Here is a 143,518-nt window from a genome sequence, read left to right on the forward strand (position 1 = left end):
GTCCACCATCTAGCCTGCTGCCATCTCTCTCGTCCTCCTCATTCCTTCTCCCGTTGACAGACCCCTGACTTCCCTCAGGATTTCCCTCATGTCACCTCGCTCTCCCATCACCTTCACCAGTTCCTGAACTGCTGCCTCCAGTCCTCCCATGAAGATTTCTATGACCTCCAATCTTCCTTCGACAGCATTCACTCTTCCCTCCATGATGTCTTTCACTCGCCTTTATTAGGATCCGACAGTTTCCTCTCTTGACAATCCGACAGGTCGGACCAATTGTTATGTACCTAAGTACGTAAACTAGCCAAATAAAACCTTTCACACTCTCTCACACGTAATAGAACAATAAACGAATAATAATGGATGAATGGATCTCTTTTATTGATGGTAATATCTGAATAAACAAGGGTAAACAATAATTGGGAGCATAATCTCCTTCAATTACTTTAAGAGCATAACCTCCCTCACAAGACAATAATGTCTGTTACAAAACTCAATAATCAAAAACATGTCTTTAACTCTACACTCTAACCTTATTTATATTAATTATTTCCTGCCCATCTCTTATTAAATATTCCTCTAGAATATATCTGCATTTAATATAAATATCCTTATATTTAATATTTAATATAAATATCCCTATATTTAATATAAATATCTCTCTGTATATATATTATCCTAGCATATATCCTTAATTATAAATATCTTATATTAAATATTTCCCTAAATATATATTTATTTACTCTAATTAACTTATACTAAATATTCTCTCTGCTCATATACTTTCCAATCCATATTATTACCCCTACCTTAAATCGTAACAGAACACGTCATTCCTAACAAGGGTAGATACATGGTGTGCACTTATGGTGTATGCTCCACCGTCGTATACATAAGTAGTATTTCTTTAGACAGAAATTGGTGACAAATTGTCGAGTTCTCACTGTATATGATATTCTGATTCCTTAAGACCATCTAAAAATCATTCCATAATCATTCCTTATTAGTTATAATAATTTTTATAAAAATTTGAAATATTTTAGATTGACCAGAATCATTTACATTCAATAAATTGGTTTAAAGTATAATAATTTAATTTGATTTAGATTCAATGTGTTCCTAGTTAAAATTCGGTCAAGAGAATGACACTCTCTAAACGAATAAAATGATATACTGTGTCAGGCACTTTAAGAATGAATAAATTATTTCATGCATCCTACATCTCTCTCAATTTCAGATATCCCAATTATTCCCTCTTAATGCCTAATGGCACTGTTCATTGTGTTAATCTAACTTTTAAAAATAAACTATCAGTTTTCTTCAAGTCTTTGATATTCATTTTTTTTTATTAAATTTTCTGATTGTAAATGGCTTACAAAGCTTTGAACACCCTTCCTGCTTTATACCAGGCTTACTTACTCTTCATGAACTTTACTTACTGAGGGTGTCTAAACACTAATCCACGGTAACATGATCATAAGTATTATTTCCTTTCTTTCATTTTTTGGAATTGAGAAAGTTTACTGCATTCAACATTGAAAACTTCCTAGAGTGCATCACACATTTATTCTTCATGAGATTGTAAAATGATAGGAGATATAGAAGATCCTAAAACAGATAACTCACTGCAGTCAACACTTGCTACTGAGAGAGTTTAATCAACCTTGGTAAAAGTTCTAGAAATACTGCCTTTTGTCATTTTAGTATTTCATTTCTGCTGGACATGATATAGAATGTTTTTGTAACGGTTTAGGACCTAGAGATATGTCCAAAATATCCTTGTTCCAATTTCCTGGGCTCTTTTCTTCTTATTGATATCCAATTTTCAGTTTCCTCTTTACCTTAACTAGTTCTAAATCTACATAAATTTCGGTTTTATTTATGTATAGTGTATTCAAACATGAGAAAGACATAAATAAAAATACCGACGACTATATTGTATCCATCTTTTTTGAAACTTACATAGCCTACAATCAAGTGGATTGTGGCGTTTGTTGCTTGTGATTATATTTATATGTCTGTGTAGATGTACCTAACAATGTGTCCCAAAAACCACTACAGAGTATAAAAGAGATACAAGAAAGGAGAAAAATTGTCTGGTCTGAACATGATAATGTTGTATATATTAGAATTCGTTGAGATCTGGCAAAAGCAATAAAAAGTGTTGATGAAAAATGTCTAGTCCTAACATCTTCATTCTTATCAGAATTTCCAGCTTTTCTAGGATTATACAGGGATGGAAAATATTCATAAAAAAGAATGTTCCTTCTGTACAAATTTGCCTCATGTAATCTATCCTAGTTTCTATCATAGCTTGATTTACAGCAGCTCATTCAGGCGAGAAGTGATGGTTAGAAACTCATCCTCATTGCATGGAATTGTGAGGCCACCCGTTGGATGATCATATCCAAATTCTTCTTCAGCTTGGCATAGTAAATGTTGAAATGAAGGTTGGTTCAAGAATGATATTGGAATCACAAAGCGTCTCATGTTAACTCCAACATAGACTGCAAGATAGCCTTTTGGGACTTCGACTCCCTTGCGAGTTGCTTTGGATGCTGAAAATGATCCCTGTCTAACAATACCTGGGATGCGGAAACCCATTGTTTTTATTTCTCTCACAAACAAACAATATGTTGTGTGATGTCAAACTCTTTGTGAGGATGAAACTTTGGAATTCTGATGCTTCAGAATGCAAGTGACTTGGGTTGCTTGACGATTCAAAACAATAGTGTATATATAGTCCCTAATGAGAACTCTGAATGATTTTTGGGAAGGCCATGATGGGGTCCAAGGAGGAACAGAGATCACATGGTATTGTCTTAGAGACCTCATTCATGTATTAATAAGAATGCATGCCATACCCCACATTCTACCTTCTAAGAAAGTGGCAATCCACGTTAGGTTAGATACATCATCAAAGCTGAAACCTTATTCTTGTTCACTGACTGGGCTCTGGCTACATCATTATTAGACATGCAGTAGACATACTGCAGACATCTCACATGTTTATTTAAATAAGACTATAATGTTGTTGATATATGCACCTTTCATGTACCAACTAATATAAGGGTGAAATAAGCAACCTGTAAATGTTGAGGATTGAGATAACTATGAAGCAGTGGTGACCAACATTGAATGTGTGATGAGACACTATGAGCCACAAATTCTGTGGATGCCAAAGTCTAACAACAAAGCCTAAAATTTGCACACTGCCCTTAATAAGTGTAACATACTAAACACGATACATCTTTCACTTCTGGAGACACATGTAATAATTCGAAGACAACGCCATATAACTTGTCTATGACTTGGCCCCATTATTCCAATCTCATATCCCTCCTGAATCAATAATTCATCCTATCTATTGGTTTCTCCGATAGCCTTTTATCTATATATAAAATTCATGGCTGCACACGTTTAGGACCAACACAGATCATTCACATCCTAAAGCATTCAAAATTCAAAAGCTTATTTTCAAGAATTTCTTGAAATCCTTTTGTCCGCATATTTCTCACACAGTTAATACAACAATGGGCTTTCGTTTACCCGGTATCAGAAGGACTTCATCTGGGAGAAATCAAGCATCTTCAAAAGTGTTGGATGCGCCAAAGGGATACCTTGCAGTCTATGTCGGAGAGAATATGAAACGATTTGTGATTCCTGTATCACACTTGAACCAACCTCTATTCCAAGACTTGTTGAGTCAAGCTGAGGAAGAGTTTGGATATGATCATCCCATGGGTGGCCTCACAATTCCTTGCAGCGAAGATCTCTTCCAACATATAACTTCTCGTTTGAGTGAACAATAAATCTCATTTTTTTAGGTTGACATAGATTAGTAGTAACATTTTTGTAAAATAGGAATATTCTCAAATTGCAAAGTTGTCTCTTTCTTGAGAATTTGGGAAATGAAAGACCATCCAATTGGCAATTTTTTTTCTACAATGAGAATGAATTCAACTGCTAAAGCATCTCTTTTTGAGTTTTTTGTTTAGTAGTTACAGTGTTTTATTCAGTGCAGTAAAATACTAGACTTCGTTTTAAAACTATAGAATGTATTAACAAAACACTTGATTCTAAACAAGGGTAGAGCAGAGTGTCTTTCTAGGATCAAAGAGAAAGATAAATTTATTTGGGACAAAATTAAAGTAGATTATATTAATAAGTACACATTCTTAATTAAGAAATTTAGATACCACCCCCGAAATCACAATTGAAACACTTTCTCTGCCACCTAATAATTGTGCAAAATATCTGTTGGATTCCTCTACTGGACATACATGACAGAATCGGTATCTAAACTTGAAGATATGGATATGAAGAGGTAGGAGCCGTGAAATACTAGCTTAAATCTGTAGCAAAATTTCTCTCTTATACATACGACTCTTCTTATCTATTGTAGTCAAGGAACCGATGATTTCCTATTGCTTTTGTCTATTAGAAGAAAAAAAGTTGAAACTAGGACCCTACACTGCAATAAACAGAAGGGTTAAAATCTTCAGTTCAAACCAAATAAGCAAAACAGTTGAAACTAGGACCGAAACAGAAGCTTAAAATCTTCCATTCAAACAAAATGATCAAAACAGTAATGCTTTGTTTGGATTAAAGGAGGAGTGGAGAAGGGAAAAAAAGGGAAGGATAGAGAGTAGAAAGTCTAGGTCTTTGAATTTAAGAGTTACTGATATTTATATATTAAAGTTTCATCACAAATATAGAATGTGGGATGCTTAAAGCAAGATCTTAATAAACCACAAATTATTGAAAGTTCTAGCAACTATCTTAGGTTAAATGTGTTGTGACTTCCTTGTTTAACCTACGAACTGTTAGGATAAACTTAAATGTGATAGATTTAATTTGAGAGGTTTGTGAGGTAAGTAGTTTAATGTAGCGGTTATCAGACAATAATAAAGGATAATTGAATCTTAATAGTAGAATTTATGGCTTTGGAGATGAAAATCCAAGATATAAATCTATAAACTGTAAGTGTCTAGTTGACACACAATTAAATGACACCAGAAACATATTCAGAAAATCTAACTGGGTGTCATTTTCCTAACAAGAAGAAGTAGTGAAATTACAATCAGGCAGCAGTAACAACATCATAAAGTGTTAATAATGGAATATATTATCAGAGTAAATACGGAACAAATTTAGGTACGAGAAGGTATAGTATATTATCAGAAGAGAATGCTTCAAAATCACAACAAACTCTCAAATTCTAACACAACCTTTATGAAGAAAATGAGAAAGAACTCAATTGGTCGAGAATTTTCTCTGTGCTTCATGTTTATTAGTTACAATGTTTCCTTCTCGTATGAACACCGTTGACATAAAAAGAGCTAGACTTTACTTTTACTAATTTAAAAAACAAGAACAAATCGCATCATTCATAACAAGAGTAGATGCAAGCTCTCTATTTATGGTCTATGCTCCAACCTCATCACACACATAAGTAGGATTTCTAGAGACAGAAATTGGTGATAAATTGCATATTACTATGTATATGCCTTAAACATCTGCTTGTTGCAGTGTAAGGTCATACTTTCACTTTTTTTCTGATAGACAAAAGCTATATATAGAAAATCAATGGTTCCTTATATATATATATATATATATATATATATATATATATATATATATATATATATATATATATATATATATATATATATATATATATATATATATATATATGGAGTTAAAGATAATGAGCCATATCATACGTCAGTGGCATGTATAAGAGAGATTTTGCTATAAATGTAGGCTACGGTTATTATAGGAAAATATAAACCCTGATTTTAAGTCCATTGATGTTTTGGATCAGTAAGCAGTGGCAGGGAAGGTGCCTCAATTGTGATTTCGGGCGTGGTACCTAAAATTTTAACTTCTAATGTGATCTTATTAATATAACCCACTTTAAATTTGTCCCAAATAAATTGTCTTTCTCTTTGGTCCTAGAAAAACACTTTGCTCTACCCTTGTTTAGAATAAAGTGCTCTCTTCCGACTTTCAATTTTTCTAAAATATAGTATTGTACTGTAACACTGTAACTACCAAAGAAAAAACACAGAAGAGATGCTTGAGCAGTTGAGTACATTCTCATTGCTGAAAGAAATGACAGACTCTGATTTTGTCAATTCGATGGTTTTCCGTTTCCTAAATTCTCAAGAAAGAGACTACTTTACAAGTTGAGAATGTTCCTATTTTACAATGTTACTACTAATCTATGTCAACCTAAAAAAATGAGATTTATTGTGCACTCAAACGAGAAGTTATATGTTGGAAGAGATCTTCGCTGCAAGGAATTGTGAGGCCACCCATGGGATGATCATATCCAAACTCTTTCTCAGCTTGATTCAACAAGTCTTGGAATAGAGGTTGGTTCAAGTGTGATACAGGTATCACAAACCGTTTCATATTCTCTCCCACATAGACTGCAAGGTATCCCTTTGGCGCATCCAACACTTTTGAAGATGATTGATTTCTCCCAGAAGAAGTCCTTCTGATACTGGGTAAACGAAAGCCCATTGTTGTATTGACTGTGTGACAAATATGTGAACAAAAGGGTTTCAAGAAATTCTTGAAAATGAGCTTTTGAATTTTGAATGCTTTAGGATGTGAATGATCTGTGTTGGTCCTAAACGTGTGCAACCATGAATTATATATATAGAGATAAAAGGATATATGAGAAACAACTTGATAGATGAATTATTGGTTCAGGAGGGATATGGGATTGGAATAATGGGACCAAATCAGAGACAAGTTATATGGAGTTGTCTTCAAGGACTTATTTTAAGAGTAAGCTTAACATGCATCTCTACAAGAGAAAGTTGGATCATGTTAATATGTTACACTTATTAAGAGCAGTGTGGGCCAGAATCTTCACTTATGCAAATTTCATGCTTTGTTGTTCGAGTTTTGGTGTCCACAAAAAGTTGTGGATCTGTCATGATCACACATTCAATGTTGCTTCTCTTATAGCCTCTGTTCCAGAGCTATCTCAAGCCTCAAGATTTACAGGTTGCTTATGCCACCACGATATTAGTTGGTACATGATAGGCAAACATGTGAGATGTCTACAGTATGTCTACTATATGTCTATTGTTAATGTACCTAGGATTCAATAAGTGAACAAGAATTAGGTTTCACCTTTTCTGACTGAAAAACCTTTTGGCCGTTTTCTTATGAGGTAAGAATGTGGGATATGGCATGCACTCCCACTTATCCATGAATAATGTCTCTAAGACAATACCATGTGATCACCTATCCCTCCCTGGACCCCATCATGGCCTTGTGAAAAATCATTCAGAGTTCTCATCAGGGATTATATATACCATATTGTTTTCCGTCCCTAAGCAATAAGTCATTTGCAGTCTAAAGCATCAGAATTCCAAAATTTCATCCTCACAAAGAGTTTGACATCACAGAACATATTGTTTGTTTGTGAGAGAAATAAAAACAATGGGTTTCCGCATCCCAGGTATTGTTAGACAGGGATCGTTTTCAGCATCCAAAGCAACTCGCAAGGGAGTTGAAGTCCCAAAAGGCTATCTTGCAGTCTATGTTGGAGTTAACATGAGACGCTTTGTGATTCCAATATCATACTTGAACCAACCTTCATTTCAACATTTACTATGCCAAGCTGCAGAAGAATTTGGATATGATCATCCAACGGGTGGCCTCACAATTCCATGCAACGAGGATGAGTTTCTAAACCTCACTTCTCGCTTGAATGAGCTGCTGTAAATCAAGCTATGATAGAAACTAGGATAGATTACTCGAGGCAAATTTGTACAGAAGGAACATTCTTTTTTATGAATATTTTCCATGTTTTCCATCCCTATATTATCCTAGAAAAGCTGGAAATTCTGATACGAATGAAGATGTTAGGACTAGACATTTACATAAACACTTTTTATTGCTTTTGCCGGATCTCAACGAATTCTAATATATACAACATTATCATGTTCAGACCAGAATATTTTTCTCCTTTCTTGTATCTCTTCTATACTCGATTGTGGTTTTTGGGACACATGGTTATGTTCATCTACACAGACATATAAATATAAACACAAACAACAAACTCCACAATCCACTTAATTATAGGCCATGTAAGTTTCACAAAAAGATGGACAGATATTCGTCTGTATATATTTCTATCCCTCATGTTTGAATACTCAATACATAAATAAAACCTAAATTTATGTAAATGTAGAACTAGTTGAGGTAAAGAGGAAACTCTGATTTCAATCCCATAAGAAGAGTGTTACAGTAAACTTAAATGCAATAAAATTAAATAGATTGTTTATTTTTGAGGAGTTTTGTCTATTTTAGAGTGCAAAGGATCAACAACTTGTTAGGAAAATGATACTCGGTTAGATTTTCTGAATATGCTTCTGGTGTCACTTCATTGTGTGTCAACTAGACACTTACCGTTTATAGACTTATATCTTGACTTTTCATCTTTAAAGCTATAAACTGTACCATTAAGACACAATTATCCTTTATTATTGTCTAGTAACCACTACATTAAACTACTTACCTCACAAACCTCTTTAACAAATAAACAATCCAATTAAATCTATCACATTTAAATTTATCCTAACAGTTCGCAGGTTGAACAAGGAAGCCACAACACATTTAACCTAAGATAGTTGCTAGAACTTTCAATAATTTGTGGTTTATTAAGATCTTGCTTTAAGCATCCCACATTCTATATTTGTGATGAAACTTTAATATATAAATATCAGTAACTCTTAAATTCAAAGACCTAGACTTTCTACTCTCTATCCTTTCCCTTTTTTTCCCTTTTCCATTCCTCCTTTAATCCAAACAAAGCATTACTGTTTTGATAATTTGGTTTGAACAGAAGATTTTAAACTTCTGTTTCGGTCCTAGTTTCAACTTTTTTTCTTCTAATAGACAAAGCAATAGGAAATCATCGGTTCCTTGACTACTATAGATAAGAAGAGTCGGTGTATACAGAGAAATTTTGCTACAGATTTAAGCTAGTCTTTCACGGCTCCAAACTCTCCATATCCATATCTTCCAGTTTAGGTACCGATTCTGTCATGTATGTCCAGTAGAGGAATCCAACAGAAATTTTGCACAATTAGGTGGAAGAGAAAGTGCTTTAATTGTGATTTCGGGCGTGGTTTCTAAAATTTTTAATATTGGATGTGTACTTATTAATACAATTTACATTAATTTTGTCCCAAATAAATTTATCTTTCTCTTTGATCATAGAAAGACACTCTGTTCTACCCTTGTTTAGAATCAAGTGTTTTGCTGCCACATTCTATAGTTTTAAAATGAAACACTGTAACTAATAAATAAAACTCAAAATAAGATGCTTTAGCAATTGAATTCATTCTCATTGTAGAAAAAAGTTTGTCAATTGGATGGTCTTTCATTTCCCAAATTCTCAAGAAAGAGACAACTTTGAAATTTGAGAATATTCCTATTTTACAAAAATGTTACTACTAATCTATGTCAACCTAAAAAACTGAGATTTATTGTGCACTCAAACGAGAACTTATATGTTGGAAGAGATCTTCGCTGCAAGGAATTGTGAGGCCACCCATGGGATGATCATATCCAAACTCTTCCTCAGCTTGACTCAACAAGTCTTGGAATAGCGGTTGGTTCAAGTGTGATACAGGAATCACAAACCGTTTCATATTCTCTCCCACATAGACTGCAAGGTATCCCTTTGGCGCATCCAACACTTTTGAAGATGCTTGATTTCTGCCAGATGAAGTCCTTCTGATACCGGGTAAACGAAAGCCCATTGTTGTATTAACTGTGTGACAAATATGCGGACAAAAGGATTTCAAGAAATTCTGAATGCTTTAAGATGTGAATGATCTGTGTTGGTCCTAAACGTGTGCAGCCATGAATTGTATATATAGATAAAAGGCTATCGGAGAAACCAATTGATAGGATGAATTATTGATTCAGAAGGGACATGAGATTGGAATAATGGGGCCAAATCCTAGACAAGTTATATGGTGTTGTCTTAGAAATAGAAAGATGTATCGTGTTTAGTATGTTACAATTATTAAGGGCAGTGTGCAAATTTCACGCTTTGTTGTTAGACTTTGGTGTCCACAGAAGTTTTGGCTCATAGTGTCTCATCATACATTTAATGTTGACCGCCACTGTTTCAGAGTTGTCTCAATCCTCAACATTTACAGGGGCTAAATTCACCCTTGTATTAGTTGGATCATGAAAGGTGCATATAACAACTACATTATAGTCTTATTTAAATAAACATGTAAGATGTCTGCAGTATGTCTACTACATGTCTATTAATGATGTAGCTAGAGCCCGATCCGTGAACAAGAATTAGGTTTCAGCTTGTTGATGTATCTAACTTAATGTGGATTGCCACTTTCTTAGAAGGTAGAATGTGGGGTATGGCATGCATTCTCAGTAATCCATGAGTGAGGTCTCTAAGACAATACCATGTGGTATCCGTCCCTCCTTGGACCCCATCATGGCCTTCCCAAAAATCATTTACAGACTTCTAATTAGGGACTATATATACACTATTGTTTTGAATCGTCAAGCAACCCAAGTCATTCGCATTCTGAAGCATCAGAATTCCAAAATTTCATCCTCAAAGAGTTTGACATCACAGAACATATTGTTTGTTTGTGAGAGAAATAAAAACAATGGGTTTCCGCATCCCAGGTATTGTTAGACAGGGATCATTTTCAGCATCCAAAGCAACTCGCAAGGGAGTTGAAGTCCCAAAAGGCTATCTTGCAGTCTATGTTGGAGTTAACATGAGACGCTTTGTGATTCCAATATCATTCTTGAACCAACCTTCATTTCAACATTTACTATGCCAAGCTCAAGAAGAATTTGGATATGATCATCCAACGGGTGGCCTCACAATTCCATGCAATGAGGATGAGTTTCTAAACCTCACTTCTCGCTTGAATGAGCTGCTGTAAATCAAGCTATGATAGAAACTAGGATAGATTACTCGAGGCAAATTTGTACAGAAGGAAGGTTCTTTTTAATGAATATTTTCCATGTTTTTCATTCCTGTACAATCCTAGAAAAGCCGGAAATTTTATACGAATGAAGATGTTAGAACTAGACATTTCCATAAACACTTTTTATTATACAACATTATCCTTTTATGTTAAGGATAGACAGTTTTAGTGCTTTTCTTATATCTCTTTTACGCTCAGTTATGTTGTGTAGCACATATGATCTGTTCATCTAAAGGTACACTGACATATAAACATATGGTATCAACACACAACACAATTCCCTTTATTACAGACTGTGAGTTTACAACCATAAAAAAAATGTATTGGTAGTTGTTTGTATTTATTTTTGGCTTTCTCATGTTTAAACATACTATACAAAGATGAAATCAAAAGTTTAATAGATTCAAAACTAGTTAAGATAAAGAGGAAATAAGCTGAGAAGACCCCTTATAATTGATGCATATTTCTAGAAAGGAAAGCGTGCCAAACATTTTATATTATGTTCAATAGACATAGAGTACTTAAATGTTGTCTGATGCTGCCAATAGTTTCAAGTTCTGTCTCAAACTCCCTTGGGTTGTGTTGATGCTAGTTTTATATTCGTTTAACTGCAATTGGAAGGGAATTCTTCAAAACACACTTGTACACGGTAACTGAAGCACCATATCATACAATATACTTCTCATTGAGATTCTCAGTAACTCTCATAATATCATCAAAGGTGTGGATGGCAAGGCCCATATGAAGAATTCCAAGTTTGGGTGGCCCTAAAGAGAAAGAAGAAAAAGAGAAAAACAAATGAGAATTTCGCTCACATAGCAATATTAAACAATTTACATAAGAACTTCTATGTTGAACATACCTTGCTAGTTCCGCTGGATCCTTTAATCAATTCCATGGATTGGCTTGATCTGTAGAAAGCAACAGTTACCATCGCCAACAACAATATTATGGTACCAACTATGAGACAAACAACTACAACCCTTGAGAAAACCACTGAACACAGAAGTACAAAATAAGATCCAGTGTTAACATTGTATTCAGATACACTTTAACCATCACAAACCAATCCTATGTATAAATATAATCATTATAGACAAATTATATTATTGTTTTATAAACGTCAAAGTTATATTTTATTTTATAACTACAGTTCCATACACATCAAAGATATTTTTAATTAATAGTTATAGTTTAATACACATAAAAGGTGTTTTTTTAATTAATAATCAAAAGTGTTAATCTCAACACAAGATCACAAAAGAATCTCAAATGAGCCAATAACAAAAAATCCTAAATAAGTCAGAAAATACAACATCAAATTTTAAACCCACTAAAGTTTTTACCTAATCAGAAATGAGGTCCATTAGGTAAGGTCTTGCCATCCTGCATAATGTAGGTGAATTGATCCATCCTGTCCTCCAGTTCTTCTGCAGAAACACTTGGTTCCAAACTAACTCGGCCTGGATTGGATAGGGAATCTTATTTACATCAGGCCTAGCATTTTCAAAGAACTCATCTCAGTGGTACAGTTGAAAAGTTTCTTTATTCAAGCCTTTTATCAAGGAAGGGATCATTGAGAATACCTGCATTTTTAAATTGAGTAAGCATAATATAATCAAGCTACATGAATATAGGTATGATGGACATATATGAAAAAAAGGGAAACTGAACAAGCCACATGGGTTACATCACCCCTATAGTTGATATATGTTATCTAGCGAAAAAAAAACCCAAGCTTACTTCTTCACATTCCCTCGTCTTCTTTTGTGCCCCATCAAAATCATAGTTGACATAAACACAAGACAAAAACTCAGTGATAGGATCTTTATATGAATGCTGCTCTTGTTGAATAACTTTTATAAAATCTTTGCATTGTGGCCTCCTTCTCTTATTAATAATGAATGTTGTGGCCAGGTATCGTAAAAGGTGTGGAGCACTGGTTTTGATAGCCTTCAGATCCCTGATAATTACAGTGGTGAAGGTTAGATTTAATTATCTATGTTGAATCACATCATATCAGCCGTATGAGTTAGACCTTGTTCATTATAGTTCAATTTGAATGTGCTTAGCCTCGCCGTTTTTGGCCACAGAATCTAAATAAACTGGCCCTAGTAGTAATAGTGATGTGAATCAGTGAGCACAACGCAGTAAACGTTAATACGTTACTGTAGATACATATCCAACATGGAGATTTCTCAGGCTGAGCTTACTTTCAATATGTTAGAATGCATTATAGGAAAAGCTTAACATATATTTAAGTTGTCATCCTCTCAAACCAAAAGAAGCTGTAAATTTGTCATGTTATACTAAATAGGTGTTGGTGAGAGATAATTGAAGGAATGACGATTTTTGGTGTAGGATGTTCTGAAACACATTGACAGCGCAAACAGGCCTGGGATAATGTTGGAGATGGTTCAGGTGTTGGCAGAGCTTGACCTCGTCATTTCTAAATCATACATTTCTTCTGATGGTGGATCGTTAATGGATGGTTAGTATGCCTCCCTCACCACACACTCTGCACTTTGTGCTCTTTCCGTGAATAAGCATCACCAAATTCAAAATTAAACCATAAAGCACATATACATGACATGTATGCCCAGGAAAGGAACCCAACAGATATTTTGCACAATTAGGTAGCAGAGAAAGTGCTTCAATTCTGATTTCGGGCGTTGTATCAAAAAAATTTAATTTTCAATGTGTACTTGTTAATATAATCAACTTTAATTTTGTCCCAAATAAATTTATCTTTTTCTTTGATCCTAGAAAGACACTCTGGTCTACCCTTGTTTAGAATCAAGTGTTTTGTTGCCACCTTCTACACCTTTAAAACAAAGTCTAGTATTTTACTGCACTTAATGAAACACTGTAACTAATAAACAAAAAAACAAAACCGAGATACTTTAGCAGTTGAATTCATTCTCATTGTAGAAAAAAAATTGTCAATTGGAAACTCTTTCATTACATTTGTCAATTGAGAATATTCCTATTGTACAAAAATGTTACTACTAATCTATGTCAGCCTCAAAAAGTGAGATTTATTGTCCATTCAAACAAGAAGTAATATGTTGGAAGACATGTTCGCTGCAAGGAATTGTGAGGCCACCCATGGGATGATCATATCCAAACTCTTCCTCAGCTTGACTCAACAAGTCTTGGAATAGAGGTTGGTTCAAGTGTGATACAGGAATCACAAACCGTTTCATATTCTCTCCCACATAGACTGCAAGGTATCCTTTTGGCGCATCCAACACTTTTGAAGATGATTGATTTCTGCCAGATGAAGTCCTTCTGATACCGGGTAAACGAAAGCCCATTGTTGTATTAACTGTGTGAGAAATATGCGGACAAAAGGATTTCAAGAAATTCTGAATGCTTTAAGATATGAATGATCTTTGTTGGTCCTAAGCGTGTGCAGCCATGAATTATATATAGAGATAAAAGGCTATCGGAGAAACCAATTGATAGGATGAATTATTGATTCAGGAGGGACATCAGATTGGAATAATGGGGCCAAATCGTAGACAAGTTATATGGTGTTGTCTTCGAAATAGAAAGATGTATCGTGTTTAGTATGTTACAATTATTAAGGGCAGTGTGCAAATTTCACGCTTTGTTGTTAGACTTTGGTGTCCACAGAAGTTTTGGCTCATAGTGTCTAATCATACATTTAATGTTGACCGCCACTGTTTCAGAGTTATCTCAATCCTCAACATTTACAGGGTTGCTAAATTCACCCTTGTATTAGTTGGATCATGAAAGGTGCATATAGCAACAACATTATAGTCTTATTTAAATAAACATGTGAGATGTCTGCAGTATGTCTACTACATGTCTATCAATGAGTGAACAAGAATTAGGTTTCAGCTTGTTGATGTATCTAACTTTATGTGGATTGCCACTTTCTTAGAAGGTAGAATGTGGGGTATGGCATGCATTCTCAGTAATCCATGAGTGAGGTCTCTAAGACAATACCATGTGGTATCCGTCCCTCCTTGGACCCCATCATGGCCTTACAAAAAATCATTCACAGAGTTCTCATTAGGGACTATATATACACTATTGTTTTGATCGTCAAGCAACCCAAGTCACTTGCATTCTGAAGCATCAGAATTCCAAAGTTTCATCCTCACAAAAAGTTTGACATCACAGAACATATTGTTTGTTTGTGAGAGAAATAAAAACAATGGGTTTCCGCATCCCGGGTATTGTTAGACAGGGATCATTTTCAGCATCCAAAGCAACTCGCAAGGGAGTTGAAGTCCCAAAAGGCTATCTTGCAGTCTATGTTGGAGTTAACATGAGACGCTTTGTGATTCCAATATCATACTTGAACCAACCTTCATTTCAACATTTACTATGCCAAGCTCAAGAAGAATTTGGATATGATCATCCAACGGGTGGCCTCACAATTCCATGCAACGAGGATGATTTTCTAAACCTCACGTCTCGCTTGAATGAGCTGCTGTAAATCAAGCTATGATAGAAACTAGGATAGATTACTTGAGGCAAATTTGTACAGAAGGAACATTCTTTTATATGAAGATTTTCCATTTTTTCCATTCCTGTATAATCCTAGAAAAGCTGAAAATTCTGATAAGAATGAAGATATTAATACTAGACATTTCCATAAATACATTTTAATGCTTTTGCGAGATCTCAACGGATTCTAATATATAAACCATTATCATGTTGAGACCAGACAATTTTTCTCCTTTCTTGAATCTCTTTTATACTCTGTAGTGGTTTTTGGGACACATGGTTAGGTACATCTATACAGATATAAATATAATCACAAGCAACAAACTCCACAATCTACTTGATTATAGGCTATGTAAGTTTCACAAAAAAGATGGACACACTACAGTCGTCGGTGTTTATTTATGTCTTTCTCATGTTTGAATACACTATACATAAATAAAACCGAAATTTAAGTATATTTAGAACTAGTTAAGGTAAAGAGAAATTGAAAATTTGATATCAATAAGAAGAGAAGAGCCCATGAAATTGGAACAAGGATATTTTGGACATATCTCTAGGGACTAAAGCTTCACAAAAACATTTTATATCATGTCCAGCAGAAATAAAATACTAAAATGACAAGAGGTTGTTTTTTGTGAACTTTTACCAAAGGTTGATTAAACTCTATCAGTAGCAAGTGTTGACTGCATGCAGTGAGTAATTTGTTTTAGGATCTTCTATATCTCCTGACATTTTACAATCGTATGAAGAATAACATGTGATACACACTAGGAAATTTTCAATGTTGAATGCTGTCAAAACCCTTAAATTTTGTAGAGAAAGTGGAAGCCAGGTGGAAGGGTGAGAATTTAGAAATTCAGAAAGTGGAAGACAGGTGTGAGCAGCAGAGTGGACCGATCGGTTTTGACGGTAGTATTTAAGTAAAAAATTTAAATCTGGTGCCACTTTCTGCATGCATTTTCTTCCCTAACTTTCTGAACTCTCATTTTCTCCTCCTTCTCTCTAACTTCTCTCTAAACTATCATCCTTTCCTCCACTGATTCTCACGTTTTCCTTCATCCGATCATTCATCAGATTGTGTTTGAAGTTGGTTGGTGGCAAAGGTTCTATTTTCAATCGTCAAGTGGTGGTTTGAGCTAGTAGATCTTTATACTTCTAAGAAAATCTAGTTTTTGGTACATGCAAACTAAGTTTTTGTTTGCATGTGTTTTTCTTCTTCTTTTTCTTCAAATCTGATCACATTTATGGTCCTTTGGTTGGTCTGTTTTCCTCAATACAGTGAATCTTGGCTTTTTGAGTTTTTGGTGGTGGGCAAATTCTGTACTGTGAGCGGTTCTGTCTATTAAGAGGTAAGGGAAGCTATTTAATTAAGTGTGTCAGTGATGATTCTGTGTATGTATGGAATGAATTGATTTAATGATTCGTATATTATTGTATGAAATGTATGTTTTGTTGGATATCCAAGTGTGAGTCCAAGTCCCACATTGGATAGAAATGAGAAAGTAGAGCAATATATAAAGATGAAAGACCCATTAACCCATTGCCTTAAGGTTTTTGGTAAAGAGTGGTGTCGATCCCTTATATAGCTGGCTCAGATGTTATTGGTGTTTGTGTAACCCACAGGGAACCTCCTCCTCGATAGACCCAACATGTTTCTGGGTTTTATTTAATTATAGTAGTCAGCTAATTCTCATCCTCGCTTAGTATGAAATATCGTTGTCTCGTTTTGAGGATAGTGGAATACCGTTCGGTCTTGATTTCGGTCTAAGCTCTAGTGTTGGGTTTTGTAATAGTTAGTGAGTTTTCGTTCGGTCGTAATCAGGGGTTGTGTTGTTACCGTTCGGTCTCCTTCTATGAATGATTATTTTATATTTAAATAACATTTTCAAAGTGTGACTCTGATTATTTGAGATAATTGTATGGATCTAAGGTGTATGGGAAATTTTATTATTATTCAAATAAGGTATATGTTTCATGTAATGTAAAAGAGAATTCCAAGGAGAAATGTTTCAGTGAAATGTGTATTGATGTGGTAAAGTATGAATATGGATAGTGAAATTCATGGAGTTCATCCTGATATTTTGATGATTACTAATTCTCAAATAGAGATGAGTAATGCATTGTGTGAGAATGGCAGGAGGTCCTACCTAGCCTATAGGTTCTTGGGTGAGTTATAACGGACTAACCTCGGGTGAAAGTTGATGGTTTTCCAGTTACTACACCATCTGAGTGCATGAACAGCCTTAAGTTACGTATTCATACAATCCGGATGGTCAAGTCAGGTGTTCGATTTATGCTTGTATTATGAGGTTAAATTTGTATATGTCTATTTGCATTGGTTTTAGTATGCTATAGTGTTCGGCTTTGTATTGTTTGTACTTTAATGAATTGTATGTATGCATGCCCAATTAAATTGTAGTAGCTTACCCTTATTTCCTGTTTTGTCCATGTTACCGTTCGGTTTTTCTCTTGCGATGATCATCCTTTTTGAATGTGAGCAGAAGGGGAAGATTTTACACTGAACAGGAGCTAGGCGGCGAGACTCCTGCTCAATAGGTTATGACTGTTTGGTCCTAATAGTGTGGACAGTTTTGGGTGAACCGTTCAGTCAACATTTTCGTTCTGTAAATATAATTGTTCGGTTATATGTATTTAGTTTTGCAGTAGTATAGGAAGCTTTTGTAAAGTTTTAAATCTTATGATGTGTTTAGTTTTGCAGTAGTATAGGAGTTGGGCGGCGAGACTCTTGCTGAATAGGTTATGACTGTTCGGTCCTAATAGTGTGGACAGTTTTGGGTAAACCGTTCGGTGAACATTTTTGTTCTGTAAATATAACCGTTCAGTTATATGTGTTTAGTTTTGCAGTAGTATAGGAAGCTTTTGTAAAGTTTTAAATCTTAGGGTTATTTTGTAATAACTGTAAGTTTAACTTTATTAATGCAGCAATTGTTCTATTATATTATTAAATGATGATACTTGTATATAGTTTTGTGCTATTGTTCTATTATATTATTAAATGATGACACTTGTATATAGTTTTGTGCTATATTTTTGGGATGTTACAAATGCATAATCTTTCTCAATTCAAAAAATTGAAAGAAGGAAAAAATAGTTATGATCATGTTACCGTGGATTAGTGTTTCAGACACCCTCAGTAAGTAAAGTTCACGAAGAGTAAGTAAGCCTGGTATAAAGCAGGAAGGCTGATCAAAGCTTTGTAAGCTATTTTTAAAAGTTAGATTAACACAATGAACAGTGCCACTAGGCATTAGGAGGAAATAATTGGGATATCTGAAGTTGAGAGAGATGTTAAATGAATGTAATAATTTATTCATTCTTAGAGCCCCTGACACAGTATATCATTTTATTCGTTTAGAGAGTGTCATTCTCTTGACCGAATTTTAACTAGGAACACATTGAATCTAAATCAAATCAAATTATTATATTTTAAACCAATTTATTGAATGTAAATGATTCTGGTCAATCTAAAATATTTCAAATTTTTATAAAAATTATTATAACTAATAAGGAATGATTTTTAGATGGTCTTAAGGAATCAGAATATCATATACAGTGAGAACTCGACAATTTGTCACCAATTTCTGTCTAAAGAAATACTACTTATGCATACGAAGGTGGAACATACACCATAAGTGCACACCATGTATCTACCCTTGTTAGGAATGACGTGTTCTGTTCTTGATTATAAATTGAAAAAAGTAAAGTCTAGCTATTTTTTCTTGCTGCTATCAACGGTGTCCACACAAGGAGAAGAAAACATCATAACTAATAAACATGAAGCACAGAGAAAATGCTTGATCAAATGAAAATTTTCTCATTGCATATAAAAAACAACAATGATTTTTTCAATCTAAGTATTTTCTTTTCCCTATTTCCTCATAAAGGGAGTTCTTTACAAGTTGAGAAGATTCCTAGTATACAAAAATGTCACTTCTATTCTAAGTCAATCTCCTGAAATGTGAGATTTATCATCCATTCAAGCAAGAAGTGATACGGTTGAAGACATCTTCGCTGCAAGGAATTGTGAGGCCACCCATGAAGTGCTCATATCCAAACTCCTCTTCAGCTTGACTCAACAAGTCTTGGAAGGAAGGTTGGTTCAAGTATGACACAGGGATCATGAACCGCTTCATTTTCTCTCCAACATACACCGCAAGGTAGCCTTTTGGTGCATTCACTGCTCTTGAAGACGCTTGACTGACTGCAAATAATGTTTTTTTGCTACCTGGTAAACGAAAACCCATTGTTGTATTGATTTTGTTACAGACTTGAGAATAGAATAGTTTTAGAGAACTCTTGAATATAAGCTGTGTAATTTTGAATGCTTTGGGTTGGCCTATATTCTTGAAGCCATGGATATATATAGATAAAAGGATACGAAACTCGTTGATGCATAAATTATTGGTTAATGAAGGATAAGAGATTGGAGTAATGGGGCCAGATGAAAGACATGGTATGTGGTGTTGTCTACAAGAACTTATCTTGATAATCACTGTTACATGTATTTATGGAAAGCAAAGTATAATGGGAACATGTCACTTATTGAAGGTGGTGGGGGAGGGAAACTTCATTTTTTCTAATTTCATGTTCTGTTGCTTAGAGTCTGGCACGTACACAAAAAAGGTGGTCCAGAGTACCTTATGATCATGCACTCAATGCGAGTTCTCTTCTTACCTCTACTGTTTTGGAGCAATCAAGTAGCTCTTCTCAAGGCTCAACATTTACTAGATGCTTATGTAACCCTGATATTAGTTGGAATGTGGTAGATGTATATCAACATTATAGTCGTATTTAAAGAAACATGTGACGATGTCTTAGGCATGTCTGCTCTTGCCTGTCAATGATGTAGCTAGATCACAATAAATGAGCAAGAACTAGCTTTCACCTCCAATGATGTGTTTAATGTCTGCACTCCTAGTCATTCATAAAAGAGGTCTCTAAAACAATACCATGTATTATGAGACAGACATCATTTTCTGCTGCCAAAGCAACTCAATGGCCTTGGAATCTGTTTATGATATTCCAGAGGCAATGCTGATTTTGAAACACTTAAGGAACTAAGTTTTACTGAAATACAGCTACTGCAAATTGTGTAGAAAATTTAAAAGGAGCAACATCTTTTGGGGCTAAAATGTTTTCTCTTTTGATTATTATTTTTTTCTTTCTCTACTACATTCAAAACATTTTAAATATTGAGAAGTAACGGTTAGTTAATAAGAATTACATAAGTACTACATGATCTTATCAGGATCTTGAGCGTGGATTTACGAACAGGTGGCAAGATCCTAATCGTGGCTTGAATATCACAATGGAATTCCTTGTTGCTCAGAGGGAAAGATCCACCTGCAAAAGACTCTCTAATGCTTAAGTCACTAAAAGAGTTTGGATCTTTTATGAATATAGTATTGAGTATGAGTAATTATTAAGTTGAGTATTCTTTGGAGAATATTAGTTGTATTTATAGGGTAAACACGAGTCGTGAACCTATGTTCTCATTAAAATAATACTTAGCTCTTATATAATAATGTTGATAACAACATAATGATATCTCATTATAAATAGTAATCATAATATCAAGTTATGATATGTGAATATTGTCCAATAGACGTAGGCTTGGCTTTTTCAGAATGAAGAGGCTTAAAGGACCTTGTTGGACCGTGTTCTTTAGTATGTCTATTAAGCCGAGAAAGAACATAAGTCCAAAGTTACGGTAGTTTGATTTGGTGTATGTGATCGCATATGATCTCTTGGTTGGGCTTTGGCCAATTTGTATAGTTTGCAGGTGGATTCACGGCTCCAGACTTTTTATATCCATATCTTCCAGTTTAGGTACGGATTCTTTCATGTATGTCCAGTAGAGGAATCCAACAGATATCTTCCACAATTTGGTAGCAGAGAATGTGCTTCAATTCTGATTTCTGGCGTGGTATCTAAAATTTTTAATTTTGAATGTGTACTTGTTAATATAATCTACTTTAATTTTGTCCCAAATAAATTTATCTTTCTCTTTGATCCTAGAAAGACACTCTGTTCTACCCTTGTTTAGAATCAAGTGTTTTGTTGCTAATTTCTATAGTTTTAAAACAAAGTCTAGTATTTAATGCACTGAATGAAACATTGTAACTAATAAATAAAAAACTAAACCGAGATGCCTTAGCAGTTGAATTCATTCTCATTGTAGAAAAAAATAATTGTCAACTGGATGGTCTTTCATTTCCCAAATTCACAGGAAAGAGACAACTTTACAAGATGAGAATATTCCTATTGTACAAAAATGCTACTACTAATCTATGTCAGCCTCAAAAATTGAGATTTATTGTCCATTCAAACAAGAAGTAATATGTTGGAAGACATGTTCGCTGCAAGGAATTGTGAGGCCACCCATGGGATGATCATATCCAAACTCTTCCTCAGCTTGACTCAACAAGTCTTGGAATAGCGGTTGGTTCAGGTGTGATACAGGAATCACAAACCGTTTCATATTCTCTCCCACATAGACTGCAAGGTATCCCTTTGGCGCATCCAACACTTTTGAAGATGATTGATTTCTCCCAGATGAAGTCCTTCTGATACCGGGTAAACGAAAGCCCATTGTTGTATTAACCGTGTGAGAAATTCGAGAACAAAAGGGTTTTGAGAAATTCTTGAAACTAAGTTTTTGAATTTTGAATGCTTTAGGATGTGAATGATCTGTGTTGGTTCTAAAGGTGTGCAGCCATGAATTATATATAGAGATAAAAGGCTATTGGAGAAACCACTTGATAGATGAATTATTGATTCAGGAGAGATATGAGACTGGAATAATGGGGCCAAATCATAGACAAGTTATATAGTGTTGTCTTCGAAATAGAAACATGTATCGTGTTTAGTATGTTACAATTATTAAGGGCAGTGTGCAAATTTCACGCATTGTTGTTAGACTTTGGCGTCCATAGAAGTTGTGGCTCATAGTGTCTCATCACACATTCAATGTTGGTCGCCACTGCTTCAGAGTTATCTCAATCCTCAACATTTACAGGTTGCTTATTTCACCCTTGTATCAGTTGGTACATGAAAGCTGCATATATCAACAGCATAATAGTCTCATTTAAATAAACATGTGAGATGTCTGCAGTATGTCTACTACATGTCTATCAATGAGTGAACAAGAATAAGGTTTCAGCTTTGATGTTGTATCTAACTTAACGTGGATTGCCACTTTCTTAGAAGGTAGAATGTGGGATATGGCATGCATTCTCATTAATCCATGAATGAGGTATCTAAGACAATACCATGTGATATCTGTTCCTCCTTGGACCCCATCATGGCCTTACCAAAAATCATTCACAGAGTTCTCATTAGGGACTATATATACACTATTGTTTTGAATCTTCAAGCAAAGCAAGTCATTTGCAGTCTGAAGCATCAGAATTCCAAAGTTTCATCCTCACAAAGAGTTTGACATCACACAACATATTGTTTGTTTGTGAGAGAAATAAAAACAATGGGTTTCCGCATCCCAGGTATTGTTAGACAGAGATCATTTTCAGCATCCAAAGCAACTCGCAAGGGAGTTGAAGTCCCAAAAGGCTATCTTGCAGTCTATGTTGGAGTTAACATGAGACGCTTTGTGATTCCAATATCATACTTGAACCAACCTTCATTTCAACATTTACTATGCCAAGCTCAAGAAGAATTTGGATATGATCATCCAACGGGTGGCCTCACAATTCCATGCAACGAGGATGAGTTTCTAAACCTCACTTCTCGCTTGAATGAGCTGCTGTAAATCAAGCTATGATAGAAACTAGGATAGATTAGTCGAGGCAAATTTGTACAGAAGGAACTTTCATTTTTTTGTGAACATTTTCAGAATTTTTCATGTCCAATTAAAGCTGGAAATTTTGACTTGAATGAGAACGTGAGGACTACACATTTCCATGAACATTTTTTGGTGGTTTTTCCAAATCTAAACCAATTCTAGTATGTACAACATTATCCTTTTATGTTAAGGATAGACAGTTTTACTGTTTTTCTTATATCTCTTTTACGCTCATTTATGTTTTTTAGCACACATGATCTGTTCATCTAAAGGTTCACAGACATACAAACATATGGTAACAACACACAACACAATTCCCTTTATTACAGACTTTTCACAACCATAAAAAAAATGGATTGGTAGTTATCTGTATTTATTTTTTGCTTTCTCATGTTTAAAGATACTGTACAAAGATGAAACCAAAAGTTTTATAGATTCAAAACTAGTTAAGGTAAAAAGGAAACCTAAGAAAAGAGTTAGTTTTGTGAGAAGTTTTACTATTATTGGCTGATTAAGCCCTCAACAATTGTGGGCTCGGTAGCAGGAGCTGACTGCAAAGATAAGTTCGCTTTAGAATTTTCTACATGACCTGACATTTTACAATTATATGAAGAAGAAAGGTCTGATCATAAATAGGAAAGTTTCAATGTTCAATGCGGTAAACTTTTTTCACTTAAAAAATTTAAAAGAAAAAAAAATTATCATGTCCAAACTCTTTCTTAGGTTGACTCAACTACTCTTGCAAAGAAGGTTGGTTCAACTACGATAGAGTCAAAAACCTCTTCCTTTTCTCTGCAACATAGATTACAAAATTTCCTTTTGGTGTGTCAACTGCTTTTGACTATGCTTGGTTGTGCTCTTCGGATATTAAAACCAGTTGTTGTATAATATATGTCTTATTAGGGTTTGAACATAAGGTAATGATGGTCTATGAAGACTTTGAAGTGCAGGTTTTCGAATTACATATAATTGATTTTTAAATCTTTCAATGAATCTCTTAAAAAGAAACTAAGAGTACCACAGAAAAATTTTGACATTTATAAAAGTTAAAATTACAAATTTTAGCGGTGAACACTGTCACAAATAAATTTTTTGTCAATTAAAATAATAGTCAAAATTACTCATGTCAAAAATAGTTGGTAACAAAAAAAAATAACCTCTAGTATTATTGTTAAAAAACAAAAATAAAATACCAACGGTTAAAAAACTACAAAACTTACTTAATTTTTTTATATTTATCATATTTTGATAATTAAAAACGGTAACAAAATATATTATATTTTATACCGTTATTTAAGGTTTAAAACCACTAAAAAGAATTTAAATTATTTTAAAAAAATTCTAGAAAGTATTTATGATTTTTTTTTTAATTTTAGAACCAATGTTTTAATTATTAGTTTTATGTAAAATTATTTTAAAATATAGTGATAATTGTATTAATAATTTTACCATATTCAAAAAATTAATAATATAAGTATATTGTATAATAATTTAAAAAATTAATAATCTAATATATTATATAATAAGTATTCATATATCAATATCTTTAACCACACAAAAATCTCTCTAACATAAGTTTTCTAAAAAAAATCCAACTTTCTTTTTTATATGAAGAAACCTCACAATCACAAATATCATATGATTTAAAAAAATAATATCAAATCAGTCTATTAAGTTTAAAAATATAACAAGATATATATCAAATCAACGTATTAGATTTAGAACTATCACAAGAAATATGTCAAATTAATCTAAGTCTTGAAATATCTCAACATATATGTCACACTCCATTTATGAAGTGAAAATCCTCCTCATGATGTTAACACTTCTCCTCCGCTCTCTTCACTTTCCCTTCTTATGCATCTACTTTCACAGAATCCACACCTGCCCAACAAAAATAACAATTTCTTTTACAAGCAAATGAATCTAATCAAATGAAGATTAGTTCAAGTATTCCAGAGGCAATGCTGATTTTGAAACACTTAAGGAATTAAGTTTTACGAAGAAATATAGCTACTGCAAATTGTGTAGAAAATTTAAAAGGAGGAATATATATTGGGGCTAAATTGTTTTCTCTTTTGATTATTTTTTTTTCTTACTTTCTCTATTACATTCAGAATACTTTAGATATTGAAAAGTAACAGTTAGTTAACAAGAATTACATAAATACTACTATATCTTACCAGGAATATTTTAAGTGTAGATCTACGAACAAGTGGTAAGATTTTAGCAATGCCTTGAATATAGAATGAAATTCCTTGATATTCAGAGGGAGAGATCCACCTGTAAAAAAGACTCTCTAACACTTAAATTAGTAAAAGAATTTAAATTTTTTATGAATATAGTAGTGAGTAGGATGATTAATAAGTGAGTATTTCTTATAAAATAATAGTTTTATTTATAGGATAAACACTATCATTAAAATAATACTAAACTCAAGTAGTTAATAATAAATAATGATACATCATCCTAGATAATAGTCATAATACCAAATAATGATAGGTGGATATTGTCTCATAGACCTAGGCTTAGACTATCCCAAAATTAAGAGGTTTAAAGGGTCCTGTTGAACCATGTTTTTTAGAATGTCTATTAGGTCCGGTAAGAACATAAATCTTGGGTCTCGAGGAGTTTGATTTGGTGTATGTGATCGCATTTGATCTCTTGGTCAGGCTTTGCCCGACTTATATAGTTTGTAGGTGGGTTCACAGCTCCAAACTCTTCATATCCTAATCTTTCAGTTTAGGTACCGATTCTGTCATGTATGTCCAGGAAAGGAATCCAAGAGATATTTTGCACAATTGGGTAGCAGAGAAAGTGCTTCAATTCTGATTTCGGGTATGGTATCTAAAATTTTTAAAATTGAATCTGTACTTGTTAAATATAGTCTACTTTAATTTTGTCCAAAATAAATTTATCTTTCTCTTTGATCCTAGAAAGACACTCTGTTCTACCCTTGTTTAGAATCAAGTGTTTTGTTGCTACTTTCTATAGTTTTAAAACAAAGTCTAGTATTTAATGCACTGAATGAAACATTGTAACTAATACACAAAAAACTAAACCGAGATGCCTTAGCAGTTGAATTCATTCTCTTTGTAGAAAAAAATAATTGTCAACTGGATGGTCTTTCATTTCCCAAATTCACAGGAAAGAGACAACTTTACAAGATGAGAATATTCCTATTGTACAAAAATGCTACTACTAATCTATGTCAGCCTCAAAAATTGAGATTTATTGTCCATTCAAACAAGAAGTAATATGTTGGAAGACATGTTCGCTGCAAGGAATTGTGAGGCCACCCATGGGATGATCATATCCAAACTCTTCCTCAGCTTGACTCAACAAGTCTTGGAATAGCGGTTGGTTCAGGTGTGATACAGGAATCACAAACCGTTTCATATTCTCTCCGACATAGACTGCAAGGTATCCCTTTGGCGCATCCAACACTTTTGAAGATGATTGATTTCTCCCAGATGAAGTCCTTCTGATACCGGGTAAACGAAAGCCCATTGTTGTATTAACCGTGTGAGAAATTCGAGAACAAAAGGGTTTTGAGAAATTCTTGAAACTAAGTTTTTGAATTTTGAATGCTTTAGGATGTGAATGATCTGCGTTGGTTCTAAAGGTGTGCAGCCATGAATTATATATAGAGATAAAAGGCTATCGGAGAAACCACTTGATAGATGAATTATTGATTCAGGAGAGATATGAGACTGGAATAATGGGACCAAATCATAGACAAGTTATATGGTGCTGTCTTCAAATTATTACATGTGTCTCCAGAATAGAAAGATGTATCGTGTTTAGTATATTACACCTCTGTGGCTCATATCGTCTCATCACACATTCAATGTTGGTCGTCATTGTTTCAGAGTTATCTCAATCCTCAACATTTACAGGTTGCTTATTTCTCCCTTGTATTAGTTGGTACATGAAAGCTGCATATATCAACAGCATAATAGTCTTATTTAAATATACATGTGAGATGTCTGCAGTATGTCTACTACATGTCTATCAATGAGTGAACAAGAATTAGGTTTCAGCTTTGATGATGCATCTAACTCAATGTGGATTGTCACTTTCTTAGAAGGTCGAATGTGGGGTATGGCATGCATCCTCATTAATCCCTGAATGAGGTCTCTAAGACAATACCATGTGATATCTGTCCCTCCTTGGACCCCATCATGGCCTTCCCAAAAATCATTTACAGACTTCTCATTAGGGACTATATATACACTATTGTTTTGAATCGTCAAACAACCCAAGTCATTCGCATTCTGAAGCATCAGAATTCCAAAATTTCATCCTCACAAAGAGTTTGACATCACACAACATATTGTTTGTTTGTGAGAGAAATAAAAACAATGGGTTTCCGCATCCCAGGTATTGTTAGACAGGGATCATTTTCAGCATCCAAAGCAACTCGCAAGGGAGTCGAAGTCCCAAAAGGCTATCTTGCAGTCTATGTTGGAGTTAACATGAGACGCTTTGTGATTCCAATATCATTCTTGAACCAACCTTCATTTCAACATTTACTATGCCAACCTCAAGAAGAATTTGGATATGATCATCCAACGGGTGGCCTCACAATTCCATGCAACGAGGATGATTTTCTAAACCTCACCTCTCGCTTGAATGAGCTGCTGTAAATCAAGCTATGATAGAAAGTAGGATAGTTTACTCGAGGCAAATTTGTACAGAAGGAACATTCTTTTTTGTGAACATTTTTCACCTTTTCCATCGGTGTATAATCCTAAAAAAGCTGGAAATTCCGATACGAATGAAGATCTTAGGACTAGACATTTCCATAAACACTTTTTATTTCTTTTGCCATATCTCAACGAATTCTAATATATACAACATTATCCTATGTTAAGGATAGACAGTTTTACTGCTTTTCTATATCTCTTTTACGCTCATTTATGTTTTTTAGCAGACATGATCTGTTCATCTAAAGGTACTGTTGGTTATATTATTGAAGGAAAGGTTGAGAGAATGGAACAGAGAAAACTGAGAGAATGGAACAAGGAATATAAAACTGCTTAATATATTATTTTTTGGAGTGCAATTGCTTTTATAAAGCAAATAAGTGAACGTAAATGTACGAAAATGTTGGCCTCTATAACCACTAACAAACTAGTGCTCTTAGTGCCTAGAAAATAGCAAATAAATTCTATTAGTCAACATGACTTTTATTTTCCTAAAAAATAGCATAATATATAATTTTAATTTTTTAATTTCCAATAGTCATTAATCAACACTCCTCCTTGACTTTGGAACTGCAAACTCCAAGCTTTTGTCTCAAGAACTCAAATCTAGATTTTGGAAGTGCATTGGTTAGGATATCAGCCACTTGATCTTCTGATTTGCAGTAGACTAGTTTCACTTGTCCTTCTCTTTGAACTTCTCTTAAAAGGAAAAGTTTTATCTTAAAATGCTTTGTTTTGCCATGAAAAACTGGATTATTGGCAATTGAAATTGCAGCTTGATTATCCACAAAAATCTTTGTGCTGTCTTCTTGTTCTATGTGTAAATCAGCCATGATCTTCCTTATCCAGACAGTTTGATTTACAGCAGCTGCAGCAGCAACATACTCTGCTTCTGCTGTTGATTGGGCTATAATTTCTTGTTTTTTGGAACACCATGAAAAAACTCCAGAACCAAGTGAGAAATAATAACCAGAAGTGCTTCTCATATCATCAACACATCCTGCCCAATCACTATCTGAATAACCATGAAAACTTAAGCTTTCAACTTTCTTGAACCATATACCATAATCCACACCTGCCCAACAAAAATAACAATTTCTTTTACAAGCAAATGAATCTAATCAAATGAAGATTAGTTCAAGTATTCCAGAGGCAATGCTGATTTTGAAACACTTAAGGAATTAAGTTTTACGAAGAAATATAGCAACTGCAAATTGTGTAGAAAATTTAAAAGGAGGAATATATATTGGGGCTAAATTGTTTTCTCTTTTGATTATTTTTTTTTCTTACTTTCTCTATTACATTCAGAACACTTTAGATATTGAAAAGTAACAGTTAGTTACCAGGATTTTAAGTGTAGATCTAAGAACAAGTGGTAAGATTAGCAATGCCTTGAATATAGAATGAAATTCCTTGATATTCAAAGGGAGAGATCCACCTGTAAAAGACTCTCTAACACTCAAATCAGTAAAAAAATTTAAATCTTTTATGAATATAGTAGTGAGTAGGATGATTAATAAGTGAGTATTCCTTAGAAAATAATACTTTTATTTATAGGATAAACACTATCATTAAAATAATACTAAACTCAAGTAGTTAATAATAAATAATGATACATCATCCTAGATAATAGTCATAATACCAAATAATGATAGGTGGATATTGTCTCATAGACCTAGGCTTAGACTATTCCAAAATTAAGAGGTTTAAAGGGTCCTGTTGAACCATGTTTTTTTAGAATGTCTATTAGGTCCGGTAAGAACATAAATCTTGGGTCTCGAGGAGTTTGATTTGGTGTATGTGATTGCATTTGATCTCTTGGTCAGGCTTTGCCCGACTTATATAGTTTGTAGGTGGGTTCACAGCTCCAAACTCTTCATATCCTAATCTTTCAGTTTAGGTACCGATTCTGTCATGTATGTCCATGAAAGGAATCCAAGAGATATTTTGCACAATTGGGTAGCAGAGTGCTTCAATTCTGATTTCGGGTATGGTATCTAAAATTTTTAAAATTGAATCTGTACTTGTTAAATATAATCTACTTTAATTTTGTCCAAAATAAATTTATCTTTCTCTTTGATCCTAGAAAGACACTCTGTTCTACCCTTGTTTAGAATCAAGTGTTTTGTTGCTACTTTCTATAGTTTTAAAACAAAGTGTAGTATTTACTGCACTGAATGAAACATTGTAACTAATACACAAAAAACTAAACCGAGATGCCTTAGCAGTTGAATTCATTCTCATTGTAGAAAAAAATTTTCATTTCCCAAATTCACAGGAAAGAGACAACTTTACAAGATGAGGATATTCCTATTGTACAAAAATGTTACTACTAATCTATGTCAGCCTCAAAAATTGAGATTTATTGTCCATTCAAACAAGAAGTAATATGTTGGAAGACACGTTCGCTGCAAGGAATTGTGAGGCCACCCATGGGATGATCATATCCAAACTCTTCCTCAGCTTGACTCAACAAGTCTTGGAATAGCGGTTGGTTCAGGTGTGATACAGGAATCACAAACCGTTTCATATTCTCTCCGACATAGACTGCAAGGTATCCCTTTGGCGCATCCAAAACTTTTGAAGATGATTGATTTCTCCCAGATGAAGTCCTTCTGATACCGGGTAAACGAAAGCCCATTGTTGTATTAACCGTGTGAGAAATTCGAGAACAAAAGGGTTTTGAGAAATTCTTGAAACTAAGTTTTTGAATTTTGAATGCTTTAGGATGTGAATGATCTGTGTTGGTTCTAAACGTGTGCAACCATGAATTATATATAGAGATAAAAGGCTATCGGAGAAACCACTTGATAGATGAATTATTGATTCAGGAGAGAGATGAGACTGGAATAATGGGGCCAAATCATAGACAAGTTATATGGTGTTGTCTTCGAAATAGAAACATGTATCGTGTTTAGTATGTTACACTTATAAAGGGCAGTGTGCAAATTTTACGCATTGTTGTTAGACTTTGGCGTCCACAGAAGTTGTGGCTCAGTGTGTCTTATCACACATTTAATGTTGGTCGCCACTGCTTCAGAGTTATCTCAATCCTCAACATTTACAGGTTTCTTATTTCAGCCTTGTATTAGTTGGTACATGAAAGGTGCATAAATCAACGACATTATAGTCATATTTAAACAAAGAAGTGATATGTCTGCAGTATGTCTACTACATGTCTATCAATCAGTGAACAAGATTAGGTTTCAGCTTTGATGATGCATCTAACTTAATGTGGATTGTCACTTTCTTAGAAGGTCGAATGTGGGGTATGGCATGCATCCTCATTAATCCCTGAATGAGGTCTCTAAGACAATACCATGTGATATCTGTCCCTCCTTGGACCCCATCATGGCCTTCCCAAAAATCATTTACAGACTTCTCATTAGGGACTATATATACACTATTGTTTTGAATCGTCAAGCAACTCAAGTCACTTGCATTCTGAAGCATCAGAATTCCAAAGTTTCATCCTCACAAAAAGTTTGACATCACACAACATATTGTTTGTTTGTGAGAGAAATAAAAACAATGGGTTTCCGCATCCCAGGTATTGTTAGACAGGGATCATTTTCAGCATCCAAAGCAACTCGCAAGGGAGTTGAAGTCCCAAAAGGCTATCTTGCAGTCTATGTTGGAGTTAACATGAGACGGTTTGTGATTCCAATATCATTCTTGAACCAACCTTCATTTCAACATTTACTATGCCAAGCTCAAGAAGAATTTGGATATGATCATCCAACGGGTGGCCTCACAATTCCATGCAACGAGGATGATTTTCTAAACCTCACCTCTCGCTTGAATGAGCTGCTGTAAATCAAGCTATGATAGAAAGTAGGATAGTTTACTCGAGGCAAATTTGTACAGAAGGAACATTCTTTTTTGTGAACATTTTCCACCTTTTCCATCGGTGTATAATCCTAAGAAAGCTGGAAATTCCGATACGAATGAAGATCTTAGGACTAGACATTTCCATAAACACTTTTTATTTCTTTTGCCAGATCTCAACGAATTCTAATATATACAACATTATCCTTTTATGTTAAGGATAGACAGTTTTACTGCTTTTCTATATCTCTTTTACGCTCATTTATGTTTTTTAGCAGACATGATCTGTTCATCTAAAGGTACACAGACATATAAAAATATGGTAACAGCACACAACACAATCCGCTGATTACAGACTGTGAGTTTCATAACCTTAAAAAAAATGTAATGGTATTTGTCTGTATATATTTTTGACTTTCTCATGTTTAAACATACTACTATACAAAGATTAAACCAAAAGTTTTATAGATTCAAAGCTAGTTAAGGTAAAGAGGAAACCTAAAAAAAAGAGTTAGTTTTGAGATAAGTTTTACTATTACTGGCTGATTAAACCCTCAACAATTGTGGGCTCAGTAGCAGGAGCTGACCGCAATAGATAAGTTCGCTTTAGGATTTTCTACATGACCTGACATTTTACAATTATATGAAGAAGAGAGGTCTGATCATAAATAAGAAAGTTTTAATGTTCAATGCATTAAAAAATTTAAAAGAAAAAAAATTATGATGTCCAAACTCTTTCTTAGACTCAACTACTCTTGAAAAGAAGGTTGTTTCAAATATGATAGAGTCAAAAGCCTCTTTCTTTTCTCTGCAACATAGATTACAAAATTTCCTTTTGGTGTGCAACTGCTTTTGACTATACATATAGTTGACACAGTACTATTTCTTCTTGTTCTCCCTGCTATTCCCCAAAATCCCCACTCCTGATGCTACTATACATATATGATTCTCAGGAAATGTGGAAATAGCATTTAACATTAAAAAAACTCCAATCCTATTCATTCTAACCAAATATCACATCAAAAATACAACATCGGAAGGAAGCCTAAGAAAAGAAACCAAACCTTGATTCCATGGAACAGATAAATGTTTCTGGCCTGAATGCTTATATAAAATTTCTCCAAAGAACCCCTTTCGTTGCCCCATCCAATTTTGCAATAAGCCACTGAGATGGAGAGTGAAAAATGCTTGCTTACTCAACACTTTACGTACACTTCTTTCACCTTCCACAAAGCCAACCACACAAAAACCAAATAAACTTGCTCAGCGCCCAAATTTTTGCAGCATCATAGAGCTTGATCCCCTTAGTTTCCATTCTCCTGAAACGAGCAGAATACTTAATATTAAGTTGGGAGACCAGAACCAGAGCTCAGGTCACAGAAAAACAGAAATTAAAAAAGTGAAAACATGTCTGAACGAGAAGCGAGTACATAATTACAGATAACCAAGCAACATACTCACATTCTCCCGCCAGATATCAAACAACATTGATTTGGTTCCATATAAATTTAAAAGAAATAGATAAATCATGGGGAAAGTTACTCCATAGACACCAAAATGTGAAGGACTTTGCTCTCTTCATTGAATGAACCAAGACTAACAAAAGTCTATTGAATAGTCCAACTTAACAGCAACTGCTTACGTGCTCATAAATTATCTTCAGATATAGGTCAATAGGAAAATCAAATACAATTTCAACTGAAAATGCAAGTATTAGCAAACCTAAACTCCAAATTACAAACTATTAACAAACAAACATACCAATATTTCAAATTTCAATCCGCATCAACAATCGACACCACAATACAATAATTTCAAAACGTCAGATACAATTTCCATGTTGGCACGAAGTGACAATGGAGTTAGTCACATTAATATTTTGGTTTAATCATAGTCTCTATTTCTCGTAACTTTTTATTCACATTTTTTTGTCTCAGGATTCCTACTTTTTTAAAGATTCCTATTTTTTTAAAAGATTGAAGCAATTAGGTCTTGTCCTTAGTTATGCATTAACACGGTTAAAAATGGTGTCCCAGTTAGTAGTTTTTTTTTTTATTTCTTTTAACAATTTTAATTTTAATTTTTTATTTTTTAAATTAAAAAAAAATTGTCACATGCCAAACTAACATAGTGTCACGTGATAACGATAGTGTAAACTATGTCGAAAAGAACATAATCAAAGAGAACTGAACCGAGCCGAACCAAGCTGAGCCGAACAGAACTGATTCGAGCCGAACAAGCCTAGCGAGCCTATTTGAATCAAACCGAACCAAACCGAACTGAACCAAATCGAACCGAACTAATTGAATCGAATAGAGCTGAGTCGAACTGCACTTAAACAAACCGAACCCGACCGAACCAAACCGAATTGAACGAGTCGAGCGAGGCCTAAGCAAACTGAACCGAACTAAACCAAATTGAGCCGATCTGAATCGAACTGAACTTAACCGAGCTGAGTTGAACCGAACCAAATCGGGTCAAGCAAAACTGAACTGAACTAGCCGAGCCGATCTGAGCCTAATCGAACCGAGCCGAGCCGAATCACACTGAATTGAATCGAACCAAACTGAGCTAAATTGAACCAAGCCGAGCCGAACTTAGTCGTACAAATCGAGCTGACCCGAGCCAAACGAGTTGACCCTAGCCTAGCATAATCGAATCGAACCGAACTGACCTGAACCAAACCGAATCGAATCGAGTCCAGCTAAGCCAAACCGAATCGAACTAAACTAAATTCAGTTGAGCCGAATCAAACTAAACCAAACCAAACCGAACCAAGTCGAGCTAAACGAGCCACAAGTCGAGCCAAGCCTAGCTAAATTAAACTGAACCAAACCAAACCAATCAAACCGAACCGATTTACCAAAAACTATACTATCTCATATTAAAAGGAAAAACAAAACTAGTTGCTAGAAATTTTAAAACAAAATTTTTAAAAGAACTACGCTAACTAAGACAAAGATATTATAAACTATATTATACTAGGCTTAAGAGGGAAATAAGTATGAGCTAGGTATAATTTCACGCTTCATAAAGGCATAGCACAAAAGGGTAATTTCAATTTTAATATACTTCACATTTCATCAATTTGGTTTTTCTTTTCCTCACTAACTTAGTGTTGCAAGATGATTTTGGTATTGGGACAGTGATAGAAGACAATATGCAAGAACTTTGATGGTAGTCACGACTCTAAAATCATGCTAAGAAACTCTGGACAAATTGAAAGAGATACAAGCTCAAGCATCCAAAGAAGCTAAAGAGGATTATCAAAGGGTTAAGAAAGCCCATAAGATGTTTGAGACCCTAAGAGACCCACCATGTCCTACCGTCGAGCTTCGTCATGTATTGTCATCTACTATCAAACTTCATTGTGTGTTGCTGCTAGTACTGCTCTCGAGCTCTATTAGTGAGGAAATGTTTATGCAAAAGAAAATGTACATGCCTAAAACAACCAACCATTAGATTAAACATGAATGAATGACTCAATTCACCTTAGATGCAATCTCAATCACATAGTATACCAACATTTCAACATTCAATCACTAAAAATGATTCAAAGTCCCTAACTCAACTCAACATGCCATATTTCATCAGCACAAACACCAATACCAGGGGATTTTAATCAATTTCAAGCAACTCAAACATGCAACTCAGATTCTCAACACATCATACACTTAAATTAGGGTAATTAGCTTCCCTTACTTGATAGATGACTAAATCGCTCTAAAAAGCCTAAACTAGCTCCAAATGCTTATGAAGGTCTATTTATTCCTATGAACCACAAAAGCACGATCAGGATATATCGTTAGGATCACTAATCAGAAGAGAGTCTTATAGAATACTCAAACTTTACATGCAAAACAAAAAGGGCTAACATGGGAGAAGCAATAGACCTAAAAAGAGGAGCAGAAAACCAACTTACTTTGTTTGAGAAACTGATCAGTTAGACTTGAAGATCTTGCTGTGGAGATCACTTTGGTGGTCTCTGATCTTCAAACACATGAACAGGGAGTGAGAACTCTAAGAGAGAAGTCAGATAACTCTAGAAAAGTGATTTTTAGAGAGATGATATGTTTTAAAATAATTAAACTCGTCCATAACGAAACTATTTATATTAAAATCATTTAATACTAAAAATAACTGAGTTTCATTGTTTTTAAACCGTTGTCACCTCTAAATTGTCATAGTCTAAGTCTTTACATTCTTCCCAAGAAGAAAAAATTTTATCCTCGAAAATTCACTCATCAAGTAAAAAGAAAAGTATGCTCTCTGCATTCTTTCTTATCATAAACACCCAGCTTGATCGAGATATTATCATCAACACTTAACTGACTGAAAACATTGCCTTTACACTAAATTCTCTAGTGTTCAAGAGTGTAGATTGGTCTCGTCACTACTCTTAAAACAACTCCTTAATCGTCAAACCTAATCTTTTAAGGATCTTTTTTATACCGGATCAAACAATTTGTATCTGTCAAACTAAATTGACCTCCCAAATGTCTTCCACTAACTCTTATAAGTTATTTCCAAAACTTTAGCTAGCATTGACTTCAAACTAAAGTCTTCCCGATATCGATTACATAATCTTATATCCTCTTTGAAGTACTAGAGAGTTGACTTGATCATATACAACTATGTTCTACTATCAAACACTGACACTCTTGATTCATCCTTATTCACAACTGCTTTAATAACATAATTAACATTTATATAATTAAATAAATATAAATACAAATAAACTTAATCTTGTTAAAAATATTTAATAAAAATATTTGTAAAGATCTATATATAAATTAAATTTTGTTTGAATTTGGGGAGGGACAAAATAGTTTAATTTAAAAAAAAATAAGACTAAATTAAAACAAAATAAAAATACAGAGATCAAATTAAGACTAATGCAATGACACGTGGTCATGTGTCACAATGCTAGTTTGGCACATGACATTAAAAAAAATTACGAACGGAGTGACACCCTCTTTAACTATATTAGTACAAAACTAACAATAAGGACCTAATTGCTTCAACTTTTAAAAATAAAAACTCAATTAAGACAAAAAAAAGTGAGAAACCTAGTTAAAAAAGGTTACCAAAAATAGGGATATTGTGTATAATTAAACGTATGTAAGACAATATTTACAACTAAAATTTTGGAAAATATAGTAAGAAAAATACATTAAAAATGTGTAGGGATAAAAACAAATTTATTAATATTACATAATCAAAAACATTTAATTATTTACAAAATTACCCTTAATAATTCATCAATGAAGAGAGAATATTATTTTAATAAAAGGTTTAATACCTTATTTTGTCCCCAGGTTCGCTCGAAAATGTCAAATTAGTCCATCCTTTAAAAAATGCGTTAATTACGTCCTCACTTAATAAAATTTGCATCAATTAAATCCCTTCCGTTAAATCCGTACAAACGGCGTTAATTATGCTTTTTCTACTTTTTTTGTGCAAGCAGCAACTTTTTTTCTCTCTTCTACTATTCTTCTCTCTCTCTTCTACCAAATTATGAGTGTCTAGCCTTCTGTTAGAATTACAGTATGAACCTGGTCCACTATGAGTTTTTGCATAAAGCTTTGTACAAAATTTTGTATGGAACAAATAGTTGTTCAAAGGACTCTAAGGATCATTGACAAATAAAGAGAAACATTTTACAAATCATTGACACCACTCCATCCGGGAGAATTCTTAGCAGGGTAAGAATTCCAAGGCTATAAAATGATTTGTTTACCTGCTAAGGTAAGCAAACTCACTATAAAATGATTTGTAAAATGTTTCTCTTTATTTGTCAATGATCCTTGAGAGTCCTTTGAACAACTATTTGTTCCATACAAAATTCTGATACAAAGCTTTATGCAAAAACTCATAGTGGACCAGGTTCATAATGTAATTCTAACAGAAGGCTAGACACTCATAATTTGGTAGAAGAGAGAGAAGAAGAATACTAGAAGAGAGAAAAAAAATTGCTGCTTGCACAGAAAAAGCAGATGCAAATTTTATTAAGTGAGGACGTAATTAACGCATTTTTTAAAGAATGGACTAATTTGACATTTTCGAACGAAACTGGGGACAAAATAGAGTATTAAACCTTAATAAAATTATCGGCAATGAAAAATAAAAAAAAGTATCATTACATAAAATAATCTATCATAATCATAAAATATAATTTGTGTATTCAAAAAATATTTGTGTATAATAAATTTCAATTATAATATAAGTCATATATAATTAAGATTATTTATCTATTATAAATTTTAATTATACAAAATAAATGTTTATTTTATTCCAAGCTAAATGTTTATTTCAAAAGCGAATTCTAACAAGCAACATATCCATTCGAATCTTAAGGTCCACATAGTTACATTTACAAATAGTTCCTTATTTTTTCCAAACCTGTAACATACCGAGGAACGTTCATACTGCAAATTGGTTTTCCATGGCTGCTTCTTCCCTTATCTTCAACAGTTCACTATCCTTTAACTTCTCCCACACTGTCATATCCTTCAAACCTCAAAACCTCGAGCCACAATTTTCCATTTCTTCTGCGATCTCACTTTGCCATCTTCCCCTGTCTTTGGTTTCCTTCCAAGACACTCAAAACCCCATACAGGATGAAACCCTGAAAAAAACAGAGCCAAATGCCTCACTCTTCAACCATTCAGCGAGACTCTTTGTGGGAAACTTGCCTTATTCGTTGCCCTCTTCTCAGTTGGCTCAGCGGTTTGGAGAGGCTGGCAATGTTGTATCTGTTGAGGTTTGTGAATTTTTTAGTTTTTTCTTTTTCTTGAAACCCTTTTCGATTTGGATGGTTTGATACGTAGATTTAAGGTTTTTGGTTTTTGGGGTGTTTTGGTTATAATAGTTTGGATTGTGTTTGTGACTCTTTTGTCATTTTTGTGGTTGAATATGTAGATTGTGTATGATGACATTACGGATAGAAGTAGAGGGTTTGCGTTTGTTACAATGGGGAGCGTGGAGGAAGCTGAATGTGCAATTCGAATGTTTGATGGCTCTGTAAGTCTTACTCATACTGTAATGTCGAAAATTTTCAGATGAGTGATTCGTTGAAAATGAAGTAGTCCAGATGTCAAAGGAGGGTTCTCTTTCATTTTGCTACTATCTAGACTATTCTATTTATATGTATTATGAGATAGAATTTGTTTTGTTGAATGAAGGTAAAGGTCGGATTGTAACCTTTGATGGGAAAATCAAAGGAACGTGAGTATTTTGGAATTAGAGTTTGAGTTTATTTTGTCTTATTATGCCATATTGGTGGTAATTCAGTTATCTTTTGTAGATGGTGAAGATGGAAGCGGACTTAGGGACTAGAGTTATAACTTGGTGCATAATCAAGGCCTGGTTATGAAATAGTTTGATCAAAATTCAGTTTTCCATGTCTTTTTATCATTATCTACGAGATATATATCATCTTTTTTTATGATGTTGGGTCTTGATTTAGGAAATATCAAAGGCCATAAATGCCATTGCTGGGCCATGAAAAGCTTTTTATGCCAACTCAGTTTTCTGTGAGGAGTTGTCATCCTAATCCAGTTGTTTGCTGTGCTATACAAGTGAACAGAATTCATCTGATGGTAATGGCTGTGATGATGAACAGGAAATTGGAGGTAGGATTATTAAGGTAAACGTCGCAGAAATACCCAGAAAAGGAAAATGGAGAGTAATGGGTTCAAACTATAGAGGCTTTGTAGACAGCCCTCACAAGATTTATGCTGGAAACCTTGGTTGGGGTGTGACTTCACAGTGTCTTAGAGATGCCTTTGTTGAGCTGCCAGGCTTCCTAAGTGCCAAAGTCATCTATGAAAGGAACAGTGGGAAGTCTCAGGGATATGGGTTTGTCTCTTTTCGAACTGCTGAGGATGTAGAGGCTGCTTTGAATTCTATGTATGGAGTGGTATGAACAATTTTGGTTGATTTGTTTTGATAGTTTGAGTTCATCTTGTGATGTTAATTTAACTGTGTAACCACTGTCTTTGTATGTGTAATATACTGTTCTAGGAAGTTCAAGGCAGGCCCTTACGACTGAATCTAGCTGCAGGATAAGGGGACTTTATCTCCTCCCATAATTCATCAAAATACAAGTAATGTTGATAGCATGGAAATGGTGTTTAGGGTCAGCATCTGAGGTATGGGATTGATCATTTATTCACCCACAAAGTTGTTTATGTTCATCTAAATCTGTGTAATGTGATCTTCCTCACATTTACTGTCATTTGCTGGTCATATTGGCTTACACCAACTATACCTTGCATTATTGACAATACTGGACGTTAATTTGGGTCCATGGACTTCATGATAACTGTAGTACTGTAATGAAATTGAAGGGAAAATAGATCAAAACCAAAAGTCACAAAACCTTATGCTGATTGTCCTTAGAAAAGTAATGAATGCAGTATAGAAGGCACAGTAGGATTGATTTTTAATAACTGATTGATCTATTACTTTAAAATTTAGAAATTAAAAATGTAAAACTAACTATTTAGGATTAACGAGAATCCCAATTTGTAGAAGCAGTTACATTCCTTGCTGTGGACTATCATCCTTGCTGACAAGAACGAGTTGTTCACTTGTCCTCCAGATGTTCCTTCTTTCAAGCTTCCTCTGTTGACAAGGACAAAAACCACTTGGACGACAATCATCCCTACCGCCAGAAACAAGGTATACTCTGCCTTTCACTTTTATTTAAAACACTTTTCTAGACATATTAAAAGTTATCCAACAGTATTCTAAATATTCACAGGAATAAAATTAGTCATTATATTCCTAGAAAGAACATGATATCATGCCTTGAAACAAACAACCCCCTTTGTGCTAATGTATATAACATATATATTAGTCGCTTCAAGTGAATGCTTTCAGAATTTTGGTCATAAATCAATTTGATGGATGCTGGAAATCAATCATATTTATCCCATTGGTTGTAGAAGAAATGTATTTAATAATAGTACTAAAGCAATCATAAGTAATACACTGAAAATTTATTCAGGTATGAGCATTTTTCATTGTTACCAATTTGGAATGAGCAAACTGTTTTTGTTTCTAATGTTGTCTTCAGTCGACTACTATTATTTATCATTCTCTTTAATTTTTTATTTTCATGTTACAGCCTATCTAGAGCATCCTTGTTCATGCTTACAAATATATAGGACATTCAAGGCAGCCTTGCACTCAGAAATGGCCAAGGTAAGCTTGATTTTATTTTTTGGGGAGGGGATACATACTTCTTCCTTAACCTAACGTTATATTTAGAAGAATTGTGACTCAAAAATATGCATATGTTCACATATCCTTATTGTTTAGTAAAACAGTTGATGTTTTTCTTACTAGATGAATCTTGGATGATAATCTTGGAAGGTTGCCCTTTGAAAAGAACCTACTGTCTTAAGCTCCAAGCAATGAATCTATGACCAATGACTTGCACTTGCTTGGTTAGGCTTGTAGGATGTTTCTTTGTTGATTATTGAATGAATCTTGGAAGCTTTCTTGGTTGGCTTTTGGTGCAGAAGATGTGGAAGCTTTCGGTAAGGAAAGGATCAAAGATCTTGGTTGGACCTTGATGGTTATAGGTGTTCTTTGTGGGGTTATATTTGGTTGGTTGTAGCAATTCCTATGAATGGTTTGGTTGGTGTTTCATGCAGATTCATATTTGTTTAGATGATGCAGGTCTGCTGAATTTAGTTATGGAAGATGGCTTCAAGAAACTCGATAATCAAATTTTAAGCTAAAATCTACGTAATCTATAAGGTGGTTATAAATTCGTTTACTATGTGAAATGTTGAGTATAATCATAATTCATGGTACAAATTATTAGTTACAAGTAAGTTTTAGACAACTTTCTTTCTTATTAAGTTTAAGTTAAACTTCCTTTTAATAATTATTGCGAATATTTGAAAATTCTCAACCACTTCTTCTAGATATAATTCAATAGATACGTCGCTATTGAGAACGTAAATTTTTAGAATTTAAAAATATGTAGGACATTTGGAATTATTTAAATACATTATAATAATGTACTTTTTTTTTCAATGACTACATATTATATATATATATATATATATATATATATATATATATATATATATATATATATATATATATATATATATATATATATAGTGTGTACCTATGTTACTATCATGCAACATTTGTACATTGACTTTTACTTTTTGTCATATAGACGGTTCCTAATAGGCAGCTCCTTCTAAAAAAAATTGTTCACTTTCAATTTACACTAATCCATGTTAAGAGGTTCGTGATATTAATATAATTTTAAGTCAACTCTATTACTGTTTAATATTAAGTGAATTTTATTAAAGTTAGTTAATTGTCGTTAATCTTACTCTAATCCAAATATTTATTTACTAAAAAAGGCTAAAAATAATTTTATTTATGTTTTGAAAAGATTAATCTTCTCCGTTGTGTTAAAGGCGACAAAACAGATAACAATGCTGCAATTTAACTAACTAATATTTTAAAATTAAATTCACGTTTTCTTTTAGTGTACTTAATGAATTAATATTCAATATATTTTTTAATTAATTTATTTATTTTTGGCTTGGATAGATATAAGATTCAAATAGTCTATGCTTAATACAATCTTTTTTATTTCATACTAAACTTACAAATGGGAACACACATTTTCTACTTTATGTTTTGTAGGATAAAAAGAATTTTAGTTTTTTAAAAGGACTTAAACGCCCGATATGATAAATAACGTATTGACACATTTATAAATATTATAAATATTATAAATATGATAAGATTTTTTTTGTGCCGATTATCATTAAAACCCCCATAAAAAATGAGTACGGTAATAATTTTGTAATAAATTATAAGTGTCGGTTGTATTTAGAATCGATAAAAAAAATGTGTATATTATTTTAAATTTAAGAAACAGATATTATATCAATTTTTCAATTTAAATGATATAAAATGTTTAATTTTCATCTTTTCATTATAATTCATTATTATGTTTGAATTATTCTTTTTCCTCGCATTGTTCTTCCTCTCATACTATAATAAAATATTTAAATAGCAACCAATTTTAGAAAGTGAAAATAATTAATTGTTATAATGACTAATTTATATATTAATTTATAAACTTAAAATTATTGACATTAAAAAAATATTTAGTATAAATAAAAAATTATTATTAATTTGTGAATTAATTTTTAAATTAATTATTAACATTAGTAAGATTTGGTTATTTAATGAATTAATGTTTAAAGTCTCTAATTAATAATGACCATTTAGAGTCTCCCTCACTCTGTTTCTGTTTTTCTTATTTTCAGGTTACGAATTTTGATTTATTAAAGGAAGCGAAGTATGGAGTGAATGATGGTAACGAGTATCGTTAGAATTAGAACTTTTTATGGAAGTTATTTTCAGAGCCATCATAAAAGTTAAAAATTTTTTATTAGAACTAACATCGTCATAAAGTATTTAGTTCACTATCATGTCTTTATGTAACATGTACAACGTTGAGTGAAAATCTTAATGGACGAGTCATTGATGTGGGTAACTCAGAAAGAGAAGTTAAAGAATGGAGTTCGTCGAAGATGTTAACCAAATCCATGAATCACCAATCAAATGGTTCAATAAAGGAGAAAGGAATATGCTAAAAGCAACATGCTATGAATAATGGTGCAACTCCTTTGTACAAATGAACAAACAAAACAATCACTATAGTACTTCACTCATAAAGCTACCTAATAAATTTTCAGATAACAAGGTAATATATACATGCATAGATATCTGCAAAAGAATATACCACCTCCATAAAACTGCTTCTGCAAGTTCCTCTTCGTGCCTTCTAGAAACCCGACCAAAACATCTCAATCTTCAAACAGGTACCAATTCAACGTGGAAAATTTTAGAAAACATGACCAAAAACATTACACGAGACTTGACTATAATAAGATAATAACAACGATGTTTGAACCGGTCCACGTTCTTGGCAGCCACCACTAGAGGGAGGAATAATAATAACAATTAATTTCTTAGAACTATGGGGAGAACTATGATCAAAGTGATAATGATGAGCAAAATGATGGCATAGCAGGTCCACTTTCGCGTGTTTTTCTGGTGCTTCCTTGCTACTTGGAGCTGCTGGACCCCACCTCGCACGTACGAGTTGGCACGTGCTACATGGCTCTCGATGTCGTCCAATTGCTCTCCCTGGGACTGCACCAACACAGCCATGTCTAGGAAGACCTGGTGCAGCTCCTTCAGGTTTCGCTCTATCTCTTTCACTGTATCGTGCCTCTCTTGAATCTCTTGGATCGTATCCATCACACTCGCTCTACCTTGCTGCTGAATCGCTTTCTGCAAAAATGTTTCACTCTCACCTGTTCCAACATGGTTAACAAGTACAACGCTTAACTTCATGTTTCGTTTCGTGTTTCAAATCTTGTACCATGTCTTCGAATATCAATTATATGTGTTTCCTAAACAAAGTCAAACATATATTATATCTAAAGGATAAATGTTTAGTTGGTGGTTGATATATATATATTTATAGGTGAAATTATAATGGATACTGTTTAATTATGTGTTATTAAGATTCTAATTAATGTTTGATCATCAAAAAACCATAATATTCTATAAACCAAACACACAAAAACATGAAAAACGTAAACACGACCATATATGAAACAAAAATTTGAAAATTGATACACACCGGTAGAAATGAGAAGGTCGATGGTTTTGTCATCAGGGTTCTCTCCGGTAACAGTATAATATCTCCGCTGCACGGTTTCCCTGTACTCCGTCGATATCTGTTGCCTAAGGCTATTGAAGTTGTCCATGGAGTCCTTCAGATTCTTCCTCAATCCGCTCACCACAGATGTCCTGGTCCTGTCGGAGGAAGAACCCGGTCCAGAACCAGGCAGGTTTCGGCTTGTCTGATTGGACCGGTCCAGAGCTTCGAGCCGAACCTTGATGAGCTTGGCTTTCTTTAAAGCCAGTGCTACATCAGCGTCCATGCGTGAGCGAAGCTCTTTCACAGCATTAGCACTGTGAAGGGTCTTGCTTTTTTCGTGGGAACCACGTAAGTTCTCATGGAGACGCTCTAGCTCTTTCAACTCTGCTTTTACCGGCTCAACTTCCTCAAAGAACTTCTCCAGGTTCACGCCGCCCTCCACCGCCGCCATCTCGACCACGTGGTGGTGGTGGTCCGGCGAGGCTTGGTCGCTGTTGCGGGTGAAGGAGCCGGAGAACAAGTCGTTCATTTTAAGGTTGTGATGTATGGAGGAAAAGAATTATAAGATGAGAGAAAATTATCCGAATGAAAGTGTATATATGTATCGAGAAAATTTGTATATGGCTATATAAATGGCAGAGGCTTTGGAACGAAGGGTTTGAAATTTTCTTTAATAATAATAATATTTTGGTGAAAGTGGGGAAGACTGGTTCAAATTGCAAGATGGTTTGTAATTTTTAATTGGGTAAGAAATAATGAGAAAAACACGGTTTTATTATATGCAAAGTTGATGGGTCTTGCCCAAATGGTGGCTTTACAATACGTGAGAAAAATAAGAATGTGTGGAATGGTAGCAGACAGAGAAGGTGATAACGGGTCAAAGGAGGTTGGGACTGGAGAAATGGGTTTGTGGGAAATTTCGTGTGAATCAGTCTTGAAATTTGGGAACCAAGGAAAGGGCAATGGTGGAATACTGCAGAAATAGAAGGCTCAAAAGGGAGAAAATATTTGAAAAAAAAAAGGGATTTTGGTTTAGCAAAAACTAATGCTAGTATTTTGTTACAAGCAGTCCCAACTGTTAACGATCCTAGGAATGGAAGTTTCGAACGTAACTTCGTTGTGACCCCAATCAGCAAGTCAATCAAGAATTTTAACATATAGAAGTTTCGTCACTGGAACCTAACCATGATAGATATACTACACTACAGATGTCTATTATGCTGCACATTCACAAGTTCGTTTCCCCACTCCCCCTCTCAAAAAATTAACCTAAAGGACATTAGAAACCAGAATTTACGGCTTCATTTTCTAAAGTGATTTATAAAAATAAAACCATATACTTAAATTCTCTTATTTGTCGTATTTTTATAACTCTAAATCAATTCTATAAAATGAAAGTCACATCCATTTATATAAATTAACATAATATGAAACTTTAACATATTTATATATATATATAGAACTTGACATTAATTAACAGTCGAATACCAATCCTTATATATAGAACTTGACATTAATTAACAGTCATATACCAATCCGACAGCGAATAAATTAACATGTACAACAAACAACAAATTTCATCAAATAAACTTTAATAATAACTTTGATATCATACTAAAAAAAAATAGACTTTTTAAGTTTTCATTCATTTTCCACTCACTTCTTTTCACTTGCACCACCTAAGACAATTACGGAGATGTACATTGAGATGCCCCTCATAATTTGTTGAGTTCAATAATATCTTACAGTTACAAAAGTACTTGATCAAGTGGACAATGTAAACTTGTGGTGATTATAATATCAACAGATTCCGTTGAAACGGAGTTGAGTTTCTGTCTTATAATTGCAACTGCAGATACAGTTTTTAAAGTAGAAACTTAGTATACTACTCAATTGGAATAATTGCGATACAGCTCTGCCTATTGGACCCTCACGAAGAGAAGTGTAACGATGATATAAGATAGTATGAGGGGAGAGTAAGATACTACATCATATTTAGGCAAAGATCCCTTCATATATATAAATATATAAACCATCAGTCAGCAATACAAGTGTTGAAACTGATAAAATACTTACAGAAAAAGAATATGATGCTCAAAATAATGATCTCCAAAAATCTACCCCAACAGAACAACCGATCGTTTCCTTCCCAGATTAACCGCCCAACTGTTCCATGGATTGTAATAAAACTGTTGTTCACCCCCAACAGATTTTCTTTGAAAGCACAGCCCAATGCATGTTTCCCTCACCCCAGCTAGATCCCAAAATATAAAGCTCAATCTTCAAATCAAAGTAAACGAAACAAGTATGTTTCGTGAATTATAGATCCTAATCCCTAAGACTAAGCAGGAGGTGGAGGCGAAGGTGTTGTTGGGGCTGCTGGAGACTGATTACCACCATTGCCGCCACTACTGCTTTTTTCCCATGGTCTCAGAGTGAAGAGCACCACAACCAAGATGATCACCAGAAGAAGTATGATACAATAACAGGTCCATTTCCTGGTGTTTTTCTGGTGCTTTCGTGCAGTCTGCAAATGCTCAGTTCCAGTGTGCACAAACGATTGAGCTCTTGCCACATGGCTCTCAATATCATCCAATTGTTCACCTTGATGTTGCACCAATACTGTCATGTCAAGGAATACTTGGTGCAACTCCTTGAGACTCTTCTCCAACTCTTTGACAGCATCATGTCTCTCTTGAATCTCATTGATGGTGTCCAGAATCCTACCCCTGCCTTGCTCTTGAATGGCCTTCTGAAGGAAAGTCTCACTCTCACCTGCATAAAAGTGACAAACATATTACTATAGGACATCCAAAACTTGCATCAAATCAGATTTAGACAAAATTGAACCAAACCTGATCACCAGGACAAAATAACGCTTCACAAACTTGAATTTGAAAAACCACTTCGAAGTCCAATAAATTATCCACTAATTTCATCAAGTTTTTTTAACTCACTTGAAGCCATGATGGATAAAATGAGAAACAAATCATGATTATGTTCTAGTAGACTAGAATTTGAAACCCCAAATTTCCTGCTATTAAATTTTCGTCTCTTTTTAGTAGATTTACTATTTTATTTCAATTTTTTTAATATATATCCAAAATCAACTGAGTCCCAACTGAAAATGAACCGAACACCATACGACTGAAGAGTCTAAACTAAGAACTTCCTTGAGAAACCGAAATCCTTGGTTATCGAATTTCAACTTGATTTAACATCTTAGAGATTCAGAGAACAATTATATTATTCACAACACTTCTCTCTAACATTATTGCTTTCTTTTTTTATTGATTATTTATCTCTTTCTCTCACTTCAGTAATCATATCTCAAACTCAAACTCCTCTTTTCATCTCTACCTCCTTGTATCTCTCTTTGTCGTATAAATATAACGTCCAAGTATAATTTCCCTTCAAACAGTGACAAAGAAACCACACTGGTTTATTATCCACATAAGACAATCTTATTCAACCCAAACAAGATTACTCAACACATAAAAAATCTCTCATTCTAAGTATTACATACATACCTAGTATTCAAACTCAAGACTATTTATTAAGCTAGAATCATGGTCCGCGATTTGTGGTGAATGGACCATTTAACATTAGAAGAGTATATGAAAAGTAATGAGCTGGCTGCTGAACCGAATACGGAGAGCTTAGACCCCACTAAAGCTGGAAAGCCAGCTAGCCAACGGAGGGTGGTTACTCACTAACGATAACAAACAAATAAATCCGAAAAGAAAGCCTTACCAGTGGAGATCAAGAGATCGAGCGTTTTATCATCGGGATTCTCGCCGGTGACGGTGAAGTAGCGGCGCTGCACAGTCTCCCGGTACTCCGACGACACGAGCTGCCGAATCTCGTTGAAGTTCTCCATGGAGTCCCTCAGCTTCTTCTTCAGCCCGTTGACCACAGAGGTCCGGGTCCGGTCCGAGGAGGAACCGGGTCCGCAGCCTGGCAGGTTCCGGTTGGCGGCGTTGGAGCGGTCGAGAGCCTCGAGCTTGAGCTTGATGAGCTTGGCCTTCTTGAGAGCCACCGAAACGTCACCGTCCATGCGCGAACGGAGGTCCCTGATGGCGTTGGCGTTGTGCAGCGTCTTGCTCTTCTCGTGGCTGCTCCTCAGACTCTGCGCCAGTCCCTCCAACTCCTTCAACTCCTCCTTCACCCCCTCCACGTCCTCAAAGAACTTGTCGAGGTTCACTTTCCCGCCGGCGTGTCCGTCACCGACGCCGGACATCTCGATGACGTGGTGGCGGTCCGGGGAGGCCGGGTCGCTGCGGAAGCGAGAGAAGGAACCGGAAATCAAGTCGTTCATGGTTGGTACCTCGTTTTCTGGGACTGAACAATGAATCGAAGGTGTTTGTAAAATTGTGTAATCGTGAAACTGTGAAATATGAGAATTAGATCTTTGTGCGGAGGCCTTATTATGGTTCTGGATTTTTCAATTTGATTCAACAACTACCGCGTTCTGAGAAGAAAAGAGAAGTCAACGTGGGGTTTGAGATGACGTGGATGAGAGGGAAAGAGTTGAACTGGTGAACGATGGAAGCGCGTCACATAATCACATTCTTCTTTTCACGTTTTCTAATCTCATCATAAAATAATTTTAAACTTAATTACTCAAAATTTTCGAATAATATAAGATATTAAAGATAAATGCAATGGGTTGATTCTCAAACATATATGGTAAAATTAGAAAATAATAAGAGTGTCTCAATTTCGTACTAAAAATCATTTTCTCTTTTGCTTAAGCTTAAAGAGAAAGCGCGTTTAGAATGGGTTAAGAGAGGAAAGAGCACTTTTACGGTAAGATAATTTGTATTTCGTTTCAGTTTTCAACCCTATCAGTCAGCGTAAACAGAAAGGCACATAAGGTAGTATTTTGCATTAATTATCTATGATTAGTTTATTAATTAAGAGGGTGAAAATTAAGCATAAGAGAGAAAATATCTTACCTACTCAGTGCTGGTATAAATAAATAGAGAAAATCAATTTCACAAGTATTAAAATCGATTTTGAGAGCATGGTGACATATTTAGATTTTTTTTGTAGAGAATAAAATCCATTATTAGAAAAATATTTATTCCTTTAAGTAAATTTAACTGGTATAGAATTTATAATATGTAACTTATTTAAATAATAAAGGTTGTTCTAGTTTGTTAATCAACTCAACATCTGTCAGAAATTTGATTTTTCTATATTCTTGAAAGAAATGCACATAGTGAGAGATGAAAAAAAAGAACCTTCATTTTTGGCAATATTATACTTTTGACACAAAGGTTATAGTAAATTATATTTTATTTTGTAGTCCTTCTTTTAGTATAATATGTAATTTATTGTCCTTTAGTGTGCATCATCTACATCAAAGGTGAAATGTCTTTGTTTCTCGTAAAGCACATAGATAAGAGTTTTTTTTTTTTTTTATTGTTATTTATTTCTCACCAACCCAAACAGCTTGGTGAGCATGACCTAATCCACCTTTTTTCTTCTCGTTACAATTCTATAAAGTTCTTTGAGTATTATTTTGGGTTAATTAGTTCTTTCAAAATAAAAATGCATTTTTAAGAAGTTCTTACTAATTTTATATATTATTATTTTTGGAGGAGTGGCACATGGCATTTTAATATTATTTTGGATTAATTTGTTTCAAGATAAGTCATGTGATATGTTTTGTTAGAAGAAAAAAAAATGCGAACAAGCATACTAGATTTGTAATTATAATTCATAGTATGAGTTCACATTTTTACTCATTTTCATGAACCAAACTAAGTGAAGGTAGCTTCTTTGTAGGTTGGATATTATGTCTTGATTTAATGAAGTGAGATCAAGAAAAAAAATTTAAAAGAAAAGGAAAAAAAAAACAGTCGCCACTACGTGCATGATTTAAAAGTTGGTCAAAAATGATTTGTCCCACATGCATTTTCAAGAAAAATATTGTATCTTAAATTTCAAACACAACCGTGGATAGTATTTAAAAAGAAATTGAGGTTATACTCGTTAAAGTGGAATAAAGAAATCTAATACATCGAAAAATTATATAGATATTTTGAAGATAATTTAATTCATCAAACTTCCAAGGTTAAGATACAAATCAAAAGAATAAGTGCATTCAAACGATCCCATTAATCTTCATTAAGATTAAGGTCAAATATGATAATTACACTCATGGATAAAGCACAAGTCATGTTAGTGAATTTTTTTTCAATTTTTCTAAAGTTTTCTAATCTCCAAAATGTTTAATTGCTTAACCAAAAAAAAACATTATCTTGGTACTAAATGAATAAGTTGTTTTTAACATTTATTCTCTCTTTTCTTTCTTTGTTACTTTTTAGTTAGAATGAGTGAGAATGAGCATCTGATCTCACATGTGAAGATAAATCTAAAATACATTATTAAATATATTACCAGAGGTATAAACAATCTTTAATTAATCTTTGAAGTATTTTGTTTGTACAAAAAGATTGTTATTTTTTCCAAGACACTAAAGATCCATGGTAGGTGGTTCTTCTTCTTCTTTTCTTTAGTTATTCTCTTATACATTTAAAGTCTAAAAATTAGTCACTAAGAGACATTAAGTTTGTGTTTAGATTTGAAGATAGATTTGGAAAAGTGAAAATGAGTGGATGTGAGGAAAAAAAGAGGTTAAAGTGAAATTGTCTAGATTAAGAAAAGGATGGTGAAAAATGAGAGAAAAGTTTATGAGTAATGTGATTGGTTTGGTAGATTAAAAAATATTTTAATTGATAAAATTGTAAGATAACAATTTTACTCTTATGTTTAAAAGTAATTTACAATAAAATTTTATTAGTGTAAATTATATGTTAAAATGAATTGTGAGTTGTTATTTACAATAAAATATTTTAATTGATGAAATTATATTATAATTTAGTGATATTGGCTTCCCATATTATAAGGAAAGATGAGTTATGAAGACACTAACTTATTATATTACAGGGAAAGGTGCACAATGGAGGAGTTGCGTTGGATGAAGTAGTGGCGACAAATTGATACAGTAGTTGAGGAGATCGCGTGCTTGGGTGGCGTGTAACAAAGTTGAGTATGTGACTAGTTTTAAGGAGGAAGTGGACAAGAGGAGAATCGATTATGGGAAACAAATATAGAAGAGCATCGATGGTGGGTAAACATATAAAGAGGAAAATTGATTTTGGAAGAAAAGAGAATTGATTTTGAGGAAAAAAAATGTAAAAGAGAATCTATTATAGGTGAAAATAGGGGGAGGATAATCGATTATTGGTGAGAGAATGATTGATTCTAGTTCAAAATAAAATGAAAGGTGAAATATAAAGTGGAAAAAGAAAATGAAGGGTGAAATGTGTAATTTAGTATAAGGTGAACTCACTTTCTCCCTTATTATTCTCACTCGAGTGAAGACACTTACTCCTTTTAATGTTGTAAATCCATGTCCTCATTTTCATTGAAATTACTTTATCTAAACTAAAAACACATTTGTTGTTCCTTCCTAGACTACAACACGTCAAATGAACCAAACACAAACTAACACTTGCTTGGTTGACACTTCATCTTGAGTCATGCTTATATGACACAATCTACCTGAACAAAAATAAAACCATCATTATGTATTAAATGTCATTTAATACATTTTATCAACTTTTTTTAATGTAATATTGAAATTTGTTTATCCATCTTTATTCATCTATATGCAAAACATATTAACATATAAAAAAAATATGTTTCTCCATTTTTTTTAACTCATGATATGTTTTTTTAATGGTCTTTTATTCAAATCTTTGTTTTTGCTTGTCACAAATAAATTCCTTATTCATAAATGTTGAAAATACAAGGCATACAACTTATAAATAACATTTATGGTCTCCATACCATTTAAATCTAATTTAAATATTAGTTTGTCTAATTCATCAATTGTTATTAATTAATATATTAGTGACTAATTTAGTATTTAATTCCTTTGGTAGTCAAAAGCTTGCAAGTTATTGTTAGTGACCAATTTATAATCTAAGTAATCATTAATTATATTATATTTTTTTATTCATAATAATGATTGTTTCGGGAGGTGGGGTTAACACTGGTCTAAAAGTGATGGAGTGCGTCAGACTGGATGGGCAAAGGTTGGTTGAGCACTGTAATAGATAGGACAGGATGTGTTGAAGATTAGCTAAGATACTTTGATGAGGTCGGTCGAGCTATGGAGGAACTTGGTCATGTTGTATAAGAGGTCGGTCGAGTTGTATAAGAGGTCGGTCGAGTTGCATAAGAGGTCGGTCGAGTTGTAAGGAAACTCAGTCGTGCACCATTTACGTCAACCAAGGTTGCTCGAATGATGTCTATGGAAGACATTATGATGCTTAAGTTAGTAGGTGACCCACAGTTATGAGAAAATGCATATTATGTGCTCATATCTAAAGTTATATATATGCCCTTTATTTATAATAATTGGGATTATTCTTTACCTTTATCGGTCTAATGACGATCCAATCATACCTTAATCTACATTAAGATGTTAAATAGTCATTCCCATTTATATGATCATTCACAAATCGTTCGCCCATGTTATTCAGTCTGATCATGCACAAACTGGTGGGCCAGGTTGTGGAGGAGGTCGACCATACTGTTGAGGAGCTCGATCGTGCTGTTGAAGATACTGGCCAAGCTATTCAAGAAGCTCAATCGTGCTGTGAAGGCTAGGCTGTTGAGGAGACTGACTGAGCTGTTGAGAAAATCGGCCGTGTTTTAGAGAAGCTCGACCTGGTTGTTAAGAAAACTAGTCAGGTTGTTGAGGAGACCCGTTAGATCGTTGAAGAGATTGACCGAACTATTTGAAAAACTCAGTTGTGGCATAAACGGCCTTAATAGAACTCAACCTTAAAGGGGTCAAACCTTACTATATAATTATTATTTTAAAGACAAATAATTTTTGGTTTATAAATCAGTATCTAAATTAGACATTTAAATAATAAGTTATTTTTTATCCTAAAATTGATTTCTATTTAAGAATTTTTTTAAGTGTTAAAGACGATTATTTTAAAGAAAAGAGCGATACACGTTAGTAAAGAACTTAATAAATATATAAATAATTTAAGGAAAAAATTAGAGTTTGAGTAAAAGTTAAGAAAGATTAGCAATATGATTAAAATAATAAATAACTCTTCTCTTTTTAAAATTATAAAATTTATTCATTAGATTTTATAAATAATTGTCTTGTCTTGTTACTATGTTTAGTTAGATATGGACATAATCTTTTACCATATTTGTTTTCTAACACGGGAAAATGAATATTTGGATGACATTGTAATAACCAATGTGCCAAAAATCCTATTGGTTCCTTTACTTTAGATCGTGGACTTGTATTATAAATAGAGAGTTCAATCTCTTGTAAACATATCATCGAATCTCTTGCAAAGATAATTGAACATCTTCTAATACATAAGAATCTCTCTGTTATTGAACTTTATGTCATTTTTCCTATATTTAAATAGTGATTATTCAGTTAAACTTAGCGTTTTACTTTACGGTAACATATTGTTTTTATGAATTAAATATGAGTTTAGTTTATAAATTTTGACAAAAAATTAAAATTTATTTTCTGATATTTTGATTTTCAAATTTCTAAAATAAATAGATATAATTATTTATACACTTTTTTAAAATAAAAACCAAAGATGCAATATCTTAAAAATGGCACCACCCGAAGAATTAAACTTATTTTGTATTTCCGAGCCATGCCGTCAAACGGTTAGCTCACTCTCTCTGCCCAACACGTAGCATTTCACATTTCAGAGTGTTCCCACAAGCAAAAACGTTTAAGGCCATTGTTCCACTCTCAACTGTCTCTCATATAAATGCGTAGCAACCTTTTGCGCCCTACTTTGAACATATCCCATCGTAGCCTCGCTTTTCTGCACCTGCCCTCACCCAAATCTTTCCCCGCGAACCTTCCGATTTCCTCTTCCGTCATGGCCTACCGCCCCAACTACCAAGGCGGCGGCCGCAGGGGAGGATCCTCCGCCGCCGGTCGAGGAGGCGGCCGTCGTGGAGGTGGTGGAGGACGTGGCGGACGCGGCGAGCAAAGGTGGTGGGACCCTGTTTGGCGCGCCGAGCGCCTCAGACAACAACAAGCCGAGGTGAACTCGAATTAAAATTTAAGCTAATTAATAATTTTAAATGTTATCAATGTTCCAAGTTTATTACTATGATTATTATATTCTATTATTATGATTAGTAGTAGTTGTTGTTGTAGTAGTATCTATTGTGGAAAAAAAACTGTTAGATATAGTTCTTTAGCTTTCTATGCTGTTGTTGGATGATGAGTGAAGTTGCAAGTTTCACTTCTGTCATCTACTACATCCTTTTTTCTAAACCCTAAACCTGAACCCTTTAATGCTATTTTGTCAATGCATGAAGTTTATTATTACTGAGTGTTAGAGGTAGTTGCTTTTGTGGAAAAATAATATTTCGAAACAGTTCTTTAGTTGCTATTTGTGTTGTCTGATTAAAACAAGTTTCACCTTGATAATCTGGGAAATCCTTTTAAACAAACCTCTATTATGCAGATTATCTAAGTAAGTCTCTCTGGTCTTGAATGCAGAACAGTATTGACAGTTCGTATGGAGCTGTATTTAAGTTTTTTTTTTTCTGTTGTGTTTGATAATGGGCACTGCAAGTTCTGTATTGCTTTTGATTAATATTTTGTTCAATTTATGTGATTATATATATATATATATATATATATATATATATATATATAATATATATATATATATTTATGCAGAAGGAGGTGCTAGATGAGAATGAGTGGTTGGATAAGATAGAAAAGATGAAACGAGGAGGGGAGCAGGAGATGGTGATTAAGCGTAACTTTAGTATTGCAGATCAGAAAACCCTAGCTGATATGGCCTATCAGCATGAACTCTACTTGTATGTTTACTAGATACTTTTAATTGCTTCATCATTTATCGTGATAGTTAACTGGAACTTTGATTTCAATTTTGTATTTATGATGTTTTACTTTGACTGAGGATGTGCCATTGTTGATAAGAAAAGAAAAATGAGCATGGACAATGACACCTAAATCCTGTTATACACTTAGAGAGAGATAGAGATAGAAGAGAGAAAAGAGATAATGGGTAACAGTGACTAGATAGAGAGAAATTGAGAGTGTCAACTAGGTGCGTAATACATTGCTGAGTAGGTGTTTATGCATCATTCCTCATGAGAAAATCAATGGCTAATGTTTGACTCCACTTTGGTGTTTGTAATTAGTTTGGTTTGATGTTACATTAATGTTGTTGTGTGAATTAGGAATGTTCCAAGTTTGGGGTCGGTTTGAGGATTAGGCTACCAAACCATACGGCATATTCTTGAAATCCACAAGCCAACTATGATTTCTGATGAATTGAACAAGTATGTGTACTATAAAAGTAGGTCACTGGGCAGATACAATGTGGACATAGATTTTCAGTTTAACAACTTGCAGACTTATTGTATAGATTTTCAACTGTAACAGGGAAGCAACTCATTTTAAACAATGGTCCTATTTATGGGATTATTTTGTTTGAAACAAGATAAGTGAAATGACCTTGTGTTGAAAATTGTGAATGTTCATGGTAGGCCAAACTGCAAGTAATGGTGGCCTGTTTGGGTTTGACGCTGGGGTCAAGCAGTCCACAACAGGACTTAGGCGATACTATCACTTTGTAAACGTAGTATATTTAAATTTAAAATCGAAGCATAAATTATTGGCTTATTTTCCCCTCCGTGACTGTGGTTTGGACATTTGTTTTTAGTTGTAATGAGCACTGAACCAAATGGTACTATAAACATTGTTTGGTTTGAATTTGTTTTAGTACTGTACTTGGTCCATACAGTTTTTGGGCTGCCTTAAGGCACATATTGTACTTATCATAGTTGTCAATCATGCACTATCATGGGATGGCGGAGTGGCCAACCCCTCTCTTGAGGATGTCTTTGCAGTTCGGCTTGTTGTAGCAGCTGTCATGCCACCATTTGCCACTGATATTGCAGAAAAATTGCAACCAAAAGTGGGTTTTTACCGTTGAAAATACCCTGAAACCAGTGTTATTATAATTTATAGGGGTTGACAACTGGTAGAAACATTTATTGAGTCTTAGCCTTTCTGCTTGTCAATCTCCTTTCATTGTGTAGCCTGTCAAGGGTACCTGCAGCTTCTTTTCTTGGGTGATCTATTTCTCTGAAAGAAGGGAAAGGAAGGTGATGGCGGATGGGATGGGAGAAACTTATTAGGTTTCTTAGGATTTTGGGGTTGGTGGGTCTTAGGCATGAATATAAAATCCCACTCTCTACCCTAAACAGACTATGATTTTATGTTTTGCCTTTTTATCAATCATATAATATGTTATTATTAGACTATAGGATACTCTAATATTTGAGAACACTTAAAATATTAACCCATAATTATATGTTAAAAATATTATATAATAGAGATAAAATATATACTAAATGAAGTTGAGCTGTGTCCCTTTCTTCCCCACTGCTTTGACTTCATTCATACTCTTGTCAGCTAAGTTAACATATAAATAAGAATTGTAGTAATTAAATAGAATTAGTATAGTAAATGTAGTAACTTAATTATAACAATAATAAACTAAAGAAAGCGTAACAGAAATTAATAAACAGTAACAAGAATATAATAAACTAAATAAAACATAATATAATGCAATAAGCTAAATAAAAAAAATGTAAATAATGTAATAATACGAAATATATATAGTAGCTTAATGTGTAAAAAAAATATAAAAACTATTAAACAATACATGTATTGTTGTGTAATGCAAACTATATATGTGTAAAAGTCTAAAAGATGATAATAGTGGTCATCCCGCTCAGCTGCTGCTATCTAGTATTGATTACTATGGTACTTACACTAACAATATTATGTTGGTATCTAAAAGTGAGGGCTAGGCAACTATAATATAACATGTAACATAAATGCTTAAATTCCTAGTTATAATTGAATTTGTTGGAAATAATCATTTCTGGCATAGAATTTGCTACATATCGAACATAGATTTAATGGTACTTGTGAACATGTTGAGCTTAATCTGATTTTTCTGTTTTAACTAACATCTTAATGGCTTGACTTGTACTTTGGGCAAAGAAAGCCATGCTTACAGTAAAGGGAAGATTCTCGTTGTTAGCAAAGTTCCATTGCCTGATTATCGTGCAGATCTTGATGATCGTCATGGATCAACACAGAAAGAGGTGGAGTGTACCAGTCCTATTTCTACTTCTTTCTGCATGTAGAATTGTACTAACTTTGTTAAGTTTTTGGCAGATTAGAATGTCCACTGACATTGAGAGGAAAGTAGGAAACCTTTTGAATAGTTCACATTCAATGGGGGCAGCGCCATCTAGTCTGCATTCTGTGTCAGCTGACCTTGGACATAAACAATCTGCAATCACAATAAAAACCGTTTCTTCACAACATACTGATTCTTTTAAGGAGAAACTTAGTGTTGCGCTCAAAGAAAAGCAAGAACTTGCACAGGTAGATAAGGATTTGGGAGTAATTTGATCAGAATCCAATATCATTTGTTTGCAATTTTGCATCCATTGTGCCAATTACTTGACTGCTTTATGATCTATTTTAAACTTATACGAGGATTGGATATTATTTATGTACAGGCAAGTGATAGCTTGAAGGAAATGAAATCATTTAGGGAGATGCTTCCTGCATTTAAAATGAAGTCTGAGTTTCTAAAAGCCGTTCAAGAAAATCAGGTTGGCAGATATTTCTTATTTATCATGACAAAAATGGCTTATTTACTGTAGTTTATTGACTTGATTCATTTAGTAAGTCCTTAGGAAATAATATCTATAGATCTTAATGGAAATAATGAAAGTCAAACTTCAATACTAGATCTGGGGGTCGAGTAAATTGTGAATATGAATGATACATGGTCTGTTTGGACTTCTTTTCCTTCTTTGTTTATTGCTGATCCTGACTTATCATCAGTTGAAGTCATTATTGCTTTGGCTCTGCAACAGCATAAAGTTTGGCTTGTGTTTGCACAGGTATTAGTAGTTTCAGGAGAGACAGGTTGTGGTAAAACAACACAGTTGCCACAATTCATTCTGGAAGAAGAAATATCGTGTTTGCGTGGAGCTGATTGCAACATAATTTGCACTCAGCCTCGTCGGGTATCTGCTATTTCTGTCGCAACTCGAATATCTTCTGAGAGAGGTGAGAGTATTGGGGAAACAATTGGATATCAAATCCGTCTTGAATCAAAACGTTCTGCAGATACACGCCTGCTTTTCTGCACCACTGGTGTTTTACTTAGGCAGTTGGTAATATATGATTCCTCTAAAACTGAAAGTATCCTGTTTTAAGATGCAATTCCTTTCCAAACTTGTTTATGTATAGGTCTTTCTTCTATTGTGTCTAATTGGTACTTGCCTGAGGTTTTTATGTTCCTTGTGCTATTTTCCCTACATTTTTCTTTGGCAAGGGTGGGGAGGTTGGATGCCACTTATAGTAAATATAAACCCATTTTTATAAGCCGCCTTCTAATAGGACAAGCTTTTGACTTATGCGAGAGTTGGTGATGATTTTGTATAATGGTCAGAATTTGTTTCCTGCTATCACCATTATTCCAAATAAAAAAACATGAATTTCAACAATAGGTTTGTTTGTGATCTTAGTCTTAAAAGCTCATGTAAGAAGTTAAATATGAATTTATAAAACTAATCATGATCCTTCACCTTGTAGTTGAAGTTTTTGGGACAGTTTTTGATTGCAAATTGTGGAGTGGTGCTTGTATAGAACAAAAATAAAATTCATTCTATGAATAAAGGCTAGAATAGTTAGGTGATCTAGACTGGTCTGTAACTCAATTGGAAAGAGGTAAATATACCGTTCAGAAATTTGCAGCTATATCATGGGATGTTGTTATATTCCTTGCAACTAGTGGCTTTGACTTGTCTTTACTGTATTTGTTGGTTAATAGGTACAAGACCCAGACTTGAAAGGTGTTAGTCATTTGCTGGTGGATGAAATTCATGAAAGAGGCATGAATGAAGACTTTTTAATTATAATTTTACGTGACCTTCTTCCACGACGTCCAGATTTGCGTCTCATTTTGATGAGTGCCACTATTAATGCTGATTTGTTCTCTAAATACTTTGCAAATGCCCCAACAATACACATACCGGTATGCATTACTTTTTATTTCATATTAAGAAGTTATTTTATTTTATTTTTATTTCAATACAAATAAAATATTCCTTTTTTATTTTTTTGGTCATATGTGCCAGGGATTTACTTATCCTGTGGCAGAGTACTTCTTAGAAGATGTGTTGGAGAAATCTCGATACAGCATCAAGTCAGATTTTGACAATTATGAGGGGAATTCAAGGAGGAGAAGCAAACAACAGGATTCAAAGAAGGATCCCTTGACTGAAATGTTTGAGGTATGCATATTTGAACTATCAATCGATGTATTTACAATCTTCATGATATATAAGATGCTTTGAAGTTGACAGTTAATAATGTCCTGTTGGATGGAAAGCATTTCTCAGCGTTCTAATATTTTTTCTTTCAAAAGTAAAAGATACTTAAGCTTGATGAACATTTTTGGTATGAACTTTCTAGCAATGTATTTACTAGTCTTTTCTATGAATAAGTTATTTATTCTATTTCTTGTTCATTGTGATTTTCTCCTTATGTGTTGCATGGTTCTGTTACTAATTGATTAACCTCTCCTGTAATCACAGTATGAATAAATGTACATAAGATGCTCCACATATTGTTATTTCAGGATATAGATGTTGATACTAATTACAAAAATTACAGCTTGGGTGTAAGAAAATCTCTTGAAGCTTGGTCGGGTGTGCAGATTGATTTGGGATTGGTACGTGTTTTCACTTTATTTTGTCAGATCAATCTGTGTTTTATGAATTTAATTTATCAGCTGTTGGCTAAATCTCTTTCATCTTTCTCTTTTAGTGTTAGAAACTATGTGTGAATTTATCTGGTCAAGAGGTATCAGATGTTTGAATTTTTTTGCTGCAGATGGTGTAAAAGTCTTTTGAAACAATAAGTGGTTGGGAGAACTGTGTTGTATGCTTCATCTTATATATACAACGAGTTCATCTTATGTGTAATTATTTCAACAATTGTGTTGTATCAGCTTGGATGACTAACTTTAGGGATAATTTACAGCTATAAACTATGGTAGTATGATATGCTACAGTCGACTAATATTTTAACATTTGCTAACTGTTAGATGTTAAGATGTGTGTTTCTGTTATTTGGGCTTAGTCTATTATGTATTAAGGGCATTGGTCCATATCTTACAATATAAATAAATTACCCTATGTGTATGCAACACACACAAGGGATATTCTCTCCCAATCTTCTCTATTTCTCATATGGTATCTAGAGCACAGGAATAGTTCCAGTCAACTCCACGGTCTCCGGCACCCCTCACTGCCGCTGTTGCTGCCGCCGTCGCCGTCGTCGCTGCCGCCGCCGTCGCCGGAGTTCCAGAATCGACCGGCGACCACACCATCGGAATCGTCTCGGCCGGGCGACCACCGTCGTACGAAGATCGCGGCGAACGGACCTCCCACGCGCCTCCACGCGCCGCCGCAAGAGTCGCCGCTGTCGCCGCGCGTGCTGGCGCGTCGCCGGAGCTTTCCGCCGCCGATCAGCACTGCCGTGATCGCCTCCTCGCCCTCTTTCTGGATCTGTGGTCGTTGCGTCAATCGGAGCACTTTGAATTTTTAGGGTTTCTCCTTCCCTATGGCGTCTTCCTCGTCTACAAACACCTCTATTGGTGGCTCATCTTCTGATCCTTCAATATATACCAATTATGTGAATGTACACTTGTCCATTGACAAGTTAGATGACACAAATTATGCAACATGGGCGTCCGACATCAAACTTTGGTTGAAGAGTCAAGGGTACTTAGATCATCTTACTCAAAATGTGACTACTGCTCCCATAGATGACACTTCCCGCTGGATGAAAATTGATGCTCAGTTGTGCATTGTTATAAAGTCCACCATTCACTCCTCACTGAAACAAATGTTTCGATCCTATGAAACATGTTCAGAAGTATGGGCACAAGCGAAGTTGTTATACACCAATGACACTCAGCGTCTTTATGGTGTTTGTCAGGACCTATTAACTGTTATTGGTCCGCGCAATCCTGGTCCTATGGCAGAATATTTGGGTAAAATTCATGCCCTTCTTCATGACTTTAATGATATATTACCTCCTGCTTCCACTCCTGCTGAAGAATTGGAACAACGATCAAAGTTCTTCATGTTGTTGGCATTATACGGACTCTCTGATGATGTTTCTCATGTCCGTGATCAGATTTTGGGTTCTCCTGTCATACCCAACTTTACTTCTACTTGTTCTGCTCTTTTGCGTATACCGAGCAAACCAGTCACTGAGACATCCCCTCATACTGATGATTCCTCTGTTATGGCTGCTCAACGTGATGATCGAAGTCGGTCTCGCAAGCCAAGTAAAGGACGTCCAAAATGTGACCATTGTGGCAAGTTAGGCCACAAAATTGATAGATGTTATGCTCTCCATGGATGTCCTCCTCGACCTGTAGCAATGGCAAATTCTGATCCACCTCCCCGATCACCGTCTGCAGACCATCCTACTTCATCTAATATCGTAGACAAACCTGCAATCTTTAACGAATTTCTCAAATGGTATGAGGATCATCAGCACTCTTGTTCCACTACATCTGCATCTGTTGCACGTACAGGTACACCTTTTGTTGGTCTAACTCACTCCCTTGGACCTTGGGTCCTTGACTCAGGCGCCACCGATCATATCACTGGTAACAAGTCCTTGTTTTCTTCCTTGTCATGTCCGAATAATTTACCCTCAGTAACAATGGCTGATGGGTCTAGAGTCTCATCTCATGGTATTGGTACTGTTAATATTTTTCCATCCATATCCATTGATCATGTACTTTATGTCCCTGGGTCTCCCTTCAACTTATTGTCCATTAGTCGTTTAACTCGTACTCTTAATTGTGTTATTTCATTTACTAAAGATTCTGTTTGGTTGCAGGACCGGAGTTCGAAACACATGATTGGCACAGGATGTGAGTCTCATGGCCTTTATCATCTCCGCCCTTCTCCACATGTTGGCGTTGTCATGGAGTCACCATCCCTTCTTCATGCTCAGTTCGGTCATCCCAGTCTTGCCAAACTACAACAACTTGTCCCGAGGTTGTCCACATTATCAAGTTTGTCGTGTGAGTCTTGTCAGTTAGGGAAGCATATTCGTAGTTCCTTTCCTCGTAGTGTCTCACAACGGGCGTCGTCTCCTTTTTCATTGGTTCATTCTGACATTTGGGGACCTAGTCGTGTTAAGTCCATTTTAGGTTTTCAGTATTTTGTTACCTTTATTGATGACTATTCCAGATGTACTTGGTTGTTTTTAATGAAGAATCGTTCTGAGTTGTTTTCTATTTTTCAATCTTTTTTCAATGAAATAAACACACAATTTGGGGTTTCTATTCGAAATTTACGTAGTGATAATGGCCGTGAATACCTTTCTCAACCGTTTAAACAGTTTATGGCTTCTCATGGCATTCTTCACCAAACCTCATGTGCTTATACCCCTCAACAAAATGGGGTGGCTGAGCGCAAGAATAGACACCTTATTGAAACAACTCGTACACTTCTTATTCATGGTCAAGTACCCTCCCGTTTTTGGGGTGATGCAGTTCTCACAACATGTTATCTTATCAACCGCATGCCATCTTCCGTCCTAGATAACAAAATCCCTCATTCTATCTTATTTCCTCAAGACCCTCTGCATCCATTACCTCTTCGAGTTTTTGGGTCTACATGTTTTGTTCATGATTTTAGTCCTGGTCTTGATAAGTTATCTCCTAGGTCTCACAAATGTGTCTTCTTAGGATTTCCACGGTCACAAAAGGGCTATAAGTGTTTTTCCCCTTCCCTCAATCGTCATTTTATCTCTGCTGATGTCACTTTTGATGAGTCTTCTTTTTACTTTTCACATCTATCTTCTAGTTCTGTACCTCTCCCTGTTACTGTTGATATTCCTCTTATATGTGATCCTCCTGGTGATGCTCCACCCATTTTGTCTTCTCCTTCTTTAGACTCTCCTTCACCACAGGATCATCCTTCACCTTCACCTTCACTTCCGGTGCCGCCTCATGTGTCTCCTCCGGCTCCAGCAACTGAGTCTGACTTGCCTATTGCCCTCCGTAAAGGTATACGCTCTACCCGTAACCCTTCACCCCATTATACTGTTCTTAATTACAACAGATTATCTCCATCTTTTTATGCTTGTCTCTCATCCATTTCTTCTGTGTCAATTCCCAAATCTGTGAGTGATGCCTTAACTCATCCTGGTTGGCGTCAAGCTATGATGGATGAATTAAGTGCTTTACAGGAAAGTGGAACTTGGGAGCTGGTCCAATTACCATCTGGAAAGTCTGTTGTTGGTTGCAGGTGGGTGTATGCTATCAAGGTTGGTCCTGATGGCACGATTGATGGTCTGAAAGCTCGACTGGTTGCCAAAGGCTACACACAGATTTTTGGTTTGGATTATGGTGATACTTTTTCTCCAGTGGCAAAAATGACCTCTGTTCGCCTCTTCATTGCCATGGCCGCTCTTCGCCAATGGCCTCTTTACCAACTTGATGTCAAAAATGCTTTCCTCAATGGTGATTTGCATGAAGAAATTTATATGGAGCAACCGCCTGGCTTTGTTGCTCAAGGGGAGTCATCTGGATTGGTATGTCGTCTTCGCAAATCCTTATATGGCCTAAAACAGTCTCCTCGGGCTTGGTTTGGTAAATTCAGTTGTGTTGTTCAACAATTTGGTATGTCTCGCAGTGAAGCGGATCATTCAGTGTTCTATCGCCACTCGAGTGCTGGATGTATCTACTTAATAGTGTATGTCGATGATATTGTTCTCACAGGAAGCGACTATCTTGGCATCTCTCAGATGAAACAACACCTTTGTCATCATTTTCAAACCAAAGATCTTGGCAAACTCCGGTACTTTTTGGGTATTGAAGTAGCACAATCCAATGATGGTATTGTCATATCTCAGAGGAAGTATGCGTTAGACATCTTGGAGGAAACAGGGTTAATGAACCGTAAATCTGTTGAGACACCTATGGATCCTAACATCAAACTCCTACCAAATCAGGGGGAGCCTTTCTCAGATCCTGAACGGTACAGAAGACTAGTTGGTAAATTAAACTATCTTACTGTTACGCGTCCTGACATTTCTTTCGCAGTTAGTGTGGTGAGTCAATTTCTAAACTCCCCATGTGAAGACCATTGGGATGCAGTTGTTCGCATACTGAAGTATATTAAAAGATCACCTGGAAAAGGTTTGCTATATGGCCCTAACAACGATACAAAAATTGTTTGTTATTCAGATGCTGATTGGGCTGGTTCCCCTTCTGATAGGAGGTCTACTTCTGGATATTGTGTCTCTATTGGTAGCAACCTGATATCTTGGAAAAGTAAGAAGCAAAGTGTTGTGGCAAGGTCTAGTGCAGAAGCAGAATATAGAGCTATGGCATCAGCTACTTGCGAGCTTGTGTGGCTTAAACAATTGCTTAGTGAATTGAAATTTGGAGATGTCACTCACATGATACTTATATGTGATAATCAAGCTGCTCTCCATATTAGCTCTAACCCTGTCTTCCATGAGAGAACCAAACACATTGAAGTTGATTGTCATTTCATTCGAGAAAAAATCATATCCGGAGATATCAAGACTGAGTTTGTTAACTCAAGCAACCAGTTGGCAGACATATTCACTAAGTCCTTACGAGGACCTAGAATTGATTATCTTTGTAACAAGCTTGGAACATATGATTTATATGCTCCAGCTTGAGGGGGAGTGTTAGATGTTAAGATGTGTGTTTCTGTTATTTGGGCTTAGTCTATTATGTATTAAGGGCATTGGCCCATATCTTACAATATAAATAAATTACCCTATGTGTATGCAACACACACAAGGGATATTCTCTCCCAATCTTCTCTATTTCTCATACTAACGAACCTAGATCAGTATTCCAACAATCTTCTACTTGATTTTTCTCTTGCAATGAATCATGCATTCAGTGACAGTATCCTTTGTTGCTACCATTGCTCTGTTTCTTACTGTTTTTATCACGGATGTGGCTGTATACATTCATTGAAGTTTTGATCATGAATTTTTAGTAAGGTAGCAATATTGTTTTCCCTGTTCCTTTTTCCCATGTTGTGGGATTCTTTTTATAGTGTGCCTGTGTCATTTTATTCCTATGATGTTTCAGGTAGAGGCTACAATTGAATATATATGTCGGAATGAAGGTAGTGGAGCAATTCTTGTATTTCTCACTGGCTGGGATGAAATCTCTAAACTACTTGACAAACTTAAAGGAAATAACTTACTCGGAGACCCTCACAAGTTTTTGATCCTTCCTTTACATGGTTCAATGCCAACTGCCAACCAATGCGAAATATTTGATCGTCCTCCTCCAAACAAGAGGCAAGCATGTTTCTTTTGTCAATTTCATTTTATATCGTCTTCCATTTTAGAAATATGCTTGGAGAAGTTCATGAGTAGAAACATGCTCTATAGATGAAGGGGATAAAGATCAAGCCAGAAGCCAAACTACATATTGGACCTGAATGTGGGGATCTGGTGAATTTAGACTGGTTGATCTAGTTTCCTTGGTTTTATTTCAGGGATTTTCCCGTATAAACTGTACTATTGCTAACTTACCAAATTCAGAAGTAGCTTAAGATAGATTCCAGTTGAAGGCATTTTGTCTTTATTAATAAGAAAAGCTTAGGTTCGCAAGAAACTTAAGTTGTCCTCAAAATATAATAATTTGGAGAAAGGCTCCAACATATTAATAATAATATATGTGAAACTGAATATTATTGTGCATTAGTGTCAATTTGCAGAATTTAACAACTGATAATGATATAATGAAACATGTTAATTGCTAGAGGAAGATTGTTTCTGGGAAAAAAATGTTGTCCAAAGGTGTGGCTGTTCATTAACTTGAAATGACCATGGGAAATTAGGTACCTATTGAATAACCATCTATCAATTGGTTCCAGGAGCTGAGTCCATTTAAGGGGCCTTGCATAATCTAAACTCTTGGAAAACCTAACTTCTTGCATTGATATTTTTTCTGCTTTGTTTTGTGCTTTACTGTATTGACACTGTAATTGACTTTTTGCTTTACTGAATATACATCAAATGATCTGTTACGATGTGAGTTATTTTACTCTTTTGTATATTTGGTTTTCTTGACATTTGATTGTTATTTTGCTGTTGTAGGAAAATTGTTCTGGCAACAAATATTGCTGAGAGTAGCATCACCATAGATGACGTTGTGTATGTCATAGACTGTGGCAAAGCGAAGGAGACCAGCTATGATGCTCTAAATAAGCTTGCCTGCTTGTTGCCATCATGGATTTCAAAGGCTTCAGCTCATCAGGTATTGAGGTTGTTCAATATATTTTTCACAGCATATATATTGCTCCCATTGAACATGTTACTCTTCAGGCTGAGCCCCTTATTTGTTAAACATTGTATTTGACTCTAATCCCTTGCTCCCCTCCCTTCGCCATTTCCAAAAATATAAGACGGAGAAACATGCAATGTTTTACTTTTACTAATCGGTAGACTTTTCCAGAGACGTGGACGAGCTGGTCGAGTGCAACCTGGAGTTTGTTATAGGTTATACCCAAAACTGGTCCATGAAGCAATGCCTCAATACCAGTTAGCTGAAATCCTCCGAACACCTTTGCAAGAGTTGTGCCTTCATATTAAAAGTTTGCGGCTTGGAACTGTGGCATCATTTTTAGAAAAGGCACTTCAACCACCAGATCCTTTAGCTGTTAAGAATGCTATTGAACTTCTTAAAACAGTTGGGGCATTAGATGAACACGAGGAGCTCACTCCACTGGGTATATTATGCTGAATAAGTTTGTCTCCTTAAGCAATAGAGTCTAGATTTGGGATGTTATCTGAGGCTTAGCTAATTTGATACTTACAGGTCGCCATCTTTGTAACATACCTTTGGACCCAAACATGGGAAAGATGCTTCTCATGGGCTCTATCTTTCAGTGCCTCAATCCTGCCTTAATTATTGCTGCTGCTCTTGCTTACCGCAACCCATTTGTCTTACCCATAAACAGAAAAGAGGAAGCCGATGCGGCAAAGCAATCTTTTGCTGGTGATTCTTGCAGGTAAGTCCATCATATTGTTCTAGAAAATTGTTCCTTTCAGTAGTGCTCATTCAATTTTTACTGCATCAATCATGCTAGTTCTCAATTATAATATAGATATATTTTTTGACTCAGTGATCACATAGCCCTTCTCAAAGCTTTTGAGGGATGGAAGGATGCAAAACGAAGTGGGAATGAGAAGCAGTTTTGTTGGGATAATTTTCTGTCCCCTGTAACCTTGCGGTTGATTGATGATATGAGGATGCAGTTTCTCAATTTATTATCTGACATTGGATTTGTTGACAAGTCCAGGGGACCTAATGTAAGCCCCTGTTCTGTTTCAAATGTATGGCTAAATTCTGAGCAAGTATTAGGAAAACGGTTATCAAACATATGATGTCTTTGCAGGCTTACAACCAGTACAGTCACGATTTGGAGATGGTTTGTGCAATTCTTTGTGCCGGGCTCTACCCCAATGTTGTGCAGTGCAAAAGAAGAGGGAAAAGGACAGCATTTTACACTAAAGAAGTAGGGAAGGTTGACATCCATCCTGCTTCTGTTAATGCTGGGGTTCATCTCTTTCCTCTGCCGTACATTGTGTATAGTGAAAAGGTGAAAACAACCAGCATCTATATTAGAGACTCTACGAATATTTCAGATTATGCCCTACTTCTATTTGGTGGTAATCTAGTCCCCAGCAAAAGTGGTGAGGGCATTGACATGCTTGGAGGTTACCTTCATTTCTCTGCTTCAAAAAGTGTTATCGAGTTAATAAGGGTAATGTTCCCCCTGACTTTTCCCAGCAAATCTCTTATGTTTTGGCTTTATTACTTGAAGAGATGATCTCACAATGGTTATTTGTTACAAAAACAAACGTATATATGGTAAAATCTGCAGTTAATTCAATTTCAACTATTGATTTTCTAACCAAGTGCTATTATTGGATTTTATCCTCTAAAGTGCACTCCTCGATTTAGAGGATCCTAATCTTAATTTTACCCATACTAGAGCATAACGATCTCTCGGTAATGGAATAATGCAGAAATTACGTGGGGAGCTTGACAAGCTTCTGAACAGAAAAATTGAAGAACCTGGATTTGACGTTTCTTCAGAAGGAAGGGGTGTGGTTGCCGCTGCTGTTGAGTTACTGCATAGTCAAGTCATTAGATAATTTCCTTTTCCAGGGCTAAATCATGCTGTTCTGAGTCCTGGCATTCATTAAATATAAATTTTTGCGATTTTGGTAAAGTTTTTATTGATTGATAGCATTGGAATTTATCTAGAATATTTATGTGCAATGTCTGATTTCTTTGGTTAAAAGGAAGATAATGATGGGAATAAGTTTACCCAACCAAGGTTTTGTCTAAATAGGTTTCGCCTTTTTAAAATTTCAAAGCACAGGTTATTTTAAGTTTTGACCTTGATTTTTAAAAAATCTTGGTTTGGCTTATTTCATGTTAAAATTTTAAAATATCTAAATAGGATAATAAGCTATTAAGTAAATGGGATTATTTTTAAATAGAAGTTTAATAATGATAACTCTAAACCGTAATAAAATTGAAAATAGGTAGGCTGTATGCAATGAGTAGAGAATAGTTTGTCTATATTGTACAAAATTAATTTAAACTTTTGATAGGACTGTTTGTATGCATTATAATGACACTTTATTTTAAAAAAGTCATCTTTAAATAAATTTATTGTCGTTAATTTAAATATAGATGAACATATTTAATATTTAAAAATGGAAAAGTGTTAAATGACATTGGTATAATTTTAGTAGGGTTACACCAGTTCTCAATCATATTCGTGATTATATAAGTGGAAGATGCTAGTTTTGTATTGATAGAAATAAAAAAAATTATTTTTATTTATTTGAACGTTCGATTCTTAACTTGTAGTGTGTTTCTCCATTTATAATCTCCCTTTATATTTTTAAATTTAACATTTGCTGGTTCTTTGTTTACATTTGTGCAAGTTTATATTCCATATATTTTCTTTGATTTATTTGGTTTAAAACTTGGAGTTAATGTATTCTTCTTTCTTTATCAAGTGGTATAAGAGTTTTTATTTCAAACCAAGTTAAAATGTGGTTTTTTCCAACCAAGTTTCTAATATAAGTTTTCCTTGTTCTTATTCCAAACTCGGTTATGCGTGTCTTGAGACATCAATTCAAATAGATGTTATACTTATTACAAAAACTAAATTACCGAGAATCTAATTAATCTTGAAGAGCATCCACAGAACATATTCTTACACAATAATTCTTACTTAGTTTTACAATTTTTTTTTAATGTAAAAAGTGTTACGACTGTTTAATAATTAAAAATGGAATTAAAAAAAATAATAAAAGCATTTGTTTCTTCATATATAATTTGTCATATTTTAAAATTTAAAATTAATAATTTTTAATTTTCCTAAATTTATTCATAGTAACTATTGGAAAATGCAAAAAGATGCCCAGTTTTTTATGAAATAAAAAAATATTATAATAATTATTAAGTTAGAAAATGTTACTAAAATTTAGAATAAAATTATAAATTTTCCATACACAAAATCAATAATAAAAAAGTGTATATAAAAAGTTTAAAAAATAGAGCAAATTTATTTTAATTGAAAAAATAATTATAAAAATGATAATTTTATTCATTAATGAATAGATATGTAGTTAAGATAACATAGTTAAAGGTTAAATGGTTAGATTTGACATCCCATGATTTAGGAAAAAAGATGAAGAATAGCATTATTTGGAATTCACCCAAAATCGGAAAAATGAAAATAAAAATAAAAAAACTCAGAATTCCCTTTCCCTCTCTCCTTAAGCACTACTACTCTCTCTCGTCTTCAGAGGTCGGCCACGAGCGCGCAACCCATAAAACCAAATCTGCGTTGCACCCAGGAGAGAGGCACTCACATAAACCCTAGAATTTTAAATTTTCATGTGTCTTTCTTCTTGATCTCAATTGTCACATGGGTCGACCAGAGCCATGCGTTCTCTTCTCCCAAACCTTCGTTCATCCACACCTCGATGAGTACGTCGACGAGGTAACGTCATTTTTCGCTTCTCTCTATCTCTCAACGCGATTCTTTCTTTCAATCGCATTGCTAAGTGGGAAATTTTAAAGAACTCTTTTCGGTAAGCTTTAAGCGTGGTTGGTGTTGGCTACTCCTTACTTTCCTCATCATAGTTGTGTGTTATTAGCGACTGCGAACTTTGGAATGTGTTTTAGTGGGGTTTGGTGGATTTCTTATGGTTGGTTGTAGTAACCGAGAGTCCTTTCTTGCAGGTGATTTTCTCAGAGCCCATTGTTATCACCGCTTGTGAGTTTCTTGAACAGAGTGCGTCATCAGTTGCTCAAGCAGTGGCACTCATTGGGTATGTTATTTTTGTGTTGAGTTTTTGAAATTGGTTTGAAGTGATAGAAGGTTGGACTGAATAGTGGGGATTCTTTATTGCTTGGTGGCATTGAGAGTTGGTGGTTGCTCATGCTTGTTTTAGATGGCTACATTGTGTAATGTAATGTAGAATAACACTTTATACCCTTCGGAATTGGTTGAAAGAGTTTCTAGGGATTTTATAATATGTTTAGTTGCGTGTCCAACCCATTTTTTTTTCTTTTATGTATGATACATTACTTTTTAAAGCTATCTGTACTAGTTTTCACATTAATTGTGAAAATTACGTGGGATTGGCTTCCCAAGCACCTACTTATTTTTGCTAATGAAAGAGGCTTATGACCTTACTAGATGTTTTTTAATCTTTTTGTGATAGGTCAATGGTGATTGGGGAAATGATTAAAATAATTTTCTTTTTTATTTATTTCTGTAAGCTTTATGGTTAAGCTTATGAAATACGCACACGTATGATAAGCTGAAAGTAAGTGCTGAATTAAGTTGTTTACTGGGTACACTCTGGCTTGGTGTTGCTCATGTTTAATTTGTCCTCAGGATTGTTTTGCATTTGTTTTTGGTTGGAAGTTTATGCTATGTTTTATGGTGTCCAACCCATTTTTCGTGTGTATGATACATGAATTTTTAAATCTATTTGTACTAGCTTTCACATTAACGTGAAAATTTAGTGGGATGGGCTTCCGAGCGCCTGCTTATTTGTTCCTATGGAAATGGCTCATCACCTTGTTGTAAGTTTTTTTTATTCTTATTCCAATATGTCTGATGGTGTCATGGTGATTGGTTAATAAATCAAAATAAGTTTTTTTTTTCTGGAAGCGTCACAGTGAAGTGTATAGTATAAGCATGCGTGTTAAGCTGAATAAGGGGTGAATTAAGTTGTTTGCTGGATGCACTCTGACTTGGTGTTGCTCATGTTTAAATCGTTCTTAGGGTTATTTTGCATTTATGATAAGCTTATGATATCAGCATGTCTTTGATAAGCTAAAAAAAGTTGAGTTAAGTTGTTTACTTGGTGCACTCTGGCTTGGTGTTGCTCATGTTTCATTTAGGAATTTTTTGCATTTATGATTTTGGTGGGAAGTTTATACTATGTTTTGTTGTGTTGAACTCATTTTTCGTGTACATTATACATGAATTTTTGAAGCTATTTGCACTAGTTTTATTAAATGTAAAAATGGCGTATGACCTTGTTATAAGTTTTTTTAATCTTATTGCAATAGGTTTCATGGTGATTGCTAAAAGTTATTAAAATAAACTTTTTAGTTTATTTCTGTAAGCTTCATGGTAAGCTTTTATGATATATGCATAGATAAGCTTAAAATAAGTGTTGAATTAAGTTTTTTACTTGATGCACTCTGCCATTGTGTTGCTCATGTTTAATTGGGCCTTAGGATTCATGTTTACTAGATGCACTTTGCATTTGTGGTTTTGGATGACTTTTGAAGTTTTTATAATACTTTTGTTCATTGCTGGTGACATTTTCAGGGCGACTTCACCTCCATCATTTGCAATAGAGGTTTTTGTTCATTGTGAGGGAGAGACGAGGTTTAGAAGACTTTGTCAGCCCTTTCTCTATTCACAATCTTCATCAAATGTACTAGAAGTAGAGGTATTTATGAAATTTTAGACCATTTTCTAATCTGACTATTATTAAGTGTTTGGTTCCTTGTTACCCAAACTGTTTTAATATTTATTTACTGTTGAATATAGTGAAAAACTATATTTAGATTAATCTCCCTTGTGTTAAATACACACATAGGATTCTCTATTTATAATAGAAGAAATATGGGCTAAGCCCAAAATACAAATGAGAAATAATAACAAACTAACTAAAAGATAAAAGATATAATATATCTAACATTTACTTCTATTCCGTTTGGATTTGTTCAAAGGTGTATCAATATTGTTGTATTTTTTTGTTTGATCCATTAATTGTATGGTGTAGATATTTAGCTTTTGTTTTTTTACAGATAGATGCAAAAGATGTATTTCATGAGAAGTAATTTGTATGTCAAACTCATAGTTAAGTAAATACTAATGCGTAAAAGATCTTTTGACATGATTTAATCTAATTTAATTTGTTTGGTGACTGATACTAGTGAAAAGGATATTATTGAAATTCTGAGTAGGTATGGTTCTTGTTTGCTTATCATATATGTTTTTATAAGAGTAATGTATACTATTAATTTACTAAAGATGTTTGGTGGATGCATTGTCCTCGTTATTTCACTTTATTGCCTAAGGTTGTGTTCTGGTTGTTTATTTTGAAAGAATACTGTCTTATTTTGCTAATTTCCCAAGGGAGATTAAGAAAAATAATTATTTAAAAAAAATATTTCTATCCAAAGATTTGTACCATTTTGGTGTTTACTCCTTTCTCTTTCTCAGGCTGTTGTTACAAGTCATATAGTTGTAAGGGGCAGCTATCGCAGTCTGAGTATGGTTATATATGGCAACACAGCAGAGGATCTGGGTCAGTTTAACATTGATATTGATGACAATGCATTGACTGATCTTGTTGATTCTACTGAGGGGAAGCTTGAAGACCTGCCACCTGCATTACACTCTACTAATTTTACAATTCGTGAATCACGTTCTTCTCTGAACGTGTTGTCTATTCCTGTTCCTGCAACAAATATTTCTCTTGAAGTCAATATTTTTCTACAGTTGATGCTAAAAATTTTGAAGTTTTCAGATCTTGGGGATGCTGGTCATAAAATTGTAAATACTGTAGTGTCTGCAATCTCTTCTTACATTTCCAGTGACATATGTGAATCAATCAGTGGGAGATATCAGATGTGGAAGAGATCTGAGAATTTGGAAGAGTTGCACAGTGCAATTAATGAGGCAAGAAAAGAGCTTCTTGAGGTTTATAAGGTTCTTCATGAGAAATCTAGGAGTGAATCTGCCGATTGTTCATCAGAGGGCAATTATCTTGAAATGGATGTTGAAATGTTGGATTCCAAAACGTTAGTGGATATGTTTAACCAGTACTTTCACTTCCAAACACACTCTTCATGTATAGGGGATCACTTCCTTTCTCAGGTAATATATTGTTTTTTTGTCAATTGTTCTGCTAGCATCATCCTATTTGTTGAGAAAGTTAGAATCTAATTACATTTCCCCCTATATTGCTTATTAGCTTGTGTTTTCTGTTCATCTTTCCCCCCTCGCTAATGTATCTGCTTGCTTAACTGCAGAGGGAGCATGCCTTTTTAGGATTGAGCATGTTTTATTTGCTATGTTCTGCTAGAGAGAGTTGTTTTCAGTTTGTTAGTAGTGGGGGAATGGAGCACCTGAGGGTGTTCTTTTCCAAGGATGGGCAAAATTCTACTACTGTTATGCTACTGCTTCTTGGTGTTATAGAGCGGGCTACTAGGTATTCAGTGGGATGTGAAGCCTTTTTAGGTTGGTGGCCTCGGGAAGATGAAAGTATTCCCTCTGGTATCAGTGAAGGTTACAGCCATTTGGTGAAATTGATATTGTCAAAACCTCGGCATGATGTTGCTTCTCTTGCAACCTATTTGCTTCATCGCTTACGGTTTTATGAAATTGTTTCTAGATATGAGGTATTTCTTTCAATGATTGTGCTTGACATAAATGTTTCTTTGAATTTCTGAACTCCATCTTTATCTTGTAATAATTTAATTTTTGCCAGTCAGCAGTTCTTTCTGTGCTGGAAAATGTCAGTACTGTTGGCAGGATTACAGATGCCACACTGAATATGCTCAGCTCAGCTGAAATTTTGCTCAGAAAGCTCCTGGTCAGTTTTAATTTGATCAATTATGGCTTTAGTAGTATTATAAAGTAGTAATATGCAGAATTTTATTTTATATTTCCCCACTATGTTTTTCTTTTCTTTTGCCTTCTGACTTGTTTTTTGTAATTTTAACTTTAAAAAAGTTTATTGTTAATGTTTGTTAACAAGTACTAATGCAGAAATTGATAAATTCGCGTGGTCCAACTGAAGATCCTTCTCCCATAGCTTGTGCAAGCAGATCACTGATTACTGGTCAAACAGATGGATTGTTGTCATATAAAACAACTTCCAGCTTGATAAGCTCTTCAAGTTGTTGCTTTTCAGATTCAGATATTGATTCACATTTATTGGGGCTTTTGAAGGTACACTGTTTTGTCAAGACAAGTTCTTTTTTTTTTTGTTTTTTTTTTTCCAGAAATGTTGCCTGCTGTTGTTTGAGATGCATCTTGTCTAACTTAAACATCATGTGTTTGCCTTAAGTAAAATCTACATTTTTGTCTGTATCTGTATATTAATAAAGGAAGATGGTATTGGAATGTGAGAGCTGGAGACTGTTTTTGTTTTGCAGGAGAGGGGTTTTCTTTCATTATCAACTGCATTGTTGTCATCATCTGTATTGCGTTCGGAGAGTGGCCATGTCTTGGAACTCTTCATGGATGTCACATCATCAGTTGAGGCTGTGATCCTGTCTTTCCTTTTTAGTCGTGCAGGTTGGTTACAAATAACACTCACATCAGTTTCATCAATTATTAGACAGATGTAAGTGAGATGTCGAGTAATTTGATTAACTCTCTACCGTTTTAGGCTTGATATTCCTTTTGCAGGATGCTGAACTTTCGAGTACACTAATACTTGCTCTTAGGGGTGGTCACCGAGGCAATAAGGAAAATTGTATTCCTCTTCAATATGCTTCCATTTTGATTTCAAAGGGTTTCTTTTGTAGTCCACTGGAGATAGGAATGATAATTGAGATGCATTTAAAAATGGTTAGTTGTGCAACAAAATTATAATTTCACGCCCACTGTTTGCTTTGTTACTGCTCTTTCTGCTGTTTTTTTCTCTGGAGTTTTAACTTTGTTTCTGGTTTGTATCTAATTGAGATGATTTCTGTGCTTGCTCTAGGCCAATGTCACTGACAGTCTGCTTTCATCAAATCCACAATCAGAAGAGTTCCTATGGATTGTCTGGGAACTCTCTATGCTTTCACGGTGCCAATTGCCTTATTTGAATTGAATCTTAAATATTCTTACACAGTTTAAGTTCTAAATTAAACTTGTGGATGATTTGTAGATCTGATTGTGGGCGCCAGGCATTATTATCTTTGGGAAAATTTCCTGAGGTATGCACCTAAATAATTAGCTGCTATAATACTACATAAGGAGGCTTATGCTATATGATTGTATTTGTATGGTCTGTTGGCTTACTCACTGGATGGCTGGATTATTGAGTGACATGCTCATATGTTAGTTGTGAATTTTCGGCAGAATTCTTCAATGTCTGAGGAGTTTGAGTGAACAACTTTATTAACACTTAGGTAGCTCTTATCACATTAGAGATTATCTCAAATTTGACTGTAAAAACAATTAAAGAAGCAAGTTAGAGATAACTTGTGTTGATAAACTTTGCCAAAAAGCTTATTTAAATAAGCTAAAAGGTGCTTATAAGGGTAGAGGCCCACATAATATCTGTGGACGCTCTTACAAATACCTCCTAACATGTGTTGAAATTTTATTCTTTTGTCCATAATAAATTCAGTGTTAATCTGCAGTTACAGAAATTAGATGTAAATGCTACAAAGATAGTTTGGGTTCCAGAATGGTGTTTTTATTTGTGGTAGACATTTTAGTACGTAGTATATTGCTTATTTGTGGCTGGCTCTTTTATGGTATGATTCTTTTCTTTTCTGTAGGCTGTTTCCATCTTAATTGAAGCACTGAGTTCCATCAAGGAATCTGAATCTCTTGGGAAAAGCAGTGGTACTCAAGTCACTCTATCTCTTTCTTATACACAGACATGGTATTGACATGATTTCTTCTTTAGTGCTTGTTCTAACTCTACTATATTCAGGATCTTCAGCTGTAAATCTTACAATATTTCACTCAGCTGCTGAGATCATTGAAGCCATAGTTACAGATTCCACATCTTCTTCTTTGGGTTCATGGATTGGACATGCCATGGAACTACATAGGGCTTTGCATTTCTCTTCTCCGGGGTCCAACAGAAAAGATGCTCCCTCACGGTTGTTAGAATGGATCGATGCCGGTGTAGTATACCACAAACATGGGGGAATTGGTCTCCTGCGTTATGCTGCTGTATTGGCTTCAGGAGGGGATGCCCAATTAACATCAACTAGCATCTTAGTTTCAGATCTGACTGATGTGGAAAATGTTGTTGGAGACCCTTCTAGTGGCTCTGATATTAATGTTATGGAGAATCTTGGAAAATTTATATCTGAAAAGTCCTTTGATGGTGTCACTCTTCGTGATTCTTCTCTGGCACAGTTGACAACAGCAATAAGGATTTTGTCTTTTATTTCTGAGAACCCAGTATGTAATAATCTATTTTGAATAATTCCATGTAAAATTATGTCCTTTCTTATGAAACTTTTAATCAATGCAGACTGTTGCTGCGACTCTCTATGATGAAGGTGCCGTAATAGTTATTTATGCCATTTTGGTGAACTGCAGATTCATGCTTGAGAGGTCCTCGAACAATTATGGTAAGTTTATTACAAATTTACAATGGGTTGCCTACCTTCTCTTAATAATTTTTGATATGCAATATATATCAGATTAGTGAGTTGATGCTACGAACTGTTTTCAAGAAAATTTCTGTTTGACAGACATGTTATATTATTTAAACTTTTTCATAATCATACATTTAATTGTTAATTCTGGTATCTGGTTAGGGTAGGCTACTAAATTTATGCAATTAAATTAGATGGACTTCTCTTTAGGTTTGCAAAATGTAATGTTCCATATCTTTGAACAGATTACCTTGTAGATGAGGGTACAGAATGCAATACTACATCAGATTTACTTCTAGAGCGTAATCGTGAGCTGAACATAGTTGATCTTTTGGTTCCTTCATTGGTGCTACTTATTACATTACTACAGAAATTACAGGTGTGTCCTTAATAGAATATTGGTCTTTTTATGTGGTGGTTTCATTATATTGGAAATTTGGAACAATCTACATCTGAAATGTGAACATATATCCTACTAACGAAGAAATAGTTTATAAAGAGTTTGAACAGTTTGTAGAGTTGGGATTGATTATTACATTTTGATTTGTAATTACATCTCAAACCTGAAAAAGTTGTACATTTATAGTTTTGTTTGGGTTTGCATTATGTCTGAGCCGAAAATGGTCACCCTTGCAGCTGATGGCCACTAACTGAGGCCCACTTTATCAAGCATGATATGATGTGTATCATTGAGCAAAGGATCTTTGGCCTTTCCTATTATGGAGATGTGCCCCTGCTATTGGGTGTTCTAGATAACTATGGAAACCAGTTAATAATCCTATTATGGAGATGTGCCACGCTGGTGTGCTAGATAACTATGGAAACCAGTTAATAAAGGAGTCTCTATTAGTTCAGTTGGTTTGCTTTTAATTTTTCCTTTACTTGAAGTTTCTGTGAAATTTAATTTGAAGACCCTATTAGAAAAAGATTGAGCATAACATAACTTTAAAAGCTAGCTGAATGGAAGAAAATTGCTCAAGTGTTATTTGGAGTATTTTGGCCTTAATCCTAGCTATTGAAGATCCCACATCAACTAATAAGGCTGGATTATAATACTTAAGTGAGGTACAGTTGTCATCTTACAAACCAATTTAGTAAAGATGAGTTAGATTTAAACTTACTTTCTAATGTCAAAACTGTGTTGTTCGGTATGCGTTTTAGGAAGTTTTTGTCTTATCCATGCTATAATTTTATTCTTTATTATAGGGGTATCTTGCTATTAATACTAAAATTATGTATTTAAACACAATCCCATAGTTATATGGATTTGTTTCCTTAGAATTATCTCTCTATGTTTCCTAAAGTAACCAGCAGGCACATGTATTTACAGGTCCAATGGCTTCATTATTGAAAGATAGAAGAAATATATTATTCTTTCTAAATTTGAATCGGTATCAAAGCCTATCAGTCTAGTTCTTTGGGGCCATCATACCACTGTTATCGGACGCTTGTTAGACCATTCATAATTATCTAATCTCATACTTGTGATGTTCAGAAATCTCAAATCGACTAGTAATATATAAGTGGGATATAATTCTCATCTTACATTCCTGTTTAATGAGGTTGCGTTAGATATAAACCCACTTACTAAGACTAGCTTTTGTGGAACATTAACTCTTCTCTCATGCCTTGACTAGACATATATGTGTGGTCCAATGTTCATTTTGGGTATAGACTTCAATACCATATTAAAATTGGACCAGCCTAACTTCAACAACAAAACATGTGAGATTGGGTCTCTTTGGTTGCCATGAAACCCTTTTTAAAGGCTTAATTAAGTTTCATGGCTCTGATAAATTTGAAAACTTTCAATTGAGTCCTATTAAATTTGTTTGGTCTATTGGATACTCAATAATTATATTTTTCTATTGAGTCCCTGCTGTTTACTTTTCTTTTGTTAATCAGATGATGTGAGTCTTAACTGAGTTACATGACTCTTATTTTGTTCTGTCATCTTATTTTGTTGTTGTCACATGTTATTTTATAATTTTATAATTTTGTTATTTTCTAATTTTATAATTTTATAATTCTGCACCAACTCTTTCCTCTTCGTTGGCTTCAAATAAAATCCTCCTTAGTTCTTTATAAAAAAAAATCTCCGTGTTTTTCTACCTTTTCATGCTTCACATTAGCATTCACAACAAACACTTTCACTTCTTAGGTCTGACTTTAAGCAAAATTAGCTAGCTCACTACACTTCTCAAAAAGTGAAAGTGCTTGGCAAGTTTACCTCATGGGACCACTATCTCCACTATGTGATGTTGTTTCTGTGATTCTAAATCTGCAAGCCTCATTATCAGATGTCCTACACGACCTTTATGCACAACTCCAACTCCACCCCTGATTTGCAGTCTCTTAACTCAGGCAATAGTTGCTCCTTTAGGATGGTGTTAGATGGGTTAGTAAGTTCCTTGTTTTGAATAATCTATAATGTGGTGTTATGTTTTTATGTTATGTTTTTTGGAATAAAAATATAAAACAATGGTATATTTTAATATTGGTGTAACAAAAAACATATCATATCATTATTCAACATTTATATTTATTAACTTCATATTATTATAAAAATTTAAAAATTATAAAGTTATAAAATATAAAATTACATGTGGTGACAACTATGCAAGGTGATGTATAAGACCCACTTGACAGAAAAATTAAATTGTGGAGACTCAATTGAAAATTTAATTTTTTTGAGTACCCAATAGACCGTAAAAATTTAATAAGAACTTAATTGCAAGTTATCCAATTTATCAAGGATTTAAAACTTAACTAAGCCTTTTTTAAATGATGTAATATATCCTGAGTATCGGTGATTTGTTACTCATGTGGGATTTGTTGCAAATTCTGAGGCACATAAAACGTGATAGCAATATTTTTGTGTGCTTGCTCAAATGTCTGTTAGGCTATATTGCTTCAAAAGCCAAGCAAGTACTTAGTTTGGATTAGTTTTGAAATTGGTAATTAGAGGCTACTTTAGAGTTCTTGGAGAGAGGCTTTGAATCTTGGACAAGTAATGGAGAGGTGATTGGCAGGAAACAGGGAGGGATAGAGCTTCAACTTCAAGATTGACTAATTGACTAATGAGGATAAAGAAATTGGAAGATCTACTTGAAGGGTCAACTTCCACATGTAAAGATGAGAAGAACCTGGTGAATCTTTTGGGTGAAAACAACATTAAAGGTGTTAGAAATGTTGGAAAGGGTGAAAGGAGGAGCAAGAGCTTGATGGATTGAAGTATGATTCAGGAATTGGGAGATTACCCTATTCCTGGTGATGCTTATGGTTGGATGAATGGGTCAATTAGGTTGAATTATATTTTGAACTCAAAGGAGTGACTGATTGGGGAAGGGTGTGGCATGGATGCTATTGATTTGCTAGAAGTTTAGTGCTACTATGGTTTCTTTATGAGATTTCACATTAACTATATGCAACCTTGGACTGATTTTGTCGATGCTGTTCCAATGGTGGGAGCATTGCTTACAAAATCTATCCTGGACTGATTTTCTTGATGCTGTGATTGGAGGTTCCAGTCCTAGGCGATGCAAAACCTGTATAAATGGTGCTGGGTTGAAGCAAATCACCTATTTAGAAGTCTATGTGGAGCGGTACGTATTGCGTGGACCCCTAATATGCATGAGGTCTTGAATGGGTTGAAGGAAGATGTAATGGCAGAATGAACTCACGCACAGATGACTCTTGGCTGAAGATATTGGATTATGTCCAAGGAATTAGATGGAAATTTAGATACATTCTTTTTCTCCTGTCTAAGATTTCTTTTTACCAATTGTTGCTGTCTAGCCTATAGATTTTAACTTCAGATTGTGGTAATTAGTTAGTCTTTCTGAATTGTTATCAATGCTTAATAATTAACAGGAAATACATTGTTCCTTTAAGAATCAGTGTTTTTTAAAAATGGCCACGGTTGTGGTGGCCAACTTTCTGTTGGCTGCAACAACATGGTGGTGACAAATCAGGTTTTTCATGGTGGCTCATAGTGGCCCCGTTGTGCATGCCAAAGTGTAATTTGGGATGGTGATGGGGGAAATCTTGAACAATGAGACAATCATCTGCATAAATAAAGAAGCTGCCTTAGGTCAATGGGACCTGACGCCAGGCTCTGGAAGCCCTAATTTTTTTCTCTTATATTTCTATGTTTGGAGTAATGCATATTGGTTCAGCCCAATAGCCTTTCTTTTTAAAGCAGAGGGTTGGGATAAACAACCCCACCCAAACCCAAACATCTACATCAGAAAATAAACGTAACACAGCCCACCTCATCCTTTAGCACCCCACCTGCAGCTCCTATGGTTCACACACTCCATGCCTGTGCAGCCTGCTCTGTTTCCTGTGCAGCTGTGCTGCTGTCCCAATACAATACTGTTGCTGTCACATCACTGTCTTCCTGCTGTCATCCTCCTGCTGCCGCAGCCACCTCTAGTTCCACTGCAACTGCTCTTTTATTTTTATTTTTCTTTCTATTTCCTCTTTGTTCAGTGCCTCCAACCGTGCTTAAATTCTTTTTCTTCTTCTTTTCCTCTCAATAATTTTTCTTCTTCTTTTCCACCTCTAGCCGAACAAGTTAGTTCAAGGAAATCCAATATATAATTAGAAATTTCGGACATTATCTTATATTTAGTTGTTATTTTAGGTCCATAACATGAATTTGGTGGTGATTCAATTTGATTTTATTGTTATTTGAGTTTGTGGATATGTTATTACTACTTATTTGGTTTTCTTTCAATAATTTTAGCATTACAATTATATTTCTGAAGTTTTAAATTAACTATATGCAGGTGTTGATTTTTTTTTGTCCGCAATGGTGATGTCATAACCAGTAATGGCTTTCAATATTTTTTCATAAGTGATTGTTTTCGGTCACCAATATTTTCTGTTATCTATATCATAACACTGAAGAATTTACATTTTAACATCTTATGGTTTTTAACTAATGAGCACGAATGATGTGATTTGAGGAGTGTCCATAGGACTTCAGTGGTATATTATTTGTGTTATCTTTTGCCTAAGTTCAATCTTGGGTGCATGTGATGCTTTGGTTGGAGTTCAGTATATCTAATTTATTAATATTATTATTATATGTGATCTTCCTTTACCCTTCTCTGATCTTCAATTTCTTTTTGGTAAATTTTTTTTTTAAAAAAAGCTGACATTCTTCTATTAGAGTTACAGTACCTTGTGCAACACAAGGTAAAAAACTAAGATTGTTTTGGTTGCATTTTAGGAAGCAAAGGAGCAACACAGAAATACAAAATTAATGAATGCTCTTTTACGATTGCACAGGGAAATAAGGTATCTCTTAGTTCCTTTTTCTTTGCATCTTGTTAGAGAATCTTACTTCTTTACACTGATCAAATCCTGGTAATTGCAGTCCCAAGCTAGCTGCATGTGCAGCAGATTTAATATCTCCATATCCTGATTATGCTGTTGGTTATGGAGCAGTCTGTCATCTTATTGCATCAGCACTTGCTTTCTGGCCAGTGCATGGATGGAGTCCAGGTCTTTTTAACACCCTTCTTGCCAGTGTTCAGAGTTCTTCTCTGTTGACTCTAGGTCCAAAAGAAACTTGCAGTTTACTCTATCTTTTGGTATGTCCATTCCATTTGAAGTTTTACTATGCAAGGTTGCACTGTTGTTTTTTCATCAGATACTGTACATTGCTTGGTGCTTTTCCATTCTTAAATTTATGTTTTTATTTTTAGGCTGTGTACAATAAGATTACTGGATTGTTTGTATGATTAACTCCTCTGGTCTTGTTTTCTATGTCAAGAGTGATTTATTTCCTGAAGAAGATATATGGCTTTGGACTAGTGGAATGCCCCTGTTAACTGCACGAAGAATGTTGGGTATTGGAACCATATTGGGGCCTCAGAAGGAGAGACATGTCAACTGGTATTTGGATTCTGGACACCTTGAGAAACTGGTTGGCCAGCTGGTGCCACATCTTGACAAAATTGCTGAGATTATAGAACATTATGCAATTTCTGTATGTAGTTTATTCCTAAATATGAACTTCCAAATTTCTAATACGGAGTAGGCATTATTGGTGGAGCTTGCACGAATGAGTTTTTGTTACTCTGATTTTTGGCAGGCATTAGGGGTCATTCAAGATCTTCTGCGGGTTTTCGTTATTCGAATCTCCTGCCACAATCCTAAGTATGCATCCATGCTTGTAAAACCGGTGTTGTCCTCAATTATTCATCATGTTTCGGAATCATCATCCCCATCAGATACAGATGCATACAAGGTAAGATTCCTGTCTGCCCCTAAAATTTGTATCTTGGATTTCTTTCTTTTTATTTTGACATTTTGAGGAATTTTGTTTCTTTATTTTCAGATTTTGAGGCTTCTTGATTTTCTTGTAAGCCTGTTGGAGCATCCACTTGGAAAGGTGATTTATCTGCTTTTCCGTTTATTCTTGTCTCTTACTTTCAATATGATTATAATTATCGATGCAGTTTTATTAATTATTATTGATAGCAGTAATTTACATAAAGCTGGTACACTTTCTCTGTCAGGCCCTATTGTTGAGGGAGGGCACTCTTCAGATGCTAACTAAACTATTGGATAGATGTTTTGTTATTATTGATGATGGAAAGCAGACTCCTGATAGAAGTTCTGCAAGATGCAGCTTTAATATTTATAGTTGGTGTCTCCCAATATTCAAATTTATCATGCTCCTTTTTCATTCTGAGACTTCTGAACATTACCCGCAAAGACATGACTTGTAAGCAGTTTACATTTTTCTAAATATTATGTTTTATTCAAGTTTTATAACTCAGTGATGATTTTTCTGGTGTTCTGGCAGTAAAAAATTTGAAAAAATGAGTGATGAAGATTGTGCCCTAATTTTACGATATATTTTGAAGAGTTGCCAGGTGACTCTCAATACCTTCTGTATATACTTGTAGATCTATTTAGATTTTTTGTTGACAGTCTTTACTTTTCGTTGGGAAAAGAGGTGCCAAATATCAATTGTCTTACTAGTCACTGTATAGTTCTAAATTTAGTGTTTTTTTGGTTACTCTCCAGTTGCTAACTAAGAATTCTGTTGTTTCAAGGTCCTGCCTGTTGGAAAAGAGTTACTGGCTTGTCTTACAGCTTTCAAAGAATTAGCATCTTGTGGTGAAGGCCAAGTGGCATTTGGAGCTACTTATTTGGGTATCCACTCTCTTGCTTATGAACTCGATCCTCAGAAAGGTGATAGGAATGTGAATTATAGTGTCTCCAGTGTAGCTGAATGGAGAAAATGCCCCCCTTTACTCAGCTGTTGGATGAAGTTGTTGAAATCTATGGATGATACAAAGGAGGGTTTGTCAACTTATGCAATTGAGGCTGTCTATGCGTTATCTGTTGGGTCCATACAGTTTTGCATGAACGGAGATAGGTAAGCTTTCGTATTTTATATCTGGATTACTGCTGCTGATTAACCTGCACATGTGCTTATGATTAACATGATTTGAAAAAAATTCATTTATTCCTTGTCGCGTACTCAGATTCCCATATAATTGCTTTGCTTTTAGATTTAAGACAATTTTTGTGGACATGATTCACGGAAGTAATAGTTGCTTATGCAAGAAATAATTTTTTTATTAAAACTGAGGGAGAATATTATATACAAAAGCAAAATAATTAATTGTATATTATATTATATTTTAATATCACACACACACACACGGTTAATGTTACTATTGTAAATTATATTGTGATGAAGTTATATCTATATCTTATATTATAATACAATAACTAATAATTTTATATTACTGTAGTCAATGAAAATGTGGAATTATTAAAAATATTAATAAAATATATTTTTACTAGCCATATATTTTATAGTAATAATAATTATAATAATAATAATTATTATTATTATTATTATCAATTACATAAAGTAATATTATTATTATCATATTTTATTTACAACCAGATTATTATTATCGTTGTTCATTAGCATAAATTTGGTGTGCATGCCTCTATATGTATGGTTTTTGTTATTATTCATTTAAACTGGAAAAGCGCATATTGTGAAACAATTCCTTTATCAAAATATGTGTATATAAGTATAAATGTGATTTTTTAACTTATTATGTAATTAAATGTTCTGTTATACTTATTAAGTTTTTATTTCACTATATAGATAAAATATTCTAAAATATATCTAAGGAAGAAAAATATAAGACAAACAATAACTTGAAATTTAAAGTTTAAAACTTTAAAATAAAACGTTTCACATGTTAAGCTACTTTTGAAATGACTTTGAATCACGGGATTGTCCAACATGACTCTTGGTTAAATTATATAAAACAATTTTTGACCAATCATCCCTTCCATACCTATTAGGCTCCCGTCTCACATACTTTTCAGCTTCTTGATTGGATTGGACCCACTTCACACCAAAGTCTGGCCAAGCCCCTGGGTTCACCTACTTTTCAGCTTGCTTTTTTTTTTCTGTTCTTTCTTTTTTCAGTTTCATGCCTGCATGCCTCAATTTTCTGCTCTCGTTCTTTTCTCGCTTTTAGTAGTTATCTTTTTACTGTTTGTCATATTTTTCAAAACTCACTGAAGTGGTCATTTAATATTTTCAGGGATTGGTACTATGTACAATTATTTGGGATTGATAACTATGTAAAATCCTAAAGGATAGTTAACGGATATTGCTTCAATATTTGGTCAGAGTCATGCTTTTGAAATATACGAATTACTGTATATTTATGGCATTAGTTCTCAATGTAACTAATTTAGACTATGCAATTGTTGGTTGTGGCAATATTGTTTCATTTTTAGTGAAAAGAAATCTTTTTGTAGGTGTATTTTCATATGTTCTTTAGAAGCAACAATTTGAAATTCGACTTTATATTATCTATATACGTGAAGAAGTGCAACAAACAAATTATATTACATCAAGTAGATATCTGAAATCTTATTTTATACGTTGATATCCCAAGTTTCTTAGAGCATTGAAAAGGAGGGTTTGATGTATATGAACATTTCTGCGTACTTTGTCTCGCTGTTATTATTTTTGGTCCTATGGCAGGATAACTTACAGTTTCTTTGTTGCTTAGTTTGAATTCCGACAGAGTGGTTGCGTTGAAGTATCTCTTTGGGATTTTGGATGATATGACAAGATCAGTTGGCTTTCCTGAGGAAAATATAAATTACATACTACAATTTAGTGCTCTGTTAAGTTCCAAAGCTGCTATGGATGACTGTTTGGTTACCTCTTACTCACAAATCCCATTGCATCAGGTTTCTAGCCATTTGAATCTAGCCTCTTCTTTAGTAGTTTTTACCTGTATTACTCTGTAACTTGTTCTGCTCATTTTTTATGTAAGGTTTCCGAGTCTGTTAAGTCACTGTCATTAGTATTGGAAAGTCCTGCTGGTTCCATGAAGTTTGAGGATGCTGTTTTACCTCAATATGAAGTTCTAGTTTTTTCAAACACGAATCAGTTGCTTGAAAACAGTGTTGAAAAGATTGATGATCATCTTTATGTTGGAGGACTTGGGGAAAAATTCCTTTGGGAATGTCCAGAAGTATTACCTGATAGATTGACGCAAACAAATCTTGCTGCCAAGAGGAAGCTTCCATCAATGGATGGTGCGGTTAGGCGAGCTAGAGGAGAAAGTTTTCAGGGTGATATCTCGTCACAAAATGCTTTTTCACGGGGTGCAGCACAGTCTACTGTTTCTTCTGGTACTACACGAAGGGATGCTTTCCGACATCGCAAACCAAATACCAGCAGACCACCATCTATGCATGTGGATGATTATGTTGCAAGAGAGAGAATTGTTGAAGGGGTTACTAATGTAATATCAGTTCCACGAGCAGGATCTACTGGTGGGAGACCTCCATCCATTCATGTTGATGAATTTATGGCAAGACAGAGGGAACGGCAGAACCCTTCAGCAACTGTTGTGGGAGAGGCTGTGGGACACCTTAAAAATGCTTCTCCTGTGAAACCTGCAGATATGGAGAAGTTAAACAAATCTAAGCAATTGAAAACGGATCTTGATGATGATCTTCAAGGAATTGATATAGTTTTTGATGGAGAGGAGTCTGACCCTGATGACAAGTTGCTATTCCCTCAGCTGGATGATAACTTACAGCAGCCAGCCCCAGTTATTGTTGAGCAAAGTTCTCCTCATTCAATTGTTGAAGAGACAGGAAGTGATGTTGTTGATAGTGGTCAGTTTTCACAGGTGGGTACTCCATTGCGATCTAACATCGATGAAAATGCCCAAAGTGAATTTTCTTCGAAGATCTCTGGTTCACGTCCTGATATGTCATTAACTCGTGAACCAAGTGTCTCTTCGGACAGGAAGTATGTTGAGCAGCCTGATGACTTGAAAAATGTCCAACTTAAGCCTTCTGGTAGATATGATTCTACAGCATCAAATACTTCATTTCCTATGTCTCTTTATAATAATCCATCCTCGTCTATGCAAATACCAGCTGATTCAAGAATGGTTTCCCAAAATTACTTATTAAAGAACAGTCCTCAACACGGTGGTATTGCTACTGGTTCTCAAGGACTGTACGACCAAAGGTTCTTGCCCAACCAACCTCCTTTACCACCAATGCCACCTCCACCGACAGTCTCACCTATAATATCTCATGCTACCGATTCTGTTCCCAGTCAGTCAACTTCATTTGTTAATTCTCAAGCAGGCACACAACGTCCAGTGGCATTCCAAGTGAGAAACTTTTCCTCCATGTTCTTGTTAGTTATTTCCTCCTTTTTTGGTTACTGCTACATTCGTATGAATCTTTTTCTCTTGCCTTCAGTTTTCTCCTGGATAAGCTTATGACATTTATAATTTTTCCTTGCAGGTTCAATTGGACTATCCATCTCCCTTCAACAATGGTTCAACAGCAACAGCATTAGCATCTTCTATTCCCATGCCAGATTCAAAATACTCCAGGACATCTGTGTCTTCTCCTGGTGGACCTAATAGAGTTGCTCCTCCCCTTCCTCCGACACCACCTCCTTTCATATCTAGTCAGTATAATTTATCATCTATTAAAACTTCTGGCTCTCAACCTTCTATGTATAATCAGACAAGTATGGGGACCACCGAACTTTCCCAGGCTTCCATTGCATCTTCAGGAGTCAGATTGTCATCATACCCTAATCCTCCGATGGGGTTTAGTAGGCCAGCTTCCATGCCATTGACTATGTTTGGAAATGCGCCCAATCAGCAACAGACTGAGAGCCAGCCAAATATCTTACAAAATGTCTCTGTTCCTCCAGCTTCATATCAGTCAATGCACTCAGTTACTCAGTTGCAGCCATTGCAGCCACCCCAGCTTACACGTCCACCACAACCACCTCAGCTTAGGCCACCTGTTCAAGCACAGCAGTTGGAGCAAGGGGTGGCTGTGCAAAGCAATGTTCAAGTGCATCAAATGAATATGCTGCAGCAGTCTCATGTTCCTTCAATGCAGACATATTACCAAACCCAGCAGCAACAGTTTTCACACGAGCAGCTGCAGCCACATGTTGAGTACACTCAACAGCCTGGGGATGGTCAATCACAGCAGCAACCAGATGCAGGAATGTCATTACACGAGTATTTTAAGTCTCCGGAGGCAATCCAGGTATCTTTCAATTGTAATGGCATTAATAGGAGGCTACATAGCATGCTTAATTTCTGTTTTAACCAAACGTACAATTTGGTTTTGCGCTGTTTTAAATCTTATCATTTTACTCTTCTGACATGGCAGTCTTTATTGAGAGATCGGGACAAACTTTGCCAACTTTTGGAGCAGCATCCAAAATTAATGCAGATGCTTCAGGTTGTTTTTTAAGGATCTATTTATTTCACAGGTCTTCTGGTTGTTTACTAACAGAGAGTTTGGTTGTTTACTAATGGTTTTCTTTTATCGCTGTTGATTATCTTAGAAAATGAGTTTAAATCCAACCATACAAATTTGGTTATTAAAGCGGGGACTGTTCTCTAGCCAGTGTGGGACTTGGGGTTTTTCATACACACCCCTTCATTCTAACATTATTGATTTTGGAATGGTATAACCTAGCCAGTGTATTAACGGATCTGGGATGGAATTTGATATCATCTTTTATAAAATGGGTTTAGTTTAACTTAGTTTTACAAAATTTGGTTAAGGTGAGGATTACTCCCCCATTTAACTGATTTTTTAACACTATCTCTAGTTTATACTTGGTGTAGTTGTGCGTATTTGTTGGGTTAAGGTCTGATAGTTATGTAAAGCTATTTCACTTCCTAGGATTCGTCGTATTTAATAATAAAATAATTTGGCATAACTTAGATCTTTATAAATTCCTTTCACAAAGAACGCAATGGTTTATTTATTATGTTATTTGTTTATTTCATGTTCTCAAGCTGTGGTTTACAATGGTTTCTTGGTTTCATTCAGGACAAATTGGGCCAACTATAGCCCGCATTGATGGCCGAGTAGAACTGTAGAAGCATGACTTACCAAATATATGTCTGTAAATGTACATTCGTTATCTAAATGACGAGTTGCGCTGAAGCTTATGCCTCAGGCACTGAAATTTTGTTAATATGTACTTGTATGGATTTGTTTTTTAATTCATTTAAATGAGCACATTATCAATTCCCAATATAATGGTTGGAATGTGGCTCATGGTGAGCTAAGGAGATGCTTACATATACATTGATGTATTATCATGCCATATGTTGTATGTAATGTACAGGTCTTCTCTTCGGTGAGTAAATAAGATTAAGATGATGAATAACATGTACTATTAATAGTTTTACTTAAGCTTCAAAATCTAGGTTAATACTTACATTGATTTCCCATAGGAATTAACATTTATTATACTGTGATTTGAGTTTTTTGATATAAATTTTGCTTCAGCTAGTTAACTCCAACAACCTTACTCATCGTATAGTCTAATGTGTTTTTTCTATCTTCATACATCATTTGAACTCAAAAATGGCATCAACTTTTTGTGTTGTTTTGAGACCAATAACTGTATTTTTCCTATCTAATGTATTTTTTCTATCATCATACACCATTTGAATTACAATATGAAAATTGAAATCGAGACGAGAAAATCATCAATAACTGAAAAATTATATTAGAGTTTGACTATATTTATTTAGATTTATGCAAGTAATATTATTTTATAGAAATAAGTGTAACTTATACTTTAGTGTTTTTTGAAAGATTATTAGTACTCATTTTTTAGAGCAACTTAATTTGAGCTTATATTCTAAGACTAATTTTTTCTTTAATTTTCTAGTTAAAATATACTTTTAGTAGGTAACTTGTAAACGAATAATTTGACTACTAATGGATTTTTTTTTAAATAGAACAAATATCGAGAAACATTTTCATTCTCAAACACCTTTTGTTTGAAGACATTTTAATATGAAACACTAAATTGTTAAAAGCTAAATTCTTCATTTGAATGTTGGTTGATTTAAGTAAAACATTCACTGTAGCAACACTAATTTTTCTCTAATCATTTATCATTTTATTAATCTCATTTAAATGTATGCATTTGAAATTGTATATTTTAAGTCATAAAATGCTATTTAAAATTTCGCGTTTTTTAATCTAAAAATCCTTAACATTATACTGGTTTAGGTATATGTGTTTTTGGTTACTATCACTCGACTCTTACTTGGACACTTTCTCTTGTGTGGCTTGAGAATTAATTAATCTTCCAATGCTAAGTTGCAACAAATCACTTTTATTTTTTTTTTATCTTCTTCAAATCCACACATAATTATTGATATATGGTTTTTCCTTTTAAAATATTAATACATGTTTTATTTAATAGTTTTTCTGTACATGAAAAAAATTTATTGGGAAAGATTTTTCTATTCAATTCCTTTGAAATGATAATAAGTTTCTAGCTGTTCGTGTCATCCTGTCATTTTTTTTTTATCATTATTAAACATATTTTGTGGTAATTAAAATATCATTTTCTAAATTTTCAACATATTTGAGAATCTTACATTCTTACGTGGAAAATGCTTCTTGGAAGCCGTTGTTCACTGTCTGACTAAGCATTTCCCGTCCGTGGGAGAAGTTTAATAAAAAAAAAATAAAAACAAGTAAATCATTTAACATTTTTTTTATAAAAATAGTATTTTGGGAAAATTGATGAAAATCTTGAGTTACATGATCCGAGAAGTCCATGATCCAAGACATAAGAGTCAACTATAAATTCATTCTATCATGAAAGAGACATTCTTTGTTCAGAAAATGGTAATATACTTTGCTTCCATGTGCCTCCTTTTTGCATAAGCTAGATCTCCGAGAACATAATTTATGTATAAAACACAAGTGCCATAACTATTTCAAGGATTATAATTATGATCTTACAACTTCTTTTTATTTTATTTTATTTCTTGTGGTTATTTTTATGGTTTATTAAATAAAATTGTTTGTAATACTTATCTTTGTATTATCTTTCTTTGTAATTGGATGCTATAGATTATAATATTTCCAATTATGAAATTTTAAGTTTATTACTTTTAGTCATACTAATCCTACAAATTCTATACTTCTTTCATCATATTACTTTCATCATAAATTGAGCTTTACAAAAAAGAAATTTAAGTGTTTTAGATCAAACTCAGAAATGAAATATGGTAATATTTTATTTTAGTAACTATTTTTTCATTTTAAATATCGACTCATCTTTTTTTCTTTCCATATAGCATGCATAACTACCTATATTGTTGTTGCATTTATTATTAAGTCCTAGGTGATGTTGTCTGTTCTTTAGAATGACATGGTAGGCAGATGTATATACCAACCTCTTTGAAACATAAGTTCTATACTTTTAATAATGATTTCACATTACCTTTTTCAAAATGTAAAAAGTGTTCTTGTGTGCTCTTTAGTATGTATCAATCCATTTGCAATATGGTATAAGGGAAGAATTTTTAGGAATTTCTTAGGATTATTGAATTCAAATTTAACTAATCTCGTGTCTCTTTTTGTCATATGGACTTTGACTCTAGTCCTCCATTAATTGTTCTTTTTAATTTATATGACATTTTGGATTCCTTTGAGAGTTACATGCTCTAATAGGATAATTAAAAAAATATATATTTACAACATAAGTTTCATATTCTAAAAGTAATCTCACACTTAAGGAATATGTGATTAGTTTTTTCCTCTCTCAAACACATTGTATTAGCCAATTGTTTTCATCTATGTGTAAGTATTTTGTTGGTTGCAGTTTTCCCAGGATTAGCCTCCATATGAAGTGAACAACTTTCATATTTGATATAAACACGTGAAGAAATAAAATTCCTCCTCATTAGATTGTCTTAAAAAAAAGGTTGAATTGATAAGAAAAACTTTCCTGAAATCTCCCATTTTTGTAACCATCTATTGTCTCCATATTGTTTTAATAACCTAAAGTTGATCTCCTCCATAAGTCCACATGCATCAATTTCAAAAAAAAAAAAAAAATCATAGAAGATAGAAGAATACTTCAAATTCAGCAAACAATATACTTATTTTGAAACTTTAGTATTGTGACTAAGATAATAAGTTAGATTACTGTCAAAACACAGTAATCGGTTTATTTTGTTAATTAGGATTTCTATTTTTTGTTTTCCCATTTCTTTTCAAGAACCCTATAAATAAGGTTTCTCTCTTTCCCTTCCCGTTGTAACAGAACATACAAAATCATGTTCAAACACTGTAAAAGTTGAGTTTCATTTTTTTACCTATGTTTCTCTGCTTCCACTTCGATCTTCTCTCTCTGTCATACGCCTCTGCTTGCTTCCTCTCGTGAGCTCTTTCTCTCTCTCTCTCTCAAAGAATGAGAAGCTTCTCGAGGGTTTTACTTTTTGAAGGGTACCATTCCTAAAATGGTATCAGAGGAGGTTTAATACCTGCTCTGCTTCTGCTGTGCTAGAATCTTTTCCTTCTGTTTTTCTTGCTTCATTTTTTGGCCCTTTCTTGCTTCTTGCCATGATGGATCAATCCTTCCAGTCCTTTCTATCTACATCCTGGGGAGAATCCAGGACTTACTCTCATCTCTCAAGTCCTAAGTGAAACTAATTACTCTTCTTGGAGCATAAGCATGAGAAGAACTCTTCTTTCAAAAAACAAGATCAAGTTCATTGATGGGTCGATCAAGAAACCTCGAAAAGAAGTGAGGCTTTATTTGATTCATGGGAAAGATGCAACATGATGGTTCTTTCCTGAATTATAAAGACACTTTCTCCACAGATTGCATAAAGTGTGATATATGTTGAAGATGCCAAAGAGTTATGCGATGAATTGAAGGAAAGATTCTCTAAAGGTGACTACTTTAAAATTTCTGATTTACTTCAAGACATTCATTTAATCAAACAGGGAGAAAGAAGTGTTAGCCAATTTTTCACAGATTTAAAGATTCTTTGGGAAGAATTGGAATATCTTAGACCCATACCTAATTGTACGTGTGACATCCCTTGTAATTGTGAGCTATCAAAGATTTCTCTTAAATACAAAGAAATAGAACATGTTATATGTTTCTTAAAAGGGCTGAATGATACCTATAATAGTGTGAGAACTCAAATCCTCTTGATGGATCCCCTCCCCAACATCAATCGTGTTTTCTCACTCATCATACAACAAGAAAGACAAGATATCGACACTGTCAACCAAACTGCTGAAACCAAAGTTCTAACTAATGTTGCTGACAAAAAAAACAATTGGAGAACTGACCAGACCTAGAAAAACAAAGGACGTGGTGTTGGATCACGTGCCCAAGGAAGAAGAAGAGAAGGGAATCCTAACTATGGAAAACAGTGTTCCTACTGTGTCAAAATGAATTATAATGTGAATGAGTGTTATTCCAAGTGTCAACACCCAATTTCGTCCGGGTAAGTAAATAAATAAAAATAAATAAGAGAATAATAATTAATGGTGGGTAAAAAAGATAATAACTATAATATCGGACACAATATTTTTGAAATGTTAGTTTAATATAGTAATAATTTGAATCAATATTATGCTAATAATTATAAACAATAACTAAAATAGTATATTAATATAATTTGCTGCGTTAGTTGCTTTTAAAGAGGAAAATATGATTTTAAAAATGGACAAACATTCTGACAATAATTATAATTAATGTCTTGAATATTATTTGAGTTCTTTTTCTTGGAGCCAAGATATTTTCTTTCCCTATTTTGTTCGTTGCCAATTAATTCACAATTAAGGGCAATATTACCATAATATTACAATGTGTGTATATAAATACGCATCCTGTCATGGAAAAGGGGAGGAGAAAAAAAAGATGGAGAGAGACACTCTGAAACAATAGAGATAGAAAAAGTACAGGAGAGTATAGAGAAAAATAAGTTCTCACGCTAAAGGGACTCTGTCAACAGAAACTATCAAGAAAGAACTAAATGAGTATTGAAAGCTGGAAAGGTATGTCATCTCTGTACATTTCTTTTTCTCTTTTCGCTGAAGGTCTTTCTAAAGGTATTATTTTTTTTACTACACACCAATAATGTTTTTCATAAAAAAGAATATCTTCTCTTGTTTATTTGGTATTGGTTATTTCTCTCGCATCACGTGATATTTATTTATTTTATTTAAAAATAAATAATAAATAAAAAACTTCAAAATAAACAAAAAAATATTTCTTATCATGTATTTTCCTATAAAAAAATAATAATAAATCATAAAATAAATTCTATACGTACTCGTCGGCTTATGACCGATTTCATTCCTTTTTTCCCACAATTTTCAAAATAAAAGAATTTCTTCAAAAAAAAAAAACGATGTCAATCCTAATCGAGTTCACTTTTCAAACAAACTCACAAACCTTTTTCTAGATAAAGAACTATGTGATCCCTGATTGTCCATCATAAATGGATATACGTAAGGTCAATCCTTGTCGGGTTCATAAAACAAAAAAAATATTTTTTGTTTCTTTATTTATTTTTATTAGGGAAAATTAAACATTTTGAAAAATCACGTCAACTTTATACATTTAATTAAAGGTGCTGCTTTTGGGCAGACGCAATAGGGTGCTAACACCTTCCTTACGCGTAACCGATTCCCGAACCCTAAAATCTAGTTTTTGTAGACCATGTCGTATTTTATGGTTTTCCATGGTTTTTCCATAATAAACTATGGTGGCGACTCCCAAAATACTTTCTTAAACCCGTTTGTTTTCGGTTCACCGTCCCGTTGCAATCCTGATTGCGACACCAAGCATGGTTACCCACCTTGGTATAAGAAAGCTGACAGCAATCAGGACAAAAAGATTGACTAGAGTTCTGCCAATATTTGCCAGAGCAGTTTTGGCCTAGAGGATGTTTAACCCACTCACCAGGCCAGCACCAATGTTGCCTTCAATTCTTTTACCCCAGAGCAGATGCAAAAGCTTCTATGAATGATAGAAAAGGTTGATGAATCTACTCATAAGTTCAATCAAATGCAGAGAAATAACACAGAAGACAAACAAGGTACCCTTGCTTGGATTGTTGACACTAGGGCCACTAATCATGTGACCCATGAGAAAAGGAACTTTGTCACTTTTTATAAAATTAAGCCCATTTCTGTCAGATTCCCAAATAACTCTGTTATCAGTGCTGAACATGCAGGGACTGTCCAATTCTCTAAAGATTTTATTATTTTTAATGTTCTATATATTCATGATTTTTATTTTAATCTAATTTTTGTCCAAAGTCTTATCAAAGACTTAAACTGCAGTCTAACTTTTTTCTCTGAGATTTGTCAAATAAGGGAGAATTCTACATTGAAGATGATTGGGTGTGCTAATCCTTACAAATGTCTTTATTATCTACAAGCCTTTCCCAACCCTGACCAAGATTTCATTTCAAAGTCTGTTTTCTCTTATGAACATGTTGATGTAAATTTGTGGCACTATAGGTTAGGTCATCTAGGACACAAAACTGTAAAACAAATATGCGGAAATTTTCCTTATATGCAAATGACTCCTGATATTGTTTGTGATACTTACCACTATGCTAAACAACATAAATTTCCTTTTCCTAGAAGTGTTTCTTTGTCTACTGAATGTTTTGAAATGATTCATTGTGATATATGTGGTCCTCTTTCCATTTCCTGTGTTCTGGTCATAAGTATTTTCTTACTGTAGTTGATGACTATAGCAGACATACCTGGGCCTTTTTAATGAAGAATAAAGGCTAAACTAGAAATTTATTACAAAACTTTATTGTCAGAGTTAAAAATCAGTTTGATAAAACTGTTAAAACTATTAGGTCAGATAATAGACCTGAATTTAATTTTGTTAACTTGTATGATTTGTATGGCATCAACCATCAAAAGAGTTGTGTTGAAACTCCTGAACAAAATTCTGTTGTGGAGCACAAGCATCAACACATCCTTAATGTGACTTGTAGCCTGCTTTTTCAATCTAATGTGCCTAATGCCTATTGGTCCTATGCTGTCAGTCATGCTGTTTACCTAATAAATAGGTTACCTTCCCCTATTCTTAATAATAGAACACCCAATGACCTTGTGTATAGTGCTCCTCTCACGTATTTGAATTTGAAAACTTTTGGGTACCTATGCTTTGCTTCCACTCTTAAAAACAACAAAAGTAAGCTTGGCCCAAGAGCTAGGAAGGGAATTTTCCTTGGTTACAAGAATGGTGTCAAAGGCTACATTGTTCTTGACATCAACATTAGGGAACTTTTCATAAGTAGAAATGTTATTTTTTATGAAGACATTTTTCCTTACAAAGACCAGCAAAGCAGAGAACTCAATAATAAAGAGGCAAACATAACTACTTTTCTTAATGATCTTCTAGGCATCTAGAATTCTATTGATGATGAGAGACCTGTTGAAATGGACACCAATGATCAAAGGCTGACACAGTAGATTGCCACTACTACTGATAGTGAAGAAAATCATAGTTACAGGAGATATAACAGAGTTAGAAGGGCTCCAGGGTATCTAAATGACTATGTGCATCAGGTTAATCAATCTTTATCTATGAAAAACAATTTTAAATCCCGTTATCCCATTTTTGATATGTTGTCTTGTGATCCTTTGTCAGAGAAACACTTGAAGTATACTATGGCCATCACTGCAAATAATGAACCTCACTCTTATGATGAGGCCAAAAACATGTGTGAATGGGTAGAAGCTATGTACAGAGAAATCAAGGCCTTATAGGATAATAATACTTGGTATTTAACACAACTGCCTCCAGGAAAAACCCCATTGGCTGTAGATGGGTGTACAAGATTAAATACAAGGTTGATGGCACTATAGAAAGATATAAGGCTCGCCTAGTAGCAAAAGGCTATACCCAAAAGGAAGGGATAAACTATTTGGACACATTCTCCCCTGTTGCCAAGCTCACTACTATTAGATTACTCATTGCTCTTGCAGCCTCCAAAAACTGGTTTCTACACCAGCTTGATGTGGACAATGCTTTCCTACATGGGGACCTAAATGAAGAAGTTTACATGGAGCCACCACTTGGTCTTAATGTCCATGAGAAGGGTCAGATTTGCAGGCTCACTAAGTCTCTATATGGACTAAAACAAGCCAGTAGACAGTGGTTTAAAAAATTATCTTTTTTTCTCATTTCTGTCAACTATATTCAATCTAAAGTCTGACCACTCACTTTTTTATCAAAAAGACACCTAAAAATTTCACAACCTTACTTGGTTATGTAGATGACATCATATTGACAGGGAATTCCATGACAGAAAACAATCACATAAAGGTTCTTTTGCATAACAGATTCCAAATAAAAAATCTGGGAGAACTTAAATACTTCCTAGGCTTGGAGGTGGCCAGATCTAAGAAAGGGATTCATTTGTATCAAAGGAAATACGCTCTAGACATCCTTAAGGAAACAAGAATGCTAGGATGCAAATCATGTTCTACCCCATTTCTAAGTGATATAAGCTCATTGTATAAAATGGATAGCTACTTGGATGACCCTAGCTCCTATCGAAGATTGATAGGGAAGCTGCTCTATCTCACTAATACTAGACCTGATTTGTGTTTCTCTATTAATTTGTTAAGTCAGTTTATGCAATCTCCCACTAACTATCATTATCGGGCTGTGCAACATATTCTTAGGTACATAAAATCTAAGCCTTCGGAGGGACTATTTTTTGCAGTTGATTCTCCAATACACCTAAAGGCCTTTAGTGACTCAGATTGGGCAACCTACTTCAATACTAGAAGGTCTACTACAGGTTTTTGCATCTTCCTTGGCTTATCCCTCATCTAATGGAAATCCAAGAAGCAAAGCACCATTTCCAGATCTTCCACCGAAGCAGAATATCATGCTCTAGCAGCTACTGTATGCGAGATATAGTGGATCCACTATCTTCTTCAAGATCTTCAAGTTCAAGCAGTTGGGACTCCTGCTCTCTACTGTGACAACAAGTCAACAAGGCATATAGCTCATAACCAAAGCTTTCACGAGAGAACAAAGTGTACATAGAGTTGGATTGCCATGTTATTCGTGAGAAGATCTAGGCTAATCTCTTACATCTCCTTCCAGTTCGCTCGGATGAACAGTTGGTTGACATCTTTACCAAGTTTGCCCATCGTGTACGGTTCCGATCCATCATCCCCAAGCTTGGATTAGTGAGTATACACCATCCAGCTTGAGGGGAGGCTATTGGGACTAAGATAATCGGTCAAATTATTGTCAAAACACAGTAATCGGCTTATTTTGTTAATCAGGGTTTCTATTTTTTGTTTTCCCCTTTCTTCCCAAGAACCCTATAAATAAGGTTTCCCTCTTTCCCTTCCAGTTGTAACAGAACATACAAAATCATATTCAAACACTGTAAAAGTTGAGTTTCGTTTTCTTACCTCTGTTTCTCTACTTCCGATTCGATCTTCTCTCTCTGTCATACGCCTCTGCTTGCTTCTTTTTGCGAGCTCTTTCTCCCTCTTAAAGAATGAGAAGCTTCTCGAGGGTCTTACTTTTTTAAGGGTACCATTCCTAAAATTTAGAAATGTAAAATTCAATGCATATGAAATCAAGTATAGATGATATCTATAGAAAAAAGTTATAACAAAAAGTAAGCAAATGTCTAATTAGCTTAAAATACAAAATATAAGAAAGTGTGTACAATAAGTCTACTTCACTACAATTAAAAGAAAATGATTTAAATTTCAAAAAAATTGATATTGAAAGTGGTTTTCAATTTACAAACATCCCAACATCCCATTAGTTTCTAGCTTATCGAACACTACTAATGAGTGCATGTTTATATCCCCAGTTAGTCTTTAATATTGAATTCTTCATTGATTTTTGTAATTTAAAAGAATAATTTAATTAGGATTTGTTATAATTGAATTTATTGAACATAAGATACAAAAACAAGATAAAAGTAGCCTTTTAGTTGAATAAATTTTCTTTAGATATTTTGAGGTGTATTAGTGTAGTTGTAGCTAAGTTGAGCTTATTGAAGTGTAAAAATAATTTGGTTAAAGTTTCATGACACCTTAAAGATAAATCCAAGAATAATAAATAATCAAAACCACAAGAAATCAAGTTAAACATTGGATGAAGAAGACAAGAAAAACATGAAAAAAAGTGAAGAAATTTGGCTAAACTTAGCTAAATGAGAAAAAGAGAACGAGCAACAAAAATTAGATCTTGTAATTTTCTCTATTTTTTTGTACAAAAAAGGATTTGATTATTGATAAATGTTTATGATAAAAGATAATTTAGAAAAAGTATATCTTAAGATATTTTATTTGATGTTGTTAAATAATTACTTTATTTAACTATATCAATAAATATCAAAAATAATATTTGCATTTTTTTAATATAATAAATATTTTCTCAAATATTTTTATATCTCCACAACAATCAAATACATCTTGAAGATATTGGATTATTTATAAGATAGTTTGAGGAGATTACTTTATCATAAAGAAGATTACAATAATAGAAAAATAAAAATCCATGGCTAATCAAGTTCTATATAAAAAGACCAAGGGAAAGCAGAAACAACTCCTCGATTTGGAAGCATTCACCACTCCTCTCACTTTTATTTTCATCATGTATCTCACTCCATTCATGGAGGGCGGGCTAAGCTTCTAGGGTTATTGCAATGTAATTTCATTATGGATTTTGAGGTTAAGTTGAATTAATGTCTTTGTTTCGGTTGATTATTGATTTGGATTATCTTTCATCTATGTCTTTTATTTCTCAATCACATGAAAAGTAATGATTTTTACATAGTAGCTAATTAGTGAGGTGTTTTAATCTATACGCATGTAGATCGTGTGAGTTTAATGATTTTTAATTTTGATGGAGAATGTACTTTGATTGAAGTTAGAAACTTTCAAATGATTAAATGAATTTTGCTACCAATTGATAATGTGCTTTTATTAGTGGTGAAAACTTCAACAATAATTAGTCAAGATTGTACTTTGATTAATTAACCTTTAATTTGGTTAGAAGATAAAAGAATAAGCATGACAAAATTTAATTGAAAATGTACTTTGGTTGAATTTATTGTGATTAATCTTGAAATGTCTTATTTTTAATTGAGAATTTACTTTTGGTTAAATGTAAGATCACCCTTAAATTAATTAAGAATGTACTTTAATTAATTTGAAACTCTAAAGCGATAATTAATTGAACAATAATCTTGGATAACAAACGATGAATCTATTTTGGACAAATAGTGGAAGTTAGCCTATTTTATTATAACTGTTTCAAAGTTTTTTTCTTTGTTTTTCATTCAAATCCACATCAATCTTCAATATTAATTTCATTAGGAAAGATTTTTACTTTTATCTTTAAGCATTGCATTGTGTTTTACTAATTTTTAATAGTCTTTCATAAGAGTCGAATATTGAAACAGTATTCCGTATTCGTTGGAAAATGACTCAGAGTTACTTTAACCTTATCTAATTTGTTAACTACTAACTTGATAATAGTGAAATTGCCTTGTTAAGTAGTAGTGATTTGATAGCGTCGATGATAGCGTATCAACTACCTAACCCAAATAATACACACACACACAAACACACTCTAATAGATTTTGGCCTCTAGCCATGACATACCCATCACTCTACTATCCTTTTTCTCTGACTCCACCTTCCAAAGCAGAGTGCCAAGCTAGAAAGATCACACTCCTTTTCCTTGCTCAAATTAAGCACAAAACTGCAGGTATTGTCTAATGGATACCACTCATCATCTTACGACCTTCTCCATCCACAAGTCCTTGAGTCCTTCTAAAAAAAGTTTGAGGAAAACTTCCACAAGGTGATTTACACTTCTAGAAAACACCTATCCGTGTTATTCCAACAAGGTAAACCACTTTCTGAATCATTGTCCAATACCTTCATAAAGTGCTTGAAGTTAGCAGACTCAATAAATCAATCGTCTGATATGTGTACATATATACACCTATCAAACGATTGCCTCCCTTAGCACAAGTGATCGTTTGATGAGTACTTCGTATAGCAAGTACCTTACCTAACTATCACTCTTATAGTTAACCCTCACTTGACCTCTTGTCTAGTTAGTACTCATTTGACCATTAAAGTATATGGTTTGATGTTATTCATTATCCTATAACTTAGTCAAATAAAGCTAAACCCCATCACACTTTACCATATTATTTTGAACTTGTCTAATATCCTTTCTTAGTTATCAACTACCCTTGTCTCTTTCACTATTGTAGTTAGAACTTTCACTCTAGTATTCTCCTAAAAACCTCTATCCATAGGAGGTTTTGACTAGAGCCACCTAGGGCTCACCACTATTACCCTAGATAAACAACACACCACATTTGATCATGGCATTTAATCATACATCAACAAGCATTATCACCAATGCACATACTAAATATAAACACAACCACCACTACAAGAATAACTGATATTACCGACGGCCGTAGTTCATCGGTAATGTATCAAATCCGTCGGTAATTGTCGTTTACCGACAGCTTACCGACGGTCAAAATACCGTCAGTAAAAATGTTGTCGGTAACCTTTACCGACAGATATTTCAGCCGTCGGTAATTACCGAAGGCTTTTGTCCTTCGGTAAAGCCGTCGGTAATTACCGAAGGCTTATTATGGCCTTCGGTAAATCCGTCGGTAATTACCGCGATCTGGTTCATCTTCTTCTTCCTTCCTTCCTCTGTGTCTTTTTTTTTGTTTTCATGAACTCCGCCACCAAAAAAGCATCACGCGAGTAACAAACTAATTTCCAAAGAATCAAACAACCAACTTATTTTCAATAGTTAAAATCATAGGGAATCATGGAGAGTTTCTCTGCAATTCTCAGATTTGTAAGAGGAATGTCCCTAATCGTAAAAATGTGGTGGAGAGCAGCGGTGGTGGAGAGCACGGTGGTAGAGAGCACGGTGGTGGAGGGCAGCGGCGGTGGAGGGCAGCGGCGGAAGGGCAGCGACGGGAGGGCAGCGGCGGGAGGACAGCGACGGTGGAGAGCAACGGCGGTGGAGAGCAGCGGTGGTGGAGGGTAGCGGTGGTGGAGGGCAGCGACGGTGGAGAGCAGTGGCGGTGGAGAACAGCGATAGGAAGAAGTATTACACTGAGATGGAGAGAAATGAGAGAAGAAATGAGTGTTTGCCACATATATTGGCACTGGATGTGAAGCTGGTGTCGAAAAATTTCCGCTTTTTTACCGACGGTCAAAGGCCTTCGGTAAATCAGTCGGTAATGTTGTCCAGCGAAATAATGGGCGAGAAAATTCCCGCTCTTTTTATCGACAGCCAAAAGCCTTCGGTAAATCCGTCGGTAATGTGCATGTCACTTACCGACGGCCTGACCGAAGGCTTTTGACCGTCGATAATTTCGTCAAAAATTAAAATATATCGACGAATATCGATCCGTCGATAATATTAATATTTTTTGTAGTGCACATATATAACATATCAACATGTGTTTCATATCATCAACAATAATATCCACCAACATATTATAACAACAAACACAAAAATGTTAGATTTCCTTACCTTGAAAAATATGTTCTTTTACCCAACAACTCAAACACGTGAGTATAGTCCACACCAGCTTACACCACAAAGAAACACCCCAAACTAGGAATTTGAGCAAACCCACGAGACCTCTGACACCCAACGACTATTACCAATCCCAATGACAACACATGCAAGCATAATCCCAAACTAACAAAACCAAGAAAAACTAGAAAGATTTACCTCTAGTCACATCCAACTTTCCCCTACGACAACCACAACTGTAGAAGGAAGCAAGAAAGAAATGTAGAGAACAATATTTTGTAGAGAAGTATGATTTGTTTAATAATTCAACTCGATGATGGATATTTTTGACTTATGCATGCATTCCTTGAAAAGAGTCAAGCATTGAGTTACACATATTAAGCTCCTTAACCTTCTCACGAACAATTATCCACTAATTCCTCCCTCTCGTTGCACTATTGCTAACACGCGTAAGCGAAACTTTCTTACCATGTGGCTAACATGTGATAACGGTAATTTTTACCATTATCTGTGGTGCACTTTTATACCAAATCAACTCTCTTGAAGCTTGAAACCTACTTAATCCTCTTTTTTATCTAACTTTGTGAATAAGTTTAGTTTAGGTTACACTTAGGGGTTTTCATCACTAATTTTCTCAAATATTTGCAGGCAAATTATGCGCATTGGAAGAGTATCAAAACCATCATCCAACTTTCCCCGAGGACAACCATAACTCTAGAAGGAAGCAAGAAAGAAAGAAATGTAGAGAACAATATTTTGTAGAGAAGTATGATTTGTTTAATAATGCAATTCGATGATGGATATTTTTGACTTATGCATGCATTCCTTGAAAAGAGTCAAGCATTGAGTTACACATATTAAGCTCTTTAACCTTCTCACGAACAATTATCCACTAATTTCTCCCTCATTGAGTTACACATATTAAGCTCTTTAACCTTCTCACGAACAATTATCCACTAATTTCTCCCTCGTTGCACTATTGCTAACACGCGTAAGCAAAACTTCCTTACCATGTGGCTAACATGCAACTGGACATCTCAACACATATGACAACATCTAACGCTTTCAACCTCAACTTGTCTTACCAAAGTAAATGCTCTCATCATCTGCTATGTATATGTTACACTTACAATATCTACACAGTGTAGAACACACCTAATCTCTGATTAGTGCAACTTATACCCCTCATATAACACTCAACCAACAATTATCATCTCTCCAACCAACACTACATTTATCTAGTGCAAGAATATATACTATGTGTTCATAAGCTACTGGAAGAATCTTCCTAGGATTTGACATGGTCTAGTAAACGTAGAAGAAAACATTGTGCATCTCAATGCTCTTCTTGTAGTAGGAGTAACTCGTACAAACACATGATCCCAACCTCAAATTTCAAAGGTCTTCTCTTATTTGCATATGACTTTTGCATATTACTTTTGCCTAGTGTGAGTTGCTTTCATTTGATTCTAAATCAACTTTATATTTTTTGTGGTTTGCTAGAGTAATTATGACCCTACCAACATTGTCTCACTGTCTTGGAACCAACACAAAAGAGTCATACACCTCCTTCCATATAAGAACTCATGGGGAACTAACCCAATATTAGTGTGAAAATTATTATTGTAAATGAACTCTACTAGGGTTGCATTTTCTCCCCAGATTATCCAAGACTCAAACCTTTAATGAATTATTCTACTTACCTTTTTCTAATTTTGTAAAATGGTTAGTCGACACCCAATTCTAAATGATAGGCAGGAAAAAGAAAATCTAGTAATTAATATGTAATATAAGCTGAAATAAAGATGAAATTACGTGTTTGGAATTACATAAGGCATGTAAAGTCAATAATATAATTCTTCATGTTAGGCATCTAAATATCAGTATGAAAAAAGTTTGTAACTTATTCACAGCCTCAATTCCTAAGCATCATGAAGCACAGTTTATGAGCTATTTGTGATGTAAATTCTTCAATTTGCAACAGTTGGATTGGTGTGAAATGGTGAGTTCCCACTTTCTACTTTGAACTAGAGTAAGTGGTTGGGATGCTTACCCTTTTGTGGAAATGTGTTTCTCATATCTAGGCTGTCTGCTGTTGAAAGAAACCTGAAATGATGATATCGATGCCTTTGCTTCCCGACTCACCCTCATCACCACCACTCCCATCACGCCACGTGTCTTCAACACCGACACTTTCTATTAGCCTACGGGGTTGTGGTACACCACCAGGCCTACCTACCCCATGCATCCTCATGTGCATGCATGGTGCATACACATTCCCAAGATCATAATATCCATCATATCATGTGCATCAAATCAAACTTCACCACAACTCTCAATGTGCTTTGGGAGTTCAAGCCTCACTTCGACCACATATAACCCCTCTCTGCACCAAATTAGCATTACCACCTTCTCTTAACTTGTCCCTCTTTCGCTCTCACACGAAAAGTGTGTGTATATACATGTTTTTCTTTGAAACAAATGCATGTAAGGTTTAAAAAAAAGTCTGCATTTATGATTTTGACCGTAATATCAAGATTTCTTTTATGTGTCTGCGACCATAGTACAACTTTAGTAGTAATATCAAGGTTTTTGTTGTGATTTTGACCTTAATATCACAACTTTAGTAGTAACATCAAGGTTTTTGTGATGATGGAGAGTGGATGGAAGGCTGAGGTTGAGATATCACCAAATTGTCCAAGGTGTGGTTCTTCCAACACCAAGTTCTGCTACTACAATAACTACAGCTTAACTCAACCAAGGTACTTTTGCAAAGGGTGCAGAAGGTACTGGACCAAAGGAGGCTCTCTTCGGAATGTGCCTGTTGGTGGTGGCTGCAGGAAGAACAGAAGAGGTAACAAGACCTTGTTGAGACAATCCATTGATGGTTTCACTTTCAAAACTTCATCATCATCACCTTGTGGGAATGCCACAGATCATAATAATAACCCTGTTGGGCATTCTTATGATCCCAGAATAAGGACTTCTGCAGCTTCTAGCTCCTCATCAGGGATGAGTGATGGACCAAATATTGATCTTGCACTAGTTTATGCAAATTTCCTCAACCAAAACCCCAGTTCTGAATCTGGGATTGAGAGCAGTAATCCAGATCAAGTTCGAACAGCTTTTGATCCTTCTCTGGAGAATAATTCAAGGCTATCAAACACAGATGTTTCTGATCCAAGTACTTTGCCTCAAGAAATTGCTCTTACTGGGTGTTTGAATCTTCCAGAACAACCATCCACACATTCTGCTGAAGCTAATAATGGTGGCCAAATATGCTATGGTGACTTCAACTCTATGCAGACTATTCAAAAAGATGGAATTCAGCAGTGTAGTAGTCATGGTGGTGCTGTGAATTTTGAGCTGCCGCCATTACCTGATGAAGTGGAAGCCTCACATGATGATGATCATCATCATATGATGTGGTCAAATTCTGAGATGATGACATTTCAAGCCACGCAACCACCACTTCTTGGACCTGAAGTTCATGATGCAGACTTGTTAATAGGTAATTGGAGCCCCTTTGATTTGCCTTGAGATGTTTAAGAAAAATTATTCTGTTCATTTTTCATTGCTTGCTTGTTATGTTTAGAATGAATTGTTACTGCTAAATAATAAATTTATAAATGTAAACACAAATTAAAAGTCTCTATTTAGTCTACACAGTAACACTACATACACTGAATTTATATACTGATAAACTCTCATTCCTGTGATGACGTCAATCTGGTTGTTCAGTTTTTGAGGTTTTCAATGGTTGTCAGAAAATTGAATTCTTCATCCTGTTACAGTTTCTCGGAAGAAACAACTCATGTTCCATAACTTGCATGACAGAGTGACACTGCTGTCCTGTGTTCACCTTTTATTTTCACTACAGTGAAAAAAATAAAAAGATAAAACAAGTGAACTATTTTTTATATAAATTTAAATTATCCTACCAAGTCAATACGACATTTGATCATGATAAAGTAAGTTATACAGTGTAAGATTACTTTATATTATAGTTATTATAGTTAGTACTTAACCACACACACGATTAGGTTATTAGTTTTTAAAATATTTACATTAAATTTTATATCAATTTTAACTTTTATTAATTGATAAGTAAAAGATTTTATTCAGATAATTCATTACCATTAAATATTTTGTTTATAAAACAATCACGTGTTCATTTCATTTTCTTCTCAAAATTTTAGGATGAAATTTATCCATTGTCGGCATATTTTTCTCAATTATTACCATATCTCATTATCATTGTAGCCTACAACTATTCATAACGTCTCATAGTTGGTAGAAGTCTCGAGCATTCTCAACTATTCCTTAAGGAATCTTCAGTATGATTATTGAAATCAACAAAAGCTACAAAAGTAACAAATGCAAATAAAATTCTTTATTATTAAATGATATTAATTATCATAGACTTTCTTCTCATTCTCTGCAATGGCTGCCGTTCGTAATAAAGAAAACAAAACTTTAGGAAGTTTAACATTCTCGTAACTCGCATAATTCGCCATCCATCTCAAAGTGTTTCCAATAAACTACGTACTCATCCCATTGGGTTTTATTGTTTTTGCTGAGTAATCCCTGTAGGATTCCAATTTTGTTTTATAATGAATTGCAATAAGTAGAAGTATCTCCAACCAATTAGGTTTTGAACCTTAAAATTTTGCTGTTTTGAACTTTAAATTTTGATATATACTATAAATATCATGGACTGAAAACTTAGTTGTCGACCAACGTGGTTTTACTAGAAAGCATTTTAGGGTTTAAATAACTTGTGTTGAATTGAATCACCAACTTTGACAAGTACTAAGTCAGCACTGGGGCATATATGATAATTAATGCAGTTCACAATTAACTCCAAATCACTGGAATAACTGATTGGCCTAACCTAGTTGAAGATGAGCCACTAATTTCCCACAATTAGGTCAAAAAATTATGCCTATATATGCAATTTTTTTTAATGTTTGTGTGTGTGTTTATTTGACTTTCAACATTAAATGAACATAAATTGGCAAATTGGACATATTTTTGTGGTGAGATGACATGGTTCATTGGGAAATTCATGAACCATTCAGTTAACCACGATGTTTTGTACTTTATTTTGTCATAGAAGAAATTTTCAAAGTTTGAATATTTTGACGATAGTGTCCACCGACCTCAAACTGTGTGCAAATCACACGATCCCAGAAAAACCCATGATCCAATAAAGTGGGCCCCACAATCGGCTTCGATTTCATAAAGATAATGTATAATTTATTTACACGATTCATAAGATCCCTTTATCCAGGGACCATTTGGAAAATAATATAAGTTACGTTAATTTCACTGTAGATTTTCTTCAACAATCGTGATCTATCTTATTCTTTTTTTCCTTTTTTAGGGTTTGATCCTTTCTCATGTCTCATTCCTTTTCATTATGAGAGTGCTAATTTTTGTTCATGCCCTAAAATGGTCGTGGAGAAGGGGTGGCGCGGCTGGGTGGCATTACCGTGTGCAAGCTGTTGCTTTCTATGTGAACGTACGCTTTAATTTTGCAAGATGCTCGATTCGGAATATGTTGTAATTAATCTTACCATTGATAATAGATATTTACTCCATTCTATTGTACACTAATTATAGTTCTTTTTTTCTTAAAAAAATTAATCTAATTTAATCTCATTGAAAAATATTATTAGTCAATTCAAGATCTCCAATAATCTCAATATTAAAAAAAATTAAATTATATAAACCATACCATTTCGGTTCTAAAAAGTATTTTTAGATGTTTTGGATTTGTTTTTGGGACTTGTTTCGGTACGTAGGATCGACAACTAGATATTCACACTTTAAATCTCTTCACTTAGTTCAGTTTGTCTCTCTTCTTCTAATATCTTGTGGGTTCCTTTCTAGCAAAGTCCAAGTCCCAACGGATCAGCTAAAAACACTCCGTAATCGTTTGGTTAATACTGTTTTGAAATTTCTAGAGTTGACTTTCTATATAGTTGACCGATCGGATGACATACATCTATCGGTTTATATGGCACATGACTTAAGGTGAATTTTTATAAAAATAAGATAAGAACCATAAGATTAGAGCCTAAAATTATCCAACGATTTTTAACAATTATAAATTGTAGTATTATGAATGTCCAATTTACATATTTAGGAATACATTTTTTTGAAAAACCGCACAAGCAATCAACTCTCTCAAGATGTGATAGCAAAAATCAGAAAAAAATGCTAGTTGTATGGAAAAAGAAGATATATCCTTTGTGAGCATAGTCAATTCAATAAAATGTCATATCTACCGTCCTATTATTTTACTAATGAATGTTCAAAATGCCATCAAGTGTAGGGAAAATAATTAAGAAAATACAAAAGAAGTTTTCATGGGAGTGGGGACAAAAATATTTGATAAAATGAAAAAAATGTAAAACATAGTAAGAAGGTGGTTAAAATGAACTTGACACTCATCAACACAACCTTAGTGAGAAATGGAAATGAAGGCTAGGAAAGGAAATACAAGATTGTGGGAAGAGATTATGGACTTATAATATGGGTCTTGCAAACCCTTAAACTAGATGAAAGACAATAATATGAATATCATTGGAAATGGAATTTGGAATGAAAAGGAGAATCATTCAAACGAGAGAAATATGTGATGAATACATTGATGCAAAAGTTAGATGGATGCATTCTACAGATATACATGAACAACGAAGGGTTATTTCAAACAAAAATCTACCTTGTGAAATTAGCATAGTAAGACACAAAATGAAATTATAGAGAGGAAGTTGTGGGAAGTAAAAGATGTGTAATGCGTATAAATGGTGACGAATCAAATACTCATTTATTTTTCAGTCGTAGGGTGTCTGGGCACATATAGAAGATATGTTACAATTGGTCTAGGGTTAGTTTAGAACACCACAACAATGCAAAGAATAATTGTTACCTCAATTCAAACTTCTAGGAATGAATGACAAATGGAACAAAAGTTTGAATGTGTACGTCGGTCAGTCGGTGGTAATTATTTGGAATATTTGGAACGAAGGAAACAATATAATTTTTACGAACTTCAAATTGATGTTAATAAAGTGTTCAGCACAAATTAAATAACGAGTCTGGATCACAAATAAGTATAAACATCTTTTTTTATCACTGTTATATTCGGATGTTCATAACATTTGTACTAAAATCTTAATTTATTCCTTAAGTCTCAAGTTTTCTCAATTGAATCCTCAATTTTTTAAAATATGTAATAAATAAGGAGACAAAAAAGCATCAAGATATCCTTGGCAAGTGATGTGAATAAGTTTATTAAGTGGAAATGGGATTTAAGTTATGATGTGAAATTGGAGTTTAATTTAGGTTTAATGTCTTTTTAGGTTTCTATTTTTGGTCAGAATCTCAAATAGGTTCCTTTCTTTTTCGGCGTCTCAATTGAGTCCTTATTTTTGTAAAATTGAATCAAATAAAGGTTTTCCGTCAATTGATGAAACGTCGTTAAGGAGGGTGTGTCGTGGCATGCTGACAGTGTAATTTTTTATTACGTGGCATTAAAAACGTGATTGAATTGTATTTTTTTATTTTTCAATTAAAAAATGCAGTGTACATAGTGAAAACACGTTTTTAACTAAGGACAAAGTTGGAAATGAAATAAAATAAAGTGGTGAAAGCCCCATTGTCCTCTGCAATTGCGAAATGGAATTGAAATTGGGGGAAGTTGAGGTTTAGGGTTCGTGGGAGAAAAGAAAGTCGTTGTTCATCTTCTTCGATTGGAAGCGCAAGTGTTGGTCAATGAAGAACATCGGCATGAGATAACGCTGCATGTGCGACTGGAACAAGTTGAAGCACGAGGTGATCTGTGGGACCTTGTGTCGTTGGAAGCGCGAGGCAGAAGCACGTGGTGAGTGAAGGTTAATCTGAACGGAGGTCAGTGTTTGTGCTTTATCGTCTTGCTTTTTATAGTTGGGAAAGTACAATATTCGGTGGTGGTCCCCCATTGATATATGGTTTTGGTCTGCGTTCGGTTGAGTGTGTTTTAGTGGTCCCCCATTAATATATGGTTTGGTCTACGTTCGGTTGAGTGCGTTTTGGTTGTGCCCCATGTATGTTTAAAGTTATTTGAGTTTGTGTGACTGCGTTTTGTTATTGTTTTAATTTTTTTTTGTCGTTATATTTTTGCACAATAGGTGTGTGTAAATATATTTATATTGTGTTGTGCGTAATGGACGACGCTATTGAATGTTGTTTCCACCATGGAGGGAAGTTCATTAATGATGGTAGCTTGAAGTATGAAGGGGAGACAACAACTTTGTCCTTTGACCCTGATATGTGGAGTTATTTTGTGGTTGTTAGTGTAGTGAAAAGTTTTGGATATGATAATTTTAAACATTTATGGTACTGTGTAGGGGGTTTAGTGTTGGAAAATAGGTTGGAAGAATTGATTGATGACACTGGTGCCATGATTATGGCTAACTTATATAGGCTTATTTATACGTTGAACATGTTGTTTCTAAGGCTGAAGTGATACATATGCTTGATCAAGAACTATGTTCATCAATCACTTTTATGTCAGACCAACAAAAGGTAATAATCATATTTAATTTGGTTCTTTCCTACATTAATTCCTTAGTTACATATGGTTGTAACTGTTCTTTATAATTTTAAAACCACAGGGTCTACTACCAGCCATACAACAACTACTTCCTAGTGTTGACCAGAGGTTTTGTGTGAGACACTTATATTCTAACTTTAGGAAGAAATTTCCTGGTAAAAATCTGAAACGGCTGATGTGGAGGGCAGCTATTACTACTCATCCACAAAATTGGAAGAGGGAAATGAGAAACATTAAAGATGTCAATGAAGACGCATTCAAGCATTTGACAGCCATCCCTCCAAGGTTTATCTTTTGTACTTTCTAATTTATAGCACTTATTGTATTAAGTATGTTTCTACAAATGTTTGAACATTGTTCATATCATGTTGCGGTGATGGGGAAGGAGCCGAACGACTACAGGCAGTAGGCACCGTTCAGTTGAGTGCTTTATTTTAGTTCTTCATTTTCATTGTTATTATAGATACTGGTCAAGGTCCAGATTCAGTCCAACACCAAAATGTGACACATTGGTCAACAATATGAGTGAGGCTTTCAACAGTGTCCTTCTTCATACCAGGACTAAACCAATCATAACAATGCTGGAAAAAATCAGGGTGTACATCATGAAAAGATGGGCAAAAAAAAGGTCTAAGATACAGTCCTTTACAGGATCAATTTGTCCAAAGATCCAGACTAGATTTACAAAGGAATTCCAATCAACCAAGAACTGGATTCCTACTTAAACTTTCTTCTCCACTTCTGAGTTGTATTGTACTTTCCTCATTCATTATTATAAACTTTCTTCATTTTTGTTCACAGCTGGTCAGCAAATAAATGGTTTGAAGTGAGACACGTCTCCCATAGTGGAGACAAATTTGTTGTAAACATAGACGACTTGTCATGCCCCTACAGGAGATGGAGCCTCACAGGAATTCCCTATTGTCACTCGCTAACCGCAATGAAGTTTCTCAACATTGATGGACAACAGTTCATTACACCTTGCTTTATGAAGTCCACCAATAAAGAAACATATGTATCAATCATATACCCCATCAATGGCAACAACATGTGGGACCTAACACCATATCCAAATGTCATGCCTCCTACCAAAAAGGTTATGCCTGAAAGACCTAAAAAGAAAAGAAGATTGGAATAGTGCAAGATAAAAAAGGATGATTCTCGATTGACCAAGGCTGGTTTGTGCAAGAGACGCAGGCTATATAGGGAGGTTGGGCACAACAGGAGTCGTTGTCCCAAACCAACCGAACAAGCTACCCATGAAGATACCCAACAACCTACTCCTTCACCAGAACTAATCATCCCATCAACACAATCGCTCGTGTCATCATCACAATTATCTGAAGTTTGTCATGACCGTCAAACTCAACCATAGAACTTTAAGGATATTTATATGTAATACTGCACTTTAAGACAAATATAGCACTTTATATTTGTATTTGACACTGAAGTATGGATTGCGAATGAAGGTGCGAAGTAGATCTGGTGGTGCGAGGCTGTTCTGGATTTGGGTTTCTTAGATGATAGGTTTTTGATTCGCGATGAACTTGCTATTGGGCTTTATGGATTACGAAGGAACAAACTTGAGTGGTTTGCGGTGGCACGATTTTGGATTACAGCAAAGTTAGTAGTGGTTTGGCGTGGAGATCTGCCTGGTCTCCGATAAAGGATTTTCTTGTTGATTCTTTGATTGCAAGTGTGATATGTTGGCTTATGGAGGCACGATTATGGAGCCGCGATGGAGGAGAAGACACATTCGTAATCTAGGTTTTGTGATTTTGATGTTTTTGCATATTCCATGAAGGCGATGTGCTTCATGGTGAGATTAGGGATTTAAGTGGTTTGAATTCACAGATTTGTGATTAGGTTTTTCTGCAGGTTTTGGACAATGTTGGTTCTCACGGTAGTTACTCGATGAGGTAGATGTAGGCGGCTCATGAAGGCAAGGTTTCGCGGAGGAGATGATGGAACTCGCGATTTTAGGATTTTCTCTCTATGCGCGATGAAAGGTTTAAAATTCACTCTTGCACCTCGAGGTGGTTCTTTTTAAGGTTGGTTGGTCCGATGGCAAAGCATGGCAGAAGATGATGGCTAGAAGAATTAGGGTGTCTGAGGTTGAAGATGATGACATGGCAGGTGTATGAAGAATAGAGAGACAGATAAAATATTCAAAAATAAATTAAATAAAACTCCACAAAATAAATTAAATATGAATTTCACTCATCACCTACGTCACATAAGCACGTCTTTGACATTGTTTTTGTCTACTTAAATAAAAAAGGTATATTTATTACACAATTAAAAAAATAAGAACTCAAATTGAAATAATTTAAAACTTTACTAGAAATTCCAATACAAACATAAGGATTATAAGACGGTTTCAACCTATTTCTACATTCATATTACTAATTTTTTACTTTTTATTTTCGAATATTTCTAACTCTTAATATTGATTTCTGGAACTTATTACACAAAAACAAATTATTACATAAATTATTTAAAAAAATAAATATACATTTATCAAAATTAATTTTACCAAAACCAACCATAATTATAATATTTTATTATGATAATTTTTATATTAGCTTGATTACAATATATTTTAATGATCTTATTTATCATAATCAATCTTTAAATTTTTTATTCTCAATTAATTTATAAATATTAAATTAAATACATTTTTTAATTTATATTCACATAAGTTTATAAAAAATATATTTTTAATAAATTAATTTATTATAAATAAATAAAAAAATTTATTAACTAAAAAAAATTGTTACTAATAATTCGTTCCTAAAAGAAATTTTGTAAAAAATTGTTACTGTAGAATTGGTTCCTAAAAAGAAGAATAGAATTTCAGTAACAAACAACCAGCAAAACTTAAAAAAATATATAATAAAAAATTAATCTTTTACAAAAAAAAATATACTTAAATAATAAAAACGTCTAGTTTGAAAAATATAATCCTAATAATTTATTTGCATTAATAAAGTTTAAAAATGTCTTATAAGAATAAAATCGATTTAAACCAACGAATGCAATGGAACTTTTGATCCGCAATTTTTTTATTACATTAAAACAATTGAAAAGTAAAAGGGTCATAGTTTTGGGAATATCCACTTTAATTATTTTTCAATTGCTCTTTCTTTTAATTCATATGATAGAAAGATCATGTTATCTCCATGTTTCAAAGGTTTCTGAAGTTCTAAACAAATATTTTATTTATTAACATTAAAAAAAGGGTTAAATATGTTTTTAGTCCCTGAAGTTTCACTGATTTTTGGTTTTAGTCCCTGCATGAAACATTGATGGCATTTAATCCTTATAATTTTGAAACTGTTATAAATTGTCCCTAATTTTAAACGGCGTTAATTTTTATTTGACGTGGCTAACGTCTAATGCCAAGTGTGATTTTATTCTCTCCACGTTTTCTTTTTTTTTATTCTAAATTTGCAATGAAGTCCCTAATTTCTACGATGTTTACACTTTAGCATTAACACTGCAATTAGGGTTCAGAAGGGGCAGCCATCTGACAGTACAGAAACACATAAGGGGAAACGCAGATCGCTGTCGAACCTCCAACGCAAGGTCGCCGCCACCTAGCCTCCATGTCGCCACAAAAACCTTAACCAACCACCTGCAAACTCCGAGCAGAAGCGCCACCGTCATCTCCTTCAAATTGTGCCGCCACCATCGATAGAGAAAACCAGAGTCAACAGTGTCGCGTCGGCGTCTTTGCGGAGGTGAGCAGCCTGAGTCGCACCATTTCCGGCATTGATTTCAGCGACCCCGATTGGAAAACAAAGTTCCAGCAAGATTGGGAGGCTCGTTTCAGACTTCCCCATCTCACCGACATCTTCCCAGATGCTCCTCCCATTCCTTCCACCTTTTGTCTCAAAATGAAGTTGGTTGGTAGGTCTAGTTTTCTTTTCTTTACCCTTTGTTTGCTACTACGGAAACATTGCTCTGTCTGGGGTGAGGATTTTTATGCTTTTAAAATTCAACCAATAGAGAAAAGGAATGGGATTTTGGACAACGGGCCAAGGACAAGTTTCGGATTGCTGCATATTGTACTCCACCCCCATTGCCAGATATTATAACTGCCCTCAAACCGTATATGCCATAACTTCCAAGAAGTTTACCTTCAGTGTCCACCAATTCAGTTCTGGCTAATGGAAGGTTCCAGGTGAAGGCACAAAGTAGAAACAGAGAAAAGAAAAGAAAAGAATCAAAGTGCAAACATAGAAGAAATTAAGGGCTTCTGTGCAAATTTGAAATAAAAAGAAAACAAAATATGGCACATAATAAATTCATAGCTGGCATAAAACGTGGATTGGTCGTTAGCCACGTGAGATAAAAGTTAACGCCGTCCAATTTTAAGGACTATTACTCAGAGTTTCAAAACAATAAGGACTAAAAACCATCAAAGTTCTGAGTAGGGACTAAAATCAAAATCGCTTGATAGTTCAGGGACTAAAAACATATTTAACCCTTAAAAAAATGTAGTCACTAAATGGGAACTAGAACATTTTTTAAACACTTTTCAATCTCTAAATAGTAATTTTGGGGTATTATTTGTTTAAACACAAGACACTAAAATAATTTTTTGAATTTGAGAATTAATCTTAAATTCAGGATACTAAAACATAATAAGCCTTTAGTTAATTTAAGATCTCTTGGTAGATTGCATTTTAAGGCCATGGTGGTGCTTTATTTAATAGACCAATATATGCTATAAATCTAAATTGACAGAATTATTATTTAAATAGATCCATTCAAAAATTCTGCATACGAGTTACATAGATAAACAAAGTGGATATGCATAAAGTCTATAGCAATCGCAACACTACAAGAAATCTCAATGAATTGTGAATTTTGGTGAATTTCCATGTCATAAGCAAAGTTTCTTATAGAGGGTAGAACCAAATGATTTATTACTGTATCAATAGCAATGAATAAAATAATTCTAATCATGTTTTAGTTTTTCAAGATTATAACAATCACTAAAACCTTACTCGAAAATAAGATGCCAACTGGAAAAAAAAATTCATGAATATCCGTTCAAAAAATAAAAAATATATGCGAATATTTTAAAATTTATAAATACTCGTGTGTGTCTATATATATATATATAAATATTTAAAAACATATATTTTAAAAAATTTTAAAATAAAATTTAAGTATAATTATAAAACAAAATATAATGTATAATAGAAATTAAATTAAATATAAATTAAAATTTAATTTTAATTAAATTAAACTTAATAAAACATAAATTAAATTTAATCTTAATTTAATTTAACTTAAAAAATATAAATTAAATTTTTATTTTAATATTTTTTGTAAAAAATAAATATTAGTAAATGTAAATATTATGATATTACATTCAACTTGTTTACAAAGAGATATTAAAATACTTGTTATATTTGTAAATAATAAATATTTACCAATACTAAAATATGAGATATTTTATTTCATCCTGAAAACTACTACCAGTAAATTTACTTATTGTTTTGTGAGGTCAAATACAAGAAATAAAAATCTATATAGGACAAATGAGAATGACTAATTCATCAAGTTTAAATCCGCAATCAAAGGAATCAATGTTTTGTTTAAGAATTCTACTTTGTTTTCACTTTTGCAGTCGGAGCCATAAAGTTGGACCTGTCCTCCATTGGAGGGCATTCACATATAGTAAAATATATGTGCCCTAGATATAACGATTTCACCATCTTCAACTTCAACTACCCTTCACAGATTTTGACACTTTCTATTTTCCAGTACAGAAACTAGGTATTCATTCCACGCATACCAAAATGGAAAAAATCTAGGTTAAGATTTCATTTCAAATTAAGGGGAAACCATATTAAAGAATTAAGTTCCATGCATATTGTCGGGATACAAACAAAGTTTCACATCGGATAAAAAAAGTATTGAACATGAGTTTATATATACATAAATATCTCCATTAGGTAAGAAACCTTTTGGAGTGATACCAAAAATAAATCCGTGAATGTTTGATCCAAAACGAACAATATCTTTTTTCAGTATGGAGATATGTATATATTGAAGCTCCCTAACACAGAGGTGATGGACATGACTTAATTTTCTTATTATTCTAAACTTACGTTGCTTTCCATTCCAAATACTTCAAAATATGATAATATATGTAAAGCTTTAAAAAATAAGTGAGACCTTTCGCAAAATTTAAGAATAGTTATTGTGTGAAATAAGTTACAGTAAAGTATTAACTTATGGAATAGTCAACTAGTATGTCGCATCATTCAAATAATTTTCCATGGCTCTCTACGGTTTTGTTAATATGTTGTCAAATGGTGACCTATATTTCGAATAAATTCAGTTTCTTGTGATTTCAGATGTTACCTTCGTTTTACTTACTTTTTTTTTTTCCTGAATTTGAATCTGCTGAATTATCCATTATATATTTTGAAGAAAACCTTGTATGATTAAAAAAAATGAACATTGTTGAAAAATAAGTGTTTGATGGGTACTTTAGCTCACTGGTAAGTTTATTTATCTTTAAGTAAGATCCGATCCTCTTCAATGAAATAATAAAAAAAACAAAAACAAAAAAGTCAAGGGGAGGATCATGAATGAGTTTACTTTATTAAAAACTTTGAAAACTTTATTAAAAACATAGTTTATTGATAAGAAAACTTTTTAAAACACTTTTAATTTTATATCTAAACATACACCATTTGAATCAGTTTAAGTAGAGTGATTAAAAATTTTAAAATCAGTTTAAATTAGCAAGGAAATTAAAATTTCTCATTTGTATGAATTAATAACATACTAATCTTTATGTAAATTATGAAATGTAATTAATTTCTAATAATAAAAATATATTATAGTATTTAAATTGGTGTAATAAACACATTACAACAAAAATTGATATTTAGTGGACGTTATTTGTAAAGGTTATAACAATACTCAGAAACTAACATGGTTACAATTGTATGAAAGCTAATAATAGTGAAGATTTTAATTCTTTTTTAAAGAGGTTTAGGACCTCCACAAAATTATGATACACTTTTCATTTTCTAACTTTCCTCCTACAATCAAATTTCTTCAAATTTCCTACGCTTTCCTTAAATTTCCTAAACTTAACTGCGACACGATTTTAAATTTCCTCAAATTTCTACTACATGTTCTTATTCATCAAACATCGCATTCTGAGTTCATCCAACTAGTGTTTGATTCTGTCATCACTCGTTGGTCAAGGTTTAGCAAACCAGTGTGCTCACCAGCCTGGGTTTACCAAACCAGGGTCTAGGTTCAGCAAACCAGTGTGTATGTCAACCTGAGTTCAGCAAACTAGTGCACACATTAGCCTAAGTTCAACAAACCAATGAGCTTGCTATCTTGGGATCAACAAATCAGTGCGCAAGCCTAGCCTAGGTTTAACAAACCAGTGCACAAGGTCACCTGAGTCTAGCTAACTAGTGCACTTGCTGGCTTGAGTTCAACAAATCAATGCACTCGCTTTCCTAAGTTTAGCAAACCAGTGTGCTCGTTGGCAAGGGTTCAACAAACTAGGGTGCTTGTCGACGAGGGTTCATTAAACCAGTGCGCTTGTGGCCAGGGTTCATTGCATCGAAATTAAACTTAGGTGTTATAGTGAGTTCATCAACCTAGGCGTTCTAGTGAGTTAATTGACCAATCATTGTTCATCAGTCATTGCTCGTCAACCATTGCTTGGCTTTGTAATGCATCGTCTTCTGCCCCAACATTATTTTGGGCTTTCAAGGCAGGAACAACGTGGGCCTCTTTCCATATTTCTTTATTTTAAGTATTTCTTGGAAAAAAGATTGTTTATGAGGATCCAAATTCTCACTAACTTATCATAATGAAGATTGGGTGGGTGTAGTGTTTGTGCCTTGTAGTATTCGACAAATCACCAACAAAAACCACCAATTTCCAACAAAGTTTTTCTAATATTGACGGGCATCAAACTTTATAATCTCACAATTCTTAGGCTTTCACCTTCATTTTATGTAACCTTAATCTTTTTCTCTCATTAGCAAGGCAATTAAAACCCTTTTCTACAAAAGGACAGTGAAAAACATCATACAAAGAGTAGTTATCATCCCTTACTTCTCTTTACTATAAGTGTTTGTGCCTTATATTAAAGATTGAAAATTAACTTACCTCTCTTGAATTGAAATTAATGTATTTTGTGTGTCACTACATGATAAGGTTTCACTTCAACATTCATAAATCTATATGAAATAGAAATTTTCAAGGTGAGTAGATTTGAGTTTATTTAGAAACAAGTATTTTATTTTTTAATTCAATCTTTATTTGTATATTTTATGAATATTGTTTTCTTTTTACTGTTAGTGTATTTTATCAAATATCGTATAGGAATATTTTTTAATGGATAAATTTCAAAATACAATTGAATACTCAATTGATTTAAAAAAATATTATATTTTGCTCTTGAGAATATATAGGGCTCATAAAGATACAATTTGATACTTATGTCTCAAATGTGGGTTTATAATAAAATGACAAATTAGAAGCATATTTGAGAAGCACTTATGAGTTTATGAAATACAGTTTTAATTTTACAATTTTAAGTTTTAATAAATATTTGAATTGTTATAATTAGAAAATAATTACATTAAATAATAAAATTGTATGTATAGTGACATATATAATCAATTTATAACAGAGGTAAAAAGAGTTTCAATTTCTCTCTCATAAGCTATATTTGTGATTCGAAAGGCAGTATAATTGACATCTTCGTTTGCCTTAAAGTATTATTATATTTTCAATTTTATTAATAGCAATTGGTATTTTTGGTATCAGAAAATGTAATATATATTATAAATAAATAGAACTTAAATTTAAAATGAAAAAGTGTTCTTTAATAAACACTTTCTTATTCAATATTTGTCATTGGTTGTAAAAATAGTTGCATCAAAACGTGGGAAAAATAAATAACGGGAACAGAGGAAAGGTGTGCTTATTTTTTGGTTGAATCACGTTGATGATCTGTAATGGATTCGCATCCATCGCATTAGAAAGAGGTAGCAAATCACAATAAAATACAAAGTAAACTTTTATTTTTTTATTGAAAGGTATAATAGTGTCCTCTGTCATGATTATCAATTTTCATTATTCAAATAAGTACCTTTTATTTATTTTTAATCAAGAAGACTTTTTTGTTTTTATAAATTTATAAACCGCTATTCGATCTTTTTATGCAACCTTGATAAGATAATACTTTGTCGTTCTTATTCATAACATTTAATTAATTTATTATGATATTAACTCAGTTGATAGTGATAAGCTTATTTTAAATTAACATTTTTTTTAAAAAAAAAAACTACCTTACTTTTTAATGTTAATCTCTCTTCTAACTTATTACTTTTACAAGATTTTATCTTTAAATTATAGATAATGTACTCTAAAAATGTTTCAATTAACACTAACATTACAATAGAGTCTTACAAATAAAACAATCAATAAGACTTTTAATTTGTTTTCATAAAAAAAATTAGAAAATATTTATTTTCAATTCAAAAATAGCACCTAAATATATTGCTAATTACCCTATAAGAAAATCATTACTATCCTACTATTTAAAAAGTACATATTTGAGAAAAAAAAAACTACATAAATACCAATTTAGAATTCTAAAACAACCAAGTTAATAAAAACTGTACTCACAAAATGCTAAAAACAACCAAGGAGGATAAAGGGAGGGAAAAGAAGACGAGGAATATCAGTATGAAATAGTGTGTCGTATATCCACTAAATGAAATTCAAATAAATTCTAAATTTCTTCCGGGGGCAACATTTGACGCCCACAGCTATCCTTTGTTTCCAAACAAATCTGTACACGAAAAACGACACCAAAATCAAGAAACAAGAATCGACCAAGCAGGGAATGAAAAACTCAAAACTGTGATCTAATTTCAGTTTTCTTTCACTGGTATCGAAGAAAGGATCAGTCTTTGAGCAGGTTTTGGAATGAGATAAAGTGGAAAATGACTTGAAGGGGTTTGTGTTTGTGGTGGATAAATCATGAATGAGTTTGGTTTTCATTTGATCTGATACGAAACAACTTTGTCGTGTGACTTGTTCCGACCTGAAACCAATGGATACACGGAGTGTTTGATATGATTGATCGGCGATGAAAGAAAAGAAACTTGGTATGATTCGTTTCTTTCACGCACTGGTTGGAAACGAAGCAAGCAAGTGCACAGGTATGCAAGGCGAGTTCTTCCACGCTTTGGCGTGCAGTTTGAGAATCTCCTTGGCTTTTTCCTTCGCCTTGTTCCCACTGTCCACCTGCAGCACCAAGCAGAGTTTCGCAACCACCCCCAGCTGCACCATGTCCTGCAACACGCTGGGCGTCGCCGAGAATCTACACACGGCCAACAGAATCTTCGTCGCCCTGTCGTTCGCCATCGTCGACACCCTCAGAATCTTCTTGGCCACGATCGCCACCCCCGCCGCGTGCGCCAGCAACTCCGCGCGCCCGTCCGCGCTCTGACACAGAGTCTCCAACACAACGAGCATCATCTCGCAGGGCTTCCTCTCCCTGTATTCAAGAAGAAGCTCCACGATAACCGGCACCGCCCCGGCCTCCACCGCTTTCACCCTGTTCCTCCCCCACGGACACACCTGAATCAGCGTCTGAAGTGTGGCCTTGGAACCCTTCTGCGAAATCTGGTCCTTCAGGACTTGAACCAGTTCGACAAACAATTCCGGTTTCAGGTTATTTAACTGCACCGGCTCCGCCACTTCCGACAACGACTTCAGTAGAAAAACAGCGTAAGCGCGTGACTCGTAGATTCCTCTCTGCATAACCTTGGTTAACGAGTTTAGAAACTCGGGGTGACTCAGTAGAGTCTTCAAACCCGGTTCGGACAAGTGAAGGTTGTGTAACAAGCTCAATGCTTCATCCGCCACGCTTGCTTTCAACTCCAGCTCCACGTCATCGTCTAAACAGGAGTTTACAGTGTTGGTTATAACCGAAGCTAGGAATTTAACAGCGCCTGCGGATTCGATGGAGCGTTTGTTGGTTTGGGACTCGGAAGCGATGGATTTTAGGGTTCGGAGGCACTGAAGCTGGAGGTTTGGGGAGCCGGAAGCGTCTTTGAGAAGGTTTTGGATGATGGTTTTGTCGACGGGGGGCTTGGGCGTTGGAATTCGTTGGATGCCATGGGAGGCGTTGACGGTGCACCAGGCCTGGATGAGACGGCGGAGGGTGTGGTTGGGAGTGAGGTCTGGGAGGAGAGGCTGCTTGGTGACGGGACACGTGTCGTTGTTGGAGGCGAAGAGCCATTTCTCGATGCTGTGGCGGTCGTAGGTGATTCCGGTGGAGACTGTCACGGGGTCTTTCATGAGTTCGAGGGAGATAGGACAGAGGAAGAAGGGAGGCACGTCGATTTCGTCCATTTCTTATGATTGAATGAATGAATGGTTTTGATTTGGTATTGTTGAAGATGAGAAAGAGGAGGTGGTGGATATTTATAGTGTTCAAATCGGGGAAAGTCAAACACGGAAAAATGTGCCACCTTTTGACTTTTCCAATTACTCTGGGGATGGTGCTCAACTTAACGGTTACACCAACACCAACGTCAACTTGAACAACTCAAGACTAGGTTCAGGTTCAATTTTAGATACAAGTTGCAACCAAGTAAGCTTTTATGATAACGTTCTCCTACCTCCTAATGCATTTAAGAAAATTTACATTTGACTCAAGGTTTAATGTCCCATTAAAGAAAAAGAAGAAAATTTCCAATTTCTTTATCTATTAATTATTAGAAACACATGGGTTCTCTGTCAGTTTTATTATAATTAATTAATTTACTTTTAAAAAGTAGCTTAAATTATATAAACAGTCATTTGTTAGATTAAGATGATAAGATACTTATTTAAGAAACAATTAAATTTAGATTACATGCAGTAAAAAAGATAACCTAGTTAATTTAATTTTTTTAAAATGTTATTAAAAAAGTGAAATTGAAAAAGATATTCTATACACTAAAAGAGAAAATCCTTTCATATTGATATTTACTTTTTTCTTACAACAGAAAAAGTTGTATTCAAGTATAAAATAATTTTCTCGGAAAAGTCATTATAAAAATGAATAATTTTTAAATTTTATCTATACAATAATATAAAGGGATTTTCTCATATTTTTTTTAAAATTAAAGTAGTTACATTACTAATTTTTTATTTAATTATAAATAGTTTTGTATTTATTTTTTATTTTGAATAATTATTTAAATTTAGAAAAGAAGTTACTAAAAGTAAAATTGAAAAAAAAAATTGTAGGAAATCCTTTATTAATAGTTTATATCATTGTTAATAGTTTATGTTGAATTCGTTGGTAAATTCATTAATAACACCATGAGAGACAAATGCTTGCAATATACCTTATTCTAAGAGCGGTTCTAACGGTTACTTTTTAATTTTTTAAAACTATTCTGAATTAGTATTTCAATGTCTTTTGTTAGACTTCTTTCAAACCAATTTTACTTGTAAGAAATTTTCTTAACTACTCATTCATTTGGGTGAAAACCCTTAAACATTCATTAATTTGAAATTGAAGGTATAGATATGAAATTCTGATTTGAGTTTATTGTAGCATTTATGATTTACACCTTTGACTTTGTTTTAAGGTTGTGTTGTGTTCATTGGTTTCTTTTTCCATGGTCTCCTTCCAATTCATGCTGGCTTTGGAAATAGTATTAAAAACTGGGGTTTGACTTTCTGCACACATTAGGAACAAATAAACGTGGTGGGATTAAAACTCAACTTCCATTACTCACCAGGATTCTTACTTACACAGTTACAGTTGTCACAGTTCTTTGACTTATCAACGTGTTGATTTTTCTTTTTATTTCCCTCTCATCACTATAAATATTTAGAATTATAATTTTATTTAATAAAAACTTTCATATTTTTCTCACATTTTAAATTAAATTATGTTTTGTGAATACTGCTTTTCTTTTATTTTATTTTTTACCATTTACTTACCACCACAACTTAAAAGAACTGGTAACCAGTAGTATAAGTTAATATTTAAGGGTAATAAGTTTTTGCTTTACATTATGTGAAACGAATGAAATAATAGGAAAAACTGGAAAAAAATGTGATGGAACTATGGTATAGGAAAGAAAATATATAAGAAAAACTAAAAATGAAAATAAATAAAAAATTAATATTAAAGGTTTTTTTTTTTCACATTTTTTATATGGGATGTGAAATAAAATAAAAAAAGATAAAAAGTTCTTTAGTACCTTGAAAAGGTTATCTCAAATTGCTATTAAAACCTATTAATTTTGACTAACACAGTGTCTTAAGTGGTGAGGAGAGCAATTAATGAATATTAATTATTTCTTTTGTTGTGGTTTATCTTGCAAATTTTATCTCAATCTTTTTAATCATCTCATATTATTAGAAAACTTAAAAAATGAATAGTTAAAATGACTAATTGTACTCAGATATTGTTGTCTTAAACAGTATGAAAGCGTGATTCTTATTATTCCAGATTTATCATTTTTTATTAATTATTGCACTTTTGTTTATATTTTTATTCAACCTTTTTTTTTATTATTATATTTTATTGAGTTGTAGTAGTATAAAAGTAGAAGTTATAAATTAGATTTTTTAAAATTAAAATAAAAAAGTTGAAGAGGTAAATCTCCAAAAATATGCTCATAAAAAAAATCTCCAAAACAGTGCTCTTTGTCCATTACAGTAGAAGAAGAATGATAAATCCAAATTTCATCCTACTTGACTTTTTTAATTTAGTTTTAATATTTTTTTTAATTTGGTTTTAACTTTTGTTAAATTAGTTTAATTTGATTTTTTACTAATTTTTTTTAAATAATTAACGGACTATAGAAATGTTTATCACGTGTTAATCTGTGATTTTTTAATTTTTTAATTTTTTTATAATTTTTAAAAAAGTGTTTATTTGTCAAATTAGTTTGGTTTTCATTTATTTTTAGTAATACGTGTCAACATTAATATTTTATATTTAATATAAATTATATTATTTTTATTTAATTTAATTTTAATATTTTTCAAAATAAAACAGTTTTATTTTATTTTAAATTGAGATCAAATTCAATTTTTACGTATTAAAATTTATGTTTTTATTAAATATTTTTAATTTAAGATTAGAATCAGTTTAAAATTATTATGAAAATTTTGGAAGTAAGAAGTTTTAAAATTTTAAAAGGTTAAAAAATCAATAATATAACAATTATATAAAAATTAAATTTAGTTTAAATTTAAAAAAGAATAAAGTAATTTTAAAAAAAAATATTATGACTAAATTAAACAAAAATAATTAATCTAAAAACTAAATCATCAATCTAACCATTTGTCACTAATCCTTATGACACGATTCCTGCTAAACAGATGAACATTTTAATAAAATTAAAAAGAATTACAATAATACATAACAAATATTATTTATGTCTTATAGTTATTTAAATATCAGAAACAAGACTAAATTGAATAAAATTAACAAAAATTAAATTAAATAAAAAGAAATTAAAAAAATTCAACAAAAATAAGAATAAATTATTATTTAAGTAAAAAATAATACGGTTTAAATTTTAAAAAAAACTAAAAAAAATCGTTCACAGTTGAACAAATTAAAGACAAATATTGAAATAAAGTAGGACATACCTGTATATAATTAAATCTAAAATATTATAAAAAAAATTTAACAATCTTCTGTAACTTTCTTTATATAGCTACTGTCCGTGAATCAAGTAATTTTAATTTTTTGCAATATTTCAAGTCAGTCAAAGATTTTTGTTATCTTTTACTAGGTAAATAGAGAATATTTACACTTGCATAGTATTTATTATTCATATACATGTTAGACAAACAATATAGTCATGAATACTCTTATCCTAAATTAAATTAAATTGATGGTATGACTTGAACCTGCTTAAGTCATTAGGTATGACAACAACATAGAAAACATCTTACAATTACCCCCAATAACCAACTAATACTACAATTATGCTATGAAAAATCTTCTATTAAGTTTTTTTCAAAGTTTAACTGATTAATTATGCCACAATAGATAAAATCAATAATAAAAGAAATGAAATATGACGCTTTCTTTATCTAATAGTTGGTTATCTATTCCAATCTATTCTAGTCTACTTTTTTTTAGAAAAAATAAAATTACTTTTAAATATTGATTAAAAAATCTCAAAATATGTTTTATGACAAATATTTTCTGTATGGTAGATTACCTGAGCCGATCGACTAATAACATAGACGACCATTGAAGATAAGCAGTTTACGGACGTCTCTAAACGATCGTCTATTTATTAAGAGGAACGATCGTTTAGAGATATCTTATGTGGCTCGTCGTTGCCCTTGACATCAATCATCATAAGTGATCGTTGTCTAACGATCGTCTAATGATTGAACTAAAGGACGCTCGGTCAATTTTATCCTATGTGGCCTGTCGCTACCCTTGACATCAACCATCATAAGCGATCGTTTTCTGACGATCGTCTAATGATTAAACTAAAGGGCAATCGGTCAATTTTAGTCAAAATTGACATCTTAATCCTAAGAAGTTAAGAAGCAAGCGGTTGGATGTATCCGGTTATAACGCCGCGGACCACGGAGTCAACTGACCCATTATCAAGTACGACTTAACGGTTGTATTTTCCAGAAAGTCAGATTTTCAACCAACCGGATTTTAAGGTAAACGGTTTAATTTCATTACTAGGATAAATATGAAAAGGCAGAAGGAAGAAAGGTACGTTTTTCCCCTAAAGAGAAATTAAGAAAGAGAATATTGATCTTCTTCTTCATTTTGAACTGATAAAGGTTCAATCCATCCTTTTCTAACTTGAGCGTCAGAGTGTCTTTGTAGGTACCCAGCCCATTTCTCTTCAAAGAACTTTATACAAGAAGGAGACGCGACAACAACAATATCACTGGAAGGAGCGGAGGCGATTCAGTGCGCTCGTATCTCGGCCTCAAACATTCTACTAAAACATTTTCCATAGTTGTTTCACTAACCTAGTAATAAGTGATATTAAAGATATTAATATTCATTAAAATAATAGATTATATTAAAGATACATGCAAATGCTACTAAATAAAAAATAAAGACAAATTATTACACTAAATTTCAACATAACAAAGTCAATTTTCTAACATTATTTTTTAATTAGTTAATTTGTTATAGAGATTGAGATAATGTATTTTTTTTTAACGTTTTACATTTAAGTTGTGGTAGTAAAGTAACAAAACAACTAGAAATTGGAAATATTTTGGCTCCAAAGTCATGAACATATTATTAGTAATATGACCATGCACTGAACTAGAAAAAAAAAGGTGGGAGAAAAAATAATAAAAAATTACAAAAAATAATATTGGAAAAAGGATTAACATTTTCTTTTTGTAAAAAAATTGTATTAATAATGAAATACTTTTGTTAAATGTTGATAGATGTAAAATTTGAAATGTCATTAAATTTGATTGTGTTTTTTTATTTTTTATTATTTATGTGAATAGACTTTCACTGTAACAAATTATCTCTTATATTATGTGATTCCCAGCATTATTTTCCTCTTATAAAACTGCCTAATACAGTTAAAATTACTCAATTCACACCACCTAATTATATTATTTCCTCCTATTTTCCATGTTCATAAAAGATTGAATTATTTGTTTTTATAGTAATGATAACCGGCACTTATTTAAATGTAGTTAGTTAGTTGACACCTTGCATTTAATAAACAACGCGTATATACCGTATATAACAAAAATTAAATTTATTTTATCTACAGCTCTCATACACACATACATACACACACATACACATATATATATATATATATATATATATATATATATATATATATATATATATATATATATATATATATATATATATATATATATATATATATATATATATATATATATATATATGAATAAATTAGTTGACCTATTTAATTAATACGTTCATGGGTGTGAATGTGGAATCACACACACAGAAATTCAAGAGAGACTACTCTCACTCTATATCTAAGTAATCTACTTTTTAAAATTAACAAATGAAAATAAATAAGGCACAATATAAACATCTCTGTAATAAACAAGATGACCACTACAAAAAAAAATTACAAAACAATTCACATATAATTTTTAAAATATTAAAATTTTATTAATTCCAGTGCTAATGAAGAATTTTTTTTTCATCAATAGATTTTTCCATAGTTTTCTTAAAATCTAATATCTTGAGGCCTTTTTCCTCCAATAAATTCACATATGAAAAAAATACACAACCCGTATATACATACATACACTTTATTATATATAAAAAGATGATTATTTTTTAAACATATTCAAACATGCATAGTTCATACTTAGATGGATACGTGATTACATTATAAAAGTACATAGATTATAAAAAGTAGCACAAAGCTGGAATCAAGCACACAAAATCAGACTTTTAGTTGTTAGACATTTCATTGTTATACTTTAATAATCAAGCAATGCATGGCTGTTATATATGTCACTGTTTAATTTTATGATAAACTTATTTTTATAAGGTATTTTTCAAAAATAATGGAAGAAATAACACTGCACGTCTTATTAAAAAAATAAAATATACTATAGCAAAAATATTACGTCTGTGGTGTGTGTATATATTGCAAGCAATCTCAGTTTTTGACTTAATCCCAAAAAAACTGAGCAAGAAAATGTCTAAAACTATACATATATGCATAAACGTTTTCTCTATAATTTGTTTCTTCAACAATTAATATACACGATATATAACAAAAAGTCAACTTTTACTCACTTTTTTAAATACACCATCTTATCTGTTGCTTTGGAAAAATTATTTAGTATTTTAATAATGATATGTTTTAAACTAAGTTTAAATTGAATTTTTCCATTGTATAACATTTTCAATTTAATCACACAATGTTTTACGTATTATATGTGTGGTGGACTGAGTTTGATAGAAAATATACAAGTTTGTTTATAGTAACTCTCATCCTAATAATGAAACATTTGATATTATATATATTAAATTGAATTTTCATTGTTTAATTTCTAATATACTTATACACCCAAAATTTAAAACACAAGAACGTGATCATAATCGCAAGTTGTCTATATAACCAAAATTATTTATTTAACGTAAACACAAATACAAAGAAAAAAAAACTGAAATTTAATTATTTTAGTTTTTGGTCTGATTAATTAGGAGACTCATGTCAAACAAAAACTTTAGGTTGATTGGATCTTTATCCTTGATTCTTGAACGAGTACAACTATAGAAACTATTATTAAATGAAAGTACTTTTATTAATTATTCTTTTATGAAACTGTTTTTAGAAGATAATATTAAATAAGAGTGCTTTTAGGAATGGATCTCAGTCCTGTCACATCATGTTACTGTCATAATCTTATATATTAAACATTTAATTTAATTTAATATTTTCCGATATATTCCTTGATTTTAATTCACAATAATTTAAAAATATATGTTCCAACCATCTTAAATTACTCCTTTTTGTTTTAATCGATATCTTTTTTTTTATAATTCAATTTTTTTATTTACCTTTTTATCTTTTTATCTAAATTAAATTTGAATATACCTTTTTAACTATCAATAATAAAAACAACTGAATTCGACTGTATATTAAACAATATTTTGTATGTTTAAAATATTTATTAAAAAGCTAGTCATCATACTATTTTGTAACTTATCTAATTAAATTATACTAATATATTTTATCACATTATAAATTTATTTTAATCATATTTATTTGTTATAATTGAATTACTTGACTTTATTTTGCATATCATCCCATATTGTCATAATTTTTTTTCATTTTATCATTGCATTTTTAATTTCAAGAATTTAGTCAAAGAATTTAAACTTTATTCACTATTTTATTATTATGTTTGATTTTGTTACATAAGATATTACTATAACAAAATAAAATATAATCGAGATATACGATTTATCAATAATGGTAAAAAATTATCAATAATTTTAGTTTATTGATGAGTTGTTAATGTAGATAAATTATCAACTACTTTAATTTTATCGATACAAATTTATTAATAATTATCGATATATTTTTATCATGGATAAAATGTTTTGATAAATATCGCAATTTGATATTTTTCTTTCTCATTTTATTTTATTTTTCTTTCTTTTCTCTTTTCTTCTTCCTTCTTCCCCTCTCCTCTCACTCCCCCACCTAGTTTGTTGTTGTCACTTTAATTTTTTCTATTCTTTTTCTTTTTTTACTCTTCTTCTTCCTCCAACTTCAAGTGTCACTGTCAACGAGTCATCACCATTATACCTCCTTCTCTTCATTTTCTTCTTTCTCTTCCTTCCCTTCCTTATTATTCTCTTCTTCTTTCTCTTCCTTTCTTTCCTTCCCTTATCGATAGATATTTTCTTCTCACCCATGTCTTATTGAAATTCAAAAAAAAAAAAATCATCAAATTTGGCGAAAACTTTGTCATTCATTTGATCGATGAATTTATTAACAGAAATATCTATCGATAAAAGGAATCTTAAATTACCGACATACTTTAATGATGAAATTAATCTTCAAATATATTACATGTAGAAATATCTATTAGTAATACAAATTTTAAGTTATCGACAAATATTATCGAAATATTCGTTAATGACAAAATATTCGTCAATGATTTAAATTCAAACATTCATCAATAAAATTCATCGATAAATTTGGATTTATCAACGTATTTATTTTTATTGATAAAAATCTATTAGTAAATATAAAAATTTCTGTAGTAATATCAAGCAACACTCACTACATATTTTGAAAAAAATACTCCTCTTCCCTTTATACATGTAAATAATCACCTTGTAACAAAGGTTTTTTATTCCGATTATAAAAATTTTATGTCAGTTCTGGAATCAACATAGATATAGCCAATATAAAAAAAATTACTTTTTATACTGGTTCTGAACAATCAACATAAAAATCTTTTATCAAATTCTTCATTAAACCTTAATTCCATAGTTACTTGTCACTTTCAAACCCTTAACAGTGGTGCAAAATCTCTAACTTTTCACAAACTCCTTATTGCTCTTCAACTTGTTCTTTGATCAAAACTGTTGAACTTCAATTAAGAGTTAAATATTGACTTAATTTGAATTATAGTAATTAAGTAATTGTATATGAATTAAGGTAACCTAATTATTTTAATTTTTATATTTTTTCTTGCTAACAAAAGAATAAAGTTGTTAAGTTGTTTCAATTGTTAGGGTTTGTAAAAAATATTTATCTTATATGGATTTCATGTCTTACTACTTTTGGTCTGAGCTTTGTAAGCATGAAACAAAAATGGAATGAGCATAGTAATTAGACATATGTATTTAATAAGATAGAACAATGTTATTATATCTTACAAAGCCATGAGACATCATTGTTCTCCTTCCATCTTACTCTCTTCTTCTTCCTAAAGCCCAAAGTATATATCTTCTTTGAAGGTTCTATTGACCCTAGTTAATAAGAAGACAATTATAGTATCAATTTTGGAATTTGAATTCTTTGAGTAATCTTCTTTTTCTTTTCTTAGTTTTGAAAACATGCATATGTTGATGATTTTAGAGAGAAAAAAATATGCCTAGCCTACTTTGGACTCCAACTTATGATCTAATTTTTTTATGGTTAAATTTAGGAAATTGGTACTAGAAAAATATAATTTAGTATCAAATTATTATTTAAAAATGTCATCTCAATAATAAATGATAGCCTAAAACTTTAAAAATAAATTTAATATTCTTACTTTTCACGTATCAACAGTAAATCAGTTTTTTCCGAGAACAAAATTGTAATTCATTTGCACATTACAAGACAAAAAAGATGATAAAGGGGTTTTGACTTTTTAACATGAGAAGGCATAACACTTTAAATAACTATTTATACTATCATTTAAATAGAAATATATCAAAAATATAAATAACGTTATACTATATTCAAATAGAAATTATCATTATGATAACTTTATTGATTTCTATAATTAGAAAACATTTTAAAATTCATATACCTACCTATATCATAATTTTTTTTTATTTATTGGTATACGTCTAAGTTTTTTTTTTTAAATATTTAAAGCACAAAAGAATAATTTTGTTTCTTTCATTTTCATAACTCTTATCAAACTATTTTTATATGACTGGATAGAATTAATCAAACTCTAAGCACATGCAAGCTGGAACAAATAACAAGCCAAACTGGACTAGAATACTGAGTTTGAAACTTCTGACATTATATTAAAAAAATGTCAACTTCAACTCCGAATTATTTTTAAAATTTTTAAAATTAACAAATTTTAAGAGATATTTTAAGTATTCCTCCTTAAGATATAAATTATTTTCACATGTTTTTTTTTTTAATTTGATATTTTTCTTCCGATCTTTTTTCTCCGCGTTTATATATGAACAAAAGCACAAGAAAAGTCAATACCAATATTATAACTGTCAGACCTCGTAAATATGCACCCAAAATCCCATCTGTCAAACCTCATTAAAACGCACCCCAATCCCCTCTGAGCGGACGTCAGGTGTCAAGAAACAAGATCCAAAAATCAGATAGTGGAATGCAGGTGTCAGCAGGAGAGCGGACGTTCGTTTTTAAACAAAACTGATTTTATGAAATCCGCGTCACTTTCTGCATGCGCTCTTCTTCTCCAAAAATCTGATTTTTCCATTCCTCCTCCTTCTCTCTAAACAGCTCTCCCTTCTCTCTACCAGAACTCACTCTTTCTTTTCTCTGATCATCCTTCAGGCACCAGTTCTACATTTCCGGCGTAGAGGACGATCGTTTGAACCGATTCGTTTAAGATTCTAAACTGGTAAGTTCATCCTTTCTCCATTCATGCTTTTTCCATAACATGCAAAACCAGATTTTTGGTTGCATGAATTGAATCTATCATTCTGAGTAAATGTCTGGTCTATGTGGGTTATAGTTTGTAGAACGTGTTGTAGAACGTTGAGACCTCTGTTAGAAGGAGAACCCTAGCCCATATATGAGAACGTTCGACCACCTATAAGAGGTAAGGAAAACTTATCTAATTTAATTGTATGTTATTGCACGTTCGTTGATAATGAATGTATGTTGATGAGTGGTTGAATGTATGTATAAAGCATGAATATTGATATGGTTGTTGATGTGAAATATGATTTCTTAGTATGAGATGAAGTTTATAAAGTTATGAAATTATGTATTGATAATCGAGTTGAATATAAATGAGTTCTGATTATGAATTCCCCTATGATAGTGTACGTTCGTCATTGAACGGTCCTTGACCGTTCGGTGTTTGTAATAAACTTCTTTAAAATGGAATTCTTTCATTTGGGAAGAATTCTAGTTGAGGACGAGCGCCTCCTTGTAATAGTGCTATGTTTGAACGTTCGGCCAAACGTAGATGTACCTGAGTGTTACGTGAGGAACTGGAAAATTCTTGTAAACATGTATTGGTATAATTAGTTATTCTTCAACACTGTCTCCCACGTGTCTTATCATAATTATTATTATTGATGTTTCTATTATAAGTTAAATTAGTGATAGGTCTCAACCCAAGCTCTCGTAAGGAGTAGCGCTCGGTCTTATACCGAACGCTCGTACTCGTTCTTAATTTATCAACTTTGATAAAACAGCGTTCGTCCAATTTCATTAAAATCCCCTTTACTGTGTTCGGTCACTGACCGGCATTAGGTTTCTGTATATGAATTATTCTAAGAATGGTTGTTAAACGTCTTGACGTGTCTACGTTCATTGGATCCGGCCTAGAGCCCGTACCTTATTTATTCTTTGAGTATTAGTTTGAACTTACGAGAGTCAGTTCATTCAACTGATTCACGTTGTAAATAACGTTCGTCATATGGTATATGATTGTACTAGGTCTATTCCTAAATCTATTAGTAAACCTTTCGGTCTTATTCTAATCTGGAACGAGCGATTTCTCGGTCTCGTTCTTAGTGTTCAATCCTCGTTCTGAGTGAGGACTGAACGTTCGGTATTTGAAGTTATTAGAGATTGTGATAAAGATGAAATTAAAATGATGGGTGATAAATGATGAAGAGTATATGAAACTGAGGAAATGATGTGAAATATGAACGAGCGTTCCGAGGAGGAACGACTCATGAGTGAAGACTTGAAATTTTGTAAAGTATGATTGTGGTAATGCTAAGCTGTCGGTTCATCCTGATGTTCCGTGAGTACTCGTCCTCATGTAGAGGAGGGTAGGTCATGTGTGGGAACGACAGGAGGTCCTAGTCCTTAGGGATACTTCGGACAGATAGGGCTAACCTCGGGTGGCAGCTGTTGAGTGTATCCCAGTTACTACACCACCCGGGTACACGAACGTTGTAGCTACACAGATGTCATACAGTCCGGACGGTCAATCTAGTGATAGGCTTTTGTTTGATTACGTATGTTGAAATTTGCTTGTGTGTTAGATTGTTTAACTTATATGTTGATGCATGAATTAAATTATATAAGCTTACCCTGTGTTTTTCCTTGTGTTGTCTTGTTGTACGTCCGTCCTTGTCGTTGCAATGATCATCCGTGTGGATGTGAGCAGAAGGAGACGCGCTACTGGAAGAGGCGCTGAAAGAAGAGAACTTGGTAGATGTAGAGGTGAAAACCGAACAGTAGGACGTTCGACTAATAGTTTGGTTATTGGGTAAGGTGGTCGTTAGATCACCTTTTCTTTTCTTTTGTATGACCGTTCGGTGTGGGTTTTGTAAACCGTTCGGTCAAATTTCGCTTATCTTGTACAGTTAAGATTGTAAATATATGTAAGACCGTTCGACCATAACCGTACGTCCTTTTAAATGTTAAGACTGATCTGAGTTATTATTAATTGTAAATATTCTATTATATGGTTTATTGCTATATTTTTGGGATGTTACAATAACACACTGGATCATTAGGGTTACACTGTGAACATTTACACATATTTCATATTACGTTCAACACATGAAGAAAACCAGAATAGAGAAAAAGTGATAATGATGATGATGGTGATGCAAGTTTATGAATGTCGGCCATGAAAATGCTGAATCATGTGTTTGTGAAGACCCAGATGGAGTCAATGCTGAAAGAGACATATGTGAAAGCCACCACCAAAGTCTAAACCCTAGAGAAGGGCCAAACCAGATACCAACTTTTTCACATCATTAAGTATTTGAGAATTTTTTTCAATGTGAAGGCTGCCAAAAAATTTTGAATTTTAAGATGTATTTTTCTAATATTTATACCCCATAAAATAAAGTTTTTATGTAAGGTTTAATTCTTTCAAATGTTTGATATACTTTTTTTTATTAATATAATTCTTTCAATATTTTATTAATTACTCGATATAACTGAAATCACAATTCTGACCTTTATAGTTATTAATTCTATCATATATAGTTATTTTTGGAGTTCATTATTTTATTAAAAATGTATCAAATTTAAAAATACTTCGTCAGCTTGAAATAGTTGTGTTGTAAATTCTGAGTTTTCAGTATAAAAAAGGTAAGAAAGTGGACACTTATATAATGTACACTCAACATTGTTAATAAGAAGAAATTTAATGATGAAATGATAAACACAAACATGGTTAGAAAAATTACCAAATCATTAATTCTAAAGTTTAACTATGTTGTATGTTCAATTGAGGAATTCAATGATGAGTATCTTCATTCTTGATGAACTTTATGCCTCGTTCAGCCAAGGGCCACTATTTGACCGTCGTTTTCTCTCATCCTAATTTTGATTTTGTACATCGTTATATATATTTTTTATTAAAACTCATTTATTGATGAATTTAACTCGTTTTTGTTATATTTTAGTTTATCCGGAGATAAATCTTCAAAAATTGTAGACAAAATGAAATTAATATATAATGTATCCTATATTTTATATTATATTTTATTTTACAGTTATTGTTCCACAATTTAACTAACATTTAATATTATTAGGAATATGAATTAATGGTGTGCAATTCCCGGTTTGTGAATACAACTTGTTGACCCACAAATTGTTTTAACAGGTCAACTGTCTCATATAAATGTCAACATTACCAAATTAAATTCACGTGCCAAATTGAAGTTTTGATTTGGTAACATAAATGGATGTTCTTTTCGTTGACTTGCTTTAAAAGTTGACGCATCATAATGCGTCACTTACATGATTATATATACTCAACATAGAAGGGTAGTTACACTTAATCAAATATGAAACACACTTAGAATAGAAATTATAGTAATATTTTATTACATTTTTTTTATATAATAATAATTATTTTTTATTTCAATTAGAAATTGTAAATTTTTGGATAAATTGTATAATAGATTTTTTGTAATAGTAGAGAATAAGTTAAAGAAAATATATTTGGTTAAATTGTAATATGTTGCATTCTTTATAAATGATATGCATAGCTCGATTACTACATTCTAAACTATTTTTGTTATAGTTTACTTTGATCATTAGTTATAACAAAAAATTAGAGTGAATTCTTCCCAAAAAAATCGTGAACTTTTAAATGAGTAAAAGATCACAAGCCTTAAATTTTATTTAGTAAGTTTAAATTATGATGTTATTCAACCTAAATTAGGTTATACTTGGACTAATTAAATAATCAATTGAAGCGTATAATAAATTATAATGACTTATTATTCTCGATATCGGTTAAAGTAAGATGTAATAGAATAAAGAATGACGATTATTAGTGAGAAGGGCAGAAATGAGAAACAAATAAGAAGGGTAAAAGGGAGAAAACACAGGTTCAGATTAGGATTAAGTGATAATCCTACGTAGCAAGAGAGAGAAACTGAAATCCAGAGTTTGCTAGAGAGAGAGAGAAGGAGCACTGCTAGGGCTTTCAACCCTCACTCATAGACCGAGAACAGAGAAGAGGATGATGTTCAAAATAGAGAGAAAAACAGAGGAAAAAGCACACACACAAGGTACTGAGTAATTTTTTCAGTTTCTGTTATTTCGTGCTTTTATAGTAGCTGAACATACACTGAATCTGTTTTCTGTTTTGTTTATTCTAACACTCCTCCTAAACAAAACCTTTAATCAAACAAAAACACGATTTTTTCAAAGAAAAACACTCTTTTCACCGATTGAATCGGTGAAATTTCTTCTCCTACAATTCTGAGCCTTTTCTACCGATTAAAATCGGTCCAAACACTTCCTTTCTAGCATACGAGCACTTTCCACCGATTAAAATCGGAGAAAGCTCTTCCTAGGTCGATCTCCTTCTCTCCGGCAGAAACCCTAGGTTTTCGCCCTCCTTCTGGTGCGATCTTCACAGATCTCAGCTGGCACCATTCCAATCTGCTTTCTGAGCGACTGAAAACGTTCACTTTTGAGCGCTTTGGTGAGTATATATGCTAGTTGGTCTTCGGATCTGCAGTGTACAACATCCAGTCTACCACTACTGACCTGTTCTCTGATGTAATGAAACCGGGTCTCAATGTGCTTGCTCCTGCCGTGTGATGCAGGATGCTTAGCAAGATCTATGGCTGACTTGTTGTCAACAAGTAGCCTCACTCTTCATGTTAGCTCAATTTTCAACCTTTCTAATAGGAATCCCAGCCAAGTTGCTTGACAAGTAGCTTCACAGGTAGTTATGTATTCTGCCTCACATGATGACAAGGCAACCACTGGTTCCTTTCTTGAACTCCAGGAAATTGGTGTTCCTCCCATGAAGAAAATATAACCAGCTGTGATTTTCCTGTCTTCCTTATCACCACACCAATCTGCATCTGAGTAAGAAGTGATTTGCACTTCTTCCCCAGTCTCTCCTCTTCCCAATAGTATTCCATAGGAGTGAGTGCCCTGCAAGTATCTTAGAATGCGTTTGACAGCATTCAAGTGTGACATTCTGGGGCATTCCATGTATCTACTCACCACTCCAACACTGTAACTCAAGTCAGGTCTTGTGTTACAGAGGTATCTCAAACTCCCAACAATACTTCTGTAAGCTGTTGGATCTACAGCTTCTTCATCTGGCTCCTTCACAAGTCTCAGCCCCACTTCAACTGGGGTATTAGCAGCATTACAGTCAACCATTTCAAACTTCTTTAGTAGATCTAGAACATATCTGGACTGGTGCATCACAATTTCATTATCAGTCTCAGTAAATTCTATTCCAAGGAAATAGCTGAGCTTTCCCAAGTCACTCATCTCGAATTCACTCAGCATTTGAAGTTTGAATTATGAAATTAGCTCCTCACAGCTCCCAGTGACTAATAGGTCATCAACATATAGGCATACTATTAGCTTTTCTTGTCTACCACTGTGTTGGCAGCACTTCACATACAACCCGTGTTATGAAACACACTTCTCAAAGCCAATGCTGCTCATGAACCCATCAATTCTCTGGTTCCAAGCTCTTGGAGCCTGTTTAAGCCCATACAGAGCCTTTCTCAGCCTGTACACCTTGTCCTGCTGCCCTTTAACCTCAAATCCCAGTGGCTGTACAACATATACTTCCTCTTCTAGCCTTCCATTTAGAAAGACTGACTTCACATCCAACTGGTGTAATGACCAGTGAAATTTAGTAGCTAGTGACACCACCAACCTGATTGTCTCTACCCTGGCTACAGGAGCAAATGCTTCTCCATAATCAACTCCAGCCTTTTGTAGAAAACCCTTAGCAACCAGCCTTGCCTTGTGTCTTACAACAACACCTTGTGGGTTTATTTTTGACTTATAAACCCACTTTAATGCTATGGGCCTCTTGTTAGAGGGCAGATTAACCAACTCCCAGATCTGATTCCTCTCTATAGAGTCAATCTCTTCCTGCATTGCCTTATACCACCTTTCATCTTTCACAGCTTCATCAAATTCAACTGGTTCAGCTTCTGCTATTAAGGCAAAGTGAACAAAGTTGCCTTCTGATGTGAGTGTTGCCTCATAGGATAAGTCATAGTCTCTTAGATGTGTTGGCAGTTGTGTAACTCTTGATGACCTTCTACTGTTGTCATCCCTTCTGTCCTTCTTCTCTGTCTCCTCTCCAGCAGTAGCATCTTCCAGATTAATGGTTGATGGTTCCTACTCACCTGTTTCCCACTGCCATACTCCAGCCTCATCCACTACAACATCTCTGCTGATACAAACTGTTCCTACTATAGGATTATACAGTTTGTAAACCTCCAGTTGCGTTGTACCCTACCAAAATCAGTGGCACTCCCTTGTCATCCAGCTTCTTTCTCAACTGGTCAGGTACATGCTTATAGCATATAGAGCCAAAAATTTTTAGATGCTTAACATCTGGTTTCACCCCTGTCCATGCTTCCTCAGGTGTCAACCCATTCAGTCTCTTAGTTGGAGATAGATTAAGAACATATGTGGCTGTCAACACAGCCTCACCCCACAGGAAATTAGGCAGCCTTTTACTCTTTAGCATGCATCTAACCATATTTAATATGGTTATGTTCTTCCTCTCTACTGCCCCATTGTGTTGTGGTGTATAAGGAGGGGTAACTTCATGCACTATCCCTTCCTTTTCACACAACTCTTTAAACTCAGTGGAGGTATATTCTCCTCCTCCATCTGTCCGCAACACCTTAATCTTCTTCTCACACTGCCTCTCAACTAGACATTTAAATTTTTCAAATGTCTGCAGCACCTCCCCCTTTCTCCTGATTAGATAGACCCAACATTTCTTGGTCTAGTCATCAATAAACAGTAGAAAATACCTGCTGTCTCCAGGTGTTTCTACTTGTATAGGGCCACACACATCTGAATACACCACCCCTAATTTTTCTGTTGACTTCTGGGATAAGATCTTCTGAAAACTGCCCCTGGTCTGCTTGCATTGGACACACTCCTTGCAAACTGTTTCTGGAATTTCCACCTTAGGCAAGCCACTCACCATATTTTTCTGGCTTAACAGTGATAAATCCCTGAAATTTAGGTGTCCAAATCTGAGATGCCACAACCATTCCTCTTTATTTTCTGTTGCAGTAAAACATTGATGTTTTACTTCACTCATTACCACCCGAAAGGTCCTATTTTGTGACAGCTGAGCCTGCACAATCATCTTCTTATGCTGATTGAAAATGCTGAGACAATTGTTCTCCATTTTCATCACATATCCCTTCTGTAATAACTGTCCCAAGCTAAGCAGATTCGTTTTCAGTCCTGGTACATACAGTACCTCCTCAATTATCACCTCTTTGCCCTCTGCATCTCTCAGAACAACTCTACCAGACCCTTCGGCAGTCAGAATCCAAGTACCATGTTGTGTTCTCTGGCTGTTCCTCTCCAGTGTTGGCCATCAGCATCACAACCTCTGAATCTGACTCATCCTCATGGGCCAGATTAGCTCTCTTTTTTGGTTTGTTTTTAGCACCTTCCCCTTTCCAGCATTCTTTTGCATAATGCCCAAGTTTTTGACAATTGTAGCATTTCACTTTCTTTTTGTCAAATTTCCACTCTCCACCAGCTTTCGGGTTTTTCACTGTCAGAAACTCACTGGAATCTTCACCTTGTTGTTCCTGTGAGTCTTTACCTTTCTTGCTGCCCTTACTCCATTTCTTGAACCCTTTTTTCCCTTTCAACTGAGATCTGGCTTGTAGGGCCTGTTCTTGGCACTGCTTGCGGTCATTGATGCGATACTCATGAGCTTCTAATGAGTGCAGCAGTTCCTCAATCTCCATAGACTCCAGATTACGGGCTTCTTCAATAGCCACTACCACATGGTCAAATCTGGGGGTTAGAGTTCTTAGGATTTTGTCAACAATGTACTCATCTGAAATTGCATCCTTGCATGCTCTCATTTTATTCACCAATTCTTGCACTTTATCAAAGTATTCTGCCACAGTTTCACCCTCATCCATGATCAGAATCTCAAACTGCCTCCTCAGTGCCTGTAATTTCACTTTCTTGTTTTTGTCTCCATCACCATACATCTTCACTAGAATGTCCCACACTTCCTTAGCAGTAGTAGCCTTAGAGATCTTGTTAAAGATCTTTGAGCTGACACATTGATACAGCAAAAACCTGGCCTTGCTGTCCAATTTCACCTGCAGTTTGTAACTTCTTTTCTCCTCTTCAGTAGCTCTTGCACCCAAATCTGGTAGCCCATCTTCTATCACTTCTGACACATCTTGGAAGCCAGAGATGACTTGCATCTTGATGCACCAGTCATCAAATAATTTCCCATCAAATACAGGCAATGACCCCTGTATTCCTCCAATACCTGCCATCACTTTCTTGCTAGCTTCTTGCAGTTTCTTTGATTTACCCACACACAAAGAAACCTTCTTTCTCCACTTCTGGATATACACAATTCCAGTCACCAATCACACACCCACTGTACACACCCAGGAACCACAAGCACCTATGCTCTTGATACCATATTAGTGAGAAGGGCATAAATGGGAAAATACAAATAAGAAGGGTAAAAGGGAGAAAGCACAGGTTCAGATTAGGATTAAGTGATAATCCTACGTAGCAAGAGAGAGAAACTGAAATCCAGAGTTTGCTAGAGAGAGAGAGAAGGAGCACTGCTAGGGCTTTCAACCCTCACTCGCAGACCGAGAACAGAGAAGAGGATGATGTTCAAAATAGAGAGAAAAACAGAGGAAAAAGCACACACACAAGGTACTGAGTAATTTTTTCAGTTTCTGTTATTTCGTGCTTTTATAGTAGCTGAACATACACTGAATCTGTTTTCTGTTTTTATTCTAACAACGATGAATTATAACTTTTATTATTATTATTATTATTATTATTTAAAACATTTTTTTTTCATTTTAACCCTTCTTTCAAGCGATGATACCTGATCAATGATAATTATTGAAAAACATATTTTATGTTACATAAATAGGAATTGATCAATTAATCATAAATGTTACGATTAGATATATCTTAGTTTAGTTGTACTTTATTTATGTTTTATACATGTGGGATCGCGTGGGTTTAAGTTAAAAGGAAAGCTAATAAATAATAATAATAATTATATATATATATATATATATATATATATATATATATATATATATATAAAGTAACTATAGTTAATTCATAAAATATACTACCATTAAATGAAACTGTTAACATTTGAAGAAAACTATTAGTGAAGTCCAAAACCAATTTCTAACAGGATCAAGATGGCTCAAAATACAGATGGGCCCAGAAAATTGAAATGGGCTTTCTCATATTTTTAGTC

At 33.8% G+C, this 143,518-nt stretch overlaps 16 protein-coding genes and 8 pseudogenes across 21 annotated transcripts; 11 read left to right on the top strand and 13 right to left on the bottom strand.

Annotated features, from left to right (window-relative positions):
• Positions 1–2,099: 2,099 nt before the first annotated feature.
• Positions 2,100–2,744, bottom strand: LOC148194163 (auxin-induced protein X10A-like). Its single transcript, XM_088097481.1, has one exon. The coding sequence runs from the start codon at positions 2,599–2,601 to the stop codon at positions 2,317–2,319; it is 285 nt and encodes a 94-aa protein (XP_087953607.1). The 5' UTR covers positions 2,602–2,744; the 3' UTR covers positions 2,100–2,316.
• A 589-nt stretch (positions 2,745–3,333) lies between these two features.
• Positions 3,334–4,072, top strand: LOC124836222 (indole-3-acetic acid-induced protein ARG7 pseudogene; annotated as a pseudogene).
• A 1,949-nt stretch (positions 4,073–6,021) lies between these two features.
• LOC148194164 (indole-3-acetic acid-induced protein ARG7 pseudogene) lies at positions 6,022–6,601 on the bottom strand (annotated as a pseudogene).
• A 636-nt stretch (positions 6,602–7,237) lies between these two features.
• Positions 7,238–7,971, top strand: LOC148194165 (auxin-induced protein X10A-like). Its single transcript, XM_088097604.1, has one exon. The coding sequence runs from the start codon at positions 7,462–7,464 to the stop codon at positions 7,744–7,746; it is 285 nt and encodes a 94-aa protein (XP_087953730.1). The 5' UTR covers positions 7,238–7,461; the 3' UTR covers positions 7,747–7,971.
• Positions 7,972–9,185: 1,214 nt separating this feature from the next.
• Positions 9,186–9,994, bottom strand: LOC124836223 (indole-3-acetic acid-induced protein ARG7). Its single transcript, XM_047311347.2, has one exon. It carries the CDS (start codon positions 9,789–9,791, stop codon positions 9,513–9,515), a length of 279 nt encoding a protein of 92 aa, XP_047167303.1. The 5' UTR covers positions 9,792–9,994; the 3' UTR covers positions 9,186–9,512.
• Positions 9,995–10,554: 560 nt separating this feature from the next.
• LOC148194166 (auxin-induced protein X10A-like) lies at positions 10,555–11,159 on the top strand. The gene has a single exon (XM_088097548.1). The coding sequence runs from the start codon at positions 10,677–10,679 to the stop codon at positions 10,959–10,961; it is 285 nt and encodes a 94-aa protein (XP_087953674.1). The 5' UTR covers positions 10,555–10,676; the 3' UTR covers positions 10,962–11,159.
• Positions 11,160–13,931: 2,772 nt separating this feature from the next.
• LOC148194167 (indole-3-acetic acid-induced protein ARG7 pseudogene) lies at positions 13,932–14,490 on the bottom strand (annotated as a pseudogene).
• Positions 14,491–15,092: 602 nt separating this feature from the next.
• On the top strand, positions 15,093–15,568 carry LOC148194168 (auxin-induced protein X10A-like). Its single transcript, XM_088097537.1, has one exon. The coding sequence runs from the start codon at positions 15,193–15,195 to the stop codon at positions 15,475–15,477; it is 285 nt and encodes a 94-aa protein (XP_087953663.1). The 5' UTR covers positions 15,093–15,192; the 3' UTR covers positions 15,478–15,568.
• Positions 15,569–19,303: 3,735 nt separating this feature from the next.
• LOC148194169 (auxin-induced protein 15A-like) lies at positions 19,304–19,859 on the bottom strand. The gene has a single exon (XM_088096985.1). It carries the CDS (start codon positions 19,751–19,753, stop codon positions 19,478–19,480), a length of 276 nt encoding a protein of 91 aa, XP_087953111.1. The 5' UTR covers positions 19,754–19,859; the 3' UTR covers positions 19,304–19,477.
• Positions 19,860–21,642: 1,783 nt separating this feature from the next.
• LOC148194170 (indole-3-acetic acid-induced protein ARG7 pseudogene) lies at positions 21,643–22,229 on the bottom strand (annotated as a pseudogene).
• Positions 22,230–22,730: 501 nt separating this feature from the next.
• On the top strand, positions 22,731–23,527 carry LOC148194171 (auxin-induced protein X10A-like). Its single transcript, XM_088096630.1, has one exon. The coding sequence runs from the start codon at positions 22,993–22,995 to the stop codon at positions 23,275–23,277; it is 285 nt and encodes a 94-aa protein (XP_087952756.1). The 5' UTR covers positions 22,731–22,992; the 3' UTR covers positions 23,278–23,527.
• Positions 23,528–26,367: 2,840 nt separating this feature from the next.
• On the bottom strand, positions 26,368–26,820 carry LOC148194172 (indole-3-acetic acid-induced protein ARG7 pseudogene; annotated as a pseudogene).
• An 835-nt stretch (positions 26,821–27,655) lies between these two features.
• Positions 27,656–28,180, top strand: LOC148194173 (auxin-induced protein X10A-like). Its single transcript, XM_088095936.1, has one exon. It carries the CDS (start codon positions 27,675–27,677, stop codon positions 27,957–27,959), a length of 285 nt encoding a protein of 94 aa, XP_087952062.1. The 5' UTR covers positions 27,656–27,674; the 3' UTR covers positions 27,960–28,180.
• Positions 28,181–30,226: 2,046 nt separating this feature from the next.
• LOC124836228 (indole-3-acetic acid-induced protein ARG7 pseudogene) lies at positions 30,227–30,916 on the bottom strand (annotated as a pseudogene).
• Positions 30,917–31,206: 290 nt separating this feature from the next.
• On the top strand, positions 31,207–32,068 carry LOC148194174 (auxin-induced protein X10A-like). The gene has a single exon (XM_088095937.1). It carries the CDS (start codon positions 31,551–31,553, stop codon positions 31,833–31,835), a length of 285 nt encoding a protein of 94 aa, XP_087952063.1. The 5' UTR covers positions 31,207–31,550; the 3' UTR covers positions 31,836–32,068.
• A 5,574-nt stretch (positions 32,069–37,642) lies between these two features.
• Positions 37,643–41,728, top strand: LOC124836226 (33 kDa ribonucleoprotein, chloroplastic-like; annotated as a pseudogene). Its single transcript, XR_007028628.2, has 7 exons — positions 37,643–38,610; positions 38,769–38,870; positions 39,472–39,768; positions 39,873–40,000; positions 40,453–40,532; positions 40,981–41,057; positions 41,202–41,728. The product of XR_007028628.2 is annotated as a 33 kDa ribonucleoprotein, chloroplastic-like (transcript).
• Positions 41,729–43,489: 1,761 nt separating this feature from the next.
• Positions 43,490–45,311, bottom strand: LOC124836225 (syntaxin-121-like). Its single transcript, XM_047311352.2, has 2 exons — positions 44,554–45,311; positions 43,490–44,221 (listed from the first exon to the last, which is right to left on the bottom strand). Exons 1-2 carry the CDS (start codon positions 45,101–45,103, stop codon positions 43,866–43,868), a joined length of 906 nt encoding a protein of 301 aa, XP_047167308.1. The 5' UTR covers positions 45,104–45,311; the 3' UTR covers positions 43,490–43,865.
• A 1,257-nt stretch (positions 45,312–46,568) lies between these two features.
• LOC124836229 (syntaxin-121-like) lies at positions 46,569–49,077 on the bottom strand. The gene is made up of 2 exons (XM_047311355.2): positions 48,328–49,077; positions 46,569–47,349 (listed from the first exon to the last, which is right to left on the bottom strand). Exons 1-2 carry the CDS (start codon positions 48,890–48,892, stop codon positions 46,916–46,918), a joined length of 999 nt encoding a protein of 332 aa, XP_047167311.1. The 5' UTR covers positions 48,893–49,077; the 3' UTR covers positions 46,569–46,915.
• Positions 49,078–54,296: 5,219 nt separating this feature from the next.
• Positions 54,297–69,135, top strand: LOC124836224 (RNA helicase family protein). Of its 4 annotated transcripts, XM_088095674.1 has the most exons (16): positions 54,297–54,698; positions 55,346–55,491; positions 57,717–57,816; positions 57,890–58,102; positions 58,240–58,335; positions 58,630–58,905; positions 59,565–59,768; positions 59,872–60,027; positions 60,375–60,467; positions 65,904–66,118; positions 66,923–67,082; positions 67,281–67,554; positions 67,644–67,836; positions 67,951–68,137; positions 68,224–68,592; positions 68,858–69,135. In XM_088095674.1, exons 1-16 carry the CDS (start codon positions 54,417–54,419, stop codon positions 68,984–68,986), a joined length of 3,093 nt encoding a protein of 1,030 aa, XP_087951800.1. In that variant the 5' UTR covers positions 54,297–54,416; the 3' UTR covers positions 68,987–69,135. The 4 variants fall into 4 exon arrangements, with proteins under 4 accessions (XP_087951800.1, XP_087951801.1, XP_087951803.1 ...); XM_088095675.1 differs by lacking the exon at positions 54,297–54,698 and having other exon boundaries at positions 55,348–55,491; positions 57,895–58,102; XM_088095677.1 differs by lacking the exon at positions 54,297–54,698 and having other exon boundaries at positions 55,350–55,491; positions 57,713–57,816.
• Positions 69,136–70,592: 1,457 nt separating this feature from the next.
• EMB2016 (mRNA methyltransferase EMB2016) lies at positions 70,593–90,504 on the top strand. 2 transcript variants are annotated; one of them, XM_047291407.2, is made up of 28 exons: positions 70,593–70,857; positions 71,100–71,188; positions 72,709–72,832; positions 73,612–74,268; positions 74,424–74,792; positions 74,882–74,986; positions 75,163–75,345; positions 75,552–75,693; positions 75,788–75,969; positions 76,106–76,191; positions 76,274–76,322; positions 76,893–76,959; positions 77,051–77,529; positions 77,603–77,702; positions 77,975–78,108; positions 82,969–83,036; positions 83,116–83,332; positions 83,515–83,730; positions 83,836–83,991; positions 84,082–84,135; positions 84,263–84,471; positions 84,553–84,622; positions 84,806–85,131; positions 86,807–86,990; positions 87,077–88,438; positions 88,575–89,342; positions 89,469–89,540; positions 90,141–90,504. In XM_047291407.2, the coding sequence occupies exons 1-28, from the start codon at positions 70,783–70,785 to the stop codon at positions 90,159–90,161; spliced, it is 6,564 nt and encodes a 2,187-aa protein (XP_047147363.2). In that variant the 5' UTR covers positions 70,593–70,782; the 3' UTR covers positions 90,162–90,504. The 2 variants fall into 2 exon arrangements, with proteins under 2 accessions (XP_047147363.2, XP_047147364.2); XM_047291408.2 differs by having other exon boundaries at positions 77,060–77,529.
• Positions 90,505–106,147: 15,643 nt separating this feature from the next.
• LOC124819821 (dof zinc finger protein DOF3.5-like) lies at positions 106,148–107,238 on the top strand. The gene has a single exon (XM_047291410.2). It carries the CDS (start codon positions 106,348–106,350, stop codon positions 107,236–107,238), a length of 891 nt encoding a protein of 296 aa, XP_047147366.2. The 5' UTR covers positions 106,148–106,347.
• Positions 107,239–122,051: 14,813 nt separating this feature from the next.
• LOC124819818 (E3 ubiquitin-protein ligase PUB23-like) lies at positions 122,052–123,761 on the bottom strand. The gene has a single exon (XM_047291405.2). The coding sequence runs from the start codon at positions 123,731–123,733 to the stop codon at positions 122,498–122,500; it is 1,236 nt and encodes a 411-aa protein (XP_047147361.1). The 5' UTR covers positions 123,734–123,761; the 3' UTR covers positions 122,052–122,497.
• Positions 123,762–138,891: 15,130 nt separating this feature from the next.
• LOC148194175 (secreted RxLR effector protein 161 pseudogene) lies at positions 138,892–139,524 on the bottom strand (annotated as a pseudogene).
• Positions 139,525–141,548: 2,024 nt separating this feature from the next.
• LOC148194176 (uncharacterized) lies at positions 141,549–142,553 on the bottom strand. Its single transcript, XM_088097132.1, has one exon. The coding sequence runs from the start codon at positions 142,551–142,553 to the stop codon at positions 141,549–141,551; it is 1,005 nt and encodes a 334-aa protein (XP_087953258.1).
• Positions 142,554–143,518: the final 965 nt, after the last annotated feature.

This window comes from Vigna umbellata, chromosome 8 (genome assembly GCF_029865625.1).
Source record: "Vigna umbellata cultivar VRB3 chromosome 8, Vumbellata_1.0, whole genome shotgun sequence".
In the NCBI taxonomy this organism is placed as follows: Eukaryota; Viridiplantae; Streptophyta; class Magnoliopsida; order Fabales; family Fabaceae; genus Vigna; species Vigna umbellata.

What these genes read in the sequence shown, in the direction of transcription:
- LOC148194163 (XM_088097481.1), bottom strand. Translation starts at nt 2,601, where the DNA reads ATGGGTTTCCGCATCCCAGGTATTGTTAGACAGGGATCATTTTCAGCA.
- LOC148194165 (XM_088097604.1), top strand. Translation starts at nt 7,462, where the DNA reads ATGGGTTTCCGCATCCCAGGTATTGTTAGACAGGGATCGTTTTCAGCA.
- LOC124836223 (XM_047311347.2), bottom strand. Translation starts at nt 9,791, where the DNA reads ATGGGCTTTCGTTTACCCGGTATCAGAAGGACTTCATCTGGCAGAAAT.
- LOC148194166 (XM_088097548.1), top strand. Translation starts at nt 10,677, where the DNA reads ATGGGTTTCCGCATCCCAGGTATTGTTAGACAGGGATCATTTTCAGCA.
- LOC148194168 (XM_088097537.1), top strand. Translation starts at nt 15,193, where the DNA reads ATGGGTTTCCGCATCCCGGGTATTGTTAGACAGGGATCATTTTCAGCA.
- LOC148194169 (XM_088096985.1), bottom strand. Translation starts at nt 19,753, where the DNA reads ATGGGTTTTCGTTTACCAGGTAGCAAAAAAACATTATTTGCAGTCAGT.
- LOC148194171 (XM_088096630.1), top strand. Translation starts at nt 22,993, where the DNA reads ATGGGTTTCCGCATCCCAGGTATTGTTAGACAGAGATCATTTTCAGCA.
- LOC148194173 (XM_088095936.1), top strand. Translation starts at nt 27,675, where the DNA reads ATGGGTTTCCGCATCCCAGGTATTGTTAGACAGGGATCATTTTCAGCA.
- LOC148194174 (XM_088095937.1), top strand. Translation starts at nt 31,551, where the DNA reads ATGGGTTTCCGCATCCCAGGTATTGTTAGACAGGGATCATTTTCAGCA.
- LOC124836225 (XM_047311352.2), bottom strand. Translation starts at nt 45,103, where the DNA reads ATGAACGACTTGTTCTCCGGCTCCTTCACCCGCAACAGCGACCAAGCC. An exon ending in CGACCTTCTCATTTCTACCG is followed by an intron (nt 44,222 to 44,553) that starts GTGTGTATCAAT and finishes ATGTTGGAACAG; the next exon opens with GTGAGAGTGAAACATTTTTG.
- LOC124836229 (XM_047311355.2), bottom strand. Translation starts at nt 48,892, where the DNA reads ATGAACGACTTGATTTCCGGTTCCTTCTCTCGCTTCCGCAGCGACCCG. An exon ending in CGATCTCTTGATCTCCACTG is followed by an intron (nt 47,350 to 48,327) that starts GTAAGGCTTTCT and finishes ACTTTTATGCAG; the next exon opens with GTGAGAGTGAGACTTTCCTT.
- LOC124836224 (XM_088095674.1), top strand. Translation starts at nt 54,417, where the DNA reads ATGCGTAGCAACCTTTTGCGCCCTACTTTGAACATATCCCATCGTAGC. An exon ending in AAAAGCAAGAACTTGCACAG is followed by an intron (nt 58,103 to 58,239) that starts GTAGATAAGGAT and finishes ATTTATGTACAG; the next exon opens with GCAAGTGATAGCTTGAAGGA. An exon ending in AAGCCGTTCAAGAAAATCAG is followed by an intron (nt 58,336 to 58,629) that starts GTTGGCAGATAT and finishes GTGTTTGCACAG; the next exon opens with GTATTAGTAGTTTCAGGAGA.
- EMB2016 (XM_047291407.2), top strand. Translation starts at nt 70,783, where the DNA reads ATGGGTCGACCAGAGCCATGCGTTCTCTTCTCCCAAACCTTCGTTCAT. An exon ending in CTTTGGGAAAATTTCCTGAG is followed by an intron (nt 76,323 to 76,892) that starts GTATGCACCTAA and finishes TCTTTTCTGTAG; the next exon opens with GCTGTTTCCATCTTAATTGA. An exon ending in ATATTTTGAAGAGTTGCCAG is followed by an intron (nt 84,623 to 84,805) that starts GTGACTCTCAAT and finishes TGTTGTTTCAAG; the next exon opens with GTCCTGCCTGTTGGAAAAGA.
- LOC124819821 (XM_047291410.2), top strand. Translation starts at nt 106,348, where the DNA reads ATGATGGAGAGTGGATGGAAGGCTGAGGTTGAGATATCACCAAATTGT.
- LOC124819818 (XM_047291405.2), bottom strand. Translation starts at nt 123,733, where the DNA reads ATGGACGAAATCGACGTGCCTCCCTTCTTCCTCTGTCCTATCTCCCTC.
- LOC148194176 (XM_088097132.1), bottom strand. Translation starts at nt 142,553, where the DNA reads ATGGCAGGTATTGGAGGAATACAGGGGTCATTGCCTGTATTTGATGGG.